Here is a 144,179-nt window from a genome sequence, read left to right as displayed (position 1 = left end):
TTCTATGCTCCCGTCTTAAGTCTATCTATTCAAATCATATGCATTCTATTGAAACTGTCGAATGTCTTCGCTGCGTCCTTGTCAGCAGAAGACACAGAGACAAACATGAATCTGTTTTCAATGCTCAATCATTTTTACCTGAAACCCGGAGAAGTGGGAATGACCACCTGACAATCCAAGCATGTGTGGGAATGTGGAACAACCTCCAAGGTGTTGCATGATCGCCACGTGTCCTTCAGATGTGAACCGCCAGGGGCACCTGTGTAATAACACTGTGTCGTCCCTATCCCTATAAATACACGCCTCACCCCAGTCATTATCTCTTCTTCCACTCTCGCACAAACCCTAGCGCCACCGCTAGCCCTCGACGACGCCGGTGACGAAGTGCTTAGCTGCCGCGACCTCATCGATGTCATCCTCACGCCGGCCGCGGACATCGTCTTCTCCGCCGTCGCCGTAGGTGTCCTCCGTCGCCAAGTTAGGGCATGGAAGATCAAACTGCTCGGCCTCCTCTCCCAGTCCGTCTAGCAGTTCCTCGTGTGGTAAATAAAACCTCTTTTTACAGTCTTTTTGATCTGATAGATTCATCCTTTTTCAACCACAAGTGGTTTCTGTTCCTACAAGTTGGATCTATCTCATTCTGCATCTCATAGCATGCCTAGTATGTTCACTTATGCTTCACAAAGTAGTTAGATTCCTCACTTGTACTTATTCGTGGATTCGTACAAATCTGGAACCAACTCTCTACATATGAGTGAATGTCTTCGCACTATGAGGTCAATGTCTTCTAAATTGATTTATCTTCAAAATCTTCTGAGAATGCATATGACCTCTTCCCATTCCCTCGCATCTCTAATGCTGTCACAGGTACATGTCCGTGGGAGAATCCCTTGGTTCTCATAGTCTGCATTCATTTGCAGAGTTCTTACAGCGTCACATAAATTCTCCTGAAGCCAGTTCTGTCTGACCAGTAGACGAAAGACTTCGACAGTGTTGAAGCCTTTCAGTCTAAACTTCATGACAACTCAAAAATCAGTCAGGAAGGGCGGCAGACAACGCCGTGGAAACACTGCTAAGGACCTGCCACCGGATCTCTATGAGTTATACAAGTCAGATCCAGAAGAAACCTATGGAGAACGCAAGAACCGAATCCAATGGATTCGAAGACATTGGGCAGAGGAATGGTTCAAGTACAGATTCGTCACCAAGGAGTATGCTGAGAAGAATGCCTTAAAGGGCCCCTGGGGAGATATAATATATAAAGGTCTTTAGCCCAAGTCAAAGTCCGAAGCTATTGCTCAAGGCTTCTACCCCTGCATGATTTGTGGACCTCAGCCTGCTAATGCCGACCCATCCTCTCTGTTATGGTGTCGTGAAGATAATCTGTTCAAGCGCAACTATCAGGCTGCAAAGAACTCGGCCAAGGAAAACAAGAAGTCTTTGGGATTAGACTTCAACCCAGGCCCCTCTGCACCACGAGCTGATGGCACACGTGAAGCTGAACCCAATCTTATTGGGCCCTTCTACAACTTAGAAGGTCTCATCACTCACATTCAGGTTCAAGGGGCAGCCGTGGACCACTCTGCAGATGACTCTGATTCTGATGAAGCGCCTGCACCTCCGAAGCCTGTGAAGCAACAGAAACCAAAGGCTTCAAAGCCCCCCTCTGCACCAAAGGTCTCACGGGCGAAGCCTCTGGCCACTGCACCTCCTGAAGCCAGTGTGCAGTCTGAAGATCTCTCACGCATCTCCAAGTCTGCCAAGTTGAAAAAGCCCATGCAACCCACTGGTCAAGCACTGACCCCTGCTGCTGTTTTGAGAAACGAGAATGACGCCATTGATCTGTCCAGCGATGACGATCTTGGCGATGACGCTCTTGAGCAGTTGATAAAGAGCAAGCAAGAGGCAGAAATCTTCAATGATCTTCCCCTCTTTGATGTGGAAATCTTGTACAAGTTTATTGATGAGTGGTTTGACAACCCAGATGTCAGTTTTGATGATCTTCAGCTTCCAATTGGCCTCAGCGTCTCCTTCCATGGAGCCATTGCTCCTGAGCTGGCTCTTGCTCAGAAAATTGTTGAGCTGAAGCATAAGATCGATTATGAAAAGGCTCAGTTCAAGAAGCACATGGCCAAGCTCAATGTTGAAGACATTCAAAACTTCAAGGTCATGATGCATGAGCTCAAGGAGGCATTCCACAAGAAACGAGAAGAAGCAAAAGGTTCTCGTGAGTGCATGAAAAATCTTGCTGCCAAATGTGTTCAAGGCTACAATGAAGCTGAAAAGCGCAAGGCTTTGGGGTGACCAGGCATCGACCCCAGAATGGCTGCCAAGAAGAAGAAGCCAACTGTGGCAGAACCAGAAGCATCAAGGCAGGAAGAACCTCGCATTGTCTTCCCAGCCAGTATGATAGGCTCGAAGCCTAAGGTCCCCACAGTGGCTTCAGAATTCAAGAAAACTAGAGCAGCTGAAGCCGAACCAAGAAAGCGCAAGACCAAAGCCACCACTGATGATGCTCCCCCAACCAAGAAAAGGAAAACAAAGAAGAGAGACTGGGCTGCTTCCACAGAGCCCCTTCTTGCCGAGCCAATTTCTGTTGCTCGTCTTGCATCTGAACATCGTGAACATCGTCTGGTAGTTCATGAGCCTGCTTCCACAGAGGCTCCTGAATCCGAAGAGAATCCAGCTGTTGACCCCACCACAGCTGAAGACATTGGTCCTCACGACAATGTTGAAGATGATGAAGTCCTTCCTCAAATCGTGCACAATTTGGTACCATCGCCTGTTCTCACAAACAGCGAACTCATCAGCATTGGTCGTCCATTGACGCCAATTGCTCAGGATGACTCATGAGATGATCACCCTCAAGAATCCCCTCGTGTTGAAGAAACACCAGTCACTCCCCCACCACAAGTCACCACTCTGGTGATTGACAGTGAAGACTTTGAGGCCCAACCAACTCCATCTCCACAGGCGTCGCCAGCATTTCACAGGCTTCGCAAAGGACCTAGGCCACATGTCACATTGTCAAGTGTTCCCGAAGGAGAAGAGCGCCAATCCGTCTCACGTGAAGTCTTTCCTGAAGCCTCTCCTACTATGAACATCCCTGAATCTGAAGCCAAAGCGGCTGAAGATATTCCGGCTGCATCGGCCGATGAAGAAGAAGAACCACGTGATGAAGAAAGAGTTGCTACACCCCCGTCCAACCCTGAAGTTGTTCTCGAGGAGAACATGTCTGACCCTCCAGCTCCTGAAGTGGAGGTTACTAATACTGAGGCATCCACCAACATCAACACTGAAGCCAATGACGTTGTCATGGCTGAAGCTAATGTGGCGCCTGAAGCTAATGTGGTGCCAGAAGTGAATGCATTTGAAGCCAATGCAGCACCCGAAGCAAATCCGTTGCTTGAAGCCAATGCCTCTGCTCCTGTACCTCCTCCAAGGCCATACAGCATCGAGCAAGCATATGATCGTGGACAGCTTGTTACTGTCCGCTGGCCAATCTTGGTTCCTTCGCCTGCTCCCGGACCTCAGTTTGCCTATCATGTGGAGCACATGCCTCAGGTCCAGAAGCCAAAGCCAGGGCTACCACGGTTTCCAGGTACTGGAACTTCACCAGGATCCTTTAATCTGAATGGATTCATGGCACACAACACATTCTTCAGCAGTGCCAAGAACCCCTACACAAGACCAAGAATCTCTTCGGACCGATTCTGGAGTTATCAACAGCGAAGCTATTATTCATGCATCTTGTACAATCAGGGACACATCTTCCCTCACATGCATCTTGATTGCGAAGCCATTGCTGGACGGCCATGCCTTGAAGAAGCCCTTGACTGCTTCTTTGATGCGGGTCTGCTTAATTTTGTGACTGACAAGGAACACTGGAATGAAGAACTTCTGCTTCAATTCTATGCTACCCTCCACATTCCTGGATACAACAGGGATCCGAAGACTTGGATCCTTGAGTGGATGACAGGAGATGTTCATCATGAAGCTAAAGCTCAAGACATCATTGAGCTCACAGCCCTGCCCACTCCTGGTGAATACTATGAACCAGGTTGTCAACAACACCAGAATGCTTTGGAGAGCATTTTTCAGAAGCCAGAACCCAACATGAGCCAAATGCTGAGCATGATGAAGCCTCTGCCACGCGACGCTGAATACCCAACGAATTCTTTGTTGAAGACCTAGAGTATCTGCCCCGCACCATTTACCATATCATCAGAAAACTCTATGGCCTGTCAAAGGACATTCATCTGCAGCGAAGCTTGAAGGAGCAATGAAGACTTTGGTTTTCTATATCTTCAATGGCATCAGCTTCAATGCTCAACACTTCTTCATCAGGCAGTTGGCTGCATCTGGCTCCGACATTTTTGGTCTGAAGTTCTATGCTCCATGGATAATGCGTCTTATCAAGCTTCACTCTGCCTTCAACTATCAACCGTCTGCGCGCAATCATCTTGTATTCTTGCCAGAGGTTGATCTGTCTGTTGAAGCTATTTACCCAAAGCCTGCTAAGGATCCAATTTATCTTCACAATGTTGATTGTCAAAGCTTCACCCAGCCCATTGAAGGAGTTCAAGAAGTCTCTCGTGTTTATCCCTTGGCTGGTAACACACGTACCCCTCACGCCTAAACTGACGCCACTTGGAGAACCATTGCCCAAAGGCCTCGGAAGCGATCTCATGTTCTCAATGACCGAGAGCTTCTCGTCGTGCTACATCAGAAACAGGATAAGCATCATGACTGGCTTAATCGTCAGATGCAAAGCCTCTTGGTGGACGTCAATCGCATTCGCAATCTTGCCACCAAGAATGCCTTTGTCACACATGAAACCTGTCGGAGGTCTTGGAAGAGTTTGACTTTGCTCACTGCTGAAGAAGATCTTCAAGACGATGGCTTCACAGAAAGATTCAAGTTTGACTCCACTCCTCCAAGGAATGTTCACTTGCATCGGCCTCCCTCCCTTGAAGACTTTGACTATTCTTCCTCAGCTGCCACGGTGAATGCCAGAGTTATCGATGATCAAGATGATGCCACTTCACCACCTCCACCTTCAGCGCGCACCAAGTTCTTCTGCATCACCGGACCTCAACGACGACCCTGCTACTTTGCCTGCACCTCATGGGAACGATTAGAAGCTCTATGTCTTCAAACCTTTTTGGTCATTACTGACAAAAGGGGGAGAAGCATATGAGTTGATAGTCTTCAAGCGGGTCCATATGGGTGGTTGCTTTACTTTTTGCTACTTTTGCCAAGTGCTTACAACTCTCGCTTTTGAAACATTTGGTTCGTTTTGAGTTGTAACACTTAAACTTGATAGTCGTCTGCTACCTTTTTCGACACTATGTGATGCGATGATAAATTCTGCATGTGCGACGATAAATTCCGCACGAAGTCATTTTGCAGACGTCCATTTTTCATTATGCATGTCATTATCTTCATTATATCATTTCATGCATGATGAACTGTCTTCATAAGTAGAAGAGGAGCTCCGCAAGTACAACCTGCCATGTGCATTTGCATTCAAAAGCAAAATACTTATATGCACATCTTCAGGGGGAGCCTTTCTGCTACTTACGAAGACAATACTTAAATCCTTTACAATTTCACATATTTCTATCCCCGTTGAAAACTTCAACCAGTTTGTCATCAATCACCAAAAATGGGGAGATTGTAAGTGCATCTAGTGCCACCCCTAGTTGGTTTTGGGGTATTGACGACAAACCTGGTTGAGGGACTAATGTGTTTGTGAGAATTGCAGGATAACACAAGTAGAAGTCCCTCATTGATTCAGTTTTCCTACTGGAGATGACCCCTAAAATGTATGAAGACATTGAAGTCAAAGGTGGTATGTGAAGACATTCACATTGAAGACTATGACAAGAGAAGACATCGCGTGAAGACTATGGAGCGCGGAGACTTAGTTGTTTCGTCGTTCTTTTTCTTCTTTGTTGAGTCATAGGAACCACCGTACTGTTAAGTGGGGTCCAAGTGAACCAGTCAGAATTAGTGACCCAGGGTCATTTTGGACAAATCAGGTCGGGTTTCCTAGTGGCTATAAATAGCCCACCCCCTACACCATAAATTGGGGCTGCTCAGAGTTAGTGCACGACTTTTGTCGTTTGAGAGCAACCCACCTCAAAGCCTTTGAGAGAGAAATCATTGCGAGGACAAAGCCCTAAACACCCAGAGCCAAAGAGTGTTAGGCATCACTGAAGTCTTCCTGTCTGTGTGATCTGAAGACTTATTACACTTGAGGACTGTGAATCCTCCAACCGGTTAGGCGTCGCGTTCTGAGCATCCAAGAGTCATTGTGGATCGCCGGTGAACGAAGTCTGTGAAGGTTTGGAAGTCTACCTTGAAGACTTACCAGAGTAATTGGGCGAGGACTAGGTGTCCTTCGCTCAAGGGGAATAAGGTGAAGACGTGGTCTTCTGAGTTGAATCTCAGCCTCCCTAACCAGACGTACAGTTGTCACAGCAACTGGAACTGGTCCAACAAATCATTGTCTTCAACGAGCCACTGGTTCTATCCTTTCCATCTCTTTATTTATAGTTGGTCCTTGTGAAGTCATTGCCTGTTTGCATTATCTCTTGTCTTCACTGAGTGACTACTTTTTCTGATTGGCTTCATACTATCTTCCATCCTGATCTATACCGCCTAGCTGCTATTAGTCTTTGTGCTTTCATTTCATTGAATACTTGACTATGGCGTGCTTAGTGTAGTCTACCATCCACTGCATGGTAATAGGTTTATTTCTATCGTTTGTCTTCGAAACTTCCATGTTTTGAAGACTATCATAAAAATCGCCTATTCACCCCCCCTCTAGTCGATCACTAGCACTTTCAGCTCCTTGATCTCTCAAAGAGCTACTTCCTTTGGCTTGAAAATCTCCCTCTAGTTCATCGACCTTGGTCTTGTCAATATTTTATAAGCTCTCTGGCCAGCAAGGGAACTGCTACTCGTCTATGCATAAGTCAGGGTGTAAAACACCCATGTTTCATACACTAAAAGGAGCCCCTGATGACCCACAAGTACAGGGGATCTATCGTAGTCCTTTCCATAAGTAAGAGTGTTAAACCCAATGAGGAGTAGAAGGAAATGAAAAGCGGTTTTCAGCAAGGTATTCTCTGCAAGCACTATTATCGATAACAGATAGTTGTGTGATAAGATAAGTCGTAATGGGTAACAAGTAACAAAAGCAACTAAGGTGCAGCAAGGTGGCCCAATCCTTTTTGTAGCAAAGTACAAGTCTAGACAAACTATTATATAAAGCAAAGCACTCCCGAGGACACATGGGAATTGTTGTCGAGTTAGGTTTCATCATGCTCATATGATTCACGTTCGTTACTTTGATAATTTGATTTGTGGGTGGACCAGTGCTTGGGTGCTGCCCTTCCTTGGACAAGCCTCCCACTTATGATTAACCCCTCTCGCAATCATCCACAACTATTAAATAAGAATTAAGATAAATCTAACCATCGCATGAAACATATGGATCCAAATCAGCCCCTTACGAAGCAACACATAAACTAGGGTTTAAGCTCCTGTCACTCTAGCAACCCATCATCTACTTATTAGTTCCCAATGCCTTCCCCTAGACCCAAATCATGGTGAAGTATCATGTAGTCAACGTTCACATAACACCACTAGAGGATAGACAACATACATCTCATCAAAATATTGAACGAATACCAAATTCACATGATTACTTATAACGAGAATTCTCCCATGTCCTCAGGAACAAACGTAACTACTCACAAAGCATATTCCTGTTCATAATCAGAGGAGTATTAATTATCATTAAGGATTTGAACTTATGATCTTCCACCATATAAACCAACTAGCATCAACTACAAGGAGTAATCAACACTACTAGCAACCCACAGGTACCAATCTGAGGTTTTGAGACAAAGATCAGATACAAGAGATGAACTAGGGTTTGAGAGAAGATGGTGCTGGTGAAGATGTTGATGGAGATTGACCCCCTCTCGATGAGAGGATCGTTGGTGATGACGATGGCTTTGATTTCCCCCCTCCCGGAGGGAAGTTTCCCCGGCAGAACAGCTCCGCCGGAGCCTTAGATTGGTTCTGCCTAAGTTCCGCCTCGAGACGGCGGTGCTTCGTCCCGAAAGCTTCTTTTTGATTTTTTTCCAGGTCAAAACACACCATATAGCAAAATATGGGTGTTGGGGACCTACCAGGAGGCCCAAAAGACTGGAGGGCGCGCCCAGGGGCAGGTGGCCCCCCTTTGGTGGTTTCTTCGCCCAATATTTTTTATATATTCCAAAAATATTCTTCGTGAAGTTTCAGGACTTTTGGAGTTGTGCAGAATATGTCTCTAATATTTGCTCCTTTTCCAGTACAGAATTCTAGCTGTTGTCATTCTCCTTCTTCATGTAAACCTTCTAAATTAAGAGAGAAAAGGCATAAGTATTGTGCTATAATGTGTAATAACAACCCATAATGGAATAAATATCAATATAAAAGCATGATGCAAAAATGGACATATCAACTCCCCAAGCTTAGACCTCGCTTGCCCTGAAGCGAAAGCCAAAATCGAAAAATATGTCCACATGTTTAGAGATAGAGGTGTCGATAAAATAAAATACGGACATGAGGGTATCATGACCATCTTTAGAACAACAACACATGTTGACATATAATTTCTTATGCTAAAGTAACAATTTATTCACAAGGTAAAGTATGAATCAGAAACTTCATTGAAAACTAACAAACTATGATCTCAGTCATCGACATAGAGAAAGATAGCGGCTTACAGTTTCGCCTCCCAACCTTTTACCTCAAGGGTAATGTCAACAACAATAGTTTATGATAACCTACATCCGAGGGGATATATATATCTGGATCTCTCCAACACATAGTGCTTGCCAAAAGAAAAAGTGTAAAAAGGAAAGGTGAAGATCACCATGACTCTTGTATAAGAGTAGAAGATAAAGGTAGAAGATAGGCCCTTCGCAGAGGGAAGCAGAGGTTGTCATGCGCTTTTATGGTTGGATGCACAAAATCTTAATGCAAAAGAACGTCACTTTATTGCCTCTTGTGATAAAGAACTTTATTATGCAGTCCATCACTTTTATTTCTTCCATATCACAAGTTCATATAAAGCTTATTTTCTTCACACTAATAGATCATAAATATTTAGAGAGAAATTTTTATTGCTTGCACCAATGACAACTTACTTGAAGGATCTTACTCAATCCATAGGTAGGTATGGTGGACTCTCAAGGCAAAACTGGTTTAAGGGATGTTTGGAAGCACAAGTAGTATCTCTACTTGGTGCAGAGGATTTGGCTAGTGATACGTCTCCAACGTATCTATAATTTTTGATTGCTCCATGCTATTATATTATCTATTTTGGATGTTAATGGGCTTTATTTTACACTTTTATATCATTTTTGGGACTAACCTACTAACCAGAGGCCCAGCCCAAATTGCTGTTTTTTGCCTATTTTAGAGTTTTGCCGAAAAGGAATATCAAACGGAGTCCAAACGGAATGAAACATTCAGGAACGTGATTTTCTCAACAAACGTGATCTAGGAGACTTGGAGTGGGCGTCAAGAAACAATCGAGGAGGCCACGAGGCAGGGGGCGTGCCTACCCCCTGGGCACGCCCTCCACCCTCGTGGGCTCCTCATTGCTCCACCGACGTACTTCTTCCTCCTATATATATCCACGTACCCCCAAACATCTAGGAGCACCACGAAAACGTAATTCCATCGCCGCAACCTTATGTACCCGAGAGATCCCATCTTGGGGCCTTTTTCGGAGCTCCGCCGGAGGGGGCATTGATCATGGAGGGCCTCTACATCAACTCCATGGCCTCTCCGGTGATGTGTGAGTACTTTACTTCAGACCTTCAGGTCCATAGTTATTAGCTAGATGGCTTCTTCTCTATCTTTAGATCTCAATACAAAGTTCTCCTCGATCTTCTTGTAGATCTATTCGATGTAATCTTCTTTTGCGGTGTGTTTGTCGAGATCCGATGAATTGTGGCTTTATGATCAAGTTTATCTCTATGAACAATATTTGAATCTCCTCTGAATTCTTTTATGTATGATTGGTTTATCTTTGCAAGTCTCTTTGAATTATCAGTTTGGTTTGGCCTACTAGATTGAGCTTTCTTGCAATGGGAGAAGTGCTTAGCTTTGGGTTCAATCTTGCGGTATCCTTTCCCAGTGATAGCAGGGGCAGCAAGGCACGTATTGTATTGTTGCCATCGAGGATAAAAAGATGGGGTTTATATAATATTGCATGAGTTTATCCCTCTACATCATGTCATCTTACTTAAAGCATTACTCTGTTCTTATGAACTTAATACTCTAGATGCATGCTGGATAGCGGTCGATGTGTGGAGTAATAGTAGTAGATGCAGAATCGTTTCGGTCTACTTGTCGCGGACGTGATGCCTAGTTACATGATCATACCTAGATATTATCCTAGATAATATTATGCCACCCTGACCACCATGACTTCTCGGCCGTCCGCAAGCTTCTTCGGGTCTTTGGGGTTGCCTCTGGGCTGCACACTAACTACCACAAGTGCTCGGCCACCCCCATCCAATGCAACAGCGAGGACATCGCGACAATCGCTTCCGAGATGCAATGCCCGGTGAAGCAATTCCAAATCCAATATCTGGGACTCCCCTTGTCCATTCGCAAGCCGTCTACTACGAGTCTCATGCCGATCATCCACAAGCAAGAGCGCAAGCTCTCCACATGGAGGGCATCGCTCCTCTCTCTTGGTGACCGGCTCGCCCTTGTCCGTCATGTCTTAAGTGCCATCCCCACGCACTTCCTCACCGCCATCGCCTTCAACTCCTCCATCCTCAAGATGGCTAACCGCATCATCCGCAGCTTTCTTTGGGCGGGAAGGATGCCTCTGGTGGACAATGTTTGGTCAATTGGCAGAGAGTGTGCCGCCTTCTCTCCCTTGGCGGCCTTGGTGTCCGTGGCCTGCAGCGCGCGGGTATTGCACTGCGAACTCGTTGGCTATGGCTCAAGTACACCGACCCGACATGACCTTGGAGCCACCTGCACATCCCGCATGACCTCGCCGTTGCCGCCATCTTCCGTGCTTCTACGACCTGGGCACTTGGCGACGGCCACACTTGCATGTTCTGGAATGATCACTGGATCAATGGCAGATCCGTTGCCGAGATCGTGCCACTCGTCCTCGCGCGCGTCACTCAGAGGCGGCACAAGACCCACACCGTCCATGATGGACTTCTCCAATGTTCCTGGGTTCGCGACATCCAAGGCGCTTTGGGACCCGCCGCTCTAGTCCAATACGTCGACCTCTGGCACTGCGTGCATCACGTCGCCCTCTCGGATTTGCCTGACTCTCTGCAATGGCACTGGACCACCTCTTGTATCTACTTGGCAAGCTCCTGCTACCACACGCTCTTCCATGGTGCTTGCAAGGACCCACATTGGCGGCTAACTTGGAAACCGTGGGCTCCTCTCCGCGTGAAATTCTTCATCTAGATGGCTCTCCAAGACCGTTGCTGGACGGCCGAGTGTCTCGCTCGACATGGCCTCCCACATGAGGACCTCTGCGCCTTCTATGACCAAGAGGAGGAGACCATGCAACACCTCCTGGCAGGCTGCTCTTTCTCTCGACAAATCTGGCATGAGACCCTTAGCTGGGTTCGCTCCACGGCTGACATCCCGGACTACGACACTGACTTCTACACTTGGTGGGAGACGTCCTGCAACTGCTCACCTTCCCCGGCTCGCAAGGGCATGGCTTCCTTGATCATCCTTACCGCGTGGTGGATCTGGAAACACCGAAATGCTTGCATATTTGATGGCGAGCAACCCTCCACCTCTCGGCTCTCCAGCATTATTAGAGATGAGGCGCGCATATGGGCCAAGGCTGGCGCCACCGGACTGCACAACATCATCCCCGAGAGATAGCTTTGTAGGCTAGTGGGGCTGAGCACCCCCAAGTCTGTTCTACTCCTAGTTCACTTCCATGCCCCCGTGTGTACATGGCTTAGTGAGCTTTTGTAATCCCATGATGTTTAACTCTTCTTCTATCAATGCAAAGATACACATCCTCTGTGTATTTGCGAAAAAGAGAGAATAATTAACCATAATATTATCTAGGAGTTTGGTAGCTTCTCCTAAAGTGATTTCCATAAAAGTGCCTCCCGCGGCCGAATCTAAAATATTTCTAGAAGCAAAGTTCAATCCGGCATAAATTTTTTGTATAATCATCCATAAATTCAAACCATGTGTAGGGCAATTACATATCATTAATTTCATCCTCTCCCAAGATTGTGCAACATGCTCATGATCAAGTTGATTAAAATTCATAATATCGTTTCTAAGAGAGATGATCTTAGCGGGAGGAAAATACTTAGAGATAAAAGCATCTTTGCACTTATTCCATGAATCAATACTATTTTTAGGCAAAGACGAAAACCAATCTGTAGCATGATCTCTAAGCGAAAACGGAAATAGCTTAAGCTTAACAATATCATTATCCACATCTTTCTTCTTTTGCATATCACACAAATCAACAAAGTTGTTTAGATGGGTAGCGGCATCTTCACTAGGAAGGCCAGAAAACGGATCTTTCATGACAAGATTCAGCAAAGGAGTATTAATTTCACAAGATTCAGCATCGATAAGAGGAGCAATCAGAGTGCTAATAAAATCATTATTGTTGGTATTGACAAAGTCACACAATTTAGTATTATCTTGAGCCATCGTGACAAGTAAGCAATCCAACACACAATCAAACAAGTGAAGAAGCAAAAGAGGCAAATTGAAAAAGAGAAGGGGAACGGAAAAAGAGGGCAAATAAAACGGCATGGGTGAAGTGGGGGAGAGGAAAATGAGAGGCAAATGGCAAATAATGTAATGTGAAGGATAAGAGTTGTGATGGGTACTTGGTATGTCTTGACTTGGCGTAGATCTCCCCGGCAACAGCGCCAGAAATCCTTCTTATCACCTCTTGAGCACTGTGTTGGTTTTCCCTTGAAGAGGAAAGGGTGATGCAGTAAAGCAGCGTAAGTATTTCCCTCAGTTTTTGAGAACCAATGTATCAATCCCGTAGGAGACCACGCGCAAGTCACCTCATACCTACACACACAAATAAGAACCTCGCAACCAACGGGATAAATGGGTTGTCAATCCCTTCACGACCACTTGCAAGAGTGAGATCTGATAGAGATGATGATAATAAGATAAATATTTTTGGTATTTTTATGATATAGATTGAAAGTAAAGATTGCAAAATAAATAGATGGGAAACTTGTATGATGGAGAATAGACCCGGGGGCCATAGGTTTCACTAGTGGCTTCTCTCAAGATAGCATAAGTATTACGGTGGGTGAACAAATTACTGTCGAGCAATTGATAGAAAAGCGAATAGTTATAAGAATATCTAGGCATGATCATGTATATAGGCATCACGTCCGTGACAAGTAGACCGAAACGATTCTGCATCTACTACTATTACTCCACACATCGACCGCTATCCAACATGCATCTAGAGTATTAAGTTCATAAGAACGGAGTAACGCCTTAAGGAAGATGACATGATGTAGAGGGATAAACTCATGCAATATGATGTAAACCCCTTCTTGTTATCCTCGATGGGAATAATACAATACTTGTCGTTTCCCGTTCTGTCACTGGGATCGAGCACCGCAAGATTGAACCCAAAGCTAGGCACTTCTCCCATTGCAAGAAAGATCAATCTAGTAGGCCAAACCAAACTGATAATTCTAAGAGACTTGCAACGATAAACCAATCATACATAAAATAATTCAGAGAAGATTCAAATATTTTTCATAGTAAACTTGATCATAAACCCACAATTCATCGGATCTCGACAAACACATCGCAAAAGAAGATTACATCGAATAGATCTCCAAGAGAATCAAGGAGAACTTTGTATTGAGATCCGAAGAGAGAGAAGAAGCCATCTAGCTACTAGCTATGGACCCGAAGGTCTGAAGTAAACTACTCACACAACACCGGAAGGGCCATGGAGTTGATGTAGAGGCCCTCCGTGATCAATGCCCCCTTCGGTGGAGCTCCGGAAAAGGCCTCAAGATGGGATCTCTTGGGTACAGAAGGTTGTGGCGGTGGAAATAGGGTTTCGTGGTGCTCCTGGATGTTTGCGGGGCACGTAGATATATATAGGACGAAGAAGTAGGTCGGTGGAGCAACGAGGGGCCCATGAGGGTGGAGGGCGCGCCTAGGGGGGTGGGCGCGCCCCCTGCCTCGTGGCCTCCTCGATTGTTTCTTGACGTCCACTCCAAGTCTCCTGGATCACGTTTGTTCCAAAAATAACGCTCCCGAAGGTGTCATTCCGTTTGGACTCCGTTTGATATTCCTTTTCGGCGAAACACTAAAATAGGCAAAAAACAGCAATTTGGGCTGGGCCTCCGGTTAATAGGTTAGTCACAAAAAAATATAAAAGTGTAAAATAAGCCCATTAACATCCAAAATAGATAATATAATAGCATGGAGCAATCAAAAATTATAGATACATTGGAGACGTATCATCATATTTTAATGAGTGCTCACAATTACAAAAGACGTCCAAGATAGTATATTTATATGTGATGCCTCTCTTTCTTTATTACTTCCTATTAATTGCAACAATGACCAAAACTATGTTTGTCAACTCTCAACAAATTTTATTCATCATACTCTTTATTTGTGAAGTCATTACTCTCCATAAGATCAATATATGATCTTTTTATTTCTTTTTATTCTTTTTTAACTCCCTCAAGATCATAGGAAGAAAGCAAAGCCCTCAACTCAAAACTACTCTTTATTATATATAACTCACGGACTCGATTACATAGAGGGAACATAAAGCAAAACTCAAGGCTAGATCATACTAAAACTTTATTCCACTAGATCAAGATATAACCAAAATGATCAAACTAAGAAAAACGATAAAGATAAAAGTGTGATGGTGATACGATACTGGGGCACCTCCCCAAAGCTTGACAGTTGCCAAGGGGAGTGCCATACCCATGTATCTAGATCTCTTTCTTCGGAGGTGATGATGTGATATTCTTGGCAATGATGTCCCTCAGGATGCGATTCTCCTCCTCGAGCTTATTATTTTGCTGCTTAAGATCCATTATTTCCTTGTGAAGTTTATCCGTGAGGGCTAGAGCTCCAATCACCCATGGATGTTTCATAGCTGCGGGGGAAAAGGTAACACTCTTTTTCATATTTTCATAAGATAGAAATCTAGCATTTGGAGGGATGATCGCATTTGGTATTGCTGAGCTCTGAAGTTCCTCCAACATGAATCCAGCTTGAAGACGAGAGGTAACTTCTTGATCCTCCTCCATGGAATCCACCCTTTTCAAGTCGGCCTCCATCTCTTCCTCCGTTAATGGCCCAAAGTGGTCAGCTTAACTGTATGCTCTTGGGCCCGGTGTCGAGTGAGAGATACGACTCTCCCTGACCGACTCTTGAGAAGACATCTTGCTCTAAATCAGCTGCAGAAATAACTCAACACAAGAACATGAGATATTGCCATGGTACGGTGGTCAAAACCTTGGGGAGATTATATAATGAATTCTTGCCGACCGAAAGAAGTATTGTGCAAGAAAATGGAGTCAGGAGGGCACACGAGGTGTCCACAAGGCAGGGGCGTGCCCAGGGGGTAGGGTGCGCCCTCCACCCTTGTGGTCGCCTCATGTCTCTTTCGGACTACTTTTAATTTTCCAAATCTTTTAAATATTCCAAAACAGAGAAAAATTGCTATTAGAACAGTTTTGGAGTCAGTTTACTTACTGTACCACACACCTATTCCTTTTTGGAGTCTAAAACATTCTGGAAAGTGTCCCTTATGTACTCCTCTAGTGTTATGATATTAATTATATTAGTCTCAACATTTATGGGATTACCTGAGACACAATGTTTGATTCTTTGACCGTTTACCACCTTCGGATTTGTGCCTTCGACGTTGTTGATTTTTATGGCACCGGAACGATAGTCCTCGTAGATAATGTAAGGACCTTCCCATTTAGAGAGATTTTTTCCTGCAAAAAATCTTAAACGAGAGTTTTATAGCAAAACATGATCACCTACATTAAACTCACGCTTTTGCATCCTTTCGTCATGACATCTTTTAACCTTTTCTTTAACCAACTTGGCATTCTCATAGGCTTGGGTTCTCCATTCATCAAGTGAGCTAATGTCAAATAACCTCTTCTCACCGGCAAGTTTGAAGTCATAATTGAGATCTTTAATAACCCAATAAGCTTTATGTAGTAGTTCGAGAGGTAAGTGACATGCTTTTCCAAAAACCATTTTATACGGAGACATACCCATAGGATTCTTATAAGAAGTTATATAAGCCCATAATGCATCATTAAGTTTCTTAGACCAATTCTTTCTATATATATTAACAATATTTTGCAAAATCAATTTGATCTCTCTATTGCTCAATTCTACTTGACCACTAGACTGAGGATGATATGGAGATGCAATTCTATGGTTAACATCGTATTTAGAAAGCATTTTACGGAAAACGCCATGAATAAAATGTGAACCACCACCAGTCATTAAATATCTAGGGACTCCAAACCTCGGAAAAATAACTTGTTTAAGCATCTTAATAGAAGTGTTATGACCAGCACTACTAGTTGGAATAGCTTCTACCCACTTAGTAACATAATCAACTGAAACTAAAATATGTGTATACCCATTAGAGGAAGGAAAAGGTCCCATATAATCAAAGCCCCAAACATCAAATGGTTCAATAACAAGTGAATAATTCATAGGAATTTCCCGACATCTACTAATATTACCAATTCTTTGGCATTCATCACAATACAAAACAAACTTACGAGCATCCTTGAAGACAGTAGGCCAATAAAAACCAGATTGCAATACCTTATGTGCAGTTCTATCTCCAGCATGGTGTCCTCCGTAAGAGTCGGAGTGGCACTTGTGTAGGATCTGTCCCTGTTCATGCGCAGGCACACAACGTCTAATAACACCATCTACTCCTTCTTTATAAAGTTGTGGCTCATCCCAAAAGTAATATTTCAAATCATAAAAAAACCTTTTCTTTTGCTGGTATGTGAAACTAGGTGGTCTAAATTTAGCAACAATGTAATTAGCATAATTAGCATACCATGAAGTATTACGAGAAGCATGTATGATAGCTGATGACCCACAAGTATAGGGGATCAATTGTGGTTCTTTTCGATAAGTAAGAGTGTCGAACCCAATGAGGAGCAAGAAGGAAATGACAAGCGGTTTTCAGCAAGTTAATGTCTGCAAGTGCTAAAATTGTAAGTAACAGAGTAGTTTGATAGCAAGATATTTTGTAATGAGCAAGTAATGATAATGGTAAAAACAATCCAGCAAGGTAGCCCAATCCTTTTGAGGCAAAGGACATGCCAAAATAGTCTCTTATAGTAAGCAAAGTGTTCTTAGGGTACACGGGAATTTCATCTAGTCACTTTCATCATGTTGATTTGATTCGTGTTTGCTACTTTGATAATTTGATATGTGGATGGACCAGTGCTTAGGTGCTGTTCTTACTTGAACAAACCTCCTACTTATGATTAACCCCCTCGCAAGCATCCGCAACTACGAGAAAAGTATTAAAGATAAATCCTAACCATAGCATTAAAATTTTGGATCCAATCGGCCCCTTACGGAATAGCGCATAAACTAGGGTTTAAGCTTCTGTCACTCTCGCAACCCATCATCTAATAGCTACTCTACAACGCATTCCCTTAGGCCCAAATAGGGTGAAGTGTCATGTAGTCGACGTTCACATGACACCACTAAGGGAATCACAACATACATACTACCAAAATATCGAACACATATCAAGTTCACATGATTACTTGCAACATGATTTCTCCTGTGACCTCAAGAACAAAAGTAACTACTCACAAGTGATAAACATGCTCAAGATCAGAGGAGTATCAAATAGCATAATGGATCTGAAATCATAATCTTCCACCAAATAAACCATATAGTAATCAACTACAAGATTTAATCAACACTACTAGTCACCCACAAGCACCAATCTATAGTCCCAGTACAAAGATTAAACACAAGAGATGAGTAAGAGTTTGAGAGGAGGTGGTGTTGTTGAAGATGTTGATGGAGATTGCCCTTCCAAGATGGGAGATTTGTTGGTGATGATGATGACGATGATTTCCCCCTCCGGGAGGGAAGTTCCCGCGGCGGGAATCGCTCCGCCGGAGGGCAAAAGTGCTCCTGCCCAAGTTCCACCTCGAGATGGCGACGCTCCATCCCGAAAGTCCTCTCCTTGTTTTTTCTAGGTCAAAATGATTTATATACCATAAGATGGGCACTAGAGGTGGGCCTGGGTGAGCACAACCCACTAGGGCACGCCTGGGCTCCCTAACACGCCTAGGTGGGTTGTGCCCACCTGGTGGCCCCCTCTGGTACTTATTGGCTCCAATATTCCTCATATATTCCATAAAAATCTCCGTAAAGTTCCAGCTTGTTTGGAGTTCTGCGGAATAGGTGGCCTGACGTAGCTTTTCCAGGTCCAGATTTCCAGTTGCCGGAATTCTCCCTCTTTGTGTGTACCTTGCATATTATGAGAGAAAAGGCATTAGAATTACTCTGAAAAGCATTATTATGCATAAAACATCATAAATAACAGTAGGAAAACATGATGCAAAATGGACGTATGAACTCCCCCAATCTTAGACATCGCTTGTCCTCAAGCAAAAACCGAAATCGAAAAATATGTCCAGATGCTTAGAGAGAGAGGTGTCGATAAAAACAAAATACAGACATAGAAACATCATGTGAATTATTATAACAACAAAAAACTTTAACATAAAACTTTTATCATAGACTTCTCATGAACAAGTAACAATTCATCACACTATCGATGTATAAAGCATATACTCTATTAGAAACCAACAAACTATGTTCTCAGTCAACTTTGCAACTACACTTCATCATCTTTTTAGGAAGGGTCACATATTGGAGCCTTTAGGCAAGTCCACATACTCAACCGTCATTTAGTCTTCTATGATTGCTAACACTCACCGCATACACATGAGCAAAACGTTTCAACTGGACACATATAAAGATAGAGGCTTATAGTTTCGCCTCCCAACATATTCACCTCAAGGGTGATGTCGACAATAATGACTTATGCCACCCATATTCTACTGGACATATGTGCCTAGATCTTTCCTCACCACATGATGCTTTCCAAAGGAGAAAAATAAAAAGGAATAGAGAGAAAACTTTGACTCATGCATAAAAGTAAAGAAATAAAAGTAAAAGATAGGCCCTTCGCAGAGGGAAGCAGAGGTTGCCATGCGCTTATTTGTTTGTATGCTCAACCCCTTAGTGCAAAAGAACGCCACGTTGTATTGCCCCTTGTGATGGCAACCTTTATTATGCAGTCTGTCGCTTTTATTCTTCACCATCACAAGTCCGTAAAAAGCTCAATTTTCTCTTGCACTAAATGATCTCACACTTTTAGAAGAAATTTTTATTTCCTTATTGCACCGATGACAACTTACTTGAAGGATCTGACTCAATCCTTAGGTAGGTATGGTGGACACTTGAAAATAAGATTTGGGTTTAAGGATTTTTGGATGCACAAAATTTTCTACTTATACTTTTCCTTATGTGGTGTGATCACCTACCATAAGATTAGCATATGATCTTATTCATTTATTTCTTTTCTTTTTATTGGAACATGAAAGTAAAGAAAGCAAAAACTCAAATTAAAACTTTATTATATATATCGCACACAATTACAAGGATAGATCACTAAGCAAACTCTCGAAAAGAAAGGATCGAACTAAACTTTTATTCATCTAAAGCAAAAGATAACTATGGATTGAACTAAAATAAGTAAAGGCAAAAAGATAGTGGGGTGATACAATAGCGGGGCACCTCCCCCAAGCTTGGCGGAAGCCAAGGGGAGTGCCATACCCGATACTCAATTTTCTTTTGGTGATGAAGAAGGTGGTGGTGATGAAGAGGTGTTTTCCAATATAACCATGAGTAGCTCCCTCAGGCCTTGAATCTTCCGAAGAGCTCGATGAAGCAACTCGGTATTTTTCTCCACTTCAGCCATGATGTGTTTATTTTTCGGACCCCAGGGGTTTGTTCCTATATTGCTTTGTCTTGGACAAACTATGTCCCAATTGGACGGTATGTGCACACGAGGAGTATTCTCGAACCCATAATTGTGAATCAAATTGTGGAAAAAATTATGCCGTAACCTGTGTAAAGGCCGCCTTGGTGGGAGTTCTTCATGCACTTCAAGGCTCTCTCGGGTGTTTGATGATCTCATAGCTTGATGAGGATTAGGATGAGTGGAGATGCCAGCTAAGGTGCCTCTCTCAGAAACCGGAGGCTAAACCCCAAAAGAATTTTCTTCTCCTTCCTCCATGGCAACCTCTTCAGCTTCCCCTCACCTTAGATCCTCCTAAACGAACTCTACGTCTTCTCCTTCATTGCGGAAGGTGAGGTAGACATGATGTTGGCCTAACATATCTGACCGAAAATAGCAAGAAAAGAGAAAGAAGATTTCTCCGCGATACGGTGGTCAACAGATTCGGGGGTATATAAAGATTTTTTTATCTTGGGGAACAAGTAAACTATAGAAAAACGGAGTCCAGAAGGTACCCGAGGTGGGAAGAACCCACCTGGGCACGCCTGGCTGGTGTCTTGTGCCCACCAGGGTGCACTTCTTGGAAGTTTCTTATTTTCCTAATTTTTGTTATATTCCAAAATTGACAAAAAATATTTTTGCGGATTTTTCGGAGTCCGTTTTCTTACCGTATCACGCACCTCCTCTTTTTAACGATTATGTAGTGTACCAGAAGGACTCTTTTATGTGTTCTTCCGGTGTCATAGTTTGGATAATATTACTTTCAGCATTAATGGGTGTACCTAAGATATAATGTTTTATTCGTTGCCCATTAACAACCTTCGGGTAATTAGTACCTTCGACATTATTTATTTTGATAGCTCTAGACCGATAAACCTCCTCGATAACATAGGGTCCTTCCCATTTTGAGAGGAGTTTTCCTGTAAAGAATCTGAAACCTAAGTTGTACAAAAGAACATATTCTACAACTTTGAACTCACACTTTTGGATTCTTTTATCATGCCATCTTTTAACTTTTTCTTTAAATAATTTGGCATTTTCATAAGCGTGGGTTCTCCATTCATCTAAAGAGCTAATATCAAACAACATCTTCACTGGCAGGTTTGAAATCATAGTTGAGTTCTTTAATTGCCCAATATGCTTTATGTTCTAAATCAAGAGGCAAATGACAAGCTTTTCCATATACCATTTTATAAGGAGACATACCTGTCACTCCCAATATGCGACTCTATCCTAAAGAGACTCAAAGGTCCCACCAAGGATAGAACCGCATATTGACACGCTTTTGCAAGGTGGATATCATTACATCGTACCATTACATAATAGTTGGGGATACATACAAAGGCACACAATGCCACAAGAATACATCAACATCATACATGCGAACAACATCTGCCTACGGATGAAACACAAATACAAACTCAAATGACATCCACCCTGCTAGCCCAGGCTGCTGACCAGGAACCTATCCCCTAAACGAAGGAGAAGGAGAAGAAGAACTCCAAACAAGTAAACATCGCTCTCGCATCATGATCATCGCATTACCTGCACCTGCAACTGTTGTTGTAATAATCTATGAGCCATGAGGACTCAGCAATCCCATTACCATGGGTATCAAGACTAGCAAAGCTTAAAGGGTAAGGAAGGGGTAAGTGGTGAGGTTGCCGCAGTGACTAAGCAATGTATGGTGGCTAACTTACGAGTACAAGAGTAAGATGAGAAATTACACAAACGGTCGCAAACTAGTAACGATCAATAAGTGATCCTGAACTACTTACGTTCAAACATAACCCAACCGTGTTCTCCTCTCGAACTTCCCTGAAAAGAGATAGTCACGGTTACGCAACGCGGTTGGTGTATTTTAATTGGGTTTACTTCAAGTCCTCTACAACTGGATATTAACAAATTCTCATCTGCCACATAGCCTCGGGCACGGCTCTCGAAAGTTTAAACCCTGCAGGGGTGTCCCAACTTATCCCATGACAAGCTCATGATCCGCGGAGACAATCCTCCATCGCGGGACCCTCTGGTCAGACTCGGAATCCCGATGCACAAGAAATTTTGACAATGGTAAAACTAGTCCAACAAGACCTCCAGGCGTGCCGACACCCTGATAGTAGCCGCGCGTATCTCGTCTCAGGCCATGTCCGAATGGGTCGGCCTATAGGTATATACCAAATACCTCGAGTTTCCCCGAGGCGGCCCCGCAGTCTGCCCGTTTGGGAGCAACACCATCAACACTGGCACCCCTGCTATGTAGAAAATCATCGGGTTCATGATGCCATATGCCAATTAATTATTAGGTTCAAGTATTATTATGGCAAATGTTAAAACCAATGTTGAGCCTTGCTGGAAGAGTTTTATTCAAAGCAAACTGTCAAGAGGGGCCCATAAACCCTCACCGTGTTAGGGACGCAAAATCAAGGAACATAACACCGGTATGACGGAAACCAGGGTGGCAAGAGTGGCACAAAGCACCAGGCATAAGGCCGAGCCTTCCACCTTTTACCAAGTATATATGTGCATTAATTAAATAAGAGATATTGTGATATCCCATGATATCCATGACATCCATGCCCCAACATGGAACAACCTGCAACTAGCAACGCTATAAGAGGGGCTGAGCAAGGCGGTAACATAGCCAAACAACGGTTTGCTAGGAAGGGTAAAAAGGTTAGAGGCTATCATATTTGGGAGGCTCGATAAACAAGTGGCAGGTAGCGTGACATAGCGATAGCATCGAGACAACTAGCATAGCAAAGATAGTAGTGAGATCCAAGGTGATGGTCATCTAGCCTGAAATCCCACAAGGAAGAAGAACGAGTCCATGAAGAAGACGAAGCCACGTAGAGGAACCAAGCGTAGACAAACGAATCCTCACGATCGCAATGAAATAGGAACTATCGAGAAGGAGCACAACCGGAAAGAAGCAAACAACATGGTAAACACACAACACATAAACATGACATGATGCTCAACCAAGTATGATGCATGACAAGTCTATATGATGCTACTTAGGGAAAGAGATGATGCATACAAGAACAACACATGAAGGCAAGTTTAAATGAGGCCGAAAACTACACATAACAATTCCGGTAAGTCCTCATATCCAAATTTCGAAATTGGATCAGATCTGAACAAAACATTATGTTAAAGTTGTTAAACATCAAGTTAAAGTGCACCAAGATGATCTACACGGTTTTCTAGTCAAGTTACATATAAAGTTCATTTAATTCGAAGCTACGACCTAGAAGATATGAGCAAACAAGTTAAACATGGCATTGATGCAAACGCAAGCAAACCAACATCACAAACACTCCAAAACGAGGATGCAACAAGGCATGATGAAACTACATGCAAACCTAAGCAAGTTTCATATAGAGAATGCTCCAAACGGAGCCACGGTTCAACACATACACTCAATGCAAGATTCAAACACAAACTTCCCAAAACAACAACTAAGCACTTTGCAATCAAGGAAACAACATGCTATAGGAAACATGTGGATACAAATTTGACATGCACTTAAAGTACAGACAACATGCTTCAAATATCATTAAGGTTTAGGTTCATAGGCATCAAATTTAATCCAACATGATCAATGCAAAAAGCAACTTAATAACACAGATTGTGATAGTGAAAAACATGGCATACATGTGAGCAGAAATAACATGTTGACATGTTGGAGGCATGAAACAATGATGATATAGTGCAAGATCATAGCAAACAAAAGCATGTCATTAAAGTACAGGTTAAACATGGCAAAACATGATTTCTAGGCATCTCCATATAACCCCTAGATAAATGGCAATCAACAAGACAAGATGCAACATGACATAAGCTGATTCTCAGACTTAGAGGAAATCTAGGAATGCAAAACAATAAATATTATGATGCTGACTTTGGAGGCACATAACAGCAAGCATAGCAACCTTAGTAAGTATTCAAAATACATGGGCATGTAGTAGACATGATATACTTCAACTTAGTCCATGGGCACAAGTTCATATGATGCATGGATTAATCACTATGATGCTTGCAAAAAGGAACATGCTGATAACAGGATGACAGATTTAGCATGATGACAACTTGAGAGCAACAAAGAGACAAGCTACAGCAAGTTATGTGGCAACCAAGGGCATGGCATCAAATTACATATAACAAGGAGCAAAAAACATCAAGGCATCATAACCATATGGCTCATATATTAGTGGGAACCAACAAGACGAGGTTGAATGTTGTAACAGTTTCAGCAAGTGTAACACAGCAACATCAGCGTAGCATGTTTGCAAGCTTGGAACAGAGGTCATATGAAGTCCAAAATGATCAAACTTGGCATGTGGACAAATTACTCATAGCACACTTAAAATCATGTAATTGGAGCATCACCAAAAGAGGCATAGACTAGTCAATAACAAGCTCACAACATGGCATCGTGAAGTTAACAGAAAACTGGAACATCATTTAGGCATGTTCATGACAATGAAAACATATGCTACAAGACATATATGAGGCATCAAAAGGCATGGAATGATACAGCATAACATGGACATCAAAACATGTCAACTAGACATCTCCATATTATGCATGGAATTGATGGTAGCATCAAGTTAACATGAAAACATATTGTAATAGTTACAGACTTAGCAAAAATCACTAAGTCTCAGAAATCAGCAACATCAAGTAGCACACTTCACAAGCTTGTGCTAGTCACCACAAGGCACATAAAAATACATGGATGTCACCACTTTAAAGATAGCATGAAGATGCTCCTAAAACATGTAGACATGATGCTCAAAAGATAAACACATAAAATGCTCTCAAAAAGACAAATCAGCAAGTTATGACAATCTTCAGCAGTTAACATCATAAATCACTCTTGCAATAATGATTAAAGCATCAAGATTAACAGTAACATGCATGCAAACAACACCAACATGTAGAGCATTCAGAGATGAACAATTTGACATATCATACACGCAAAACGGAGCAACATGCACATAGTTATGATATGACAAACATGCACACATAATATCGCAAAACCAGGGACTTAGTGGGAGAATTCGACCTCGAGGTGAACTGGGCGGACAAAGTCCGGAGTGAGCCGGACGTGTCTGATGGCTGGGGCTCCGCGGTCAACGGCTCGGGTGGCGGCTGCGGACATCGACGGCGGCTCCGGGCAGGCCATGTCAGCGAAGGGCGAGGTCGCTGGCAGGGCGGCGCGGCACAGAGGGGCGGCGAGCTCCGATGGGTCGAGGTGGAGGCGCGCGCCGGGCGCTATGGAGGCGGCGCGACCGAGCGCGGTGGAGGCGGCACTGTCCGGCGAGCGGACGCGGCGACAGCGGCGGGGCTGGCACGCAGGCGGGCGGCGCAGAGGCAAGGCGGCGGAGCGGAGCATTGGGCGGCGGCACACAGGCGAGGTCCGGGCCCGCCGTGGCCCGGGGCGGGCCACTTATGGGCTCCGCAAGCCCGGCGGCGCGGAGGAGAGAGAGAGGGCCGGCGGGGTGATGTGGCGGCTGGCGATTGGTTGAGGGCGGTGGAGCGGACGTGTCCGGCGGTAGAGTGGACATGTCCGACGCGCGGAGGAAGAGGGAGGCAAGGGTTTCGTCCGCAAAATGGAGGGGAGGTGTTTATATAGGTAGATGGAGCTAGGAGAGTCCAAATGAGGTGCAGTTTTCGCCCACATGATCGTGATCTAATGACGGAGAGCATGGAGGGGGTTTAGATGGACTAGTGCGCTGTTGTGGAGGGGTGATGGGCTACAAAGAAAAGGAGGGGTTTTAGTTAGCGCGGTTAACCGTTGGGGAATCTAACAATCTCCAAATGGAACGAAATTTGACAGGCGGTCTACCCGTGATGTACCAAGGCCACTCGACAAATCTTTGCCCATTCCGAGAACATTTTTCTCCCGCTCACGAAACAATATTTGAGAGGGGCGACGGGTCCAAGTGTGAGAGTCGGATTCCGAAATGGACAACAGCGAAAGTGACTGGATGCAAGATACGAACATGAATGCAAATGATATGCACATGATGACATGGCAAAGTGCAACACGCAAGCAAAAGACATGGCAATGACGGCGAATAACTGGAAGACACCTGGCGCATCGGACTCGGGCATTACAATACCCATAGGATTTCTATATGTTGTTCTATAAGCCCTAAGTGCATCATCTAATTTCTTAGACCAATTCTTTCTAGGCCTATTGACAGTCTTTTGCAAAACTGATTTTATTTCTCTATTGCTAAGTTCAACTTGACCACTAGACTGAGGACGATAAAGTGATGCAATTCTATGGTTAACATCATACTTGGCAAGCATTTATTCATTCTAGCTTTCAGCCATCATTCTCCAAATCTTACCGGTGCATCATTCAAGTATTCTCTTATCATCTCTTGATCTCTTCGTTATTTTGTATCTAAATTCTCTCAAACATCTTCGTTCACTTGCTAATTCTTCTCGGTGCCTCGATATCTTTCCTTTGATCGTTCCCAATTCTTACGGTGGTTCGTTCAAGATTCTCTTCCATGGTTGTCATATTAATTCATTCGTTGTTTCATCCTACCGGTGGTTCATTGAAGACCTTCCTCAAGTTTGAGCTATATTTATATTTAATCCTTTCGACGAGAATAAGTGGTATGCCAAATCTGCTGCTTGTCATCAATTTAAAATGGTAAAGGATACACATAACATAATTCTTATTTTTGTTTCATCGAGTGAACTCAATTCCCTATTCCGGAGGCTCATCAAATTCTCGTTTTCATTTGTTTCATCTTTCTTTTCCGGAGTTCCAAGTTTTTCCGCATTATATCGTCGCGAAGACCCATCTAATCATTACAAGGATTCACCTTGTGTTTTTCAACTTCTCTTTCTTTTCGTTATCCTTTTGTTTACCGTAGTTCTTGAAGAAGGTTCTACATGATGGTTCATCAAAGATTTAATTCCTACTCGAAGTGTTCATCAAGATTCTTTTCAGAGGAACTCAAGAATTCTTCATCTTGCAATCCGGAGTGCAAGTCTTTCTACCGTATCATTGGAGGTGGTATTATGTCATTCTTGATAATTTGAGTTCATGTTTCATGGTTCACATGTTGTTAAGAATGAGATATATTAAATCCATCTATCTCGTCATTGGAGTTATCTTGGGTTCGAATTTTCACCTAAAGCCTTCCCTAAGGGTTATTGCTATTTATGGTGCTCTGAAAGGACCCAAGTTCGTCTTGTATACTCCCGGTGAATAAGTTTCTCGTCTCCTTCTTGATATCAAGCCAATCTATTGTTTTTCCGTGAGTGGCAGAATTTCACCTCAAGTTTTCGAGATGTTTTCCATAAGTCCACTTCAAGCCTATCTTTTCGTTGTTGGACTTCCAACAACTCCATTCGACCGTTCTCCTAAAGATGCCTTTCCAAGCTCTTTTCTAGCAGAAGTTGGCATTTTCTTCTCCATTCTTTCATTTCAATTATCTATCTTCTATTATTTCTCCCGGAGGCTTTCTGATGTTGCTTTTTCGATCATCATCTCGACATGGTGAGTATCATGTTCTTTTCATGCCTATCCTTTTAACCGGAGTGTTGTGCCATTTTGCTCTAGTTCTTTTCATCCTATCAAGCCTTGTATCACTTTTCAACCGAAGTGCTGCCCGAATTTATTCTTCCTTGTTTCTCTTTTCTAACGGAGTACTGTCAACTTCGCTCATTCTCGTTGCATTCTTTCTTTCAATTTGTTCAACCTCTCAAGATTCTTTGGTTTCACTCATTTGTCAAAGAAGCAACTTAGTTTTACCTCTTCTCTTTCTCTTCCGTTTTCCCTCCGGTGCCATTCTAGATCTCGGAACGAGATCCTCTCATAGTGGTGGAGTGTTGTAGCACCCCGAGACCGATGTGTCAGGTGTCTTCCAGTTATTCGTTGTTGAGTGCCTTGTCATATTTGCTTCTTGCTTCATGATCATCATTTTTTTACATGGCATTGTGCCTCTTGTCATTTTTGCATTTCATCATAATCACCATGTGCATTGCATTCTTCATGATGTTGTGTTGCTCTATTCATGTCATATGTATCAACCCTTTGCTATCCCTCTCAAACCTAGCCTTGCACCATCACCTTCTTCTTCCTCTTCTTTTACTTCTTTATGCAAGCGAGTTCTTCCCTGCCCCTTTAATGTTCTTTCTTTTATAATGCTAGTGCACCATGCCTACACCCTCTCTGCCAATTTTCGGCTCATTTGAAGATATTTTGGTTGGGTTCAAAAATACCTCAAGTTTGAATTATATTCAAACTTGTTTTATTTTTCTACCTCTAAAAATGCCCAAAACAATTATTTCAAATACTACAAAACTCCAGGAGCTCGAGAATATTTTTATATCTAAAAAACTCTTCTCCTAGCCCCCTAGCCATTTTTCTTTTCTTTTGCTGTTTATTTAAATAAACACAAACTTAAAGGAAATGGAAAAGGCCGCGGCAGCAGCCAGCTGGGCCTCACCTCTAGGCTGGCCCAGTTTTCCCTCGCCCGCAGCCCGCCAGCGCCGACTCTTTCCCTCTCTCTCTTGCCGGGCCCGCCTGCCAGTGACCCATCCCCCCGCACGGTCACCTGCTCCATTCCCTCGGTCTCCCTCGCTTCAGAGCCAAAGCACTCGCACCGTCGCGCCGTGAGCTCACGGACGTCGAGGCCAGTGCCTTCCCGTGCCCCTATAAAGCCCCGCAGCGACCCCTAGGGTTTCCTCCTCCCTTCTCGCGCCGCCATCTCTCTCTTCCTCCCCTTGTTTTCCCTTCTTCTTCAAGAATAGAGAGCACCACCGAGAGCTTCACCGTCTCCTGCTTGGTCGGAGGCCACCACAGTCGTCTCCAGCATGTCCATCTTATTTGTCTACATAGACTACACCCGTTCAGACGTCTTCCCTGAGTCGGATTGCCAAGTTCCATGCCGACGGCCTCCTCCTCTGCTTCGCGGACAGCAAGTCCACCGGAGATCTTTGCCTCCCCGCCGTTGATCTGCTGCATCCCCGGTGACATATTCTTGTCCTAGGTATACTAGGTATACCCAGACCCATCCCTGCTCTTTCTTGTTGCCGACCGATCCCTGTACGCATCGCTAGTTTCTTGCCTTCGTCTAGCTGTCGGTGCTCTGGCGTATTCTGCAACGCCTTTCTGTAGTTGTTGGGGTTGCTGTATCATGCTCGTCCAGCCCCGCTCTAGATCCCCTCGCGTCTGGCCGCGCCTCTGCTTCGCCTTGCTGCTGCAAGTTTCGTCGCCTGCGCCGAGCTGTGCTCGCGCACGAGCCTGGCCTCTGCTTCCACCTCACCCCACGCATATATGCCGCATCCGCTGTACGCGCGCACCACACATGGTTCCGCACACTCGCCGCTATAGCTCCTGCTCCCACACATGCCCGCTGGCTTCATTGCTCATGCTGCCCTTGCTGCACCTTCACTGCCACACCTCCACGCACACGCATTTGCATACGCGCACGGCTGCGCTCGATTGCAAGCCCGTGGCCCTTCTTCGTCTTGCTGCCGCTGTGACCAAGGTGACCTCGAGTCTTCCGCGCACCTCAGCCTTTTGCATGATATCTCCTCACAGCGCATCAACATCCCTTTTCCGCACGCCCGCCGATGCTCTATAGCCTCTGTAGTCGCCTTCTTGATCGAGTTCGCCGCCGGCAGAGATTCCTGTGCGTTCATGGAAGGTCAGGGCTTGGCCTTGTCATCCTTTCAAAGGGTGCCATGCTCCTTCTCTATCGAGATCAAAGCACTAGCCCAGCTGGTTAGCCACACGCGCTCCCATCCGGGAGGTCCTGGGTTCGAGGCCCAGGCGCCCCAGTTTTTGCCCTCTTTTCCATTTCTTTTGCACAACAACTTGGGCCGAATCCTCATCTGGGCCGCTGCACCTTGATGCTTCGGACCCGTGCATGTTTTTTTTCTGCCTGTGGATTTGTTTAATTTCTGGTGCATTGCATATTTACAGATTTGCTACTGTTTTACATTGTCTATAGTTAAATATGCATGCATCTAAACTAAACGAACCATATATGCAAAATTCTTAGTTTTTCATCTAGTTTCATAATATGCAACTTTCATCCATGTTTAAAATGTTTAAAATGTTGTTTGGTTAAATTTGCCTAAATAACTTATTAAAATGTTTTAATTCATAACTTAATAACTATAACTCGGAATTTAATAAACTTTATATGTAAATGGGGTAGAAAAATGCCTACTTTAACATGGTGGACTCACTTTGCATGTTTAATAACTCTAAAATTGTGTTTGGGGCAGGAACAGTACCATAACCAAAATAGGCACATGAGGATTTTTTCGGACTTGTTGTTTGTTGTTCCGGCCTCATTTAAACTTTCCTAGATAGGTAGTTTTGTTGTGCTTCACCCTCTTGCCATGTTAATTAACATTTAATATTTTGGGTACATAACCGAGAGTGAACTAAATAATTGTTGTGGTGTCTCGTCAATATGCAACTCGTTGCAGATTGAGCTCCACTTAATTTGTAGTGTTGTTTGTGCACTTTGCCATGCCATGCCTATTTAAACCGGACATGCATCATACTTGATTGTGCATCATGCCATGTTTATGTGTTGGTTGTTTACTATGTTTTTTGTTTCTTTCCGGTGTTGCTTCTTCGGGTTGGTTCCGATAACGTCGTGTTTGTGAGGATCTGTTCGACTTCGTCCATTTGTCTTCTTAATGGACTCGTTCTTCTTCCTTGCGGGATTGCAGGCAAGATGACCATACCCTCGAAATCACTTCTATCTTTGCTTGCTAGTTGCTCGCTCTATTGCTATGCTTATGCCGCGATACCTACCACTTGCTTATCATGCCTCCCATATTTTTAAGCCAAACCTCTAACCCTCCTTGTCCTAGCAAACCGTTGTTTGGCTATGTTACCGCTTTGCTCAGCCCCTCTTATAGCGTTGTTAGCTGCAGGTGAAGATTGGAGTTTGTTCCATGTTGGAACATGGATATTTTGTTGGATATCACAATATCTCTTATTTAATTAATGCATCTATATACTTGGTAAAGGGTGGAAGGCTCGGCCTTATGCCTGGTGTTTTTTTCCACTCTTGCCGCCCTAATTTCCGTCATATCGGTGTTATGTTTCCGGATTTTGCGTTCCTTACACGGTTGGGTTATAATGGGAACCCCTTGACAGTTCGCCTTGAATAAAACTCCTCCAGCAAGGCCTAACCTTGGTTTTACCATTTGCCTCACCACCACCTACTTTTCCCTTGGGAGTCGCTCTCTCGAGGGTCATCTTTATTTTAACCCCCCGGGCCAGTGCTTGTCTAAGTGTTGGTCCGAACCGGGCAGCCTGCGGGGCCACCTCGGGGAAACTCGAGGGCTGGTTTTACTCGTAGCTTGATCCATCTAAGTGTGCCCTGAGAATGAGATATGTGCAGCTCCTATCGGGATTTGTCGGCACATTCGGGTGGCTTTGCTGGACTTGTTTTACCATTGTCGAGGATGTCTTGTAACCGGGATGCCGAGTCTGATTGGATTGTCTTGGGAGAAGGAATATCCTTCGTTGACCGTGAGCTTGTGATGGGCTAAGTTGGGATACCCCTGCAGGGTTTTGAACTTTCAAAAGCCGTGCCCGCGGTTATGGGCAGATGAGAATTTGTTAATGTCCGGTTGTAGATAACCTGAAGTTGATCTTAATTAAAATACATCAACTGCGTGTGTAACCGTGATGGTCTCTTTCCGGCGGAGTCCGGGAAGTGAACACGGTGTTGGAGTAATGCTTGACGTAGGTTGTTCTAGGATCACTTCTTGATCATAGTTGTTCGACCGTGCCTTTGCCTTGTCTTCTCGCTCTCTTTTGCGAATGTTAGCCACCATTTATGCTAGTCGCTTGCTCCAGCTCCAGCTCATACCTTTTACCCTTCCTATAAGCTTAAATAGTCTTGATCGCGAGGGTGTGAGATTGCTGAGTCCCCGTGACTCACAGATACTTCCAAAACCAGTTTGCAGGTGCCGATGACACCGTGCGGGTGACGCAACCAAGCTCAAGGAGGAGCTCGATGGAGTCCGTGTTCGTTTTGTTGTTCTATTCCCAGTTGATCGGTAGTGGAGCCCAGTTGGGACGATCGGGGATCTGTGTAGAATTGGGGTAGTCTTCTTTTATTTTGGTTCCGTAGTCGGACCTTGTGTGTATCTGGATGATGTAATGCTTTATTCATGTATTGAGTGAAGTGGCGATTGTAAGCCAACTATGTATCTTTTCCCTTATTGTATTACATGGGTTGTTTGCAAAGATTACCTCACTTGCGACATTGCTTTCAATGCGGTTATGCCTCTAAGTCGTGCTTCGACATGTGGGAGATATAGCCGCATCGAGGGCGTTACAACTTGGTATCAGAGCCTTCCCCGACCTTTGAAGCCCCCTGCTTGATCGAATCACTGGCGTTGTTGAGTCTAGAAAAATGTTTTGAGTCATTTAGGATTTATATATATCGGAGAGTTAGGAATTCTTTTTACTCCTTAGTCTCTTCGTCGCTCTGGTGAGGCATCCTGACGTAGAGTTTTGACTCTTCTCTTCTCAAATTTCACTAAAAAAAATTTAGGATCATGCGGGTATCTTGGAGTCGTTCCGATGGTTTTGTGACGAGAACATTGTTCTTGGTGCCTCCTAACATTTAGGGGTTGTGGCAGTGTCCCGGGGAGTTGAGCTCCGAGGTGTTATCGTCACAATTTTATCGTTGAGATTCTAGAATACCTGAGTTTCGCCGACATCGAAAATCTCTTTTATGCAGTTGTTAGTGAGATAACCTCGACGCCACCCAGTACTGGGGCGGGAGTTCGGGAGTATTGCCATAACTCATATAACGGATGCTTTTCGAAGGTTGAGGTAAATGATTTCCGAAGGTGTCTTGGTTATGTGTTGAAGGATGGATACAGCTGGATGTAGGATTTGCTAGCTTTGGGTGAGATATTATGCTTCCCCTGTATCCCCAACACCTGATTGCATAACCGGAAAATTTTGGGAGTTTATAAGTGGGAATTCAAGTAGCGCTTAGGATATCTTTTTGACGGATGTATGATATGAAATTGGGGTTCGACGTCTAGTGGTCCGCCTATCCACGGTTGGTTTTACAATGGTCTCGTTGTGTCTTAAAGAATCCTTGGCTATGCCGACTCGGGGACGCTTCATATGTCATGTGCACTGCCTTGTACATGATGGTGTTGTACGATCGAGCCTGCGTAGGCCCCACCATGAAAACTTCGGATGAAATCTCTATCATATGTTTGTTCCAGCTTATTTTGCAAGCCAATCCTTTGTTTTCTTTTTGAGTTTTGGTATTCGAGTTGCTTCAATGTCAAGTGTGGATTCCATCCCTTGTCTGAACGATGTTCTCATACTCCGATGTGAATACTAATCCTTCTCGATCATCGAGTCTGTCATGTCAATCCTTTTCAGCCGGCGTGTTTTCTCTTCAAGTGGATCCGATTTTTTCAATATCTGCAAGATCAAGTATCAGTTCTTGTCAATGGGGTTTGTTTCATCCATCTCCAAGTTGCCTTTATTTTACCCGCCCTCCCACCCTTTTTCTTCAAGGACTCGGATATCTTAGTCAAGTATCCATCTTATGGATGTGAAGTCTCTTCATTCTTTTCTTTCAATGTTCTTACCCGGTGATTCTCATGAAGATCCTAACGGAGCCTCAAGTTCATCATTCTTCATTCTTTTTCTTCTCTAGTGGAACCAATTCAAGCTTTGTTGATCATATCTTTTCCTCATTTCAAATGCCTTCTCATACCAGTGCACCTCATAATCATTCCCCGCTTACCATTCATTTGTTCTGGAGTGCTCAAGATATCACAAAGATTCGTGTTCCCACTCTGCTTTCGTTCAAACTCTTTCGAGGTTGTTATCTCATTCAAGCCATTTTATTTAACCGGTGCAATCTCTCTTTTCAATCAATCGTTCCAAAGGTGCTTCTTCTCAGTGGGCCCTAACCCACAGGTCTTTTCCAGGATCTTACCTGACTCTTCTTATTCTCCCGGAGATATTCTTATATCTTCTAAAGTTTGACATAAGAATGAATTATCATCAGTCTAATGCCTTTCTCCAAGATCGGTTAAATTCTTCTCATCGTTGGCTCAATCTCTTCGCTTTTGATTCTTCCGGAGTGCCTCTACAATTGTTGGTGGTGTTTCTCATTGTCATTCTCGGATTTTGAACACCGAAGAAGAGTTTCTCTTTAATCTTGCTCCATTCTCTTCAAAATTCGTGATTCTAGCTTGTTGCCATCCTCCCATAATTATTTTCGATTGTGGGAATTCTTTTCACCTATCCGGAGTAGTTCAAGAGCCTTCTCAGTTTGTTATTCGGAGCCCATCATTTCAGAAGATTTATTCATTCCAGCTTTCAGCTATCATTCTCCAAATCTTACCGGTGCATCATTCAAGTATTCTCTTATCAGCTCTTGATCTCTTCGTTATTTTGTATCTAAATTCTCTCAAACATCTTCGTTCACTTGCTAATTCTTCCCGGTGCTTCGATATCTTTCCTTTGATTGTTCCCAATTCTTACGGTGGTTCATTCAAGATTCTCTTCCATGGTTGTCATATTAATTCATTCATTGTTTCATCCTACCGGTGGTTCGTTGAAGACCTTCCTCAAGTTTGAGCTATATTTATATTTAATCCTTTCGACGAGAATAAGTGGTATGCCAAATCCGCTGCTTGTCATCAATTTAAAATGGTGAAGTATACGCATAACATAATTCTTATTTTTGTTTCATCGAGTGAACTCAATTCCCTATTCCGGAGGCTCATCAAATTCTCGTTTTCATTTGTTTCATCTTTATTTTCCGGAGTTCCAAGTTTTTCCGCACTATATCGTCGCGAAGACCCATCTAATCATTACAAGGATTCACCTTGTTTTTCAACTTATCTTTCTTTTCGTTATTCTTTTGTTTACCGGAGTTCTTCATGAAGGTTCTACATGATGGTTCATCAAAGATTTAATTCCTACTCGAAGTGTTCATCAAGATTCTTTTCAGAGGAGCTCAAGAATTCTTCATCTTGCAATCCGGAGTGCAAGTCTTTCTACCGTATCATTGGAGGTGGTATTATGTCATTCTTGATAATTTGAGTTCATGTTTCATGGTTCACATGTTGTTAAGAATGAGATATATTAAATCCATCTATCTCATCATTGGAGTTATCTTGGGTTCAAATTTTCACCTAAAGCCTTCCCTAAGGGTTATTGCTATTTATGGTGCTCTGAAAGGACCCAAGTTCGTCTTTTATACTCCCGGTGAATAAGTTTCTCGTCTCCTTCTTGATATCAAGCCAATCTATTGTTTTTCCGTGAGTGGCAGAATTTCACCTCAAGTTTTCGAGATGTTTTCCATAAGTCCACTTCAAGCCTATCTTTTCGTTGTTGGCCTTCCAACAACTCTGTTCGACCCTTCTCCTAAAGATGCCTTTCCAAGCTCTTTTCTAGCAGAAGTTGGCATTTTCTTCTCCATTCTTTCATTTCAATTATCTATCTTCTATTCTTTCTCCCGGAGGCTTTCTGATGTTTCTTTTTCGATCATCATCTCGACATGGTTAGTATTGTGTTCTTTTCATGCCTATCCTTTTAACCGGACTGTTGTGCCATTTTGCTCTAGTTCTTTTCATCCTATCAAGCCTTGTATCACTTTTCAACCGGAGTGCTGCCCGAATTTATTCTTCCTTGTTTCTCTTTTCTAACAGAGTACTGTCAACTTTTTTCATTCTTGTTGCATTCTTTCTTTCAATTTGTTCAACCTCTCAAGATTCTTTGGTTTCACTCATTTGTCAAAGAAGCAACTTAGTTTTACCTCTTCTCTTTCTCTTCCGTTTTCCCTCCGGTGCCATTCTAGATCTCGGAACGAGATCCTCTCATAGTGGTGCAGTGTTGTAGCACCCCGAGACCGATGTGTCAGGTGTCTTCAATTATTCGTTGTTGAGTCCTTGTCATATTTGCTTCTTGCTTCATGATCATCATTGTTTTACATGGCATTGTGCCTCTTGTCATTTTTGCATTTCATCATAATCACCATGTGCATTGCATTCTTCATGATGTTGTGTTGCTCTATTCATGTCGTATGTATCAACCCCTTTGCTATCCCTCTCAAACCTAGCCTTGCACCATCACCTTCTTCTTGCTCTTCTTTTACTTCTTTATGCAAGCGAGTTCTTCCCTGCCCCTTTAATGTTCTTTCTTTTATAATGCTAGTGCACCATGCCTACACCCTCTCTGCCAATTTTCAGCTCATTTGAAGATATTTTGGTTGGGTTCAAAAATACCTCAAGTTTGAATTATATTCAAACTTGTTTTATTTTTCTACCTCTAAAAATGCCCAAAACAATTATTTCAAATACTACAAAACTCCAGGAGCTCGAGAATATTTTTATATCTAAAAAACTCTTCTCCTAGCCCCCTGGCCATTTTTCTTTTCTTTTGCTGTTTATTTAAATAAACAGAAACTTAAAGGAAATGGAAAAGGCCGCGGCAGCAGCCAGCTGGGCCTCACCTCTAGGCTGGCCCATTTTTTCCCTCGCCCGCAGCCCACCAGTGCCGACTCTTTCCCTCGCTCTCTCGCCGGGCCCGCCTGCCAGTGACCCATCCCCCCGCACGGTCACCTGCTCCATTCCCTCTGTCTCCCTCGCTTCAGAGCCAAAGCGCTCCCACCGTCGCGCCGTGAGCTCACGGACGTCGAGGCCAGCGCCTTCCCGCGCCCCTATAAAGCCCCGCAGTGACCCCTAGGGTTTCCTCCTCCCTTCTCGCGCCGCCATCTCTCTCTTCCTCCCCTTGTTTTCCCTTCTTCTTCAAGAATAGAGAGCACCACCGAGAGCTTCGCCGTCTCCTGCTTGGTCGAAGGCCACCACAGTCGTCTCCAGCATGTCCATCTTCTTCGTCGACATCGACTACACCCGTTCAGACGTCTTCCCTGAGTCGGATCGCCAAGTTCCACACCGACGGCCTCCTCCTCTGCTTCGCGGACAGCAAGTCCACCGGAGATCTTTGCCTCCCCGCCGTCGATCTGCTGCATCCCCGGTGACATATTCTTGTCCTAGGTATACTAGGTATACCCAGACCCATCCCTGCTCTTTCTTGTTGCCGACCGATCCCTGTACGCATCACTAGTTTTGTGCCTTCGTCTAGCTGTCGGTGCTCCGGCATATTCTGCAATGCCTTTCTGTAGTTGTTGGGGTTGCTGTATCATGCTCGTCCAGCCCCGCTCTAGATCCCCTCACGTCTGGCCGCGCCTCTGCTTCGCCTTGCTGCCGCAAGTTTCGTCACCTGCGCCGAGCTGTGCTCGCGCACGAGCCTGGCCTCTGCTTCCGCCTCACCCCACGCATATACGCCGCATCCGCTGTACGCGCGCACCACACATGGTTCCGCACGCCCGCCGCTATAGCTCCTGCTCCCAGACATGCCCGCTGGCTTCATTGCTCATGATGCCCTTGCTGCACCTTCACTGCCACACCTCCACGCACACGCATCTGCATACGCGCACGGCTGCGCTCGATTGCAAGCCCGTGGCCCTTCTTCGTCTTGCCGCCGCTGTGACCAAGGTGACCTCGAGTCTTCCGCGCACCTCAGCCTTTTGCATGATATCTCCTCACAGCGCATCAACATCCCTTTTCCGCACGCCCGCCGGTGCTCTATAGCCTCTGTAGTCGCCTTCTTGATCGAGTTCGCCGCCGGCAGAGATTCCTGTGCGTTCATGGAAGGTCAGGGCTTGGCCTTGTCATCCTTTCAAAGGGCGCCGTGCTCCTTCTCTATCGAGATCAAAGCACTAGCCCAGCTGGTTAGCCACACGCGCTCCCATCTGGGAGGTCCTGGGTTCGAGGCCCAGGCGCCCCAGTTTTTGCCCTCTTTTCCATTTCTTTTGCACAACCACTTGGGCCGAATCCTCATCTAGGCCGATGCACCTTGATGCTTTGGACCCGTGCATGTTTTTTTTCTGCCTGTGGATTTGTTTAATTTCTGGTGCATTGCATATTTACAGATTTGCTACTGTTTTACATTGTCTGTAGTTAAATATGCATGCATCTAAACTAAACGAACCATATATGCAAAATGCTTAGTTTTTCATCTAGTTTCATAATATGCAACTTTCATCCATGTTTAAAATGTTTAAAATGTTGTTTGGTTAAATTTGCCTAAATAACTTATTAAAATGTTTTAATTCATAACTTAATAACTATAACTCGGAATTTAATAAACTTTATATGTAAATGGGGTAGAAAAATGCCTACTTTAACATGGTGGACTCACTTTGCATGTTTAATAACTCTAAAATTGTGTATAGGGCAGGAACAGTACCATAACCAAAATATGCACGTGAGGATTTTTTCGGACTTGTTGTTTGTTGTTCCGGCCTCATTTAAACTTGCCTAGATAGGTAGTTTTGTTGTGCTTCACCCTCTTGCCATGTTAATTAACATTTAATATTTTGGGTACATAACCGAGAGTGAACTAAATAATTGTTGTGGTGTCTCGTCAATATGCAACTCGTTGCAGATTGAGCTCCACTTAATTTGTAGTGTTGTTTGTGCACTTTGCCATGCCATGCCTATTTAAACCGGACATGCATCATACTTGATTGTGCATCATGCCATGTTTATGTGTTGGTTGTTTACTATGTTTTTTGTTTCTTTCCAGTGTTGCTTCTTCGGGTTGGTTCCGATAACGTCGTGTTTGTGAGGATCTGTTCGACTTCGTCCATTTGTCTTCTTAATGGACTCGTTCTTCTTCCTTGCGGGATTGCAGGCAAGATGACCATACCCTCGAAATCACTTCTATCTTTGCTTGCTAGTTGCTCGCTCTATTGCTATGATTATGCCGCGATACCTACCACTTGCTTATCATGCCTCCCATATTTTTAAGCCAAACCTCTAACCCTCCTTGTCCTAGCAAACCGTTGTTTGGCTATGTTACCGCTTTGCTCAGCCCCTCTTATAGCGTTGTTAGCTGCAGGTGAAGATTGGAGTTTGTTCCATGTTGGAACATGGATATTTTGTTGGATATCACAATATCTCTTATTTAATTAATGCATCTATATACTTGGTAAAGGGTGGAAGGCTCGGCCTTATGCCTGGTGTTTTGTTCCACTCTTGCCGCCCTAATTTCCGTCATATCGGTGTTATGTTTCTGGATTTTGCGTTCCTTGCACGGTCGGGTTATAATGGGAACCCCTTGACAGTTCGCCTTGAATAAAACTCCTCCAGCAAGGCCTAACCTTGGTTTTACCATTTGCCTCACCACCACCTACTTTTCCCTTGGGAGTCGCTCTCTCGAGGGTCATCTTTATTTTAACCCCCCGGGCCAGTGCTTGTCTAAGTGTTGGTCCGAACCGGGCAGCCTGCGGGGCCACCTCGGGGAAACTCGAGGGCTGGTTTTACTCGTAGCTTGACCCATCTGAGTGTGCCCTGAGAATGAGATATGTGCAGCTCCTATCGGGATTTGTCGGCACATTCGGGCGGCTTTGCTGGACTTGTTTTACCATTGTCGAGGATGTCTTGTAACCGGGATGCCGAGTCTGATTGGATTGTCTTGGGAGAAGGAATATCCTTCGTTGACCGTGAGCTTGTGATGGGCTAAGTTGGGATACCCCTGCAGGGTTTTGAACTTTCAAAAGCCGTGCCCGCGGTTATGGGCAGATGAGAATTTGTTAATGTCCGGTTGTAGATAACCTGAAGTTGATCTTAATTAAAATACATCAACTGCGTGTGTAACCGTGATGGTCTCTTTCCGGCGGAGTCCGGGAAGTGAACACGGTGTTGGAGTAATGCTTGACGTAGGTTGTTCTAGGATCACTTCTTGATCATAGTTGTTCGACCGTGCCTTTGCCTTGTCTTCTCGCTCTCTTTTGCGAATGTTAGCCACCATTTATGCTAGTCGCTTGCTGCAGCTCCAACTCATACCTTTTACCCTTCCTATAAGCTTAAATAGTCTTGATCGCGAGGGTGTGAGATTGCTGAGTCCCCGTGACTCACAGATACTTCCAAAACCAGTTTGCAGGTGCCGATGACACCGTGCGGGTGACGCAACCAAGCTCAAGGAGGAGCTCGATGGAGTCCATGTTCGTTTTGTTGTTCTGTTCCCAGTTGATCGGTAGTGGAGCCCAGTTGGGACGATCGGGGATCTGTGTAGAATTGGGGTAGTCTTCTTTTATTTTGGTTCCATAGTCAGACCTTGTGTGTATCTGGATGATGTAATGCTTTATTCATGTATTGAGTGAAGTGGCGATTGTAAGCCAACTATGTATCTTTTCCCTTATTGTATTACATGGGTTGTTTGCAAAGATTACCTCACTTGCGACATTGCTTTCAATGCGGTTATGCTTCTAAGTCGTGCTTCGACATGTGGGAGATATAGCCGCATCGAGGGCGTTACAACTTGGTATCAGAGCCTTCCCCGACCTTTGAAGCCCCCTGCTTGATCAAATCGCTGGCGTTATTGAGTCTAGAAAAATGTTTTGAGTCATTTAGGATTTATATATATCGGAGAGTTAGGAATTCTTTTTACACCTCAGTCTCTTCGTCCCTCTGGTGAGGCATCCTGACGTAGAGTTTTGACTCTTCTCTTCTCAAATTTCACTAAAAAAAAATTAGGATCATGCGGGTATCTTGGAGTCGTTCCGATGGTTTTGTGACGAGAACATTGTTCTTGGTGCCTCCTAACATTTAGGGGTTGTGGCAGTGTCCCGGGGAGTTGAGCTCCGAGGTGTTATCGTCACAATTTTATCGTTGAGATTCTGGAATACCTGAGTTTCGCCGACATCAAAAATCTCTTTTATGCAGTTGTTGGTGAGATAACCTCGACGCCACCTAGTACTGGGGCGGGAGTTCGGGAGTATTGCCATAACTCATATAACTGATGCTTTTCGAAGGTTGAGGTAAATGATTTCCGAAGGTGTCTTGGTTATGTGTTGAAGGATGGATACAGCTGGATGTAGTATTTGCTAGCTTTGGGTGAGATATTATGCTTCCCCTGTATCCCCAACACCTGATTGCATAACCGGAAAATTTTGGGAGTTTATAAGTGGGAATTCAAGTAGTGCTTAGGATATCTTTCCGACGGATGTATGATATGAAATTGGGGGTCGACGTCTAGTGGTCCGCCTATCCACGGTTGGTTTTAGAATGGTCTCGTTGTGTCTTAAAGAATCCTTGGCTGTGCCGACTCGGGGACGCTTCGTATGTCATGTGCACTGCCTTGTACATGATGGTGCTGTACGATCGAGCCTGCGTAGGTCCCACCATGAAAACTTCGGACGAAATCTCTATCATATGTTTGTTCTAGCTTATTTTGCAAGCCAATCCTTTGTTTTGTTTTTGAGTTGTGGTATTCGAGTTGCTTCAATGTCAAGTGTGGATTCCATCCCTTGTCTGAACGATGTTCTCATACTTCGATGTGAATACTAATCCTTCTCGATCATCGAGTCTGTCATGTCAATCCTTTTTAGCCGGCGTGTTTTCTCTTCAAGTGGATCCGATTTTTTCAATATCTGCAAGATCAAGTATCAGTTCTTGTCAATGGGGTTTGTTTCATCCATCTCCAAGTTGCCTTTATTCTACCCGCCCTCCCACCCTTTTTCTACAAGGACTCGGATATCTTAGTCAAGTACCCATCTTATGGATGTGAAGTCTCTTCATTCTTTTCTTTCAATGTTCTTACCCGGTGATTCTCATGAAGATCCTAACGGAGCCTCAAGTTCATCATTCTTCATTCTTTTTCTTCTCTAGTGGAACCAATTCAAGCTTTGTTGATCATATCTTTTCCTCGTTTCAAATGCCTTCTCATACCAGTGCACCTCATAATCATTCCCGGCTTACCATTCATTTGTTCTGGAGTGCTCAAGATATCACAAAGATTCGTGTTCCCACTCTGCTTTCGTTCAAACTCTTTCGAGGTTGTTATCTCATTCAAGCCATTTTATTTAACCGGTGCAATCTCTCTTTTCAATCAATCATTCCAAAGGTGCTTCTTCTCAGTGGGCCCTAACCCACAGGTCTTTTCCAGGATCTTACCTGACTCTTCTTATTCTCCCGGAGATATTCTTATATCTTCTAAAGTTTGACGTAAGAATGAACTATCATCAGTCCAATGCCTTTTTCCAAGATCGGTAAAATTCTTCTCATCGTTAGCTCAATCTCTTCGCTTTTGATTCTTCCGGAGTGCCTCTAAAATTATTGGTGGTGTTTCTCATTGTTATTCTCGGATTTTGAACACCGAAGAAGAGTTTCTCTTTAATCTTGCTCCATTCTCTTCAAAATTCATGATTCTAGCTTGTTGCCATCCTCCCATAATTATTTTTGATTGTGGGAATTCTTTTCACCTATCCGTAGTAGTTCCAGAGCCTTCTCAGTTTGTTATTCGGAGCCCATCATTTCAGAAGATTTATTCATTCCAGCTTTTAGCTATCATTCTCCAAATCTTACCGGTGCATCATTCAAGTATTCTCTTATCAGCTCTTGATCTCTTCGTTATTTTGTATCTAAATTCTCTCAAACATCTTTGTTCACTTGCTAATTCTTCCCGGTGCTTCGATATATTTCCTTTGATCGTTCCCAATTCTTACGGTGGTTCGTTCAAGATTCTCTTCCATGGTTGTCATATTAATTCATTCGTTGTTTCATCCTACCGGTGGTTCGTTGAAGACCTTCCTCAAGTTTGAGCTATATTTATATTTAATCCTTTCGACGAGAATAAGTGGTATGCCAAATCCGCTGCTTGTCATCAATTTAAAATGGTGAAGGATACGCATAACGTAATTCTTATTTTTGTTTCATCGAGTGAACTCAATTCCCTATTCCGGAGGCTCATCAAATTCTCGTTTTCATTTGTTTCATCTTTCTTTTCCGGAGTTCCAAGTTTTTCCGCACTATATCGTCGCGAAGACCCATCTAATCATTACAAGGATTCACCTTGTTTTTCAACTTCTCTTTCTTTTCGTTATTCTTTTGTTTACCGGAGTTCTTCATGAAGGTTCTACATGATGGTTCATCAAAGATTTAATTCCTACTCGAAGTGTTCATCGAGATTCTTTTCAGAGGAGCTCAAGAATTCTTCATCTTGCAATCCGGAGTGCAAGTCTTTCTACCGTATCATTGGAGGTGGTATTATGTCATTCTTGATAATTTGAGTTCATGTTTCATGGTTCACATGTTGTTAAGAATGAGATATATTAAATCCATCTATCTCATCATCGGAGTTATCTTGGGTTCAAATTTTCACCTAAAGCCTTCCCTAAGGGTTATTGCTATTTATGGTGCTCTGAAAGGACCCAAGTTCGTCTTTTATACTCCCGGTGAATAAGTTTCTCGTCTCCTTCTTGATATCAAGCCAATCTATTATTTTTCCGTGAGTGGCAGAATTTCACCTCAAGTTTTCGAGATGTTTTCCATAAGTCCACTTCAAGCCTATCTTTTCGTTGCTGGACTTCCAACAACTCCGTTCGACCCTTCTCCTAAAGATGCCTTTCCAAGCTCTTTTCTAGCAGAAGTTGGCATTTTCTTCTCCATTCTTTCATTTCAATTATCTATCTTCTATTCTTTCTCCCGGAGGCTTTCTGATGTTGCTTTTTTGATCATCATCTCGACATGGTGAGTATCGTGTTCTTTTCATGCCTATCCTTTTAACCAGAGTGTTGTGCTATTTTGCTCTAGTTCTTTTCATCCTATCAAGCCTTGTATCACTTTTCAACCGGAGTGCTGCCCGATTTATTCTTCCTTGTTTCTCTTTTCTAATGGAGTACTTTCAACTTCGTTCATTCTCATTGCATTCTTTCTTTCAATTTGTTCAACCTCTCAAGATTCTTTGGTTTCACTCGTTTGTCAAAGAAGCAACTTAGTTTTACCTCTTCTCTTTCTCTTCCGTTTTCCCTCCGGTGCCATTCTAGATCTCGGGACAAGATCCTCTCATAGTGGTGGAGTGTTGTAGCGCCCCGAGACCGATGTGCCAGGTGTCTTCCGGTTATTCGCTGTTGAGTGCCTTGTCATATTTGCTTCTTGCTTCATGATCATCATTGTTTTACATGGCATTGTGCCTCTTGTCATTTTTGCATTTCATCATAATCACCATGTGCATTGCATTCTTCATGATGCTGTGTTGCTCTATTCATGTCGTATGTATCAACCCCTTTGCTATCCCTCTCAAACCTAGCCTTGCACCATCACCTTCTTCTTCCTCTTCTTTTACTTCTTTATGCAAGCGAGTTCTTCCCTGCCCCTTTAATGTTCATTCTTTTATAATGCTAGTGCACCATGCCTACACCCTCTCTGCCAATTTTCAGCTCATTTGAAGATATTTTGGTTGGGTTCAAAAATACCTCAAGTTTGAATTATATTCAAACTTGTTTTATTTTTTTACCTCTAAAAATGCCCAAAACAATTATTTCAAATACTACAAAACTCCAGGAGCTCGAGAATATTTTTATATCTGAAAAACTCTTCTCCTAGCCCCCTGGCCATTTTTCTTTCCTTTATCTGTTTTTAAATAAACAGAAACTTAAAGGAAATGGAAAAGGCCGCGGCAGCAGCCAGCTGGGCCGCACCTCCAGGCTGGCCCAGTTTTTCCCTCGCCCGCAGCCCGCAGCCCGCCAGCGCCGACTCTTTCCCTCTCTCTCTCTCGCCGGGCCCGCCTGCCAGCGACCCATCCCCCCTCACGGTCACCTGCTCTGTTCCCTCCGTCTCCCTCGCTTCAGAGCCAGAGCGCTCGCACCGTCGCACCGTGAGCTCACGGACGTCGAGGCCAGCGCCTTCCCGCGCCCCTATAAAGCCCCGCACCGACCCCTAGGGTTTCCTCCTCCCTTCTCGCGCCGCCATCTCTCTCTTCCTCCCCCTATTTTCCCTTCTTCTTCAAGAACAGAGAGCACCACCGAGAGCTTCGTCGTCTCCTGCTTGGTCAGAGGCCACCACAGTCGTCTCCACCATGTCCATCTTCTTCATCGACGTCGACTACACCCGTTCAGACGTCTTCCCTGAGTCGGATCGCCAAGTTCCACGCCGACGGCCTCCTCCCCTGCCTCCTCTGCTTCGCGGACAGCAAGTCCACCGGAGATCTTCGCCTCCCCGCCGTCGATCTGATGCATCCCCGGTGACATATTCTTGTCCTAGGTATACTAGGTATACCCAGACCCATCCTTGCTCTTTCTTGTTGCCGACTGATCCCTGTACGCGTCGCTAGTTTTGTGCCTTCGTCTAGCTGTCGGTGCTCCGGCGTATTCTGCAACGCCTTTCTGTAGTTGTTGGGGTTGCTGTATCATGCACGTCCAGCCCCGCTCTGGATCCCCTCGCGTCTGGCCGCGCCTCTGCTTCACCTTGCTGCCGCGAGTTTCGTCGCCTGTGCCGAGCTGTGCTCGCGCACGAGCCTGGCCTCTGCTTCCGCCTCACCCCGCGCATATACGCCGCATCCGCTGTACGTGCGCACCACACATGGTTCCGCACACCCGCCGCTATAGCTCCTTCTCCCACACATGCCCGCTGGCTTCATTGCTCATGCTGCCCTTGCTGCACCTTCACTGCCACACCTCCATGCACACGCATCTGCATATGCGCACGGCTGCGCTCGATTGCAAGCCCGTGGCCCTTCTTCGTCTTGCCGCCGCTGTGACCAAGGTGACCTCGAGTCTTCCGCGCACCTAAGCCTTTTGCATGATATCTCCTCACAGCGCATCAACATCCCTTTTCCGCACGCCCGCCGGTGCTCTATAGCCTCTGTAGTCGCCTTCTTGATCGAGTTCGCCGCCGGCAGAGATTCTTGTGCGTTCATGGAAGGTCAGGGCTTGGCCTTGTCATCATTTCAAAGGGCGCCGTGCTCCTTCTCTATCGAGATCAAAGCGCTAGCCCAGTTGGTTAGCCACACGCGCTCCCATTTGGGAGGTCGTGGGTTCGAGGCCCAGGCGCCCCAGTTTTTGCCCTCTTTTCCATTTCTTTTGCATAGCCACTTGGGCCGAATCCTCATGTGGGCCGCTGCACCTTGATGCTTCGGGCCCGTGCATGTTTTTTTTTACCTGTGGATTTGTTTAATTTCCGGTGCATTGCATATTTACATATTTGCCACTGTTTTACATTGTCTATAGTTAAATATGCATGCATCTAAACTAAACGAACCATATATGGAAAATGCTTAGTTTTTCATCTAGTTTCATAATATGCAACTTTCATCCATGTTTAAAATGTTTAAAATGTTGTTTGGTTAAATTTGCCTAAATAACTTATTAAAATGTTTTAATTCATAACTTAATAACCGTAACTTGGAATTTAATAAACTTTATATGTAAATGGGGTAGTAAAATGCCTAGTTTAACATGGTGGACTCACTTTGCATGTTTAATAACTCTAAAATTGTGTTTAGGATAGAACAGTACCATAACCAAAATATGCACATGAGGATTTTTCCGGACTTGTTGTTTGTTGTTCCGGCCTCATTTAAACTTGCCTAGATAGGTAGTTTTGTTGTGCTTCACCCTCTTGCCATGTAAATTAACATTTAATATTTTGGGTACATAACCGAGAGTGAACTAAATAATTGTTGTGGTGTCTCGTCAATATGCAACTCGTTGCAGATTGAGCTCCACTTAATTTGTAGTGTTGTTTGTGCACTTTGCCATGACATGCCTATTTAAACCGGACATGCATCATACTTGATTGTGCATCATGCCATGTTTATGTGTTGGTTGTTTACTATGTTGTTTGCTTCTTTCCGGTGTTGCTTCTTCGGGTTGGTTCCGATAACGTCATGTTTGTGAGGATCCGTTCGACTTTGTCCGTTTGTCTTCTTCATGAACTCGTTCTTCTTCCTTGCGGGATTGCAGGCAAGATGACCATACCCTCGAAATCCCTTCTATCTTTGCTTTCTAGTTGCTTGCTCTATTGCTATGCTTATGCCGTGATACCTACTACTTGCTTATCATGCCTCCCATATTGTTAAGCCAAGCCTCTAACCCTCCTTGTCCTAGCAAACCGTTGTTTGGCCATGTTACCGCTTTGCTCAGCCCCTCTTATAGCATTGTTAGCTGCAGGTGAAGATTGGAGTTTGTTCCACGTGGGAACATGGATATTTTGTTGGGATATCACAATATCTCTTATTTAATTAATGCATCTATATACTTGGTAAAGGGTGGAAGGCTCGGCCTTATGCCTGGTGTTTTGTTCCACTCTTGTCGCCCTAGTTTCCTTCATATCGGTGTTATGTTCCCGGATTTTGCGTTCCTTACACGGTTGGGTTATAATGGGAACCCCTTGACAGTTCGCCTTGAATAAAACTCCTCCAGCAAGGCCCAACCTTGGTTTTACCATTTGCCTCACCACCACCTACTTTTCCCTTGGGAGTCTCTCTCTCGAGGGTCATCTTTATTTTAGCCCCCGGACCAGTGCTTGTCTAAGTGTTGGTCCGAACCGGGCAGCCTACGGGGCCACCTCGGGGAAACTCGAGGGATGGTTTTACTTGTAGCTTGACCTATCTGAGTGTGCCCTGAGAACGAGATATGTGCAGCTCCTATCGGGATATGTCGGCACATTCAGGCGGCTTTGCTGGACTTGTTTTACCATTGTCGAGGATGTCTTGTAACCGGGATGCCGAGTCTGATCGGATTGTCTTGGGAAAAGGAATATCCTTCGTTGACTGTGAGAGCTTGTGATGGGCTAAGTTGGGACACCCCTGCAGGGTTTTGAACTTTCGAAAGCCGTGCCCGCGGTTATGGGCAGATGGGAATTTGATAATGTATGGTTGTAGATAACCTAAAGTTGATCTTAACTAAAATACATCAACCGCGTGTGTAACCGTGATGGTCTCTTTCCGGTGGAGTCCAGGAAATGAACACGGTGTTGGAGTAATGCTTGACGTAGGTTGTTCTAGGATCACTTCTTGATCATAGTTGTTCGATCATGCCTTTGCCTTCTCTTCTCACTCTCTTTTGCGTCTGTTAGCCACCATTTATGCTAGTCGCTTGCTGCAGCTCCACCTCATACCTTTTACCCTTCCTATAAGCTTAAATAGTCTTGATCGCGAGGGTGTGAGATTGCTGAGTCTCCGTGACTCACAGATACTTCCAAAACCAGTATGCAGGTGCCGATGACACCGTGCGGGTGACGCAACCAAGCTCAAGGAGGAGCTCGATGGAGTTCGTGTTCGTTTTGTTGTTCTCTTCCCAGTTGATCGGTAGTGGAGCCCAGTTGGGACGATCGGGGATCTATGTAGCATTGGGGTAGTCTTCTTTTATTTTGGTTCCGTAGTCGGACCTTGTGTGTATCTGGATGATGTAATGCTTTATTCATGTATTGAGTGAAGTGGCAATTGTAAGCCAACTATGTATCTTTTCCCTTATTGTATTACATGGGTTGTTTGAAAAGATTACCTCACTTGCGACATTGCTTTCAATGCAGTTATGCCTCTAAGTCGTGCTTCGACACGTGGGAGATATAGCCGCATCGAGGGCGTTACAACTTGGCATGTGGAAAAATTACTCATAGCATACTTAAAATCATGTAATTGGAGCATCACCAAAAGAGGCATAGACTAGTCAATAACAAGCTCACAACATGGCATCGTGAAGTTAACAGAAAACTGGAACATCATTTAGCCATGTTCATGGCAATGAAAACATATGCTACAAGACATATATGAGGCATCAAAAGGCATGGAATGATATAGCATAACATGGACATTAAAAGATGTCAACTAGGCATCTCCAGATTATGCATGGAATTGATGGTAGTATCAAGTTAACATGAAAACATATTCTAACAGTTACAGACTTAGCAAAAATCACTAAGTCTCAGAAATCAGCAACATCAAGTAGCACACTTCACAAGCTTGTGCTAGTCACCACAAGGCACATAAAAATACATGGATGGCACCACTTTAAAGATAGCATGAAGATGCTCCTAAAACATGTAGACATGATGCTCAAAAGATAAACACACAAAATGCTCTCAAAAAGACAAATCAGCAAGTTATGACAATCTTCAGCAGTTAACATCATATAGCACTCTTGCAATAATGATTAAGGCATCAAGATTAACAGTAACATGCATGCAAACAACACCAACATGTAGAGCATTCAGAGATGAACAATTTGACATATCATACACGCAAAACGGAGCAACATGCACATAGTTATGATATGACAAACATGCACACATAATATCGCCAAACCAGGGACTTAGTGGGAGAATTCGACCTCGAGGTGAACTGGGCGGACAAAGTCCGGAGTGGGCCGGACGTGTCCGATGGCTGGGGCTCTGCGGTCAACGGCTCGGGTGGCGGCTGCAGACATCGACGGCGGCTTCGGCGAGGCCATGTCAACGGAGGGCGAAGTCGCTGGCAATGCGGCGCGGCACAGAGGGGTGGCGAGCTCCGGTGGGTCGCGGTGGAGGCACGCGCTGGGAGCGGTGGAGGCGGCGCGACCGAGCGCGGTGGAGGTGGCACGGTCCGGCGAGCGGACACGGCGACAGCGGCGGGGATGGCGCGCAGGCGGGCAACGTAGAGGCAAGGCGGCGGCGCGGAGCATCGGGCGGCGGCACGCAGGCGAGATCCAGGCCCGCCGTGGCCCGGGGCGGGCCAGAGATGGGCTCCGCAGGCCCGGCGGCGCGGAGGAGAGAGAGAGGGCCGGCGGGGTGATGTGGCGGCTGGCGATTGGTTGAGGGCGGTGGAGCGGACGTGTCCGGTGGCAGAGTGGACATGTCCGATGTGCGGAGGAAGAGGGAGGCAAGGGTTTCGTCCGCGAAAATGGAGGGGAGGTGTTTATATAGGTAGATGGAGCTAGGAGAGTCCAAATGAGGTGCAGTTTTCGCCCACACGATCGTGATCCAATGACGGAGAGCATGGAGGGGGTTTAGATGGACTAGTGGGCTGTTGTGGAGGGGTGATGGGCTACAAAGAAAAGGAGGGGTTTCAGTTAGCGCGGTTAACCGTTGGGGCATCAAACAATCTCCAAATGGAACGAAATTTGACAGGCGGTCTACCCGTGATGTACCAAGGCCACTCGACAAATCTTTGCCCATTCCGAGAACATTTTTTTCCCGTTCACGAAACAATATTTGAGAGGGGCGACGGTTCCAAGTGTGAGAGTCAGATTCCGAAATGGACAACAGTGGAAGTGACCGAATGCAAGAGATGAACATGAATGCAAATGAGATGCACATGATGACATGGCAAAGTGCAACACGCAAGCAAAAGACATGGCAATGACGGCGAATAACTGGAAGACACCTGGCGCATCGGACTTGGGTGTTACAATACCCATAGGATTTCTATATGTTGTTCTATAAGCCCAAAGTGCATCATCTAATTTCTTAGACCAATTCTTCCTGGGCCTATTGACAGTCTTTTGCAAAACTGATTTTATTTCTCTATTGCTAAGTTCAACTTGACCACTAGACTGAGGATGATAAAGTGATGCAATTCTATGGTTAACATCATACTTGGCAAGCATTTTACGGAAAGCACCATGAATAAAGTGTGAACCACCATTAGTCATTAAATATATAGGGACTCCAAACCTTGGGAAAATAACTTCCTTAAGCGTTTTAATAGAGGTGTTGTGATCAACACTACTAGTTGGAATAGCTGCTACCCTCTTAGTAACATAATCAACAACAACCAAAATATGTGTATACCCATTAGAGGAAGGAAAAGTTCCCATATAATCAAATCCACAAACATCAAATGGTTCAACATCAAGTGAATGATTCATAGGCATTTCTTGACGCTTATCGATATTACCTATTCTTTGACATTCATCACAAGATAAGACAAAGTTAGGAGCATCCTAGAAAAGAGTATGCCAATAAAATCCAGACAGCAATACCTTGTGAGCAGTTCTGTCTGCCGCATGATGCCCTCCATAAACTTCGGAGTGATATTTCCATAGGATTTGGGTCCGCGTTCTAGGAATGGGGGTACCCAAACTTGCCTGCCTGGGGCCCACGGCGTGGCTCCGTCGACGGCCAGGTACGACGCTATTGGTGTCAAAACCAGCTGATCTCGGGTAGAGGGTCCTGAACTGCGCGTCTGAGGATCGATGGTATCAAGAGACAAGGGACACGATGTTTACCTAGGTTCGGGCCCTCTTAATGGAGGTGATACCCTACTTCCTCCTTGATTGACTTCGATGAGTATAGGGGTTACAAGAGTTGATCTACCTCGAGATCATAATGGCTAAACCCTAGATGTCTAGCCTATATGATTATGACTACCTCTACAGACTAAACCCTCCAGTTTACATAGACACCGGAGGGGCCTAGGGTTGTACCAAGTTGGTTTACAAAGAAAGGAAACTACACATCCGATCGCCAAACTTATCGTCTACGCAAAGGAGAGTCCCATCCGGACACGGGGGAAGGCCTGCTATCTCATATCTTCACGGCCCATCAGTCGGGCCCATGTCACATATCCCGACCATCCGAGGACCCCTTAATCCAGGACTCCCTCAGTAGCCCCCGAACTTGCCTTCAATGCCGATGTAGTATCCGGCTTTATGTCTTCGGCTTTGTAAGGCAGGTTCTCCATTATACTTCAGATTGACGATAGTTCAACTCCATATTAAATATCATGTTTCTTGCCGCCCTCGCCCCAGCTTCCACGTGTATAACGAATGCGATCGGTCTAGGTATCTTTTACAAATAACCCCTTGACCATGCAGGGATGGATTTTATTTAAGGAGATTGGATGTCAGATGCCATTCCACACCACACGGAATTCCTTAGAACCCGCCACAGGAAATCGTCCAAACATGGCCGGCACTCCTATCTCCTCCTCACGTCCCCACGGCCCTCAAAAAAGTGACTGGGAAAGCTACTTGGTGTCACACGCCCATCTGAATGAACTTCAGAGGCAGGGATATCTTCCTCCCACGGACCTAGTCTCTGTTCGGGCTGGGTTATCTTCCCTTAATGGCGAAGCCCTGGCGGAGAATTTCCCCAATCCTTCTAAAGAGGAGCGGGTGTACTTCGTTTCTTTCCTTATGAGAGGCGTAGGATTCCATATCCACCCTTTCCTTAGAGGTCTCCTGGAGTATTATGGCCTCCAACTGCACAATGTGACGCCAGGTTCCATCCTGCATATCGCAGGCTTCATTGATCTCTACGAGCTGTTCCTAGGCTGTGAGGCCCATTTCAAGCTATGGCAGAAATTTTTCTGCCTTGTCCCCCGCTCCCAAAAGGGATCTATATTCGAGGTGGGCGGTGCCAAAGTATGGCGCATAGCCGGGACAGGATACTTGTCCGGCACTCCGAAGAAGGCACCCGAAGAGTGGCCCTCAGAATGGTTTTATATTGAAGACGTCGTTCTTCCGGACCCAATCTGGCGCGGTCTTCCCGAATTCTCCAGCGCTCCTTTAAAGAAACGCGCCAGCTAGTGTCCCCGAAGCCTCGAGGAAGGAGATAGTGCAGATGTTGAGAGGTTGGCAAGCAAGATCAAAGTTCTTGCCAACTCCGGTCTGTCTATAATCGAGGTAATGGCGATTTCAATAATGCAATGCGTTCAGCCGCTCCAATCCAGAGGGTTTCCCATGTCTAAGCAAGGGTATAGAAAATTTTGCCGCCATGGCTACCATCTTAGCCGACCTTTACAAAGGGGAGAAGGAAGACTTCACTCTCTTGAAATATCGGGAAGGTTTTTCCATGTATAACCCCATCGACTGGGTGAGTTTTTTTAATTATTGGCCTTACTCAACCTTATTCCATAGTCATGCTAGTAGAATTTAATCCGGCTACTTTTAATAGGAATGGAGAAAGTTCGTCGAGGGGGTCTACAGCCCCGCTCCGTAGCCACAGGACCATGTTCGGGACCTGGATCCTGGATATGAAGAAGATCCGGATATATTCATAGAACTTAAGGAGGGGGTCTTCTATCAAGCAAGCTACGACGGCACAGAAGTGTCCATTATAGCTGATTACCCCGGCCTTCTCCCCTCCTCTCATGTAAGTACCCAGGAGACGTCTCCTCCAAAAGAGTTTTCCCGTTGCGCCTCACCCGCCGCACTGTCTCATGCTCCAAAGGGGTGGCGCTCGTCTCGCCGAGCTGTATCAAAGGTGTCCTCTAAGAAGGCGGTGTCCGCACAAGGCGAGTCTTTGAAAAGAAGGGCAAACAGTGATACTACCGAGCCCCTACCTTCACCAAAGATGTATAGTTTTTAACATGCACTCGGTGGATAGACCAAATTGTGATGTTTTCTGCTGGGCCATTTTTTAGGAAGAGCATACGCCGAACTATATCCGGGGACCTCGCCGGTCATGCGTCGACCAATCCGGCCACGGACCCTGCCATAAGGACTAGGGTTGATATGGGAAAAATTCCAGATTATGATCTCCAAGAGGATTCAGATAATGTATCCATCACCAATTCCGAAGTGGAGAGCGCGATGAATCATCGGCGGCAGAAAGAGGCCATGCACGACCCAAGTTTCACTGAAGAGGCGTTCAATGTCCTCAGCTCTGTGGATGAATATATCCGAGCTTTTTGGGATGGACTTGCCGGAGCCACTCACCAGCTTTTAGAGGATATGCATGTAAGAACTTTGTGTAGATTCAATAATCATGTGCGAGTAGCCCCCGAGACTTGAAGCAGCTGGCCCAACTGATTTAAGGGTCGTTATATCATCAGGTACTCACGGAGAAAAATAGCATGCTATCCAAGGAGCTTGAAGAATTCTAGACAAAGCTAACTGTTGTTACCGCCGAACTGGAATATTTGAAGAAATCCCAGAAGGCACCGGATGGTAAGCACAACACTATCCAGAAAATACGATTCTGCGCCAACGATGATTGTTAAATATGCATTGGTTTATCTTTAGCTACAGGATTAGCCCATCAATTGGGGGAGATGTTGAAGGCTGCTCAGGCGAACAAACAACACACCGAGGGGCAAGAAACCGCTGGTCAATGTGTATTAACATGGACCATTAATGAAAGGAACAAGCTACTGGATGCCAACATCAAGCAAGCCGAAGAGCTAAAGGACGTATGAGCCCAACTGCCAGATGCCTTGAAGGAGAATAGAAAGCTGAAAGGCAGCATATTCAGTATGTCCCTTAACCTAACTTTCATAAGATCCCCTGATGGAATGTTTTACGAGATTTGTTCCTGTAGGTTTGTTAACTGGGCGGCCCGGAGGAGAAGTGTCAGGATTTCAAGGCGACTTGCTACAAGAGCTATCCAAAGTGCATGAGCGAGCTCGAAAAGCAATGAGGAACATGGCTAAGGCTTTATGGCCATCCAATTCTCCTCCAGGAATGATGGGGGAGCTCACGGAATTATTCAAGGGAGATCGTCTTCGTTTTGAGCTGTGGAAGGCATCAGCATGTCGAGAAGGTGCATGAGAGGCATGGGCCATGGTGAAAACACAGTATACCGGACTTGATCCGAACCATATGGCCCGGGTCGGACCTCGGGGATGTGACGACCCCGATTTGACCGTACACTAATCATACACGCAAACGTGTACGATCAAGATCAGGGACTCACAGGAAGATATCACAATACAACTCTACAAATAAAAATAAGTCATACAAGCATCATATTACAAGCCAGGGGCCTCGAGGGCTTGAATACAAGAGCTCGATCATAGACGAGTCAGCGGAAGCAACAATATCTGAGTACAGACATAAGTTAAACAAGTTTGCCTTAAGAAGGCTAGCACAAACTGGGATACATATCGAAAGAGGCGCAGGCCTCCTGCCTGGGATCCTCCTAAACTACTCCTGGTCGTCGTCAGCGGTCTGCACGTAGTAGTAGGCACCTCCAGTGTAGTAGGAGTCGTCGTTGACGGTGGCGTCTGGCTCCTGGGCTCAATCATCTGGTCGCAACAATCGGGTATAGAAAGGGGGAAAAAGGGGGAGCAAAGCAACCGTGAGTACTCATCCAAAGTACTCGCAAGCAAGGAGCTACACTACATATGTATGCATTGGTATCAAATAGAAAAGGGGTGTCATATGTGGACTGAACTGCAGAATGCCGGAATAAGGGGGGGATAGCTAGTCCTATCGAAGTCTATGCTTCTGGCCACCTTCATCTTGCAGCATGTAGAAGAGAGTAGATGGTAAGTTCACCAAGTAGCATCGCATAGCATATTCCTAGCCGGCGATCCTCCCCTTATCGCCCTGTTAGAGAGCGATCACCAGGTTGTATCTGGCACTTGGAAGGGTGTGTTTTATTAAGTAACCGGTTCTAGTTGTCATAAGGTCAAGGTACAACTCCAAGTCGTCATGTTACCGAAGATCATGACTATTCGAATAGATTAACTTTCCTGCAGGGGTGCACCAGATTTCCCAACACGCTCGATCCCCTTTGGCCGGACACACTTTCCTGGGTCATTCCCGGCCTCGAAAGATCAACACATCGCAGCCCCACCTAGGCACAACAGAGAGGTCAGCACGCCGGTCTAAATCCTATGGCGCAGGGGTCTGGGCCCATCGCCCATTGCACACCTGCACGTTGCGAACGAGGCCGGCGAGCAGACCTAGCCTCCCTTATACAAGAGTAGGCATTCCAGTCCAACCCGGTGCGCGCCGCTCAGTCGCTGACGTCAAGAAGGCTTCGGCTGATACCACGACGTCGAGTGCGCATAACTGTTCCCACGTAGTTGCTTACTGCGTATAGGCCAGTGGCAGACTCATATCAAATACCCAGATCTCGTTAAGCATGTTATTTTGAAGTATCAGCGGACGCCGACCAGGGCCAGGCCCACCTCTCTCCTATGTGGTCTCAACCTGCCCTGTCGCTCCGCCACAAAGTAACAGTCGGGGGCCTTCGGGAACCCAGGCCCACCTCTACCAGGATGGAGCCACCTGCCCCTTCAGCCCCCAACATCGGAATCACTTGTGGGTACTCAACGAGCTGACCCGACTTTAGTCACCACCTGTATAGTATGTATATTTGTATGTATATACCCGTGATCACCTCCCGAGTGATCACGGCCCGATAGTATAGCATGGCAGACAGACTAGAATGTAGGGCCACTAATGAAGTACTAGCACTCTACACTAAGCATCTAGGATTGTAGGTAAGGTATCAACAATTGTAGCAACAATGACAGGCTATGCAACATAATAGGATTAACGGAAAGCAGTAACATGCTACACTACTCTAATGCAAGTAGTAGAGAAGAATAGGCGATATCTGGTGATCAAGGGGGGGGGCTTACCTAGTTGATCTGGAAAGAGAGAGGGGTCATCAGCACCGTAGTCGTACTGGGTAGTAGCGGCGTCGGTCTCGGTGTCTAGCGAGAGAAGAGGGGGAAGAAACAATAAATATTAAGCAAACAGATGCATAGCGATGCATGACATGACAAGTAGCGGTGCTAGGGGTGCCCTAACGCGGTAAGAGGTGGTACCGGTGAAGGGGGGAAACATCCGGGGAAATATCCCCGGTGTTTCGCGTTTTCGGACAGATGAATCGGAGGGGGAAAGTTGCATGTTCGCTATGCTAGGGATGCGTGGCGGGCGAACGGGTTGCGTATCCGGATTCATCTTGTCGTTCTGAGCAACTTTCATGTACAAAGTTTTCTCATCCGAGTTACAATTTATTTTATATTAATTTCTAAAGTTTAAAAGATTTTCTGGAATTGTTTTTAATTCGAATATTAAACTCTAAAGTGCAGTCAACCCAATCAACCTAGTCCACTTTTGACTAGTCAACATGACAATGTAGACCACATGTCATAGGCTTAGACATTTTTAATCTAATTTATATTTTATCTAATAGTAGGGTCCATATGTCATATACACTACACCTAACCACTAATTAGCCTAACTACTGATTAGCTACTAACCTAAATAGGGCGGTCTCATCCAGAGACGCAGCCAGCCACACACACATGGCCGCACACACACACAATCAGCCACGGTCTTGGCCATGGCCAGCCGCAAGCAGCAACGCAGCAGCAATGTAGAGTAGTAGCACGTAGCACTAGTTGGCATCGGAACAGCAGCTAAGGGCATCTCCAGCCGTTGGCCTCCCAGGGGGCGCCTAAAATCGCCGCCTGGGGGTGAGCCGGTGCAAAAATTGGGCCTGGGGACGAATTGGTCTCCAGCCGCCGGCCCCAGGGCCGCCCCCAGCCACGTTTTAAAATAAAAGAAGTTCGGCGAAGTTCGGCTTAAACACGATAAATTTCGGCCAAACACGAGGAATTTCGGCCAAACACGATAAATTTCGGCACATTTCGGCGAAGTTCGCGGATTTTCATTACGTAACACATATACATAAACTAATCTAAAGGAAAAACTGGCTGAAGTCGCCGCCGTCGCCGCCATCGTCGTCGTCGGCCTTCTCCTCCTTGAGACGAGCGTCCCTGCTGGACCCCTGCCCGGCGTCACCATGTCGGACTGGTGCCGGCGCATCGTCGTCGTCATCGTCGCTGTCGCAGATGACGACGACTCCGTCTTCGTCGCGGCCGCGTCGACGCTCCGCGAAGCGAAGCAGGGCGGCGCGCTGGCGCTCCTTCACCTTCTCCAGGCGCTCCTTCTCCATTGCCATGGAGTCCCTGCGCGCCCATTCCAGGGCTGCGTCATCGTCGTCGAGCTCCGTCGTCACCGGCGCGGCCGGCTCCTTCTTCACCGGCGCGAGCCCCGGCTCCGTCTTAACCGGCGCGAGCCTCGGCTCCATCTTTGGCTTGACGAAGCGCGGAGGAGGAGCCGACGAGTAGGCGCGCCGGCCGCCCTCGTTGATGACGATGCCGGCGCTGCGAGTGCGCCGGCCGACCGGCGTCTCCGCCGCGGGCTCGGCCTTCACGCCGAGCGGGGCCGGAGTGCCGGAGGAGTGCGACGAAGACTGGGAGGAGGAAGAAGAGGAGGAGGACCCAAACCTCCTTGGCGCCCATGGCCCAGCGCGTCGGTGCGGCGCCGGGGAAGCCGCCCTCGCCCGGTACGCCAACGGCGGGTCGTTGCCGCCCTCGAGGTACGTCAGCACGGCCTCGAGTGTGCAGCCGGGGATGCCCCACCACAGGCGGCGCCCCTCGCTGTTCTGTCGGCCGCCGAACACCGGCGCGCCGTTGATGGACGCCAAGCGCTGCTGCTGGCGGCGCTCGAAATACGCCGCCCAGGCCGCGTGGTTGTGAGCGGCGTACTGGGGGAGGGAGAGTTGGGCCACGGTGAGGGAGGCGCGCACAACCTCGACTTCCTCAGCGAAGTACGTCGGCTTCGCCACAGCATTGGGTGAAACGGGGGAATGGGCACTCCCCCGGCGCTGAGCCTCCACCCCGTCGGCCCGGCGCGCATGTCCGGCGGCGCCGGGATGTTCGCCTAGAACAGGAGCCAGGACTCCTGTTCGCGGAGCGAACGGCGGCCGAAGCCGTTGGCTGCTGCCTCGTCTCCGGGGAAGCGTTCCGCCATGGCGACGGGCTCGGGAGAGGTATAGAGATAGAGGGAGGGGCTGGGCGGCGGCGCTCGGGAGAGGTAGGGAGATAGAGGGAGGGGCTGGGCGGCGGCAAGGGGCGGGGCTGGTGTGGGCACAGGCGAGTGCAGGCCACCGGCTAGATAGCCGCGCCGCACCCGTGTGTACGCATGCGAGGGAGGGGAGGCGTTAGTGCGCCGTCCAGTGACGCGCCGCCCGTGATGAGGAATCAATGGCAAGGCTGACCGGCGGGAGCCTTGGCATCGATTCCCCGTGGGAACCGAGGCCGTTGGGGAAAGACGAGGCGCCGTGTTGCTGACGCAGCGGGCCCGCGGCTTTTCGCGCCAAAACAGCTCGCCCCGGTGCCCCCGGGCGCCCCCCAGCGCGCCGGGTTCGGCCTGGGTCCGCCGGCGCTGTTTTCGGCCCGGGCCGGCGAAAATCGGGCTCCTGGGGGCGTGACTGGGCCGTTTTTTTGGCGCCGGCGCAACAAAAGCTCCTGGGAAGGCCTTCCTGGGGGCGCGGCTGGAGATGCCCTAAGCCAGCAAGCAGCACAACATGGCTCGGCACCAGCAGTAGTCAGCAGCATCGCAGCTAAACAGCAGAGCAGAGTAGCGGCAGGACGAGCAGCGGCAGCGATGTGGGCAGAGCGCGCACGGGCGGCAGCAAGCGTGGCCAGGAGTGGGCGAGCGCAGGCGCGAGCGGCCAGAGACGAGCATGGGCGGAGCGAGCTCCTGTCACGATGGTCAAGCGTGGAGGCTAACTATACGACGACGGATCGAGGTTGGAGGAGGGGGAATCGGACAAGATGCTCACCACGAGCTCGATGGAGAGGTCGGGGAGGCCGGAGATGGACCAGAGTGATGGCATCGACCGCGAGGTGGTGGCGGCCCAGTGGAGGATATGGCGATGGCGTCGGCTACGCGGCGCCCCGGCTTAAGCTAGAGCTCGGGGCGGACGAAGATGGCCGTGTGGACCTCCTACACGTGCTCCCATGCGACGGCGGCGATAGTGGCCATGGTAACGACGGGGAGGCAGCGGTGACCGCACCAAATCCGTGTTCAAAATCGAGTCGAAGAAGAGAGGGGCGAAGGGGGATCGAGGGGGCACTGGTCGAGGGCGAGCTAGGGTTTTTGACGGACATGTTTTATAGGCCGGGGGGCTACGTGTTGGCCATCCATGGCTAGTGTGCCATGGATGTGCGCCACGTCTGGCTCTGCCTCCTCTGGCGAGAGGAAAGGGAAAGGCCGGCCAGATGGGCTGGGCCTGGAACAGGGATAAAGATGGGCCACGTGCACACGGGGCTTTCCCCATTTATTCATTTTTGTGCAAACTTATTCAGCTCCGGTTTTGCAATTGATTTAGATGTCAAATGATGTTTGTTCTAGTCCAAACTTTGTACATAAATACTGAGTAACATACCAGAGATGCACAAAAAGTTTCAAGCTAAATGGAATTGTTTGTCTATTTTTAGAAATAGAGAAGGGGCAATTATTTTGCTGCTCGTACAGTTTTAATCAGGCTAGAGGCCTTTTAATAACCCAAAAGTTGTTGGTTGTTACATGAAAATTACTTAGTGAAAATTTTCCACCCATCGAACATTTTTATTTAATAGTTTGAAGAAATAATTTTTTGACTTGTTATTTGAATTTGAATTTGATCTTAGTTTGAAACAAGTGAGGTTTAGCAAAAGTTTAATTATGATGACCTGGCATGATTAGCAAGGGTTTATTGTAGCTTAACTATCAGGGTGTCACAGGGGACCAGACAGACATGAAATGCTAGTTAGCTTAGTGTACGATCAAGTAAAGATAGCCGCCAAATTATCACAATAGAACTGTAAACTAGACAACCTGATAGATGGCATACATAAAGAGTAGGCGTGTGATTTCATGTAACAACACACTTTATCATTAAGCTTATCTCCGACCGAATTGTAAAAGATTGTCATGGTAGACCTTCCGCTTCGACCTCCGAAACCCAAAGGTTGGAGTGTTTCCGAATACTATACCTATGGGAAACACCAAGTATGTTAGGAAACCAGGCGATCCGGTCATAGTGCATGAACAGACAAACTGTATTCGGGGAGCTATGTTATATTACGTTTTAACGTAAGAAACATCTTCTAGAGAGAATAGTTCCGTTAAGGTTTTCTCTCCCTGGGTCAGCATGCCTTATGTATACATGCCTAAGCCGTGGTGCGAAAGAAATTTATCTCAACATGCACACATGCCACATCATCAAAGGCCCACCACTACATGCATGAGAAAAACTTTTCCATTGTTAGTTGATCTCATGCACACCTTTCACCTCACCACACATGCCACCTCATCAAAGGTCCAGTCAACATGCATGAAAAAAGTTTTCCATTATGTTATGCCACTTATATTCAAAATATTTTCTGACTACACAATAATTAAATACAACATATAATATTTATTTTTAGCTTTATTCATATATTATTAAATCAACGATGGAAGCTTCATACAATCAAATCACTGAAATATATTGCAATCCATTCCCGCAGCAATGCGCGGGGTATTTTCTAGTTTTTATAGTTTATATTGCCGCGAAGGCAGTTCGTCATTTGTCCGCCGACCAATTATTCCCTTAAGAACACTAGATGTCGTCTTCACCCGTCTGAGGTACATGCCCGGATGACCCGGTTGTAACAATCGCAGAGGTGCTCCCTTTATGCCCTAGCCGAACAAGCGAGAACATAGGGCATAAGCACAGGAGCCAGGCAACCCATCTTAGCAAAAACTTAAGTCATAGAGGTGCATATAATAGTGAAGACATGACGTATGTGAGAAAACAACATATATATGGTGAGCTTTATGCTCAAAATAATAAGCTTCTATTGAAGGAAGCCCCCAGTTATGATGGGGTGTGTACATTTAAGGATGCATACCCCTCAAGTGTGCGGCTTACTTGAACACATGCTAGACATCGTAAGAAAAAAACAGAAAAAGAGGAAAAATGAAAAAGGAGAAAATGGGTATGAACCAAGGTATGTGTCAGGACTCAGGCGTAGAATCCTCGGAGTCGAGCAGCGTTCCATGGGTTCGGCTCTAAGCGACTGTCTGATGCATTGCGAAGGTGATAGGCTCCTCTAGTGAGAACTTCATCTATAATGAAGGGACCCTCCCATTTGGGCTTGAGCTTGTCCTTTTTCTTCTCTGGTAGCCGCAGAATGAGTTCACCGACATTATAAGTCTTTGCTCGTACTTCTCTCCTTTGGTATCTTCGAGCTTGTTGTTGATAAAGTGTGGAACGGGCTTTTGCGATGTCGCGCTCCTCCTCCAGGCCATCTAGGTCGTCCTGCCGATCGAGCTCGGCCTCTCTCTCCTCATACATGCGCACTCGAGGTGAGTCATGAATAATATCGCAAGGCAAGACAGCCTTTCCGCCATACACCATGAAGAATGGTGTGTATCCGGTCATGCGATTAGGCGTGGTCCGCAGCCCCCAGAATACGGAGTCAAGCTCCTCACCCTAGTGTTTGTCTGACTCCTTTAGGGATCACACTAGTCAGGGTTTGATGCTGCTCATTATCAGGCCATTGGCCCGTTCAACTTGACCGTTTGTTTGGGGGTGATATACGGAGGCGTAATCGAGCTTAATGCCTAGATTAGCGCAACAAGTTTTCACCTCGTCGGCTGTAAAGTTAGAGCCGTTGTCAGTAGTAATGTTGTGTGGGACACCATATTGGTGTATGACACCGGATATAAAATCTATCACCGGTCCGGCTTCAGCCGTTTTGACTGGTTTGGCCTCTATCCACTTAGTGAATTTATCTACCATAACTAGCAAGTATTTTTCCTTATGGCTTCCCACTTTAAGCGGTCCTACCATGTCGAGCCCCCAGACCGCGAAAGGCCAAGTAATGGGAATTGTTCATAGGGCAGTGGGCGATATGGCTTTGATTGGCAAAAAGTTGACATCCGACACAGTGTTGTACGAGGTCCTGTGCATCTGCTCGGGCCGTGGGCCAAAAGAAACATGTACGGAAGGCCTTACTTATAAGGGCCCGAGCTGCGGCATGATGACCGCCAAGACCAGCATGTATTTCGGCTAGGAGCTGTCGTCCCTCCTCTTTGGATACATCTTTGAAGGACTCCGATAGTACTTTTCTTGTAGAGCTCGCCTTCATCGACTTTGTAGGCTTTAGAGTGTCGAACTATGTGACGGGCCTCGTTTTGGTCATCAGGGAGCTCCTGCCTACTGAGGTAGGCTAAGAAGGGTTTGGTTCATGGGGCGATCACCGCCATGATTATATTGGCGGAAGGCGTTGGTTCGGTTCCTGAGCCCCTGATGATATCCGAATCGTGTTAGGCATCCGAGGGTGTGGTCGGCGCCAGACTGGAATTTCCACTCTCGTCTTGCCATACCATGGATGGCTTGAAAAGCCTTTCCACAAAGGTGTTGGGTGGGACGGGGTCGCGTTTAGCACCCATTCGAGCAAGGATGACCGCTGCTTGATTACTTTCTCAGGCCACATGATGAAACTCGAGTCCCTCAAACCGAGCTGATATTTTGAGTACGTGATGTCTACTACACAACATTCTTGTTGTAGACGTTGTTGGGCCTCCAAGTGTAGAGGTTTGTAGGACAGTAGCAAATTTCCCTCAAGTGGATGACCTAAGGTTTATCAATCCGTGGGAGGCGTAGGATGAAGATGGTCTCTCTCAAACAACCCTGCAACCAAATAACAAAGAGTCTCTTGTGTCCCCAACACACCCAATACAATGGTAAATTGTATAGGTGCACTAGTTCGGCGAAGAGATGGTGATACAAGTGCAATATGGATGGTAGATAATGGTTTTTGAAATCTGAAATTATAAAAACAACAAGGTAGCTAGTGGTAAAAGTGAGCAAAAACGGTATTGAAATGCGTTGAAATAAGGCCTAGGGTTCATACTTTCACTAGTGCAAGTTCCCTCAACAATAATAACATAATTGGATCATATAACTATCCCTTAACATGCAACAAAGAGTCACTCCAAAGTCACTAATAGCGGAGAACAAACAAAGAGATTATGGTAGGGTACGAAACCACCTCAAAGTTATCCTTTCTGATCGATCTATTCAAGAGTCCGTAGTAAAATAACACGAAGCTATTCTTTCCGTTCAATCTATCACAGAGTTCGTACTAGAATAACACCTTAAGACACAAATCAACCAAAACCCTAATATCACCTAGATACTCCAATGTCACCTCAAGTATCCGTGGGTATGATTATACGATATGCATCACACAATCTCAGATTCATCTATTCAACCAACACAAAGAACTTCAAAGAGTGCCCCAAAATTTCTACCGGAGAGTCAAGACAAAAACGTCTACCAACCCCTATGCATAAGTTCACGAGGTCACGGAACTCGCAAGTTGATCACCAAAACATACATCGAGTGGATCACGTGATATCCCATTGTCACCACAGATAAGCACATGCAAGACATACATAAAGTGTTCTCAAATCCTTAAAGACTCAATGTGATAAGATAACTTCAAAGGGAAAACTCAATTCATCACAAGAGAGTAGAGGGGAGAAACATCATAAGATCCAATTATAATAGCAAAGCTCGCGATACATCAAGATCGTACCACCTCAAGAACACGAGAGAGAGAGAGAGAGAGATCAAACACATAGCTACTAGTACATACCCTCGGCCCCGAGGGAGAACTACTCCCTCCTCATCATGGAGAGGGCCGGGATGATGAAGATGGCCACCGGGGAGGGATTCCCCCCTCCGGCAGGGTGCCAGAACGGGTCTAGATTGGTTTTCGGTGGCTACGGAGGCTTCTGGCGGCGGAACTCCCGATCTATTCTGCTCCCTCATGTTTTTAGGGTATATGGACATATATAGGTGAAAGAGGTCGGTCAGGGGACCCACGAGGGGCCCACGAGGGTGGGGGCACTCCAAGGGGGTAGGGCGCGCCTCCCTGCCTCGTGGCTTCCTCAAAGCTTCCCTGACGTCTACTCCAAGACTCCTGGGTTGCTTCCGTTCCAAAAATAACTCTCCCGAAGGTTTCATTCCGTTTGGACTCCGTTTGATATTCCTTTTCTTCGTAACACTGAAATAGGCAATAAAACAACATTTTGGGCCGGGCCTCCGGTTAATAGGTTAGTCCAAAAAATAATATAAAAGTGTATAATAAAGCCCATAAACATCCAAACGGGTAATATAATAGCATGGAACAATCAAAAATTATAGATACATTGGAGACGTATCAAGCATCCCCAAGCTTAATTCCTGCTCGTCCTCGAGTAGGTAAATGATAAAAACAAATTTTTTGATGTGGAATGCTACCTAACATATTCATCAATGTAATCTTCTCTATTGTGGCAACAATATTCAGATCCATAAGATTCAAGACAAAAGTTTAATATTGACATAAAAATAATAATACTTCAAGCATACTAACAAAGTAATCATGTCTTCTCAAAATAACATGGCCAAAGAAAGCTATCCCGACAAAATCATATAGTCTGGCTATGCTCTATCTTCATCACACAAAATATTTAAATCATGCACAACCCCGATGACAAGCCAAGCAATTGTTTCATACTTTTGATGTTCTCAAGCTTTTTCAATCTTCACGCAATACATGAGCGTGAGCCATGGACATAGCACTATAGGTGGAATAGAATAGTAGTTGTGGATAAGACAAAAAGGAGAAGATAGTCTCACATCAACTAGGCGTATCAACGAGCTATGGAGATGCCCATCAATAGATATCAATGTGAGTGAGTAGGGATTGCCATTCAACGGATGCACTAGAGCTATAAGTGTATGAAAGCTCAACAAAAGAAACTAAGTGGGTGTGCATCCAACTTGCTTGCTCACAAAGACCTAGGGCAATTCGAGGATGCCCATCATTGGAATATACAAGCCAAGTTCTATAATGAAAGATTTCCACTAGTATATGAAAGTGACAACATAGGAGACTCTCTATCATGAAGATCATGGTGCTACTTTGAAGAACAAGTGTGGTAAAAGGATAGTAGCATTGCCCCTTCTCTCTTTTTCTCTCATTTTTTTGGGGCCTTCTCTTTTTTATGGCCTCTTTTTTTCTTTTCTTTTTTCTTTTTTGTCCGGAGTCTCATCCAAACTTGTGGGGGAATCATAGTCTCCATCATCCTTTCCTCACATGGGACAATGCTCTAATAATGATGATCATCACACTTCTTTTTACTTACAACTCAATAATTACAACTCGATACTTAGAACAAATTATGACTCTATATGAATGCCTCCGGCGGTATACCAGGATGTGCAATGACTCATGAGTGACATGTATGAAAGAATTATGAATGGTGGCTTTGCCACAAATACGATGTCAACTACATGATCATGCAATGCAATATGAAAATGATGGAGCGTGTCATAATAAACGGAACGGTGTAAAGTTGCATGGCAATATATCTCGGAATGGCTATGGAAATGCCATAATAGGTAGGTATGGTGGCTGTTTTGAGGAAGGTAAATGGTGGGTTTATGGTATCGGCGAAAGTCACGTGATACTAGAGAGGCTAGCAATGGTGGAAGGGTGAGAGTGCGTATAGTCCATGGACTCAATATTAGTCATAAAGGACTCACATACTTATTGCAAAAATCTATTAGTTGTCGAAACAAAGTACTATGCGCATGCTCCTAGGGGGATAGATTGGTAGGAAAAGACCATCGCTCGTCCCCGATCGCCACTCATAAGGAAGGCAATCAGTAAATAAATCATGCTCCGACTTCATCACATAACGGTTCACCATACGTGCATGCTACAGGAATCACAAACTTCAACACAAGTATTTCTCAAATTCACAATTGCTCAACTAGTACAACTCTAATATCACCATCTCCATATCTCAAAACAATCATCAAGTATCAAACTTCTCTTAGTATTCAATGCACTTATATGGAAGTTTTTTTTCTTGCCATGTTGTTCTAAAGTACTCTCAAAATAATATAAGTGAAGCATGAGAGATCAATTATTTCTATAAAATAAAACCACCACCATGTTCTAAAAGATACAAGTGAAGCACTAGAGGAAATGACAAACTACTCCGAAAGATATAAGTGAAGATCAATGAGTAGTCGAATAATTATGCAACTATGTGAAGACTCTCTGACATTTAATAATTTCAGATCTTGGTATTTTATTCAAACAGCAAGCAAAACAAAATAAAATAAAATTACGCTCGAAGAAAAACACATATCATGTGGTGAAGAAAAATATAGCTCCAAGTAAAGTTACCGATGAACGAAGACGAAAGAGGGGATGCCATCCGGGGCATCCCCCAAGCTTAGGCTCTTGGTTGTCCTTGAATATTACCTTGGGGTGCCTTGGGCATCTCCAATCTTAGGATCTTTCCACTGCTTATTCCATAGTCCATCGAATCTTTACCCAAAACTTGAAAACTTCACAACACAAAACTTAACAGAAAACTCGTAAGCTCCGTTAGTATAAGAAAATAAATCACCACTTATGTACTGTTGTGAACTCATTCCAAATTCATATTGGTGTAATATCTACTGTATTGCAACTTATATATGGTTCATACCCTCCGATACTACTCATAGATTCATCAAAGTAAGCAAACAACACATAGAAAACAGATTCTGTCAAAAACAGAACAGTCTGTAGTAATCTGTATCGAACGTATACTTCTGGAACCACAAAAATTCTAAAATAAATTGCTGGACGTGAGGAATTTATCTATTAATCATCTTAAAAAATAATTAACTAAATAGCACTCTCCAATAAAAAATGGAAGAAAATCTCGTGAGCGCTAAAGTTTCTGTTTTTTACAGCATGATCGCAAAGACTTTCCCCAAGTCTTCCCAAAGGTTCTACTTGGCACAAACACTAATTAAAATCATAAAAAAATCAATCATAACAGAGGGTATATGAATTATTTATTACTAAACAGGAACAAAAATCAAGGAACAAAAATAAAGTTGGGTTGCCTCCCAACAAGCGCTATCGTTCAACGCCCCTAGCTAGGCATGATGATTTCAATGATGCTCACAAAAAAAAGATAAGAATTTAAACATAAAGAGAGCATCATGAAGAATATTACTAGCACATTTAAGTCTAACCCACTTCCTATGCATAGGTATTTTGTGAGCAAACAACTTGTGGGAACAAGAATCAGCTTGCATAGGAGGGTAAAACAAGCATAACTTTGAAACTTTAAGCACATAGAGAGGAAACTTGATATTATTGCAATTCCTAAAAGCATATGTTCCTCCCTCACAATAATTTTCAGTAGCTTCATGAATGAATTCAACAATATAACCATCACATAAAGCATTCTTTTCATGATCTACAAGCATAGAAAATTTACTACTCTCCACATAACAAAAATTCTTCTCATTCGGAATACTAGTTGGAGCAAACTCAACAAAATTATTATCATGTGAGGCATAATCCAATTGAAAACTAAAATCATGATGACAAGTTTCATGGTTATAATTATTTTAATAGCATACAAGTCATCACAATAATCATCATAGATAGCAACTTTGTTCTCATAATCAATTGGAACCTCTTCCGAAATGGTGGAATCATTACTAAATAAAGTCATGACCTCTCCAAATCCACTTTTATAATTACCACAATAAGATTCAACATCCTCCAAAATAGTGGTATCATCACTTCCTAAAGTTGACACTCTTCCAAACCCACTTTCATCAATATAATCATCATAAATAGGAGGCATGCTTTCATCATAATAAATTTGCTCATCAAAACTTGGGGGACAAAAAATATCATCTTCATCAAACATAGCTTCCCCAAGCTTGCGGCTTTGCATATCATTAGCATCATAGATATCCAAGGAATTCATACTAACAACATTGCAATCATGCTCATCATTCAAATATTTAGTGCCAAACATTCTAATGCATTCTTCTTCTAGCACTTGAGCACAATTATCGGAATCCTTATTCTCATGAAAGATACTAAAAAGATGAAGCATATGAGGTACCCTCAATTCCATTTTTTAGTTTTCTTTTATAGACTGAACTAGTGATAAAACAACAAACAAAAAGATTCGATTGCAAGATCTAAAGATATACCTTCAAGCGCTAACCTCCCCGGCAACGGCGCCAGAAAAGAGCTTGATATCTACTACACAACCTTCTTCTTGTAGACGTTGTTGGGCCTCCAAGTGCAGAGGTTTGTAGGACAGTAGAAAAATTTCCCTCAAGTGGATGACCTAAGGTTTATCAATCCATGGGAGGCGTAGGATGAAGATGGTCTCTCTCAAACAACCCTGCAACCAAATAACAAAGAGTCTCCTGTGTCCCCAACACACCCAATACAATGGTAAATTGTATAGGTGCACTAGTTCGGCGAAGAGATGGTGATACAAGTGCAATATGGATGGTAGATAATGGTTTTTGTAATCTTAAATTATAAAAACTGCAAGGTAGCAAGTGGTAAAAGTGAGCACATAAGGTATTGCAATGCGTTGAAATAAGGCCTAGGGTTCATACTTTCACTAGTGCAAGTTCCCTCAACAATAATAACATAATTGGATCATATAACTATCCCTTAACATGCAACAAAGAGTCACTCCAAAGTCACTAATAGCGGAGAACAAACAAAGAGATTATGGTAGGGTACGAAACCACCTCAAAGTTATCCTTTCTGATCGATCTATTCAAGAGTCCGTAGTAAAATAACACGAAGCTATTCTTTCCGTTCAATCTATCATAGAGTTCGTACTAGAATAAAACCTTAAGACACAAATCAACCAAAACCCTAATGTCACCTAGATACTCCAATGTCACCTCAAGTATCCGTGGGTATGATTATACGATATGCATCACACAATCTCAGATTCATCTATTCAACCAACACAAAGAACTTCAAAGAGTGCCCCCAAGTTTCTACCGGAGAGTCAAGACGAAAACGTGTGCCAACACCTATGCATAAGTTCACGAGGTCACGGAACTCGCAAGTTGATCACCAAAACATACATCAATTGGATCACGTGATATCCCATTGTCACCACAAATAAGCACATGCAAGACATACATCAAGTGTTCTCAAATCCTTAAAGACTCAATCTGATAAGATAACTTCAAAAGGAAAACTCAATTCATCACAAGAGAGTAGAGGGGGAGAAACATCATAAGATCCAATTATAATAGCAAAGCTCGCGATACATCAAGATCGTACCACCTCAAGAACACGAGAGAGAGAGAGAGAGAGAGAGATCAAACACATAGCTACTGGTACATACCCTCAGCCCCGAGGGAGAACTACTCCCTCCTCCTCGTGGAGAGCGCCGGGATGACGAAGATGGCCACTGGAGAGGGATTCCCCCCTCTGGCAGGGTGCTAGAACGGGTCTAGATTGGTTTTCGGTGGCTACGGAGGCTTCTGGCGGCGGAACTCCGGATCTATTCTACTCCCTCATGTTTTTAGGGTATATGGACATATATAGCGAAAGAAGTCAGCCAGGGGAGCCACGAGGGTGGGGGGCGCGCCCAGGGGGGTAGGGCGCGCCTCCCTGCCTCGCGGCTTCCTCGAAGCTTCCCTGACGTCTACTCCAAGACTCGTGGGTTGCTTCCGTTCCAAAAATAACTCTCCCAAAGGTTTCATTCTGTTTGGACTCCGTTTGATATTCCTTTTCTTCGAAACACTGAAATACGCAATAAAACAACATTTTGGGTTGGGCCTCCGGTTAATAGGTTAGTCCCAAAAATATATATAAGTGTATAATAAAGCCCATAAACATCCAAAACAGGTAATATAATAGCATGGAACAATCAAAAATTATAGATACGTTGGAGGCGTATCAGTACGTCATTGCGGTAGGCCACCATGTTTGGATCTTTTGCATCAAATTCTCCGTTTATTTGGGATATTGCGAAGTTCGAGTCCCCACGTACCTCTAGGCATTGTATGCCCATAAAAACAACCATCCGGAGACCATTTAGTAGTGCCTCATATTCGGTTGCGTTATTGGAGTCCGTATACATGATTTGTAATACGTAACGGACTGTGTCCCCTGGGGGGGATGTTAGGATGACACCAGCACCCAGCCCGGCCAACATCTTAGAGTTGTCGAAGTACATCACCCAGTTGGAGTATGTGCCGTACTCTTTAGGGAGTTTGGCTTCTGTCCATTCGGCGATAAAGTCGGCCAACACCTGAGATTTAATAGCTCGGCGTGTCTTGTATGTTATTTCAAATGGTAAGAGCTCGATGGCCCATTTTGCAATGCGGCCGATGGTGTCTCAATTATTTATGATTTCATTGAGTGGTACCTCGGAGGCCACTGTGATCGAGCACTCTTGAAAGTAGTGACGCAACTTCCGAGATGCCATGAAAACCGCATATGCTATCTTTTGATAGTGCGGGTATCAGGATTTGCATGGTGTGAGGACCTCCAATACATAGTATACTAGTTTTAGGAGTGGGAACTTGTGTCCCTCTTCCTCTCATTCAATGACGAGTACAGCGCTCACCACCTGGTGAGTTGCAGATATATACAGCAGCATAGGTTCGCTGACATTAGGTGTGGCAAGGATTGGGTTGTTTGCTAACAATGTTTTTATTTCTTCCAACCTGCTTGTTGCCGCATTCATCCACTGGAAGTGGTCGGTACGTCGGAGCAGGCGATATAGTGGCAGCGCCTTCTCTCCCAATCTGGAAATAAAGCGGCTCAAGGCTGCCACACACCCAGCTATTTTTTGGACCTGTTTTAGGTCTGTTGGTCTTGCCAACTATGACAGGGCTCGGATTTTGGCCGGATTTGCTTCAATTCCTCTATTGGAAACAATGAATCCGAGGAGCTTTCTGACCCGAATGCCGAAAACACATTTTTCTGGATTGAGCCGTATGTCATTGATAACCCAAAAGTATAGGGGATCGCAACAGCTTTTGAGGGTAGAGTATTCAACTCAAATTTATTGATTCGACACAAGGGGAGCCAAAGAATATTCTCAAGTATTAGCAGCTGAGTTGTCAATTCAACCACACCTGGAAACTTAGTATCCGCAGCAAAGTGTTTAGTAGCAAAGTAATATGGTAGTGGTGGTAGCGGCAACAAAAGTAAAGACAGCAAAAGTAATATTTTTGGTATTTTATAGTGATTGTAACAGTAGCAATGGAAAAGTAAATAAACGTAAACCAGTATATGGAAAACTCGTAGGCACTGGATCAGTGATGGATAATTATGCCGGATGCGGTTCATCATGTAACAGTCATAACATAGGGTGACACAGAACTAGCTCCAATTCGTCAATGTAATGTAGGCATGTATTCCATATATAGTCATACGTGCTTATGGAAAAGAACTTGCATGACATCTTTTGTCCTACCCTCCCATGGCAGCGGGGTCCTATTGGAAACTAAGGGATATTAAGTCCTCCTTTTAATAGAGAACCGGAACAAAGCATTAGCACATAGTGAATACATGAACTCCTCAAACTACGGTCATCACCGGTAGTATCCCGATTATTGTCACTTCGGGGTTAACGGATCATAACACATAATAGGTGACTATAGACTTGCAAGATAGGATCTAGAACTCTCATATATTCATGAAAATACAATAGGTTCAGATCTGAAATCATGGCACTCGGGCCATAGTGACAAGCATTAAGCATAGCAAAGTCATAGCAACATCAATCTCAAAACATAATGGATAATAGGGATCAAACCCTAACAAAACTAACTTGATTACATGATAAATCTCATCCAACCCATCACCGTCCAGCAAGCCTACGATGGAATTACTCATGCACGGCGGTGAGCATCACGAAATTGGTGATGGAGGATGGTTGATGATGATGACAGTGATGAATCCCCCTCTCCGAAGCCCCGAACGGACTCCAGATCAGCCCTCCCGAGAGGTTTTAGGGCTTGGCCGCGGCTCCGTATCGTAAAATGCGATGATTTCTTCTCTCCTATTTTTCTCTCTCCGAAAGCAATTATATAGAGTTGGAGTTGGTGTCGGAGGGTCTCAAGGGGGCCCACGAGGTAGGGGGGCACGCCCTAGGGGGGGCGCCAGAAGGGTGTGGGCCCCCTGGTCTTCATATTTGGCGAGGATTTTTTATTATTTGTTCTAAGACCTCCCGTGGAGTTTCAGGTCATTCCGAGAATATTTGTTTTCTGCACATAAAACAACATCATGGTAATTCTGCTAAAAACAGCGTCAGTCCGGGTTAGTTCCATTCAAATCATATAAGATAGAGTCCAAAACAAGGGCAAAAGTGTTTGGAAAAGTAGATACGACGGAGACGTATCAACTCCCCCAAGCTTAAACCCTTGCTTGTCCTCATGCAATTCAGTTGACAAACTGAAAGAAAGAAAGAAAAACTTTTACAAACTCTGTTTGCTCTTGTTGTTGTAACTATGTCAAGCCAGCATTCAAGTTTTCAGCATAAATCATAACTAACCACATTTGCAATAATTCTCAGGTCTCACAATTACTCATATCAATAGCATAATCAACTAGCAAGTCATAATAATAAATCTCAGATGACAACACTTTCTCAAAACAATCATAATATGATATAACAAAATGGTATCTCGCTAGCCCTTTCTGAGACCGCAAAACATAAATGCAGAGCACCTTTAAAGATCAAGGACTGACTAGACATTGTAATTCATGGTAAAAGAGATCCAATCATAGTCATACCCAACATAAATTAATAGTGATGAATGCAAATGACGGCTGTGCTCTCCAGCTAGTGCTTTTTAATAAGAGGGTGATGACTCAGCATAAAAGTAAATGGATAGGCCCTTCGCAGAGGGAAGCAGGGATTTGTAGAGGTGCCAGAGCTCGGTTTTGAAATAGAGATAAATTGTATTTTGAGCGGTATACTTTCATTGTCAACGTAACAACTAAGAGATGGCGATATCTTCCATGCTAAACACATTATAGGCGGTTCCCAAACAGAATGGTAAAGTTTATACTCCCCCCACCAACAAGCATCAATCCATGGCTTCCTCGAAACAACGAGTGCCTCCAACATACATCAGGTCCCAGGGGGAGTTTTGTTTGCAATTAATTTTGATTTAGTTTGCATAAAGCATGGGACTGGGCATCCCGGTGACCAGCCATTTTCTCGTGAGTGAGGAGCGGAGTCCACTCCTCTTGAGAATAACCCGCCTAACACGGAAGATAAGGACAGCCTTTGTTGATACATGAGCTATTCGAGCATACAAAACAGAATGTTTATTTGAAGGTTTAGAGTTTGGCACATACAAATTTACTTGGAACGGCAGGTAGATACCGCATATAGGAAGGTATAGTGGACTCATCTGGAATAACTTTGGGGTTTAAGGATTGGATGCACAAGCAGTATTCCCGCTTAGTACAAGTGAAGGCTAGCAAAAGACTGGGAAGCGACCAACTAGAGAGCGACAACAGCCATGTACATGCATTAAAATTAATAAACATTGGATGCAAGCATGAGTAGGATATAATCCACCATGAACATAAATATCGTGAAGGCTATGTTGATTTGTTTCAACTACATGCGTGAACATGTGCCAAGTCAAGTCACTTAAATCATTCAAAGGAGGATACCACCCCATCATACCACATCATAATCATCTCAATAGCATGTTGGCATACAAGGTAAATCATTATAACTCATAGCTAATCAAGCATGGCACAAGCAACTATGATCTCTAATTGTCATTGCAAACATGTTTATTCATAATAAGCTGAATCAAGAACGACGGGACTCATCATATTTACAAAAACAAAAGAGGTCGAGTTCATACCAGCTTTTCTCATCTCAGTCAGTCCATCATATATCATCATAATTGCCTTTCACTTGCACGACCGAACGGTGTGAATAATAATAAGAGTGCACGTGCATTGGACTAAGCTGGAATCTGCGAGCATTCAATAAACAGGAGAAGACAAGGCAATATGGGCTCTTGGTTAAATCAACAATAATGCATATAAGAGCCACTTCAACAATTTAATTATGGTCTTCTCCTACTGACCCCCAAAGAAAGAAAAGAAATAAAACTATTTACACGGGAAAGCTCCCAACAAGCAAAGAAGAACGGGAAATATTTTTGGGTTTTCTTTTTAATTATTACTACTACAGCAGAAAAATAAACTACTACTAATTTTTTTGGTTTTTCTTAAGGTTTAACAAACACACAAGAAGAAAGCAGGAAAACGAAAATAAACTAGCATGGATATTACAGTGAAAAAGTATGAGCACCAACATCTAGTAATGAGTGTGTGTGAACATAAATGTAATGTCGGTGAGAAATACGTACTCCCCCAAGCTTAGGCTTTTGGCCTAAGTTGGTCTATGGCCACGGCTGGCCTGGCGGATATCCATAATAATAGTTGTTGGGGTCGTACTGTGATGAAGAGGAATAGTTGGGATCATACTGTGATGAAGAAGAAGACTCTGACTGCCACTGGCTGACAGTCATCTCTGAATCCCAAGAATAAACAGATTGTCGCGGAGGCTCATCTTGTGGTTCCTGTTCTGGCTCCTCGACTGGTGCAGGGTTCCGGTAGGCGTGAATAGTCGTCAAAGGAACAAGGTACGTGCCTACAGTCAAATCAAACAAAGAAGGAGCAGGCAAGGTAATAGTCTCAGGATGATGTTTATTAAAGAACAATTGATATCTAAGCTCCCCTGCCCTATTTTTAACAATAAAATCATGTGCCACCATACTTTTATGATCTAGATAAACACGGGGTAGCACTTTTTCTTCCTTCTCAGCATGCCTAATAGGTATGTTAAAATGTGCTGCTAGGCGTGTGGCATAAATGCCTCCAAAGATGGGGCCCTTAGTACGGTTCATATTTAACCGTCTAGCAATAATACCGCCCAAACTAAAAGTGTTATCACTATATAAACCTTGGAGCAGAATAATTAAATCAGGGATACTAAGGTTTCCAGAATTTCCGCGTCCAATTAAACAACGACTAGCAAATAATGCAAAGTAACGCAAAACAGGAAAATGTATGCTAGTGATTCGTGCATCGGAAACCTTCCTGGTTTCTCCTACAGTGATATTATCAATAAACCCAGCCACATCATCATGATGTGGTTCTTCTGTCTTGCCCTCAAAAGGGACTAAACAAATCCGACAGAAATCATAAAGTGACATCTCCTTAGGCTCATCATATAAATGAAATTCCACCGTAGGTGGTGAGTTCCTAGGATGAAAATAAAAGTTTTGCACAAAGGTATTTGTGAGTAAGAGATACTGATCGCATTGGTCGTGGAGGAAAGCGGTGAGGCCTGCATTGTGAGCCAATTCATGAAAATCTTCATAGATACCGGCTGCTCTCAAGAAATCTTCAGAAGGCCATTCACACGCCCGAATCTCCGTGGTGCGTGGCAAATTATACTTAGGCTTCGGTGCCTTTTCCTTTGAGCTTTGGCTTGATGAGCCCCTCAATAATCTCCTCATCATTTTTCTGAAACAATCTGAAATTTTTAGTAACTTCAAAATAAAAGTAAACCAACTCAATAAAACTGATAGTAACTACTCCTACAAGTGCCTAGAGCCTATATCAAGCATTAGAACTACTTGGAACCATATAAATTTGACATGCAAGCTCAAGAACATGGTCACCTATGCAGCACAAATTTGCAAAGAATAAAGCACTAGAACAAAAACTAATTGGACCAATGGAGGAGTCACATACCAAGGAACAATCTCCCCAAGCAGTTTTGCGAGAGGTGCTTTGAGCAAGGAGATCGAAAATCACAGCAAAAGTGGCTGGAACTCGTGCTTGAGTTGGTTTTTCGGGTTTGTGTGAGATAGAGGAAGAAGATGGGTGCTGGGATAAGTGGAGGAGGGCCACCGTGGGCCCACGAGGCAGGGGGCGCGCCCTATAGGGGGGGCGCCCACCACCCTCGTGGCCAGGTGGCAGCTCCTCCCGCGGTAATTTTTGCACAGTAAATCCTCAAATATTCCCGAAAAAATCATATTAAATTGGCATGGCATTCTGAGGACTTTTATTTTCGGGATATTTTTATATTGCACGGATAAGTCAGGAAACAGACAGAAAAATACTATTTTTACTTTATTTAATATAAATAACAGAAAGTATAAAGAGGGTACAGAAGTTTGTGCTTCTAGTTTCATCCATCTCATGCTCATCAAAAAGAATCCACTAACAAGGTTGATCAAGTCTTGTTAACAAACTCATTCCGATAATCATGAAACCGGAGAAATTTCGAATAACACTAAGTTACCTCAACGGGGATATGCACATCCCCAATAATAAGAATATCATATTTCTTCTTGACAGTAGGAAGAGGAAATTCAAAACCTCCAAATATAATCGATGGAATTTTTCCAATAGAGTTGATACTATGAACTTGAGGTTGTTTCCTCGGAAAGTGTACCGTATGCTCATTACCATTAACATGAAAAGTGACATTGCCTTTGTTGCAATCAATAACAGCCCCTGCAGTATTAAGAAAAGGTCTTCCAAGAATAATAGACATACTATCATCCTCGGGAATATCAAGAATAACAAAGTCCGTTAAAATAGTAACGTTTGCAACCACAACAGGCACATCCTCACAAATACCGACAGGTATAGCAGTTGATTTATCAGCCATTTGCAAAGATATTTCAGTAGGTGTCAGCTTATTCAAGTCAAGTCTACGATATAAAGAGAGAGGCATAACACTAACACCGGCTCCAAGATCACATAAAGCAGTTTTAATATAATTTCTTTTAATGGAGCAAGGTATAGTAGGTACTCCGGGGTCTCCAAGTTTCTTTGGTATTCCACCCTTAAAAGTATAATTAGCAAGCATGGTGGAAATCTCAGCTTCCGGTATCTTTCTTTTATTAGTAATGATATCTTTCATATATTTAGCATAAGGATTTGTTTTGAGCACATTAGTTAATCTCATACGCAAAAAGATAGGCCTAATCATTTCAGCAAAGCGCTCAAAATCCTCATCATCCTTTTTCTTGGATGGTTTAGGAGGAAAAGGCATGGGTTTCTGAACCCAAGGTTCTCTTTCTTTACCATGTTTCCTAGCAACAAAGTCTCTTTTATCATAACGTTGATTCTTTGATTGTGGGTTATCAAGATCAACAGCAGGTTCAATTTCTACATCATTGTCATTACTAGGTTGAGCATCATCATGAACATCATCATTAATATTTTTACTAGGTTCATGTTCATTACCAGATTGTGTTTCAGCATCAGACATAGATATATCATTTGGATTATCAGGTGGTTCAGCAATAGGTTCACTAGAAGTTTGCACAGTTCTATCATTTTTCTTTTCTTCTTTTTAGAAGAACTAGGAACATCAATATTATTTCTCTGAGAATCTTGCTCGATTCTCTTAGGGTGGCCTTCAGGATATAAAGGTTCCTGAGTCATTCTACCAGTTCTAGTAGCCACTCTAACAGCATAATCATTTTTCTTACTATTCATTTCATCAAGCACTTCTTTTTGAGCTTTAAGTACTTGTTCTACTTGAGTGGTAACCATAGAAGCATGTTTGCTAATAAGTTTAAGTTCACCTTTAATATCAGCCATATAATCACCCAAGCATCTAATCATATAAGCATTTTCTTTTAATTGTCTACCAAAATAAGCATTGAAGTCGTCTTGCTTAAACATAAAGTTATCAAACTCATCCAAGCACTGACTAGCAATTTTAGTAGGAGGGACTTCAGCTTTATCATATCTATAGAGAGAATTTACCTTTACTACCTGTGTCGGGATATCGGGATCAGGAGGTTCTTCAGTAAATAAATAATTGAGATCATAAGTTTCTTCAACAGGCGGTGAATTAAGACCATGTATTTCTTCAATAGGAGGTAAATTCTTAACGTCTTCAGCTTTAATACCTTTTTCTTTCATAGATTTCTTTGCATCTTGCATATCTTCGGGACTGAGAAATAGAACACCTCTCTTCTTCGGAGTTGGTTTAGGGATAGGCTCAGTAATTGGAGCAGGAGCTGGCTGAGGAGGTGCCCAATTATTTTCATTTGTCAACATATTATTCAATAGAATTTCAGCTTCATCCGGTGTTCTTTCCCTGAAAAGAGAACCAGCACAACTATCCAGGTAATCTCTGGAAGCATCGGTTAGTCCATTATAAAAGATATCAAGTATTTCAGGTTTCTTAAGAGGATGATCAGGCAAAGCATTAAGTAACTTGAGAAGCCTCCCCCAAGCTTGTGGGAGACTCTCTTCTTTAATTTGCACAAAGTTGTATATTTCCCTCAAAGCAGCTTGTTTCTTATGAGCAGGGAAATATTTAGCAGAGAAGTAATAAATCATATCCTGGGGACTACGCACACAACCAGGATCAAGAGAATTAAACCATATCTTAGCATCACCCTTTAATGAGAACGGAAATATTTTGAGTAAATAGAGGTAACGTGATCTCTCATTATTAGTGAACAGGGCAGCTATATCATTTAACTTAGTAAGATGTGCCACAACAGTTTCAGATTCATAGCCATAAAACGGATCAGATTCAACCAAAGTAATTATATCAGGATCAACAGAGAATTCATAATCTTTATCAGGAACACATATAGGTGAAGTAGCAAAAGCAGGATCGGGTTTCATTTTATCTCTAAGTGATTCTTTGTTCCATTTAATTAATAACCTCTTAAGCTCATATCTATCTCTGCAAGCTAAAATAGCTAAAGAAGCATCTTGATCAAATAAATAACCTTCAGGAATAACAGGCATATTTTCATCATCACTATCATCATCGTATTCAGATTCAATAATTTCTCTTTCTCTAGCCCTAGCAATTTGTTCATCAAGAAATTCACTAAGGGGCACAGTAGTATCAGGCATAGCAGAAGTATCATCATAAGTATCATGCATAGCAGAAGTGGCATCATCAATAACATGCGACATATCAGAACGAATAGCAGAAGCAGGTGTAGGTGTCGCAAACTTACTCATAACAGAAGGTGAATCAAGTGCAGAGCTAGATGGCAGTTCCTTACCTCCCCTCGTAGTTGAGGGATAGATCTTGGTTTTTGGATCTCTCAAGTTCTTCATAGTGTCCAGCAGATATAAATCCCAAGTGACTCAAATAATAGAGCTATGCTGCCCGGCAACGGCGCCAGAAAAAGGTCTTGATAACCCACAGGTATAGGGGATCGCAACAGCTTTCGAGGGTAGAGTATTAAACCCAAATTTATTGATTCGACACAAGGGGAGCCAAAGAATATTCTCAAGTATTAGCAGCTGAGTTGTCAATTCAACCACACCTGGAAACTTAGTATCTGCAGCAAAGTGTTTAGTAGCAAAGTAATATGATAGTGGTGGTAGCGGCAACAAAAGTAAAGACAGCAAAAGTAATGTTTTTGGTATTTTGTAGTGATTGTAACAGTAGCAACGGAAAAGTAAATAAGTGTAAACTAGTATATGGAAAACTCGTAGGCACCGGATCAGTGATGGATAATTATGCCGGATGCGGTTCATCATGTAACAGTCATAACATAGGGTGACACAGAACTAGCTCCAATTCATCAATGTAATGTAGGCATGTATTCCGTATATAGTCATACGTGCTTATGGAAAAGAACTTGCATGACATCTTTTGTCCTACCCTCCCGTGGCAGCGGGGTCCTATTGGAAACTAAGGGATATTAAGGCCTCCTTTTAATAGAGAACCGGAACAAAGCATTAGCACATAGTGAATACATGAACTCCTCAAACTATGGTCATCACCGGGAGTGGTCCCGATTATTGTCACTTCGGGGTTGCCGGATCATAACACATAGTAGGTGACTATAGACTTGCAAGATAGGATCTAGAACTCTCATATATTCATGAAAACATAATAGGTTCAGATCTGAAATCATGGCACTCGGGCCCTAGTGACAAGCATTAAGCATAGCAAAGTCATAGCAACATCAATCTCAGAACATAATGGATACTAGGGATCAAACCCTAACAAAACTAACTCGATTACATGATAAATCTCATCCAACCCATCACCGTCCAGCAAGCCTACGATGGAATTACTCACGCACGGCGGTGAGCATCATGAAATTGGTGATGGAGGATGGTTGATGATGACGACGGCGACGAATCCCCCTCTCCGGAGCCCCGAACGGACTCCAGATCAGCCCTCCCGAGAGGTTTTAGGGCTTGGCGGCGGCTCCGTATCGTAAAACGCGATGATTTCTTCTCTCTGATTTTTTTCTCTCCGAAAGCAAATATATAGAGTTGGAGTTGGCGTCGGAGGATCTCCAGGGGGCCCACGAGGTAGGGGGCGTGCCCTGGGGGGCGCCCCCCACCCTCGTGAGAAGGGTGTGTGCCCCCTGGTCTTTATATTTGGCGAGGATTTTTTATTATTTTTTCTAAGACCTCCCGTGGAGTTTTAGGTCATTCCGAGAATATTTGTTTTCTGCACATAAAACAGCATCATGGTAATTCTGCTGAAAACAGCGTCAGTCCGGGTTAGTTCCATTCAAATCATACAAGATAGAGTCCAAAACAAGGGCAAAAGTGTTTGGAAAAGTAGATACGACGGAGACGTATCAGTCATATGTTCGGAGGTTGTGGAATGTAAGGCGTAAGTCATCCACCAATGATTCGACGTGTTTAGTTTTGATGACTACATCATCTACATATGCCTCCACCGTCTTGCCAATTTGTTTTTCTAGGCATATTTGAATCATGCGCTGGTAAGTGGCGTTGGCGTTTTTGAGTCCAAAAGGCATAGTGTTGAAGCAATAAGGCCCATATGGGGCAATGAATGCCGTTGCGGCCTGATCGGATTCCTTCATCTTAATCTGATGGCATTCGGAGTATGCATCGAGGAAACATAGTGAATTGTGTCCTGCAGTTGCATCAATGATTTGGTCAATGCGGGGCAGTGGGAAGGGGTCCTTAGGGCAAGCCTTGTTGAGGTCTTTGAAATTGACACAAAGGCGCCATGATTTGTCCTTCTTTGGCACCATGACCAGGTTAGCTAGCCAATCCGGATGTTTGATCTCTCTGATGAACCCGACTTCGAGTAGTTTGGCTAGCTCCTTCCCCATAGCCTGTCGCTTAGGTTTGGAAAATCACCGCAGCGTTTGCTTAACTGGCCTGAACCCCTTTATTATGTTGAGGTTGTGTTCGGCCTGTCTGTGTGGGATTCCTGGCATGTCCGAGGGATGCCAGGCAAAGATGTCCCAATTTTCACGCAGGAATGCTCTTAGAGCGATGTTGACCGTCAGATCCAGTTGTGCTCCAATGGCTGATGTTTTATTTGGATCCATCGGGTGAACATGGAATTTGATTATTTTGTCTGCTAGCTTGAAAGAAGTGGAGTTAGTCCTTTTATCGAGGATTACATCGTATCTATCCACTATGGAACATAGAGTTGTGAGCTCCTCGGCCACATGGGCCTCAGATAATGCCTCGAGGGCCAGAGATGTGGTTTTGTTTTCGGTGCGGAGTGCTATGTCCGGATCACTGGTGATTGTGATAACTCCATTGGGCCTGGGCATGTTGAGCTTCATGTACCCGTAATGGGATATGGCTTGAAAGCGTGTTAATGTGTCTCGCCCCAGCAGGGCGTGATATCTACTATTGAAAGGTGCCACATGGAAGATTAACTCTTTGGACATGTAGTTCTCCGGCATGCCGAATACCACATCAAGTTTAATTTTCCCCGAGCATTGTGCTTCTCGGCTAGGGATAATGCCTCGAAAGGTTGCGCTGCTTTGCTCGATGCGACTCTCGTCTATTTGCATTTTATCGAGCATGTCCTTGCAGATGAGGTTCAGTCCGCTTCCGCCGTCCATGAGTACTTTAGCGAGCCGAAAGCAACCGACGGTTGGATTTAAGACCAAAGCGGCTGGTGCGCGGACTGATCGAGCCCTTGGTTCATTGTTGGCGGTGAAAGTTATCGCAGTATAGTTCCAATAGTTTACTGCGGCTACTTGGTTGACTTCGGCAAGGTCACGGAGTTCCCTTTTACGCTGATTATTTGAAGAGAAGGTCTCGAAGACCGTAAAGACGTTGAGGTCGTCATCCTCCAGAGGGTACTTCTCGGAGGTCGTATTGGTGAGGATAGCCTCGCCGCTCTTGGCTACTTGCCGGAGCACCCAACATGCCCGAAGGTTGTGAGTTGGTTCACAATTCGGCGTCGTGTGTATCCGATAGGGCTTGTTGAGCCATTCATCAAGGACAGTTATGTGTCCCGTTGAGGGCTTAGTTTTGTTGTCCGTAGAATGATGATCAGGTGCCCCGTGGGGTGCATCCTTTTTGCTCGTCCGGTGGGTGGCTTAAAGGCAGACGGTTCCCACCGAGCTGCCTGGGCTTTCCAGGCACTTTCCATGGCACAATATTTCTGTACTATGTGTGCCAAATCTACAAAGTGCAGTATGCAGCGTCAGTTGAGGGCATTGAGGATGCCCTCGTCCATACAATTGCGGTAAAATAGTAAAACCACGTCGTCATTGCAACAATCTTTGATCTTGTTTTTAACAAGGAGGAATCTGGCCCAAAAGTGATGGACTGTTTCTTGAGGTTGCTGCCGCACATACATTAGGACACATGTGTCCGGAGGACCGGAATTGCTTGGGGAATATTGCTTGTGGTGGGTGGGTTTAAATCCGAACCCTGACCCACTGTGGGATCCGGGGTTTTAAGAACTTCTGAGGTCACTAGCCCAGGATCCGGAGTATCCTGGGGGTTTTCAGGCTCGACACCTGGTTCTACGTTTGGAGGATAGGGAGTCTCTTCCCGAAGAAGGGTATCCGGCTCGCAGGGCTTGGAAATCTGAACATAGCTTGTTCTTAGCATAGGGGGAAAGTTATCCTTGGCTTGCTCTCCACAACCGCAACCAGATGGGTGATCGGCGGGGATTTGATTTCCCTCTGATCGGGTTTAAGCCCGATCCAATTGTAGTCTGTCGCGACCCCTAGGGCGGCGATGCAATCAAGAAGTTCGTTCAAAGATGAAACATCTGTCAGATCCATCTTATCGGAGTGTTCGAGGCCAATGCGGAGATGATTTTTGGTGGTTTGGGGGACCGGCTTTGGCTTAAAGGCCGAGCGGGTGCCCACGGAAAAACTACCGAGCTGGAGGATCTGCCAAGGAGCTAGGGCCTTCCAAAGGTGATTTTGTCGTTGATGACAAGGCGAGCCATCGATCCTTCTATTGACGGAACAGAGGAGCTCTCAATGAAAGCACCAATGTCAGTGTCAAAACCGGCCGATCTCGGGTAGGGGGTCCCGAACTGCGTGTCTGAGGATCGAAGGTAACAGGAGACAAGGGACATGATGTTTACCCAGGTTCGGTCCCTCTTAATGGAGGTAATACCCTACTTCCTGCTTGATAGACTTTGATGAGTATAGGGGTTACAAGAGTTGATCTACCTCGAGATCGTAATGGCTAAACCCTAGATGTCTAGCCTATATGATTATGATTGCCTCTAGGGACTAAACCCTCCAGTTTATATAGACACCGGAGGGGCCTAGGGTTGTATAGAGTTGGTTTACAAAGAAAGGAAACTACACATCTGATCGCCAAACTTGCCGTCTACGCAAATGAGAGTCCCATCCGGACATAGGGAAGGCCTCCTATCTCGTATCTTCACGACCCATCAGTCCGGTCCATTTCACATAGCCCGACCATCCGAGGACCCCTTAATCCAGGACTCCCTCGGGCCCATCTTCAGCATCGACAACCCAAGACCCTCGCGAGGGGCCAAGCCTCGCGAGGCCGACGACACCAAGACCTCCAGAAGGAGCGGCCTCCTCAGGCTGGCTCCTGAGGAGCGGAGATCTCTATGCAAGCCTCACCTCGTGAGGTTCAGATGACGTGAGCCATGACGACCAAGGCCAGGCAGGAGCCAGCAGGCGCAGGACAACAGTTCCCTCTTTGGTGCTAAGGAAGCAAGCGTAGGCATGGAGTCCCGAGGAATCAGCCAAAGGTTTCCATTCCTGTGCAACAAGACCAAGACCGCCAGGACAGAGGTCATCGCTGAGCCCACAACGGCATCACGACTAGAAGCTTTGTAGGCGAATACTACTTTTGTCAAGATAAGATGTACTAGTTGTCTCCCTTCGAATTTGGCCTTCGTGGGATCCCTTCCCGCCTTCATTTGGGAAGAGGACCAAGGCCACTATAAATAGGAACCTAGCCACCACCATCGGAAAGGATGGATCCACTCCATCCCCACCAGCTCACCATCTCAAGATCACACCTCCTCAGGTTGTTCTTCCACTGTACTAGTTCATCCTCATCCCATCTCGAGGCCAATCCACCACAAAGCAGGAGTAGGGTTTTACACCGTAAGGTGGCCCGAACCTGGGTAAACTAATGTGTCCCATTTCCTTCCTGTTCATTGAGTTAGGCTGTGAGGTTGGCAAGTAGGAAGACTGGGGAGGTTGACTTCTTCGCACGCACCCTAGAGTTTGAATCTATCAAGGGTCTACGGAGCCCGAAATCTGACATTTGGTGCGCTAGGTAGGGGTGCGTCGGAGCCTCTCTTCCTCTAGTCGATTCACCACTGTTCTGCCGTCCCCATGGCTGATGCTCGTCGAGCTCATGCTAAGCATCGGGCCGCACTCGCCGCCCGCGTCACTCAGACGGCAACAATGAGCGACGGCTGCCCTCGCCGTCCCCCGTCACCAGTGGCAAATGCCGCCACCGGCCCAGCGGGCCATGAGCAGTGATACGTCTCGAACGTATCTATAATTTTTGATTGTTCCTTGCTATTATATTATCCATCTAGGATGTTTTATATGCTTTTTATATGATTTTTGGGACTAACCTATTAACCTAGAGCCCAGTGCCAATTTCTGTTTTTTCCATGTTTTTGAGTTCTACAAAAAAGGAATACCAAATGGAGTCCAATTGACGTGCCAATTTTTGATGATTTTTTATGGACCAAAAGAAGCCCCGGGAGTAAAAGAGTTGGGCCAGAAGAGTCCTGGGTCGTCCACAAGGGTGGGGGCGCGCCCTCCCCCCCCCCCCCCCCGGGCGCGCCGCCCTATCTCGTGGACGACTCGGAGACCCCCTGACTTGTTCCTGACATCAAAAATTCCTATAAATACAGAAACCCCCAAAAAGAAACCTAGATCGGGTAGCCACAGAAAACTAATCTAGACCCGTTCTAGCACCCTGCCGGAGGGGTGGAATCCCTCTCCGGTGGCCATCTTCATCATCCCGGTGCTCTCCATGACGAGGAGGGAGTAGTTCACCCTCGGGGCTGAGGGTATGTACCACTAGCTATGTGTTTGATCTCTCTCATCTCTCTCTCTCTCTTGTTCTTGATTCGGCACGATCTTGATGTATCGCGAGGTTTGCTATTATAGTTGGATCTTATGATGTTTCTCCCCCTCTACTCTCTTGTAATGGATTGAATTTTCCCTTTGAAGTTATCTTATCGGATTGAGTCTTTAAGGATTTGAGAACACTTGATGTATGTCTTGCATGTGCTTATCTGTGGTGACAATGGGATATTCATGTGATCCACTTGATGTATGTTTTGGTGATCAACTTGCGAGTTCAGTGACCTCGTGAACTTATGCATAGGGGTTGGCACACGTTTTCGTCTTGACTCTCTGGTAGAAACTTTGGGGCACTCTTTGAAGTTCTTTGTGTTGGTTGAATAGATATATCTGAGATTGTGTGATGCATATCGTATAATCATACCCACGGATACTTGAGGTGACATTGGAGTATCTAGGTGACATTAGGGTTTTGGTTGATTTGTGTCTTAAGGTGTTATTCTAGTACGAACTCTAGGATAGATTGAACGGAAAGAATAGATTCGTGTTATTTTACTACGGACTCTTGAATACATCGATCAGAAAGGATAACTTTGAGGTGGTTTCATACCCTACAATAATCTCTTCGTTTGTTCTCTGCTATTAGTGACTTTGGAGTGACTCTTTGTTGCATGTTGAGGAATTGATATATGATCTATTTATGTTAGCCTTGTTGAGAGAACTTGCACTAGTGAAAGTATGAACCCTAGGCCTTGTTTCAACGCATTGCAATACCGTTTTCGCTCACTTTTATCATTAGTTACCTTTCTGTTTTTATATTTTAAGATTACAAAAACCTATATCTACCATCCATATTGCACTTGTATCACCATCTCTTCGCAGAACTATTGCACCCATACAATTTACCATTGTATTGGGTGTGTTGGGGGCACAAGAGAATCTTTGTTATTTGGTTGCAGGGTTGTTTGAGAGAGACCATCTTCATCCTATGCCTCCCACGGATTGATAAACCTTAGGTTATCCACTTGAGGGAAATTTGCTACTGTCCTACAAACCTCTGCACTTGGAGGCCCAACAACGTCTATAAGAAGAAGGTTGTGTAGTAGACATCAAGCAGCAAGCTTCATCACTGCATCCTTCTGTGCGGCGAGACGAAGGCACCGCCACCCAGTCACCGACTCCAGCTGCTTCGTCTTCCCATGCTCGTCGTGGTCCGACGAATGCGCAGGCTGCCTTGCTCATGGCACGCCGTGCTCCTGCGCTATCACCCCATCGACGACCTCTACAAGGACTGGATGGACTGCATCGCCGAGCTCTCGTCAGTGCCACCGGGGAGGCCCCTGCACCATCCTGCTCGCCGCCTCCCCTGCCGCCTCTCGTGGGTGACATGGCCCACGGTGCGCCTCCCCCACCTCCCAGGCAAGACGTCGCCCTCGAGCCAAGACACGAGACTCCGCGGTGTGACCCGCCGCATAGGGCGCCGACGCGTGACGAAGAAAGCTGCAAGGTGGTGCAACGGCCGCAAGGAGATGTGTGTGCACTCCCAGCACCACCACGTCAAGACCGCGCGCCGCCTGCGGTGGTGGCGCGCGAGCACCAGGATCAGGCTCCACCTCTACAGTGGGCTCCCGTGACCACGGCATCAAATGTTCACTCCGGAGCTGCGCAGAGTCGTCTTGCCAAGGAAGTTCAAGCCCGACCCGCCTCCACGCTATGACGGCACCCCCGACCCTGCCGAGTTCCTGTAGCTATACGAGCTGAGCATCAAGGCAGCCAACGGCGACGAGAATTTATGGCGAATTGGATTCACATGGCCCTCATGGACGGCGCATGCTCGTGGCTCCTGAACCTCCCCGCGGGATCGATCTCCTCCTGGGATGAGATGCGAGAGCGTTTCATCGCCAACTTCCAGGGCACTCGCGACCGCCCACTAGCTGTTGGTGCCCTGCGGCGCATCAAGCAGCAACCAGGAGAGACCTTGCTGAAGTACATCCAGCACTTCAATAGTCTTCGCCTCAAGATCCCCGAGGTGTTAGATGAGGCCATCATCTCGGCATTCACTAATGGCGTCTGCGACATCAAGATGAAGGAGGAGCTCGCCATACACGAGGACATGTGCATGGCTCTGGAGATGTTCAACATGGCAACCAAGTTTGCGAGAGCTGAGGAGGGACACCTCTCCCTCCTTGAGCTCCCGAAGGCTGACCCAGAAGACAAGAAGGCCAAGGCGAAGGACGTGAAGTGCAAGGGACCAGCCGTGCTCGCGATCAAACTAGAGATGAAGCGCGGCTGCAAACACCCGGAGTCATCCAAGGACACCCGCCCATTCTGCGTCTTCCACAACGTGCACAACCACAATACCAACGACTGCCAGGAGCTCAGGGCCACCCGCGACATGCGCTTCAGTCGTCGTCCCGAGCACAAAGACCATGGAGGTGGCAGAGGTGGAGGACGCTGGGACGACAACGACCCTCGCCAGCAGTGGCGCGATCAGCCTCATGAGGACCGCTGGTAGGGCTAGCCTCGTGAGGGCGCCTGGAGATATCAGCCTCGCGAGGACCGTCCTCGGGGCAACACTGGCCTTCCCCCGCTGCCGCCACCACCGAGAAGGAACAACGACCACCACCAGGACGAGGGGGTCGGGGGCTTCCAAGAGCCTCATGCCATTGCTTGCATCCTAGGCGGCCCTCAGGCCCCTGCCTCCCATCGCATCATCAAGCAGTTCGCACGTGAGGTGAACGCGGCCCTCCCCAAGCTCGAGGCGACGTATCCGCTCAGGTGTTCCAAGTATGCCATTACCTTCGACTATTCCGATCAGCTCAAGTGTGCAACAACTGTCGGTGCCCTCCCGACGCTCTACTCACCTACCATCAGCAACATCCTCGTCACCAAGACACTCATCGATGGTGGTGCCGGGCTCAATGTTCTCTCCGTCGAGACATTCGACCGACTCTAGGTACCCTACGACCAGCTGCAGCCTACCAAGCCCTTCTCAGGAGTGACCGACGGTTCCACCACCCCGATAGGGAAGATCCGCCTCCCTGTCACCTTCGGCAAGTGTGACAACTACCGCACTGAGCTCATTGATATGTCTCCAACGTATCTATAATTTTTCATTGTTCCATGCTATATTATATTATGTTTTGGACATTATTGGGCTTTATTATACACTTTTATATTATTTTGGGACTAACCTATTAACTGGAGGCCCAGCCCAGAATTGTTGTTTTTTTGCCTATTTTAGGGTTTCGCAGAAAAAGAATATCAAACGGAGTCCAAACGGAATGAAACCTTCGGGAACATGATTTTCGGAACAAACATGATCCAGAGGACTTGGACCCTACATCAAGACATCAACCAAGAGGCCACGAGGTAGGGGGCGCTCCTACCCCCCCAGGCGCGCCCTCCACCTTCATGGGCCCCCTGTTGCTCCACCGACGTACTCCTTCCTCCTATATATACCTACGTACCCACAAACTACCAGATACGGAGCCAAAACCCTAATTCCACCACCATAACTTTCTGTATCCATGAGATCCCATCTTGGGGCCTGTTCCGGAGCTCCGCTGGAGGGAGCATCGATCATGGAGGGCTTCTACATCAACACCATAGCCTCTCTGATGAAGTGTGAGTAGTCTACCTCATACCTACGGGTCCATAGTTATTAGCTAGATGGCTTCTTCTCTCTGTTTGGATCTCAATACAAAGTTCCCCCTCTCTTGTGGAGATCTATTCGATGTAATCTTCTTTTGCGGTGTGTTTGTTGAGACCGATGAATTGTGGGTTTATGATCAAGTTTATCTATGAACAATATTTGAATCTTCTCTGGATTCTTTTATGTATGATTGGTTATCTTTGCAAGTCTCTTCGAATTATCAGTTTGGTTTGGCCTACTAGATTGATCTTTCTTGAAGTGGGTGAAGTGCTTAGCTTTGGGTTCAATCTTGCGGTGTCCTTTCCCAGTGACAGTAGGGGCAGCAAGGCACGTATTGTATTGTTGCCATCGAGGATAACAAGATGGGGTTTATATCATATTGCATGAGTTTATCCCTCTACATCATGTCATCTTGCTTAAAGCGTTACTCCGTTCTCTTGAACTTAATACTCTAGATGCATGCTGGATAGCGGTCGATGTGTGGAGTAATAGTAGTAGATGCAGGCAGGAGTCGGTCTACTTGTCTCGGACATGATGCCTATATACATGATCATACCTAGATATTCTCATAACCATGCTCAATTCTGTCAATTGCTCAACAGTAATTTGTTTACCCACCGTGAATACTTATGCTCTCAAGAGAAGCCACTAGTGAAACCTATGGCCCCCGGGTCTATCTTCCATCATATTAATCTTCCAATACTTAGTTATTTTTATTGCCTTTTATTTTACTTTGCATCTTTATCATAAAAATACCAAAAATATTATCTTATCATATCTATCAGATCTCACTCTCGTAAGTGGCCGTGTAGGGATTGACAACCCCTTATCGTGTTGGTTGCGAGGATTTATTTGTTTGTGTAGGTGTGAGGGACTCGTGCGTGGCCTCCTACTGGATTGATACCTTGGTTCTCAAAAACCGAGGGAAATACTTACGCTACTTTGCTGCACCACCCTTTCCTCTTCAAGGGAAAACCAACGCAAGTGCTCAAGAGGTAGCAAGAAGGATTTCTGGTGCTGTTGCCGGGGAGTTCGCGCAAAAGTCAAGACATACCAAGTACCCATCACAAAACTTTATCTCCCGCATTAAATTATTTGCCATTTGCCTCTCGTTTTCCTCTCCCCCACTTCACCCTTGCTGTTTTATTCGCCCTCTCTCTCTCCGTCCTCCATCATTTTCTCTATTTGGCTCTTTTTGCCCGTCTCTTGTTTGCTCGTGTGTTGGATTGCTTGCTCGTAGTTATGGCTAGTCCCCTATCTTCTCCATTGTCTCCCGAAAATGAAGTTCTTAATTTTAAGCAAAGGGAAGGAGAAAACCTAAAAGACGCTTGGTATAGAATTTGCAATGCTCAAAATAGATCTACCAGGAAACAATCTACCTCTATTCTTCTTCGCAATTTTTATGTAGGTGCTATTCCTTGGCATAGATATGTCCTTGACACCATTACCAGAGGGAACTTCTTGGGTAGCCACACTTTTTATTCTTACAATGCTATGATAGATTTGTTTGGCTCACCCCCTCTTTTGGTTAATGGAACTATGTTAACTTTGGAGCATGTAATGCAAAAACTTGAAATTATTGAAAATAAAGTTGCTATCGTTGAGTTAATTGAAAATTTCGATAAAAAGATCCACAACCAAATTACCCAATATGGATCTAAAGTAGGAGTAACTTTGAAAAATATTAAAGAGAAGGAACCTATAGTTAATGAAAGAATAAATCATGATTCCACTAGAATCGATAAACTTGAGGGTATCATTACCAACTTGGGAACCGCTTTTTCTTCCATAAAGAATACTCCAAGTCCTCCAACTAAAATTGCCAAGCTTATGTATGTTCCTAAAAATAAGGGTGAATCCTCTAGCAAAGAAACTGCAGATCTCAAATCTATAAGTATTCATCCTAATCTTTTCACTATCATTAAGGAACCATTTGCTACTAATGATTTTTTCGATTTTGTGCCTAGAAGTTTGATTATTGATAAAAGGAAAGGAACTCCTAAAGGTGATATATGTCTCATTAAAGAATTAGCAACTAAAGATACCTAAATCTATCCTTGCTTTTTATGCCTAGCTAGGGGCGTTAAACGATAGGGCTTGTTGGGAGACAACCCAATTTTATTTTTATTCCTTGCTTTTTGCGCCTGTTTAGTAATAAATAATTTATCTAGCCTCTGTTTTGGTTGTGTTTTTTGTGTTTAATTAGTGTTTGTGCCAAGTAGAACCGTTGGGAAGACTTGGGGAAAATCTTTTTAATCTTGCTATAAAAAACAGAAACCTTTAGCGCTCACAAGATTTTCCACTTTAAGTTTTGTGTTGTGAAGTTTTCAAGTTTTGGTTAAAGATTTGATGGATTATGGAACAAGGAGTGGCAAGAGCCTAAGCTTGGGGATGCCCAAGGCACCCCCAAGATAATATAAGGACACCTAAAAGCCAAAGCTTGGGGATGCCCCGGAAGGCATCCCCTCTTTCGTCTACTTCTATCGGTAACTTTACTTGGAGCTATATTTTTATTTACCACATGATATGTGTTTTGCTTGGAGCGTCTTGTATTATTTGAGTCTTTATTTGTTAGTTTTCCACAATCATCCTTGCTGCACACACCTTTTTGAGAGAGACACACATGATTCGGAAATTGTTTGAATACTCTATGTGCTTCACTTATATCTTTTGAGTTATATAGTTTTTGCTCTAGTGCTTCACTTATATCTTTTAGAGCATGGTGGTAGATTTGTTTTATAGAAACCTTTGTTCTCTCATGCTTCACTTAGATTATTTTGAGAGTCCCACAAAACAGCATGGTAATTAGCTTTAATTATTTTAGATATTCAAGATTAATAATAAAATTTTCTTATGAGTGTGGTGAATACTATGAGAAGTTTGAAACTTGCTAATTGTTTTGAGATATGGAGATTGTGATATTAGAGTCGTGCTAGTTGAGTATTTGTGAATTTGAGAAATGCTTGTGTTGAAGTTTGTGATTCCCGTAGCATGCACGTATGGTGAACCGTTATGTTAAGAAGTCAGAGCATGATGTATTTATTGATTGTCTTCTTTATGAGTGGCGGTCGGGGATGAGCGATGGTCTTTTCCTACCAATCTATCCCCCTAGGAGCATGCATGTAGTACTTTGCTTCGATAACTAATAGATTTTTGCAATAAGTATGTGAGTTCTTTACGACTAATGTTGAGTCCATGGATTATACACACTCTCACCCTTCCACCATTGCTAGCCTCTCTAATACTGCGCACCTTCGCCGGTATCATACACCCACCATATACCTTCCTCAAAACAGCCACCATACCTACCTATCATGGCATTTCCATAGCCATTCCGAGATATATTGCCATGCAACTTTCCACCGTTCCGTTTATCATGACACGCTCCATAATTGTCATATTGCTTTGCATGATCATGTAGTTGACATTTTAGTTGTGGCAAAGCCACCGTTCATAATTCTTTCATATAAGTCACTCATGCATCATTGCTATCCCGGTACACCACCGGAGGCATTCATATAGAGTCATACTTTGTTCTAGTACCGAGTTGTAATCATTGAGTTGTAAATGAATATAAGTGTGATGATCATCATTCATAGAGTATTGTCCCAAATAAAAAAAAGGGATAAAGGGCAAAAAAAGAGAAGGCCCAAAAAAGGGGCAATACTACTATCCTTTTTCCACACTTGTGCTTCAAAGTAGCACCACGATCTTCATAATAGAGAGTCTCCTATGTTATCACTTTCATATACTAGTGGGAATTTTTCATTATAGAACTTGGCTTGTATATTCCAACGATGAGCTTCCTCAAAATGCCCTAGGTCTTTGTGAGCAAGCAAGTTGGATGCACACCCACTTAGTTTCTTTTTGTTGAGCTTTCATATACTTATAGCTCTAGTGCATCCGTTGCATGGCAATCCCTACTCAGTCACATTGATATCTATTGATGGGAATCTCCATAGCCTATTGATACACCTAGTTGATGTCAGACTATCTTCTCCCTTTTTCTCTTCTCCACAACCACCATTCTATTCCACCTATAGTGTTATGTCCATGGCTCACGCTCATGTATTGCGTGAAGATTGAAAAAGTTTGAGAACATTAAAAGTATGAAACAATTGCTTGGCTTATCATCGGGGTTGTGCATGATTTGAATACTTTGTGTGGTGAAGATGGAGCATAGCCAGACTATATGATTTTGTAGGGACAACTTGCTTTGGGCATGTTATTTTGAAGAGACATAATTGCTTAGTTAGTATGCTTGAAGTATTATTATTTCTATGTCAATATTAAACTTTTGTCTTGAATCTTTCGGATCTGAATATTCATACCACAATTAAGAGAATTACATTGAAATTATGCCAAGTAGAATTCCACATCAAAAATTCTGTTTTTATCATTTAGCTACTCGAGGACGAGCAGCAATTAAGCTTGGGGATGCTTGATACGTCTCCAACGTATATATAATTTTTATTTGTTCCATGCTATATTATATTTTGTTTTGGACATTATTGGGCTTTACTATACTCTTTTATATTATTTTTGGGACTAACCTATTAACCGGAGGCCCAGCCCAGAATTGTTGTTTTTTTGCCTATTTTATGGTTTCGCAGAAAAAGAATATCAAATGGAGTCCAAACAGAATGAAACCTTCGGGAACGTGATTTTCAGAACAAACATGATCCAGAGGACTTGGACCCCACGTCAAGACATCAACTAGGTGGCCATGAGGTAGGGGGGTGTGCCTACCCCCCAGGCGCGCCCTCCACCCTCGTGGGCCCCCTGTTGCTCCACCGACGTACTCCTTCCTCCTATATATACCTACGTACCCCCAAACTACCAGATACGGAGCCAAAACCCTAATTCCACCGCCGTAACTTTCTGTATCCACGAGATCCCATCTTGGGGCCTGTTCCGGAGCTTCGCCGGAGGGGGCATCGATCACGGAGGGCTACTACATCAACACCATAGCCTCTTCGATGAAGTGTGAGTAGTCTAACTCAGACCTACGGGTCCATAGTTATTAGCTAGATGGCTTCTTCTCTCTTTTTGGATCTCAATACAAATTTCTCCCCTCTCTTGTGGAGATCTATTCGATGTAATCTTCTTTTGTGGTGTGTTAGTTGAGACCGATGAATTGTGGGTTTATGATCAAGTTTATCTATGAACAATATTTGAATCTTCTCTGAATTCTTTTATGTATGATTGGTTATCTTTGCAAGTCTCTTGAATTATCAGTTTGGTTTGGCCTACTAGATTGATCTTTCTTGCAATGGGAGAAGTGCTTAGCTTTGGGTTCAATCTTGCAGTGTCCTTTCCCAGTGACAGTAGGGGCAGCAAGGCACATATTGTATTGTTGCCATTGAGGATAACTACAAAATCATCAGGGTTGTGCATGATTTGAATACTTTGTGTGGTGAAGATGGAGCATAGCCAGACTATATGATTTTGTAGGGATAACTTGCTTTGGGCATGTTATTTTGAAGAGACATAATTGCTTAGTTAGTATGCTTGAAGTATTATTATTTCTATGTCAATATTAAACTTTTGTCTTGAATCTTTCGGATCTGAATATTCATACCACAATTAAGAGAATTACATTGAAATTATGCCAAGTAGAATTCCACATCAAAAATTCTGTTTTTATCATTTAGCTACTCGAGGACGAGCAGCAATTAAGCTTGGGGATGCTTGATACGTCTCCAACGTATATATAATTTTATTTGTTCCATGCTATATTATATTCTGTTTTGGACATTATTGGGCTTTATTATACTCTTTTATATTATTTTTGGGACTAACCTATTAACCGGAGGCCCAGCCCAGAATTGTTGTTTTTTTGCCTATTTTATGGTTTCGCAGAAAAAGAATATCAAATGGAGTCCAAATAGAATGAAACCTTCGGGAACGTGATTTTCAGAACAAACATGATCCAGAGGACTTGGACCCCACGTCAAGACATCAACCAGGTGGCCACGAGGTAGGGGGGCGTGCCTACCCCCCAGGCGTGCCCTCCACCCTCGTGGGCCCCCTATTGCTCCACCAACGTACTCCTTCCTCCTATATATACCTACGTACCCCCAAACTACCAGATACGGAGCCAAAACCCTAATTCCACCGCCGTAACTTTCTGTATCCACGAGATCCCATCTTGGGGCCTGTTCTGGAGCTTCGCCGGAGGGGGCATCGATCACGGAGGGCTTCTACATCAACACCATAGCCTCTTCGATGAAGTGTGAGTAGTCTAACTCAGACCTACGGGTCCATAGTTATTAGCTAGATGGCTTCTTCTCTCTTTTTGGATCTCAATACAAATTTCTCCCCTCTCTTGTGGAGATCTATTTGATGTAATCTTCTTTTGTGGTGTGTTAGTTGAGGCCGATGAATTGTGGGTTTATGATCAAGTTTATCTATGAACAATATTTGAATCTTCTCTGAATTCTTTTATGTATGATTGGTTATCTTTGCAAGTCTCTTGAATTATCAGTTTGGTTTGGCCTACTAAATTGATCTTTCTTGCAATGGGAGAAGTGCTTAGCTTTGGGTTCAATCTTGCGGTGTCCTTTCCCAGTGACAGTAGGGGCAGCAAGGCACATATTGTATTGTTGCCATCGAGGATAACAAGATGGGGTTTATATCATATTGCATGAGTTTATCCCTCTACATCATGTCATCTTGCTTAAAGCGTTACTCTGTTCTCTTGAACTTAATACTCTAGATGCATGCTGGATAGCGGTCGATGTGTGGAGTAATAGTAGTAGATGCAGGCAGGAGTCGGTCTACTTGTCTCGGACGTGATGCCTATATACATGATCATACCTAAATATTCTCATAACTATGCTCAATTCCATCAATTGCTTAATAGTAATTTGTTTACCCACCGTGAATACTTATGCTCTCGAGAGAAGCCACTAGTGAAACCTATGGCCCCCGGGTCTATCTTCCATCATATTAATCTTCCAATACTTAGTTATTTTTATTGCCTTTTAATTTACTTTGCATCTTTATCATAAAAATACCAAAAATATTACCTTATCATATCTATCAGATCTCACTCTGGTAAGTGACCGTGTAGGGATTGACAACCCCTTATCGCGTTGGTTGCGAGGATTTATTTGTTTGTGTAGGTGCGAGGGACTCGTGCGTGGCCTCCTACTAGATTGGTACCTTGGTTCTCAAAAATTGAGGGAAATACTTACGCTACTTTGCTGCACCACCCTTTCCTCTTCAAGGGAAAACCAACGCAAGTGCTCAAGAGGTAGCACTCATCACTTTGACGTCACCCACATTCGCCTCCCGTACAACACCATCCTTGGGTATCCGGCCCTGGCCAAGTTCATGGAAGTGACTCATCATGGTTACAATGTCGTCAAGATGCTAAGAAGCTGTGGCATCATCACGGTCGCCTGCGAGGAGAAGGACACAGTGTGCTCTCTCGAGCGCACCTACCAGGTTGCGGCGGTCGAGAACCTTGATGACGAGGGCGCTGCCTGCCCTCCCGAGGCTGTCCCCAAGAAGAAGAAGTAGTTTCTCTACCAAGGACCTTAGGAGGGTTGTGTGTCCGGTGGCGTTGTCTCAAGCCCCGGGCCCACTATCAGGGCGCCTTCCCCTTAACCAAAAGTATGCCCTCTTGAGCTCTAGGTTCAAATTTAGACAAACGAACACCTTTCTTGTTCAAGCCTTTGCAGAGATAGAGCCGATTGGATGCATGACATGCGGTGTTGATGGCTTTGGCCCAAAAGTTGTACGGAGAATTGAACCCCGCCATCATGATCCTTGCCGCATCCATCAATTTCTGGTTCATCCTCTTCACAACACCATTTTGTTGAGGGGTATAGGATGCGGCATATTGGTGCTTGATCCCCTCAACACTAAGAAACTCATCCAAGGTGTAGTTCTTGAACTCAGTGCCATTGTCACTTCTAATCATCAATATCTTTGCATCATGTTGACGTTGAGCTTCGTTTGCAAAGTCGATGATGGTTTGTTGGGTCTCACTCTTCGTCTTGAAGAAGTATACCCATGTGTATCTTTAGTAATCATCCACAATCACCAAGCAATACTTTCTTCCCCCAAGACTATAGAAAGATGGAGGACCAAAGAGATCCATGTGAAGGAGCTCCAAAGGCCTCTTTGAGTAGATGATAGTTGTGGGACGGTGAGCCGTCACATGTAGCTTTCCTTCAATAGAAGCACTGCATGCACGATCTTTGGAAAACTCACATTTGTTAGTCCATGAACGTGATCCCCTTTGAGGAGACTTTGCAAATATCTCATATTAACATGGGCTAGTCGGCGATGCCAAAGCCATCCCACATCAACTTTAGCCATTAGGCATGTCGCAGTCTTAGTGGGTCACTCTGAAAAGTTAACCACGTAGATACCATTCTCGACATGCACAACAAAGGCTACTTTAAGAGTCTTGCTCCACAAAAGGGCCACGGTATCAAGATCAAAGAATGTTGCAAAGCCCATGAGTGCAAGTTGATGAACAAAAAGTAAATTGTATGCAAGGGACTCAACAAGCATGCCCTTCTCAATTGATAAATCTTGAGAGATGACCACCTTTCCAAGACCCAATACGTTAGATGTTGAAGCATAACCGAATTGGACATGGGTGGGAATAGATGGGGTCAGTTGCGCGTCCACCACCAAGTCCTTGATCCTGATCATATGATTTATTGCTCCACTATCAAGCAACCATGACACCCCAGCGGAAGCAAACTCCTACAAGAGATTAATGCTTGGATTTAGGCACCAATTTTAGAATGGGTCCTTTGATGTTAGAAACAAGGGTCTTTGGAACCCAAATAGACCACTCAATGTACTCATAAGAAGAACCAACAAATTTGGCATAAACATGCCCATCACTAACACGACATAAAACATATGAGGGGTTAAAATCGCCGGTTTTGGTTGGAGGGGTGATCTTTGTTCGGGAACGAAGTAATTTCAAAAAAATCCTACGCACACGCAAGATCATGGTGATGCATAGCAACGAGAGGGGAGAGTGTTGTCCACGTACCCTCGTAGACCATAAGCAGAAGGATTATGACAACGCGGTTGATGTAGTCATACGTCTTCACGATCGGCTGATCCTAGTACCGAAAGTATGACACCTCCGCGATCTGCACATGTTCGGCTCGGTGAAGTCCCATGATCTAGCAAAGTGTCGAGGGAGAGCTTCGTCAGCACGACGGCGTGATGACGGTGATGATGATGCTACCGGAACAGCGCTTCGCCTTAGCACCGCTACAATATGACCGAGGTGGATTATGGTGGAGGGGGGCACTCCACACAGCTAAGGGATCAATGATCAACTTGTGTGTCTATGGGGTGCCCCCCCTCCCTGTATATAGAGGAGTGGAGGAGGGGAGGGGCCGACCCTCTCTATGGCGCGCCCTAGGGAGTCCTACTCCCACCGGGAGTAGGATTCCCCCCTTCCCTAGTTGGAGTAGGAGAGGAAGGGAAGGAGGAGTAGGAGAGAAGGAAAGCCCCCCCCCCCCCAAACCTATTCCAATTCGGCCTCCTGCCCAAGGGGGCGCACCAGCCCCTTGTGGGCTGGTGTGTTTCCTTCTTATGGCCCATAAGGCCCATAACTTCTCCCGGGGGGTTCCGGTAACCACCCGGTACTCCGAAAAAATGCCCGAACAACTCGGAACCATTCCGATGTCCAAACATAGTCTTCCAATATATCGATCTTTATGTCTCGACCATTTCGAGACTCCTCGTCATGCCCCTGATCACATCCTAGACTCCGAACAACCTTCAGTTCATAAAAACACAAAAAATCATAATACGATCGTCACCGAATGTTAAGCGTGCGGACCCTACGGGTTCGAGAACTATGTAGACATGACTGAGACTCACTTCTGGTCAATAACCAATAGTGGAACCTGGATGCTCATATTGGTTCCTACATATTCTATGAAGATCTTTATCGTTCAAACTGCATAACAACATACGTTGTTCCCTTTGTCATCAGTATGTTACTTGCCCGAGATTTGATCGTTAGTATCTCAACACCTAGTTCAATCTCGTTACTGGCAAGTCTCTTTACTCGTTCCGTAATGCATCATCCCGCAACTAACTCATTAGTCACAATGCTTGCAAGGCTTATAGTGATGTGCATTACCGAGAGGGCCTAGAGATACCTCTCCGTTACTCGGAGTGACAAATCCTAATCTCGATCTATGCCAACTCAACAAACACCATTGGAGACACCTGTAGGGCACCTTTATAATCACCTAGTTACATTGTGACATTTGGTAGCACACAAAGTGTTCCTCCGGTATTCAGGAGTTGCATGATCTCATAGTCATAGGAACATGTATAATTTATGGAGAAAGCAATAGAAACAAACTAAATGATCATTGTGCTAAGCTAATGGATGGGCCAAGTCAATCACATCATTCTCTAATGATGTGATCCCGTTAATCAAATGACAACTCATGTCTATGGTTAGGAAACATAACCATCATTGATTCAACGAGCTAGTCAAGTAGAGGCAAACTAGTGACACTCTATTTGTCTATGTATTCAGACATGTACTAAGTTTCCGGTTAATACAATTCTAGCATGAATAATAAACATTTGTCATGATATAAGGAAATAAATAATAACTTTATTATTGCCTCTAGGGCATATTTCTTCAGTGTCCCACTTGCACTAGAGTCAATAATCTAGTTCACATCGTCATGTGATTTAACACCAATAGTTCACATCTCCATGTGACTAATACCCAAAGGGTTTACTAGATTCAATAATCTAGTTCACACCGCTATGTGATTAACACCCAAAGAGTGACCATGTTTTGCTTGTGAGAGAAGTTTAGTCTACGGATCTGCAACATTCAGATCCGTATGTATTTTGCAAATTTCTATGTCTACAATACTCTGCATGGAGCTACTCTAGATAATTGCTCCCACTTTCAATATGTATCTAGATCGCGACTTAGAGTCATCTAGATCGATGTAAAAATCTTGCATCGACATAACTCTTTACGATGAACTCTTTTATCACCTCCATAAACAAGAAATATTCCCTTAGTCCTCTAAGGATAGTTTTGACCGCTGTCTAGTGATCTACTCCTAGATCACTATTGTACTCCCTTGCTAGAATCATGCTAAGGTATACAATAGGACTCGTACACAACATAGCATACTTTATAGAACCTATGACTGAGGCATAGGGAATGACTTTTCATTCTCTTTCTATTTTCTGTTGTGGTCGGGTTTTGAGTCTTTACTCAACTTCACACCTTGCAACACAGGCAAGAACTCCTTCTTTGACTGTTCCATTTTGAACTACTTTAAAATCTTGTCAAGGTATGTACTCATTGAAAAATCTTATCAAGCGTCTTGATCTATCTCTATAGATCTTGATGCTCAATGTGTAAGCAGCTTCACCGGGGTATTTCTTTGAAAAATTCTTATTCAAGTATCCTTTTATGCTATCCATAAATTCAGTATCATTTCCAATCAACAATATGTCATCCACATATAATATCAGAAATGCTACAGAGCTCCCACTCACTTTCTTGTAAATACATGCTTCTCCAAAAGTCTGTATAAAACTATATGCTTTGATCAACTCATCAAAGCGTATATTCCAACTCCGAGATGCTTGCACCAGTCCATAGATGGATCGCTGGAGCTTGCACACTTTGTTAGCACCTTTAGGATTGACAAAACTTTCTTGTTGTATCATATACAACTCTTCTTTAAGAAATCCATTAAGGAATGCAGTTTTGACATCCGTTTGCTAGATTTCATAAAATGTGGCAATTGCTAACATGATTCGGACAGACTTAAGCATCGTACGAGTGAGAAAATCTCATCGTAGTCAACACCTTGAACTTGTCGAAAACCTTTTTGCAACAATTTGATCTTTGTAGATAGTAACACTACTATCAGCGTCCGTCTTCCTCTTCAAGATCCATTTATTCTCAATGGCTCGCCAATAATTGGGCAAGTCAATCAAAGTCCATACTTTGTTCTTTATACATGGATCCCATCTCAGATTTCACAGCCTTAAGCCATTTCGCGGAATCTGGGCTCATCATCGCTTCCTCATAGTTCGTAGGTTCGTCATGGTCTAGTAACATGACTTCCAGAAAGGATTATCGTACCACTCTGGTGCGGGCCATACTCTGGTTGTCCTGCGAGGTTCGGTAGTAACTTGATCTGAAGTTTCATGATCATCATTAGCTTCCTCACTAATTGGCGTAGAAATCACTAGAAATGATTTTCTGTGATGAACTACTTTCCAATTCAGGAGAAGGTACAATTACCTCATCAAGTTCTACATTCATCCCACTCACTTCTTTTGAGAGAAACTTCTTCTCTAGAAAGGATCCACTCATAGCAACAAAGATCTTGCCTTTAGGATCTGTGATAGAAGGTGTACCCAACAGTTTTTTTGGGTATCCTATGAAGACGCACTTTTCCGATTTGGGTTTGAGCTTATTAGGCTAAAACTTTTTCACATAAGCATCACAACCCCAAACTTTAATAAACGACATCTTAGGTTTCTGGCCAAACCATAGTTCATACGGTGTCGTCTCAACGGATTAGACAGTGCCCTATTTAACATGAATGTAGCTATCTCTAATGCATAACCCCAAAATGATAGTGGTAAATCGATAAGAGACATCATAGATTGCACTATATCCAATAAAGTATGGTTATGACGTTTGGACACACCATTATGCTGTGGTGTTCCAGGTGGCATGAATTTGTGAAACTATTCCACATCGTTTTAGTTGAAGACCAAACTCTTAACTCAAATATTCGTCACCACGATCAGATCGTAGAAACTTTATTTTCTGTTTACGATGTTTCATCAAGTAGATATACCAATATCTGCTCAAATCATCTGTGAAGGTCAGAAAATAACGATACTCGCCGCGAGCATCAACACTTCATTGGACCGCATACATCAATATGTATTATTTCCAATAAGTCAGTTGCTTGCTCCATTGTTTCAGAGAAAGGAGTCTTAGTCATCTTGCCCATGAGGCATGGTCCGCAAGCATCAAGTGATTCATAATCAAGTGATTCCAAAAGCCCATCAGCATGGAGTTTCTTCATGCGCTTTACACCAATATGACCTAAATGGCAGTGCCACAAATAAGTTGCACTATCATTATTAACTTTGCATTTTTTGGCTTCAATATTATGAATATGTGTATCACTACTATCGAGATTCAATAAACCATTTATATTGAGTGTATGACCATAGAAGGTTTTATTCATGTAAATAGAACAACAGTTATTCTTTGATTTAAATGAGTAACCATACAATAAACATGATCCAATCATATTCATGCTCAATGCAAACACCAAAGAAAATTTATTTTAGGTTCAACACTAATCCCTTAGGTAAAGGGAGTTTGCAATGGTGATCTTATCAACCTTGGAGTCACTTCCAACACACATCATCACATCACCCTTAACTAGTCTCTGTTTATTTTGCAACTCCCATTTCGAGTTACTACTCTTAACAACTGAACTAGTATCAAATACCGAGGGGTTGCTATAAACACTAGTAAAGTACACATCAATAACATGTATATCCAATATACCTTTGTTCAGTATGCCATCCTTCTTATCCGCCAAGTATCTAGGGCAGTTCCACTTCCACCGACCATTTCCTTTGCAGTAGAAGCACTCAGTTTAGCTTTGGGCTTCTTCATGGGAGTGGCAACTTGCTTGCCATTCTTCTTGAAGTTCCCTTTCTTTCCCTTGCCCTTTTACTTGAAACTAGTGGTCTTGTAAACCATCAACACTTGATGCTTTTCTTGATTTCTACCTTCGTTGATTTCAGCATCGCGAAGAGCTAGGGAATTAATTTCGTCATCCCTTGCATATTGTAGTTCATCACGAAGTTCCAGTAACTTGGTAATAGTGACTAGAGAACTCTGTCAATCACTATTTTATCTGGAAGATTAACTCCCACTTGACTCAAGCAATTGTAGTACTCAGACAATCTGAGCACATGCTCATTGGTTGAGCTATCCTCCTCCACCTTGTAGGCAAAGTACTATCAGAGGTCTCATACCTCTCGACACGGGCATGAGTCTGAAATACTAGTTTCAACTTTTGGAACATCTTATATGTTCCGTGGTGTTCAAAACATTTTCGAAGTCCCGGTTCTGAGCCGTAAAGCATGGTGCACTAAACTATCAAGTAGTCATCATACCAAGCTTTGCCAAACATTCATAACGTCTGCATATGCTCTTGCAATAGGTCTGTCACCTAGCGGTGCATTAAGGACATAATTCTTCTGTGCAGCAATGAGGATAATCCTCAGAACATGGACCTAGTCCGCATCATTGCTACTATCATGTTTCAACTTATTTTTCTCTAGGAACATATCAAAAATAAAACAGGGAAGCTATACGTGAGCAATTGATCTACAACATAGTTATAGAAATACTATCAGGACTAAGTTCATGATACATTTAAGTTCAATTAATCAAATTACTTAAGAACTCACACTTAGATAGACATCTCTCTAATCATCTAAGTGATCACGTGATCCATATCAACTAAACCATGTCCGATCATCATGTGAGATGGAGTAGTTTTCAATGGTGAACATCACTATGTTGATCATATCTACTATATGATTCACACTCAACCTTTTGGTCTCAGTGTTACGAGGCCATTGTCGGTGTTCTGGGAATGGGGGTCCCCAGACTTGCCTGCCTACGGCCCATGGCGTGGCTCTGCGAGCGGGCCCGTACGGCCCATCTTCACTAGCAAGGACTCAAGACCCTCGCGAGGGGCCAAGCCTCGCGAGGCGGACGACACAAGACCTCCTCAGGAGTGGCCTCACCAGGCTAGCTCAGGAGGGGCGGAGAGTTCAAGGCAAGACAAACCTCGTGAGGTTCCAGTGACGTGAGCCATGATGACCAAGGCCAGGCGGGCGCCAGGAGGGTGCCAGCGTGCACGGTGTCCTTGTTTCCTCTCTGGTGCTAAGGAGGCAAGCGCAGACAAAGAGTTCCGAGGCGTCAAGCAAAGATTTCCATATCAGTGCAACAAGACCAAGACCAGCAGGACGGCAAGACGGAGGTCACCGTGGAGCCCAAGACACTGTCACCACCAGAGCCTTTGGCAGGCGAAAACCGCTTTTGTCACGATAAGATGTACCAGCTGTCCCCTTTCAAATTGGCCGTTGTTGGCTCCCTTCCTGCTCAATATTTGGGGAGAGGACCAGGGCCTCTATAAATAGGATTAGCCACCATAGTAGGGAGGGGGCTAACTAGTCTGGGAGATCCGAACAACCACAAGTTCACCAAGCACAAGAACACCTCGCCTTAGGAGACTGTTCTTCCCCTTGTACTGTTCATCCTCAGCCCAAGAGGCAATCCACCACCACCACACTGGAGTAGGGTATTACACCACAACGGCGGCCCGAACCAGTATAAATCTTGTGTCCCTTGTGTTGTGAGTTCGTCGAGTTAGTTCTTGAGATCTCAGCGAAGCTAGGACGTGGATCGGTAGGGGGAGATCTTCGCGCGCACCCCAGTGTTTGAACCTTGAGGGTTTTGCTGGAACCCATGATCCAACATTTGGCGCGCCAGGTAGGGGTGCGTCGAAGTTTTCCTTCTGTCGGTTCGCGCTCCACCATCTCTGCACCCATTCCCCATGGCTGGCGCCGCCCTTCCGGCTGGATCTACGGATGCCCACAGTGGCGCTCAGGGGCTCCGAGCCCTTACGCCCGCCTTGCGGCAGGTGCAATGGCCACCCAAGTTCAAGCTGGAGATGCCACCGCGCTACGACGGCGCGGTAGACCTGACGGCTTTCCTGCTGGCGTATGAGGAGGCCATCCTTAAGGACGGGGGCCGTCCTTAAGGCCGGGGGCGACGACAAGGTCATGGCCAACTGGCTTCCTATGGCCCTCACTGGCGCACCGCTTGCCTGGCTGCTCAACCTCCATGGATCCACGGTGGCAACTTGGGAGGAGTTGCACGGCCTCTTCGCCGCACGCTACATGGCGCCGGCGCACCACGCGGTTGCGGCCCTCCTCGGCGGCTCACAAGCACCACCCTTGGATCATCACGTCAAGCCGTCCTTTCGCCAGATCGGCGCCACTCCCAAGCGCCCGGGGGATCCACCGGGCTGGGCCGAGCCCAAGGCCGACCTCACCTTCGACTCATGGGATCATCCTGCCTCCACCGTCAGCTCGGGTGCGCTCCCAATGCTTTGCATGCCCACCGTCTGCCATGTGTTCATCACCAAGATGCTCATCGACGGCGGCGCCAGCCTCAATGCGCTCTCCGTCGAGGGCTTTAGCCTTCTTCACGTACCGCTCGAGCGGCTACGCCCTAGCAAGCCCTTCTCAGGGGTTGGTGGAGGCTCCACCTGCTCCCTGGGGCAGATCCGCCTCCCCGTGACCTTCGGCACACGCGACAACTACGCACCGAGCTCATCGACTTCGACATCACCCGCATCGGCCTCCCATACAATGCCATCCTTGGGTACCCGGCCCTGGCTCAGTTCATGGTGGTGACCCATCCGGCCTACAACCTCATGATGATGCCGAGGAGCAAGGGTGTAGTCGCCATCAAGGGGGACACTAAGGAAGCCTTGATGATGCTCAAGCTCACCCACAAGCTCGCCGCAATAGCTCAGCCCACCGACGCGGATACCTCCAAGGTCAAGGGGGCCGCACCAACCAAGAAGAAGCGGTTTTTCACTCAGGATAAGGCAGAAACCAAGCGAGTGCTAGTCGAGGAGGACGGGTCCTCAGGGGCAGCCTTTACCATAGGCGCCAACCTCGAGCCTGGTCAGGAGGAGGCGTTGGTGAAGTTCTTGCACGCAAACAAGGAAGTGTTCGCTTGGGAGCTCGATCAACTGGTGGGGGTACCAAGAGGGGTGATAGAGCACCACCTGAAGGTGTGCCCCAACGTACGCCCCGTGAAGCAGAAGGTGAGGCGGCAGTCCACGGAGAAGCAAGCTTTCATCGTCCAAGAAACCCGCAAGTTGGAGGCTGCAGGTGTCACTCGAGAGGTCCGGTACCCCAAGTGGCTAGAAAACCCCGTCGTCGTCCCCAAGAAAGGCGGGAATGAGCGGATGTGCGTTCACTTCACCAACCTCAACAAGGCCTGCCCCCAGGATCCATTCCCCGCTTCCGCGCAACGACCAGATCGTCGACTCCACTGCCGAGTGCGACTTGCTGTGCTTCCTGGATGCGTTCTCAGGATATCACCAGATCAAGATGGCGGTAGAATATGTGGAGAAGACGGCCTTCCTAACCCCGTGTGGGGTGTACTGCTACACTTGCATGCCTTTCGGACTATGCAACGCAGGTGCAACCTTCCCGCGACTCATGCACATCGCCTTGGGTCGGGAGCTCGGGAGGAACGCTGAAGCCTACGCTGACGACATCGTGGTGAAGTCTCGGGAGGCGAGGACCTTGATCCAAGACCTGGAGGAGACCTTTGAAAGCCTCTGCCAGGTGGACTTGCGGCTCAACCCGGAGAAGTGCATGTTTGGCGTCCCCTCCGGCAAGCTGCTAGGCTTCCTTGTGTCCCACAGGGGGATCGAGGCCAACCCAGAGAAGGTCAAGGCCATTGAAGACATGAATCCACCGCAAACCCTCAAGGAAATGCAGAAGCTTGCTAGACGGGTGATTGTGTTTGGACACTTTATTTCCAAGCTGGGGGAGCGTGCCCTACCCTTCTTCAAGCTGATGAAGAAGAAGGGCCCATTCGAGTGGACCCCGGAGGCCGACCGAGCATTTCAAGACCTCAAGAGATACCTGAACAGCCCTCCAATGATAGTGGTGCCATGACCTCTCGAGCCCCTAGTGCTTTATCTTGCCGCTACTCCCTACTCCGCCAGCGCGGCTCTAGTGGCGGTTCGGGAAGAACGCCAAGCCAAGGGCGTATCGCACCGAGCCATGCCCCCAGCAGGGATGACGCAAGACCAGGAGGGCGCCACAAGGGCCGCAACAGCGACAGTAGAGGATCAAGCTCAGCAGGACGACGCCCCCGAACCTGCAAAGGCCCTGACAAGCAATCAAGCGTTGGGGGCTCCACCTCCTCAGGAGGCGCCGCAACTCCCGAAAGGCACAAGCCTCATCAGTGCGCCTACCCTCGTCGAGCACCCGGTATACTTCGTCAGCACAGTGTTGCGGGATGCAAGAGCACGGTACCCCATGCCTCAGAAGCTCCTACTTGCGCTCCTGGTGGCCTTGTGCAAGCTGCAGCACTACTTCCAAGGCCACCCCTTCAAGGTTGTCTTGGACTACCCACTGGAGAGGGTGCTCAGGAGCCCCAACTCCATCGGGAGTCGCCGAGTGGAACATCGGGCTGCGGGCATTTCAGTTGGAGTTCAGCACCACCAGGGTCATCAAGGGGGCCGCGCTCGCCGATTTTGTGGCAGAATGGACGGACGCCCCGACGCTTGAAATAGGCGAGGACCGTTCCTCTCTCCGGGAACCAAGGCGCCTGACGGCTAGGTCATGTATTTCGATGGTGCTTTCGTGCGCCAAGGCGCGGGGCTGGAGCAGTGCTCATCTCGCCTACTCAAGACAAGCTCTACTACGTCGTGCAGCTCTGCTTCCAGCAAGGCGAGAAGGTCTCCAACAACATTGCAGAATACGAAGGCCTCATAGCTGGCCTGAAGGCTGCGGCGGCACTGAGGGTAAAGCGCCTCACCATTAGGGGCGACTCGCAACTCCTCGTCAACTTCTCCAACAAGGTATACGAGCCAAAGGACGAGCACATGGAAGCATACCTCACGGAGGTGCGCAAGATGGAGAAGCAGTTCCTGGGCCTGGAGTTGCAGCACGTGCCCCGTGGCACCAACAAGGATGCTGACAACATCGCCAGAAGGGCATCCAAGCAACAGCCTCAAGAGCCTGGCGTCTTCGAGGAGCGGCTCTTCAATCCATCGGCGACACCACCACTTTCAAGGACAGCGCATCCTCGGGAGGAGCTGCCGCAGCCGCATGCCGCAGGAGCCCCAGCCTGTGGCCTGACTCCGGGAGCACGTCTACTCTTGGCGCTCGAGCCCCAGGAAGGATGCTAGACCAAGGAACTCAAGGAATACCTGATGCAAGGGACGCTGCCAGAGAAGGAGGAGGACGCGGAGCGTGTGGCTCGGCAAGCCACAACATACTGCATCCAGGATGGTGAGTTGTACAGGAAGCGGCCAAATGACATTTCACTGTGTTGCATCTCCAGGGAACAGGGGAAGGAGCTGCTAGCCGACATACATGGCGGGGACTGTGGGCACCATTCGTCGTCGCGAACCCTCGTCAACAAGGCATTCCGCAGCAGATTCTACTGGCCTACGACGCTCAACGACACAGCTGAGCTGGTGAAGTCCTGCGAGGCCTGCCAATTCCACGCCAAGCAGATCCATCAGCCAGCTCAAGGCCTCCACACCATTCGACTCTCGTGGCTGTTTGCAGTCTGGGGACTGGATATCCTGGGCCCGTTCCCTCGGGCGCCTGGGGGCTATCGACCTCTACGTCGCCATTGGCAAGTTCACTAAGTGGGCGGAGGTGGAATCCGTCCGCACCATCCCAGCTGGGTCTGCGGTCAAGTTCATCAAGGGTCTCATGAGCCGTTTCGGGGTCCCCAACCGCATCATCACCGATAATGGTTCGCAGTTCACCAGTAATCTCTTCAAAACATACTGTGCTAACCTTGGAACGCAGATCTGCTACGCTTTGGTAGCACACCCCCGGAGCAATGGTCAAGCCGAATGTGCTAACGCAGAGGTCCTAAGAGGCCTCAAGACCAGGACCTTCAAGAAGAAGCTCGAAGCCTGTGGTAGGGTCTGGCACGACGAGCTCCATTCCGTGTTGTGGTCCATTCGCACCACTGCCACCAAGCCAACGGGCGAGACCCCATTCTTCCTTGTCTATGGAGCAGAAGCAGTTCTCCCTCACGAGGTCATGCATCACTCTGCACGGGTCCTGGCATTTGATGAGACGTAGCAGGACGCCATGCGGAGGATTGACCTCGTGCTGGGGGAGGAACGCCACCGCGAAGCTGCACTATGGGTGGCAAGGTACCAGCAGGCACTGTGGTGGTACCACTATCACAGCATCCGCTCCAGGATGCTCGAGGTGGGTGACCTCGTCCTGAGGTGGGTGCTCTCCAAGGAAGGGCTGCATTAGCTATCACCCATGTGGGAGGGCCCGTTCAAGGTCATCCATGTCTCTAGGCTTGGCGCCATGCCCCTGGAGACACAGGACGGGGTACCCATCAAGAACGCCTGGAACATCCAGCACCTCCGAAAGTTCTACCCATGAAGCAAGGCCCAGCGCTTGTGAAGCAAGGCCCGTGCATGTGAAGAATCGCCGCCTGTGACACCCTCACATAATAATGAGTGGGGCTGTACACGCCCCGGAGTCTCAGAAGTGCCGCCCTCGGGCCTCGGGGGCTCCCCCCCACGTCCAAGTGGCAGCACTTAGCTCTGCGTTGGTGAGAAGACTTGAAGACTAGACTAGGTGCCGGACGCGGCTTTTCATTTGCTTTCCGAAGTTGGCTTGCCCTCTTTCTATTGAAATTTGTTTCTGGAGTTCTTTGCTGATTTGGTGCTGTCGCATTTTATCGCTGTTTCCGGCTCCGGTTTAACCTGCATTCTCTCTCTCGCATTCCTCGCGAGGGGGCTGGACGGGTGCCCTTGTGATCGTTCTTCCTTTTCTACCTTTCATCTGTTTTTCACGAGGCACCCTCGTTCGAGCCCACAAGCTGGAGCAGCTCTCCTAATCTGTGCCCCACGGGTACCGTGATACAAAGCGCTGGGTCAAGGCCAGCAGCGCCTGTGACCAAGGCTCGGGTGAACAACGAGCCTCTTAACGAATTTTTTGCAGTTCCTAAGCGCCTACCAGGCTAAGGAGGCCTCGGAAGGCACCAGGAAGCAAGCGCCTCGTGAGGAGGAGGCTACTCCAAGCAAGTAAAGCTAAGTTACTCCTTCACAAAATAGTGACACAACACAGAAACAACAAACATAGCATAATGGTTGAGATCATAGTTCGATACACGCCCCTCCGGGGCCCATTCTTGTTTATTTTGGATGCAGGAAGGAAAGGAAGAACAAAATAAAAGCGGCGTGTGCCCCTACAGCGATCCGCGAGGGCAAGCCCTTGGCGCCGTCCTGAGCTCAGCCAGACCCCTCCTCGCGCTTCACGGAGACGTGGCGACGAGATGACCCACTGGCGGCTGGTCGTAATCGCCGCTGCTGGAGCTGTCGCCGGAGGAAGAGCCGCCGTAGCTGGACGAGACATGGTCGGCCCCAAGGGCAGGTTCGCCCTCATCCTCATCACAACCATCACCAAGACCGAGCACCTCCTCGCCGTTGTTGACCTCGGGGCAGCACCCGGCGCGGCGACCATCCTCCCCAAACACCCTCACGTAGAGGGTCGCGTCACCGTCATACTTGAAATGAAGGGTGCACCGCATGCCCAGGCCATGCGCGCGGGCAAATGTCTACCAGCCGCGGGACAGGGCGATGTTGCCCGCGGCGGATACCTCGACCGCGACCCAGGAAGCCCTGCTACAGCAGCCATCCGCCTGCCGCCAGAGCCCGCCTGGACCTGAGGCCGGCAGCTCATCGGCAAAGAAGCGTGGGAGCTGAAGCCAGTTGCCGGCCGGGTTCTCCGACCAGACAACGAGCTACGGCAGCACCTCTACCGCGTGGAAGCGCGGCCAGCGAGGCCACGCAACCACGGCACGTCTCCCTTCATCAACAAGACTGCCACGACCGGGGCGACCCCGGCCACGCGGAACGGCACCGACACGACTGCGAGGGGCCGCAGCGGGGGTTGCGATGTGCTTGCGAGGACGGCCGCATCCACGCTTGGGCACCGGAGAGTCGGGCCCCTCGCGAGGGGCCTTCCCATTCTCCTCGGCATAGAACCTCTTCGACGACGCCATTGGTGTCGCAACTGGCGATGCATCAAAGGGGGAGAAGCGAGCAGAATGGGAAGGGATGGGCAACGGGGGCTCTGCCCCCTTCCCATTTATAGCAGAAGAAGGCCAACCAGCGCCCCCCACGATCACAGGTAATGATGGTTTTTCCTTGCATGTCACAGGGACTTGTCAAGTCGGGTAGTTGCCAAGGCAGCGTGGGGAAGCGGAGACGCCCACGTCCAATCAACCGCCATGCGTCGACCAAGGCCGCAGGCTATTGGGGCCCGTAGCGCCCCGCACTTGCCCCTTGGCTTCGCCTCGAAGCCAAGCCCGAGCGCACCTTGCACCCGGGGGCTACTGTCGGTGTTCTCGGAACAGGGGTCCCCAGACTTGCCTGCCTGCGGCCCACAGCGTGGCTGTGCGAGCGGGCCCGTACGACCCATCTTCACTAGCAAGGACTCAAGACCCTCGCGAGGGGCCAAGCCTCGCGAGGCGGACGACACAAGACCTCCTCAGGAGCGGCCTCACCATGCTAGCTCGCGAGGGGCAGAGAGTTCAAGGCAAGAAAAACCTCGTGAGGTTCCAGTGACGTGAGCCATGACAACCAAGGTCAGGCGGGCGCCAAGCGGGTGCCAGCATGCATAGTGTCCTTGTTTCCTCTTTGGTGCTAAGGAGGCAAGTGCAGACGAAGAGTACCGAGGCGTCAAGCAAATATTTCCATATCGGTGCAACAAGACCAAGACCAGCAGGACGGCAAGATGGAGGTCACCATGGAGCCCAAGACGGCGTCACCACCAGAGCCTTTTGGCAGGCGAAGACCGCTTTTGTCAGGATAAGTTATACCAGCTATCCCCTTTTAAATTGTCCGTTGCTGGCTCCCTTCCCGCTCAATATTTAGGGAGAGGACCAGGGCCTCTATAAATAGGATTAGCCACCACAGTAGGGACAGGGCCAACTAGTCTGGGAGATCCGAACAACCACAAGTTCACCAAGCACAAGAACACCTCGCCTCAGGAGGCTGTTCTTCCCCTTGTACTGTTCATCCTCAGCCTAAGAGGCAATCCACCACCACCACACTGGAGTAGGTTATTACACCACAACGGTGGCCCGAACCAGTATAAATCTTGTGTCCCTTGTGTTGCGAGTTCATCGAGTTAGTTCTTGAGATCTTAGCGAAGCTAGGACATGGATCGGTAGGGGGAGATCTTCCCGCACACCCCCGTGTTCGAACCTTGAGGGTTTTGCCGGAACCCGTGATCCGACAGCCATATCTGCATATGCTAGGATTGTCAAGTTTAACCCGAGTATTCTGCGTGTGCAAAACTGGCTTGCACCCGCCGTATGTGAATGTAGAGCTTATCACACCCAATCATCATGTGGTGTCTCGGCACAATGAATTGTAGCAACGGTGCATACTCAGGGAGAACACTTATACCATGAAATTTAGTGAGAGATATCTTATAATGCTACCGTCGAACTAAGCAAAATAAGATGCATAAAGGACAAACATCACATGCAATCAATATAAGTGATATGATATGGCCATCATCATCTTGTGCCTTTGATCTCCATCTCCAAAGCACCGTCATGATTGCCATTGTCACCGGCTTGACACCTTGATCTCCATCGAAGCATCGTTGTCGTCTCGCCAACTATTGCTTCTACGACTATCGCGACCGCTTAGTGATAAAGTAAAGCAATTACATGGCAATTGCATTTCATACAATAAAGTGACAACCATATGGCTCCTGCCAGTTGCCGATAACTGTGTTACAAAACATGATCATCTCATACAATAAAATTTAGCATCATGTCTTGACCATATCACATCACAACATGCCCTGCAAAAACAAGTTAGACGTCCTCTACTTTGTTGTTGCAAGTTTTACCTTACTGCTACGGGCTGAGCAAGAACCGTTCTTACCTACGCATCAAAAACCACAACGTGGTATAGTGATTGATTTTTGATCTTCAGAAAGAACTGTATTCATTAAATCTGATTCAATTAAAGTTGGAGAAACCGACACCCACCAGCCACCTGTGTGCGAAGCACGTCGGTAGAACCAGTCTCGTGCAAGCGTACACGTAATGTCGGTCTGGGCTGCTTCATCCAACAATACCGCCGAATCAAGAATCAACTAGTGACGGCAAGAAATATGTATATACCCATGCCCACAACTCCTTTGTGTTCTACTCGTGCATATAACATCTACGCATAAACCTGGCTCGGATGCCACTGTTGGGGAATGCAGTAATTTCAAAATTTTCCTACGCACATGCAAGATCATGGTGATGCATAGCAACAAGAGTGGAGAGTGTTGTCCATGTAGCCTCGTAGACCGTAAGTGGAAGCGTTATGACAACGCAGTTGATGTAGTCGTACGTCTTCACGATCGACCGATCCTTGTACCGAAAGTATGACACCTCCGTGATCTACACACGTTTGGCTCGATGACGTCCCACGAACTCATGATCCAGCAGAGTGTCGAGGGAGAGCTTCGTCAGCACGACGGTGTGATGACGGTGATGATGATGCTACCGGAACAGGGCTTCGCCTAAGCACCGCTACGATATGGCCGAGGTGGATTATGGTGGAGGGGGGCACCGCACATGGCTAAGGGATCAATGGTCAACTTGTGTGTCTATGGGGTGCCCCCTCCCCATATATAAAGGAGTGGAGGAGGGGAGGGGCCGACCCTCTCTATGGCGCGCCCTAGGGAGTCCTACTCCCCTCGGGAGTAGGATTACCCCCTTCCCTAGTTGGAGTAGGAGAGGAAGGGAAGAGGAGTAGGAGAGAAGGAAAGGGGGGCCGCCAAACCTATTCCAATTTGGCCTCCTGCCCAAGGGGGGTGCACCAGCCCCTTGTGGGTTGTTGTGCTTCCTTGTTATGGCCCATAAGGCCCATAACTTCTCCCGGGGGGTTCCGGTAACATCTCGGTACTCCGGAAAAATGCCTGAACCACTCGGAACCATTCCAATGTCCAAACATAAGCTTCAAATATATCGATCTTTATTTCTCGACCATTTCGAGACTCCTCGTCATGCCCGTGATCACATCCGGGATTCTGAACAACCTTCGGTTCATCAAAACACATAAACTCATAATACTGATCGTCACCGAACGTTAAGCGTGCGGACCCTACGGGTTCGAGAACTATGTAGACATGACCGAGACTCACTTCCGGTCAATAACCAATAGTGGAACCTGGATGCTCATATTGGTTCCTTCATATTCTACGAAGATCTTTATCGGTCAAACTTCATAACAACATACGTTGTTCCCTTTGTCATCGGTATGTTACTTGCCCGAGATTCGATCGTCGGTATCTCAATACCTTGTTCAATCTCGTTACCGGCAAGTCTCTTTACTCGTTCTGTAATGCATCTTCCCGCAACTAACTCATTAGTCACAATGCTTGCAAGTCTTATAGTGATGTGCATTACTGAGAGGGCCCAGAGATACCTCTCCGGTACTCGGAGTGACAAATCCTAATCTCGATCTATGCCAACTCAACAAACACCATTGGAGACACCTATAGAGCACCTTTATAATCACCCAGTTACGTTGTGACGTTTGGTAGCACACAAAGTGTTCCTCTGGTATTCGGGAGTTGCATGATCTCATAGTCATAGGAACATGTATAAGTTATGGAGAAAGCAATAGCAACAAACTAAATGATCATCGTGCTAAGCTAACGGATGGGTCAAGTCAATCACATCATTCTCTAATGATGTGATCCTGTTAATCAAATGAAAACTCATGTCTATGGTTAGGAAACATAACCATCATTGATTCAATGAGCTAGTTAAGTAGAGGCAAACTAGTGACACTATGTTTGTCTATGTATTCACACATGTACTAAGTTTCCAGTTAATACAATTCTAGCATGAATAATAAACATTTATCATGATATAAGGAAATAAATAATAACTTTATTATTGCCTCTAGGGCATATTTCCTTCAATCTTGCCCTTCTTGACATTACCACCCACTTCCTTGTCTTTCTTCTTCTCATGAGCACCCTCCCCGCATTGACAAAGGCTCCCTTAAGTGGTAGAGGTTGCTTGGTCTTGTTGTTGTTTTTCTTCTTTGACTTGGGTGCAAACCCAAGTCCTTCCTTTGCCACAACTTCCTTTTGATTGCTCAAAAGGTCATTGAGGTTCTTCTCACCTTGTATGCAAGTCACAAGGCCCTTCTCAAGTTGCTCTTCCAACCTGGCATTCTCCTCCACAAGATGCACATGCTCACAACAAGGGTTAGTAGCATGGGCATTATTAAAACAAAAGGAGGACAAGTGGTAATATCCTTGGTTAGTTTCACTTGGAGTTGATAATGAGACTCCTTGAGAGAGGAATGAACACCCTTCAAGACCTGTCAAGTATGTCAAACTCTTCCATGGGTCTATCATGGCCAACCCCAAGTGCAACCTTGTCGGATTTAAGAACACGACCATGATCAAGATCTTTTGCAATTTAGAAAGATCAACTTTGTGTGACTCTTCAAGAGCCATACAAAGATCTGCAATCTCATCGGCATAGTCACGACTATGCCCTTCTAACTTAGAGATGGTATCCTCATGAGACTCAATGATATCATTGGCCTCACCAAGTTGCTCCAAGAGAGCAACAAAGTGCTTCTTGGTCTTACCTCTTAGCTTACTCAAGAACTTATCAAATTTTCTCTCATCCACCTTTGCCTCCACATGATCATCCACACAATCCAACAAAGAAGGAGTAGTGGTGATAGAAGTTTTGATGTTGGTGGTTACCTTGTCGGTACCTTTGGCCATGAGGCACTTGGCAATGAGGTTCTCATTGGGGCCATCAAAGAGAGACACCTTGGTTGGCGAAGAGGTGGCAATGGCTATGGTGGTCGTTGCCATTCCATCACCACTTGTATCTTCTTCTTCATCATCATCATCAGAGATGTACTCTTCTTGCGTCGCCAACCCCTTTTGAGGCAGTTTGTTGGTGAAGTTGTTCTAGTTTGGGAAGTACTTGGCCTTGTCCTTGCGGATAATCTTGCCACCATTGTATTCCCTCTTCTCATAGGGGCAATCCACCACAAAGTGACTCACATTGCCACAATTGTAGCAAGTCCTCACATGTTGCTTGCCCTTTGAGCCACTTGAGTTGTTCTTGGAGAAGTTGGGCATTGATTTTCTCTTCTTGCCCCAAATTACCTTGATGCAAGAGCCATGTTCTCGTGGTAAGCATATTTTGTCTCTTGGGGGCAACTCTCTTCTTCCTCCTCCTCCTCCTCCTCCTCCTCCTCCTCTTCTTCTTCTTCTTCTTCTTCTTCTTCTTCTTCTTCTTCTTCTTCTTCTTCTTCCGGAATTGCCTTGGCCTTCAAAGCAAGGTTGGGTGAGGCCTTCTTTGACCGTTGGACATGATCGAGAGCATTGTCGATGGTCTTGTTCATGACGTTCATGGCAATAAACTCATCCAACAGCTCACTTGAAGACAAAGTGTGGAAGTCTGGCCTTTGACGGATCACGGAGGACATGGCCTTGTTGAAAGGTATGATGGCCTTGAGAAACTTGCACTTGATCCAATTATCATCTGTATCCTTGCTCCCATGATCTTGAAGAGCGACCGCAAGAGTTGTCAATATTCGGTAGAGATCACGAGGATCCTCATCTTCATTCATCACAAACTCATAGGCCTCATGAAGAACCAGCTCAAAGTTGGACCATTGAATGCTTGAGCTCCCCTTGTACAAAGATATAATATGTTCCCAACAATCCTTTGCATGAGAGAAGGGACGCAAGTGAGATAGATCTTTGGGAGGCACTGCGGATTGGAGGATGAATAATGCAGAGTGATTGTATTGATTGTCCGCCTCTTCTCTTGGAGTGAGGTTGTTTGGATCATGCGGGTAGAAACCTTGCTCGATGATTCTCCAAAGATTTGTCGATCTGTGATTCAAATGAGACTTTATACAAAAAACCCAATTAGCAAAATCACGCTTCACAAGCTTAGGAGGAGGACCAAGGTTGTTAATATGCGGTGTAGGGACCGGTCCTCCATAGACCAGGGAGGGGGAACCAAGGCATAAGTTCTCGTCGCATTTTTACCATGAGGGGAAGAGGTATGAGTACATTTAGTCGCTTCCTTGCCGGAATTGGCCTCCGACTTCAATGCAGTGGGATTAACCACTGATGTCGCTTGAAGCTACGTCAGTATTTCCCCAAAGAGGAATGGATGATGCAACACAATGGCGGTAGGTATTTCCCTCAGATAAGAAACCATGGTTATCAAACCACTAGGAGAACAAACCAACACAACGTAAACAGCACCTGCACACAAATAACAAATACTCGTAACACGAGTGTAAAAGGGATTGTTAATCCCTTTTGGGTAACGGTGCCAGAAATTGGAAAACGGACATGAGGGAGGTGTAGATATTGATAGATCGAACGCCAAATAAAATAAATTGCAGCAAGGTATTTTTTGTTTAGTAGATCTAGAAATAAAAGGCAAATAAAATAGATCGCGAGGGCAAATAATAAGAGAAAGATACCGGGGGGGCGTAGGTTTCACTAGTGGCTTCTCACGAGAAAAATAGCAAACGGTGGGTAAATAAATTACTGTAGGGCAATTGATAGAACATCAAATACTCATGACGATATCCAGGCAATGATCATTATATAGGCATCACGTCCAACATTAGTAGACCAACTCCTTCCTGCATCTACAACTATCACTCCACACATCGACCACTATCCAGCATGCATCTAGTGTATTAAGTTCGTCATGGAGAAACGGAATAATGCAATAAGAACGGTGACATGATGTAGACAAGATCTATCTGTGTAGAGATAGACCCCATCGTTTTATCCTTACTAGCAACGATACATACGTGTCGGTTCCCTTTCTGTCACTAGGATCAAGCACCGCAAGATCGAACCCACTACAAAGAACCTCTTCCCATTGCAAGATAAATAGATCAAGTTGTCCAAACAAAACCCAAATATCGGAGAATAAATACAAGGCTATAAGCAATCATGCATATAAGAGTTCAAAGAAACTCAAATAACTTCCATGGATATAGAAAGATAGATCTGATCATAAACTCAAAGTTCATCCGATCCCAACAAACACACTTCAAAAAGAGTTACATCATATGGATCTCCAAGAGACCATTGTATTGAGAATCAAACGAGAGAGAGGAAGCCGTCTAGCTACTAACTATAGACCCAAAGTGTTACGGCATATCTCTCTCAAGGTAGTTTTGGTGATTGATGACGACATGTTTGCGGACTAATCTTGTGCTTTGTTTAATTCACAGATTCTCCCCTGGCACGAGACGCGTTCTTCCCCTTGGAGTGTATTTCAAGACAGTGTAGCTCTTTCGTTTCTTTCTCGGTGGACTAGTTGCATAGAGGGCACCGTACTATCAAGAGGGGGTCCGCTGGGGTTTTGCTTGGGTGGAATCATCACGTACACATCAGCTTCTCACTCTCCGAGCTTTTCCTGTCCATTGAAGAGATCTCTCCTCTCTTCCTTGTTCTGTCTAGGTCTAAGCGGCAGTACCGCGCACCCAGCGGTAGTACCGCTGAGAAGCCACAAGCGGTAGTACCGCTTTGCAGCGGTAGTACCGCCGTGGCTCCACAGCAGTAGTACCGCTGGGGGCCTGGCACCTCCGCCTGGTCCTTAGCTTCCTTGAGAGATGCCTTATCCCTCTCTCTCGCGCCCCAGCGGTAGTACCGCACTGCCTATGGTACTACGGCCGAAGGGTCACAAGCGGCAGTACCGCTCCACAGCGGTACTACCGCCCTTGACCCCTCTGCCATAGTACCGCTGGGTAGTCTGGCTCCTACCGCGTCGATTCGAGAGGTCTTTTTCTCGTGTTGGGTTTTGCGGCACTATTCACGGTTGTAGTGGCGGTAGTATCGTTCCAGGAGCGATAGTACCGCCCTACCACCGCGGTAGTACCGCATTTGGGTCCATTCCCTACTAAGTCTCCTCAGCGCGGCAGTACCGCTGGTTGGCGCGGCAGTACCGTCGCCTGGCGGTAGTACCGCCCCCTCTCAGTGGTAGTACCGCCCTGTGCGGGGCTGGTTGGTGGGGTGCAACAGGATTGTTGCCCCCACTATAAAAGGGAGTCCCCTTCCTCCTTCTCACCTACCTCTTCCTCCCCCAAGCTCCATTTATTGCTCAAGCTCCATTAAATACTCCAAGCTTCATTTCCACCCGATCTATCTCTCTAGCCAATCAAATTTGTTGATTTGCTCGGGAGTGGTTGAGAAGGCTCCGATCTACACTTCCACCAAGGGATTTTCGATTCCCCCACTCATCCCTAGCGGATCTTGTTACTCTTGGGTGTTTGATCACCCTAGACGGTTGAGGTCACCTCGGAGCCATATTCCATTGTGGTGAAGCTTCGTGGTCTTGTTGGGAGCCTCCGATTAAGTTGTGGAGATTGCCCCAACCTTGTTTGTAAAGGTTCGGTCACCGCCTTCAAGGGCACCAATAGTGGAATCATGGCATCTCGCATTGTGTGAGGGCGTGAGGAGAATACGGTGGCCCTAGTGGCTTCTTGGGGAGCATTGTGCCTCCTAGCCGCTCCAACGGAGACGTACTTCCCCTCAAAAGGAAGGAACTTCGGTAACACATCCTCGTCTCCACCGGATCCACTCTTGGTTATCTCTTACCTTTACTTGTGCAAGCTCTTTATTGTTTCTACCCTTGCTTGCTTGTATGCTTGTTGTTATTGCATCATATAGGTTGCTCACCTAGTTGCACATCTAGACAACCTACTTTGATGCAAAGTTTAATTTGGTAAAGAAAAGCTAAAAATTGGTAGTTGCCTATTCACCCCCCCCCCTCTAGTCAACCATATCGATCCTTTCACGAAGGTCTATAAAGAACTATTCACGCATCATCGGAGAGGCACCAATGGAAGTGGTGAACCCCTCCGTGATGGTGTCTAGACTGGATCTGGTGGTTCTAGACTCTGCAGCGGCTGGAATTGATTTTCGTAGACTCCCCTAGGGTTTCTGGAATATTGGGGAATTTATAGAGTAAAGAGGTGGTCCGGGGGCACCCGAGGTGGGCACAACCCACCAGGGCACGTGTGGGCCTCCTGGCGCGCCCTGGTGGGTTGTGCTCTCCTCGGAGCACCCTCTAGGTGCAGCCTTGGCCCATTAGGTGGCTTCTGGTCCATAAAATATCTCTGCAAAGTTTTGTTGCATTTGGACTCCGTTTGGTATTGATTTTCTATGATGTAAAAAACATGCAAAAAACAGCAACTGGCACTTGGCACTATGTCAATAGGTTAGTACCAAAAATGATATAAAATGATTATAAAACATCCAAGATTGATAATATAACAGCATAGAACAATCAAAAATTATAGATACACGAATCAAGCACAAGCAATGGATCAGGAGAAGATTTCAACCCCTCAAGAAGTTCTTTAAGCATGGACTTGACCTCGGCCGTCATAGACATCTTAAGTGAAGCCATAACTTCATTTAAGTCGTCCTGTGTGATCGAGTTAAAGTCCACGGCCTCGGGTACTTCCTCATCCCCATCTGATGCGGCTTGAACTACGTCGGTATTTCCCCAAAGAGGAAGGAATGATGTAGCACAACTACGGTAGGTATTTCCCTCAGTGATGAGGCCAAGGTTATTGAACCAGTAGGAGAACCACGGAGCACCACGTAAATAGCTCCTGCACACAAAGAACAAATATTTGCAACCCGACGTAAGAGAGGAGTTGTCAATCCCTCACGGGTAAAAAGATAGGTGAAATTGTAGTAGATTAGATAAATAGATCTCGCAGGAACGTGAGATAAAATAAAGAAATAAAAATTGCAGCAAGGTATTTTTGGGTTTTTGGATTATTAGAGCTGAAAATAAAAGCAAATAAAAATAGATCACAAAGGCAAATATAATAACGAAGAGACCTCGGGGGCGTAGATTTCACTAGTGGCTTCTCTCGAGAAAAATAGCACCGGTGGGTAAACGAATTACCGTTGGGCAATTGATAGAACTTCAAATAATCATGACGATATCCAGGCAATGATCATTATATAGGCATCACGTCCAAGATTAGTAGACCGACTCCTGCCTGCATCTACTACTATTATTCCACACATCGACCGCTATCCAGCATGCATCTAGTGTATTAAGTTCATGGAGAAACGGAGTAATGCAATAAGATCGATGACATGATGTAGACAAGTTCTATTTATGTAGAAATAGACCCCATCTTGTTATCCTTAATAGAAATGATACATACGTGTCGGTTCCCCTTCTGTCACTGGGATCAAGCACCGTAAGATCGAACCCATCACAAAGCACCTCTTACCATGGCAAGAAAAATCGATCTAGTTGGCCTAACTAAACCAAAGATTCGAATAAGAAATACGAGGCTATAAGTAATCATGCATATAAGAGATCAAAAGAATCAAATAAATTTCATGGATAAAAACATAGATCTGATCATAACTCAAAGTTCATCGGATCCCAACAAACACTACAAAAAAAAGACACATCCGTGACATTTTGGGCCGAACGAGTTTTTTTTCTGTCATACATATGACACTTCTATGAAGATAATTGTGACAAAACCCGGTATCATCATAGATGTGGTGGGCTCCTACTTCTATGACAAAAATCATGACAGAAAATGGGCTTTTCGTCCTAGGCGGGCCGGAGACACTGCTGCATGACATTCTTTGGGCCGTCCATGACAGAAAAAACCGTGGTAGAAGCGAGGGCGAGGAAAATTTTGGGGAGTTCCCGGTTACGATGGGAGGTCGGGGGCCGAGCGATGCGCGTTTCTCTCGTACACGTACGCGCGTGTGTGCGAGACGTTGGCTCTAACTAAACCCGAGCGAGGCGTTGGGCTCTAACTGAACCCGAGCGATTGCACTGCAGGCTACGCGTTGTTGAACCCGATCGATCGATGGATGGGTGTTAACTGAACCCGATCAAGCGATTCCTTCACTACTGCTGCTAACTGAAGCCGATCGATGCTGCCTCTGGATGAACAGTGAGTGTTGCGGGGGGTGGTGGATGAACAGTTCCCGGTGGGGGTGGATGAATAGGACCCCGTGGTGTTGCCTCTGGATGAATAGGACCCCGGTCGATCGAGCCGGTTGGGGCTGGATGAACAGGACCCCATGGAGGGCTGGATGAACAGGACCACCCCGTGGAGGGCAGGATGAATAGTAGACGGTGGAGGGCGGGATGAACAGTAGCCCATGGATGGGTGGTTGAATAGGAGCCCGTGGAGAGGGCTTGTTGAACAGTAGCCGGTGGAGTAGCGCACGGTGGAGGCTGGATGAACTGGATCCCGTGGATGAACAGTCGCAGGTGGAGGCTGGAGGAGGTCGACGGTGGATGAACAGTATCTCGGGGAGGCTGGAGGGGGTCAACGGTGGAGATGAACAGTATCTCGTGGAGTCCCATTTTGCGGTACGCCACACCCCTTCCGATGACCCCTGTTTCGACCGTAGGAGGTCTGTTTCGTCCGTTTTGCGGTACGCCACACCCCTCCCGATGAACAGGACCCACATTTCGACCGTAGGAGGTCCGTTTCCTCCATTTTGTGGTACGCCAGACCCCTCCGGATCAACAGGACCCCGTTCCGAACGTAGGAGGTCAGTTTCCTCCGTTGTGCGGTACGCCTGGCCTCGTTTCCATCGCCTGTTCCATCCAAGCCCTCCCGATGAACATGACCACGCATTCCGTTCCGACCCAGCCGGTTGGCTCCCACGCGTTCCGTTGCCTCCCGATGAAGACGACGCATTCCGTTGCCTCCCCATGAACACGACGCGTTCCGTTGCCTCCCCATGAACATGACGCATTCTGTTGCCTCCCCATGAACACGACGACGATGCTGTTTCTCCGTTCCGACCCAGCCATGTCAACGAGCCCTCGCCGTACGTATGCGCGAGTAGGCGTTTGAGACCCCACCCGTATGTACACATACGTGTCCGTATTTTCTTTCTTGCACCCCGGCCGCCTCTACTACGACACGTGCACGCCTCTACATCCACCAGTATATATGTACATACACGTTCGCGACCAGAATGACAACGCTACATACACTTCGACCAGGTGGGTCCCGACTGTCAGGCACTTCCTTGCGTGCGAAGATGTAGCTGGTGGGTCCCAGCAGTCAGGGGGGCAAAATACGGTGGCCCGTCCGGTGGGTCCCCGCTGTCAGGTGGAGGAATAATTATTTTGCACGTAATAAGGAGGCACTTCCTTGCTGCGGCCGTGGACCCAGCTGTCAGCCTCTCCACGTACAATCCACGTCCGATGGAAGCCGTTCCTTGACCATGTTGACCACGCCGCGCCGAGAGCACCAGGGCGGTGGACGACGGCGAAGCCTAGGAAGGGGACGACGTGGAGCCGGGGAAGACGCGGCAGTGGATGCCCACGCGTAGAGGAGTACGAGGGCACTGGTTCGCTGCGGTGTGAGGCTGCCATTGCCGCAGAGTAACAGGGGGTGTGGGTGAGTAGAGGGATGGCCTGGTCAGCGGTGGGAGTAGTAGGGGCGGTGAGGCCTCCATCGCATCGCAGCCGGCCACGGGAGGCAGGAGCACGAGGCATGACCAGCACTGGTTTGGGCAGCTGGAGCAAGAAGACCAGAGGTTGAAGAAGCAATACGGCCATTGGATGGACATCGTACTGTCACTAGAGCTAGAATCGTGCATATTGACTAAGTTGACAAAGCCCTCCGTCCCCGTCAACTTAGTAGGCCCACAAGTCAGCCTGCCACTATACTGGGTCCCATCTAACAGGGGGAGTATTCATTTTTTTGTGCGTAATAAGGAGGCACTTCCTTGCGTGCGAAGATATAGCTGGTGGGTCCGAGCTGTCAGCGGCGGTAACGTTTTTTCGCGAAATACAGAGGCCCTTTTGGTGGGTCCCTAATGTCAGGTGGAGGAATCATTATTTTGCACGTAATAAGGAGGCATTTCCTTACGTGCGGCCGTGGACCCAGCTGTCGGCCTCTCCACATACAGTCCACTTCAGATGCATGTCAGTCATTGACCACGTTGACCAGGCCGCGTCGAGAGCACCAGGACGGTGGACGACGGTGAGGCCTAGGAAGGGAACGACATGGAGGCAGGGAAGACTCGGCAGTTGTTTCCCACGCGGAGGGGAGTACGACTGTACGAGGGTTTACTGGTTCGATTGCCGTTGCCGGAGAATAATAGCAGGTGTGGGTGAGTAGAGGGATATCTAGGCTAGCGATGGGAGTACGGTGGGGCAATGAGGCCTGCGCGGCAGCACAGCCGGCCGCGGGGAGGAAGGAGCAGGCAGTCCCACCGGCGCTTGTTTGAGCGGCTGGAGCAAGAAGAGCAGAGATTGAAGAAGCACGACGGCCGTTGGATGGACATCCAACAGTCACTGCTTGTGCGTCAACCTTTTTTTAGGAAAGCCTCAAATCTGTGGAAAACACTATACAACCCATCCTCCATTATTTCTAATAATTTTCAGCCCATTTGCTCATTCTTAAGGTTTTTTTGGAGCCCATATTCTTTTTGTTAGCATTACAGCCCAAATTGTGGCCACGGTTAAGAAATTATATGAAATTTTGCATATTTCGGTGCGGTCCGAACTGTTTTTAATCCCGAAATTTCGACTCACATTCAAACTGATTTTAAAAATAAATGTATATCAATATAAAATCCAACAAATTCTCCACGCATAAAAATTAATGTAATTTAAAATCTTGAAATGAAAAAAAGAAATTTGAAACTAATTGCCGGTTTGATGTGTTTTAAAAATGTACAGCCCATTTCTCATTACTAATGGGCCATTTTCTCGGCCAGCCAAATGAAAGCTCTCCTCGTCTTTTAAGATATGCAGCCCAACAGGCCTGACAAAGCGACTTACTAGGCAAATCACAAAAAAACTGGGCTGTGGCTGTGGACCCAGCTGTCAGCCTTTTCACGTACAGTACTCTTCCGATGGAAGTCATTCCTTGACCACGTTGACCATGCCGCGCGGAGAGCACCACGGCGGTGGACGACGGCGAGGCCTTGGAAGGGGATGACGAGGAGCCGGGGAAGACGCAGCAGCGGAAGCCCGCGCGGAGAGGAGTACGAGGGTTCACTGGTTCGGCTGCGGTGTGAGGCTGCCGTCGCCGCAGGGCCTGGCCAGCGGTGGGAATAGTAGGGGGCGGTGAGGCCTCCGCGGCAGCACAGCCGGACACGGGAGGCAGGAGCATGCGACACGACCGGCACTGCTTTGGGCGGCTGGAGCAAGAAGACTAGAGGTTGAAGAAGCACTACGGCCGTTGGATGGACATCATATGGTGACTGGAGCTAGAATCGTTCATATTGACTAAGTTGACAAAGCCCTCCGTCCCCGTCAACTTTGTTGGCTCACAAGTCATCGTCCCACTATGGTGGGTCCCAGCTAGCAAGGGGTATTCATTTTTTGTGCGTAATAGGGAGGCACTTCCTTGCGTGCGAAGATATAGCTGGTGGGTCCGACATGTCAGCGGGGGGAACGTTTTTTTCATGAAATACAGAGGCCCTTCCGGTGGGTCCCGGCTGTTAGGTGGAGGAATCATTATTTTGCGCGTACAGTCCACGGCCAATGGATGTCGTTTGTTGACCAAGTTGATCAGGCCGCGCCGAGAGCACCATGGCGGTGGACGACGGCGAGGCCTAGGAAGGGAACGACACGGAGCTGGGGAAGACTCAGCAATGGTTGCCCACACGGTGGGGAGTACGAGGGTTTACTGGTCCGGCTGCCGTCGCCGGAAAATAATAGGAGGTGTAGGTGTGTAAAGGAATGGCCTGGCCAGCAATGAAGTAGGGTGGGGCGGTGCAGCCAGTGCGGCAGCACAGCCGACCACGGGAGGCGGGAGCAGGCAGTCCCACCGAAGCTAGTTTGGGCGGATGGAGCAAGAAGATCAGATATTGAAGAAGCAGCACGGCCGTTGGATTAACATCCAATGGTCACTGCTGCTAGAATCGTTTGTGGACTAAGTTTACAAACTCAAAGTACACGCCAACCTAGTAGACCCACAAGTCAGCCTCCAAATCTGTCCCAAATAGCATAGAGCCCAAAATTTCTAGCCAGATTCAAATTAATCTTAAATCTAAATATACCTTAATTTAAATTCGATGATATTTTACCCGCACAAAAACAATGAAATTTAAAATATCAAAATCCGAAAGAAAACAGTATTTTGGAACTAATTGTCTGTTTGCTGTATTTTTTCATTTTACAGCCCTGTTATTATTACTTATAGCCCATTTCTTATTACTTATAGCCCATTTTCTGGGCAAAATGCATCCCTCCTCGTCTTGAAAGATTTCTGGCCCAGCAGGGCGTAGAAAAGCAAGTAGGCCTACGTTGGTTATTCTGCAAAAAAAAACAAAATAGCTGGCTAGCAATTTTCAGAAAGGAAAAAAACAAACTGGGTTGGTCATGTGCTAAACATATGAAATAAAAGCCTGGGCTAGACGGGCCACGGGTCCCGCACAACCCAGTTGATACCCTTCTCCGTCCCGAAAAAACAAAATTACTATGCGCGCTGCTGGGTCCCTATTGTCATCCTCACCATGTACAGTCATCTCCTTATTCCTCTCGGTTGTTGACCATGTTGACAACACCGGAGGGCGGCGCCGCGGCGAGCGAACCAAGGCGGAGGACGATGGTGAGGCCTCGGACGGGAACGAACAGGAGCCGGGGCAGATCACAGCCAGCCGTGGGAGGCGGGAGCAGGCGGTCCTGCCGGCGCTGGGTTGGCTTTAGCGGCTCGAGGAAGAAGAGACAGAAGAAACGCGACAGACGTTGAATGTCAATCCAACGGTCAAGGTTGGCACAATCGTTTGTTGACTAAGCAGACACCAAGTAGCATACTTTTTTATATATAGGAAGAAAACTGCGAGGAAAATGCGTTCGTCTGCCGTCCTCCTCACAGGGAACGTTCACCACATAAGTGACTAGCACCCTTGGTTTTCAACCGAGAGGTCTTGGGTTCGAGTCCCGGGAACTCTCAATTTTGTCCTCCTTCCTTCCTCGCAAAAAGGGATAGAAAATCAAAGATTTGGGAAGGCGTATAGAACAAGCTAGTGTACCAGTAAAGAGATGTTGTCGAGCTTTAGAAAAAAGAAAGACATGCTCCGGTAGCTGGTTCGAATCCAAACCTAGACTATGACTATATATGGTGCTATGCTACTCTACAAGTAATGAAACTGACATATCCAATGTTCACTTCTCCTCTTCTCTACTTACTCTGCCTAGCATCAGAAGCTCTGGCCGCAGCAACCATGTCCGTTGGCTGCTCGTCCACCTGCTCTTCAGCAGGCAACAACCAGATATGCGCCAAGTCGCAACCCGTACCATCTCCTGTGGGTCTCATCACACCCTCGCCGGCACGCGCACCGCAGCCGATTGCTCATCGCAACCCGCTGCCGTTGGTGTGGTGCCACTGCTGCAAATCACGCAGAGTCATCCGTCGCATCTCAACCACAATCCGCAACCCTGGCCGAGTCTTCTACAAATGCCCGAATCATGGGGTAATAATATGTTTAAGTGTTGTTCTGCTGCTTTCAGTTGCTGATTTTTTTAATAGTTTCGTTGATGATCTACCAATTTGATTCGTGCAGAAAAGGGAAGATTCGTGTGATTTGTATTTCTGGGAAGTTGCTGATGTGGGGGAATGCAACTATGCTGATTATTTGGTTAGCCGAGGAATCCTAATACCAGCAGGTTGGGGTGTTGGACAAGTAACTGAAGGAACGACAGAAGAGGAAGATGCAGAGCAGAAGGTTAAAGATGCAGTTCCTCTGATCATGGCCAAGCAACAGCTGATGAAGGGCCTTGACGGCAATGAGGAGATGAGAGAGCTTGTGAAGATAATGGGCAAAATTGATGTGCTCTGTAGGATGATTGTCTCTTTATTTGCAGTGTATGTAGCACTCGTGATGTATTCAGTGGCTACGACATGAGCACTTTGCTGAAACTAGTAATGAATGAAACCTGTGTAGCAGGCTGGGCATAGTGTTGTGAACATCTAATGATTTCTATTAACAGAAATCAGGGGGTATCCCCTTTTGCTCATATAAATAAATAAATAGCAGAGGCCCTGTCGGGTCAGCTTTGTTCTCATTCGAAGACGTCGAGAAAATTGTAGTCCAACAGCAAACTATGTCATCAAATTCAAGTTTCACAGCCAAATATGAGTACAACTAAACAACAATGTCATCATGTTTTAGTTGTCATACAATCACCAAACACAAATCAGCATACATAACAAGTGATGTTCTCACAGCAAAATACTAAACAACATGTTCATCAGGTTTCAGTTGTCATAGCAAACACAATTTCACATAGTAGATAAAAAAATGTCTTCTAACAGGCAAATACGACAAAAGCAATGTAATCATCATCCGCAGCAGCAGCGTCAACATCTTCGCCATGTGTATCAGTCTGAATCATAATTCCCCAAGGTGTCATCTTCTTCTTCGTCCTCAACGTCCTCGAACGTTGGCTTCTTCTTGATCAACTCTTGTATGTCCACAGCACGACAGGCAATCTTTTCGCCGACGTCATTGACGTGATGGTTCTCAAAGATATTAGGAACATCTGTGTTATCTTGTACATCAGGAGCAGTGTAAGCATCATCTTGTTGTGCAACTTCATTAAATGAATTCCTCTGATCAAACCTTTGCAATACTCTCCAGTCATCGCTACGTGCAAATGTGTCTTCCAAGAAAAATATATGTGTTTCTTGATTTGCCAAAATAAAAGGCTCGTTGGTCTCGTACGCCGCCTTGACATTGATGGATTTGAAATAATCATCAGCTCTGGGTTTTGCGATCCTGGAAAATAGGTTATACCAACGACAGCACAACAGAACCACACACCAATGATCCTCGAAACTGGAGATATACTATAACTGAATAATGTCTATTATGTTAGCATACATTTCAGTTATCTCTTTGTCATACGTATCCATGCTCATGATGGCACTGTTTATGTCTTCCTGCCTTCGTCTCGTGCAAGGGTGTTGTAGCGCACATCTCCAACAACGCAAGATTCATAATGTCTTACCCGAGTATCAGGACCCATTGCTAGTGAGTAAAGGGCATCATCAACTGCCTGCCCATCCTCCTGCATCTTCTTAACCTATGGTTAGAAAATAGACAAGCCGATCATCTTATGTACTCAATATATTAAAAAAACTGACAGTGCACTTCAAAAGCTTACATGGTTCTTGAACCATTTCGCAAATTCTGCCATAACCAGTTTGTCAATGTTTCTTGGATTTTGCGGCAGTAACTCCTCTTTGTAGATGCTGGACAACATAGTGATCGCGTCAAACATCTAAATATATAAGAATGTGCTGCAAGTTTAGTAGATTACGATGTATAAGCTGCAGTACTGCACTTACTTGATATAAGGTAGTATCTCAGGACAGTTATTCAACACATGCCAAACCATTTTGTCCAAATCTTTAGGTTTGTCCTCTTGTCGACTCTTCCCTGTAACTCGAACAGAATAATCGAAAACATTGAGCCCGAGATTGTCTTCACCCACCTCTTTGCTAAGTTGATCAGCTGTTTCAATGTATTTTGAGCAGAATGTCAACGCTTCTGTAGCAATGCAGGCCTCTGCAATGGAACCCTCGGGTCTAGCTCTGTTCCTAACATAGCCCTTGAAAGTGCCTAGCCTCCTTTCAATAGGGTACATCCAACCATACTATACTGGACCTCTAAGTAGTGCCTCATTAGGTAGATGAACAGCCAAATGCACCATCACATCAAAGAAGGCTGGAGGATATATCTTCTCAAGGTCGCATAGGATAGTTGGTATCTTGTCTCTAAGACGCTCCAAAGCATCTATCCTGATATTTCTACTGCAGAGTTCCCTGAAGAATTGTCCCAACTCTGCAACTTCTCTATATAAGTCAGGGCGGCCCAATCCTCTAAGGATAATAGGTAAAACCCTTTGAAGTAGGACTTGGCAGCCATGAGTTTTCAACCCTTGTACCTTGTTTCCATCTGCACTGACTCTCCTTTCAGGGTTGGAAGCAAATACATGTGGGAATCTCACACGTGACAGGACCTCGCAGAATTCTTTTCTTTTTACACTACAAAAAAAAGACACATCTGTGACATTTTGGGCTGAACGATTTTTTTTCTGTCATACATATGACACTTCTATGACGATAATTGTGACAAAACCCGGTATCATCATAGATGTGGTGGGCTCCTACTTCTATGACAAAAAATCATGATAGAAAATGGGATTTTCGTCCTGGGCGGGCCGGAGACGCAGCTGCATGACATTCTTTGGGCCGTCCATGATGGAAAAAACCGTGGTAGAAGCGAGGGCGAGGAAAATTTCGGGGAGTTCCCGGTTACGGTGGGAGGTCAGGGGCCGAGCAATGCATGTTTCTCTCGTACACGTACGCGCGTGTGTGCGAGGCGTTGGCTCTAACTGAACCCGAGCGAGGCGTTGGGCTCTAACTGAACCTGAGCGATTGCACTGCAGGCTACGCGTTACTTAACCCGAGCGATCGATCGATGGCTGTTAACTGAACCCGATCAAGCGATTCCTTCGCTACTGCTGCTAACTGAAGCCGATCGATGGGATGAACAGTGAGCGTTGCGGGGGGGTTTGGATGAACAGTGAGCGGTGGCGTTGCCTCTGGATGAACAGGACCCCATGGTGTGGTGGAGGGCTGGATGAACAGTAGACGGTGGAGGGGTGCCCGTGGAGGGATGGATGAACAGGACCCCGTGGTGTGGAGGGCTGGATGAACAGTAGATGGTGGAGGGGTGGTTGAAAAGGACCCCGTGGTGTGGAGGACTGGATGAATAGTAGACGGTGGAGGGGTGGTTGAACAGGACCCCGTGGTGTGGACGGCTGGATGAACAGTAGACGGTGGAGGGGTGGTTGAACAGTAGCCGGTGGAGTAGCGCGCGATGGAGGCTGGATGAACAGGAGCCCGTGGATGAACAGTCGCAGGTGGAGGCTGGAGGAGGTCGACGATGGATGAACAATAGCTCATGGAGGCTGGAGGGGATCGACAGTGGAGATGAGCAGTATCCCGTGGAGTCCCGTTTTGCGGTACGCCACACCCCTCCCGATGAACAGGACCCCTGTTTCGACCGTAGCGCTCCAACACAAGTCCATTTCCTCCGTTTTGCGGTACGCCACACCCCTCCCAATCAACAGGACCCCCGTTTCGACCGTAGGAGGTCTGTTTCCTCTGTTTTGTAGTACGCCAGACCCCTCCCGATGAACAGGATCCCGTTTCGAACGTGGCCGGTCGAATGATACGTGTCCAACGTATCTATAATTTTTGATTGCTCCATGCTATATTATCTACTATTTTGGACTATATTGGGCTTTATTTTCCACTTTTATATTATTTTTGGGACTAACCTATTAACCGGAGTCCCATCCCAGAATTGCTATTTTTTGCCTATTTCAGTGTTTCGAAGAAACAGAATATCAAACGGAGTCCAAACAGAAAAATCCTTTTTGGAACGTGATTTTCTTCTCGGATAAGACCCAGGAGACTTGGACCCTACTCCAAGAAGTACCGGAGGCGGTCACGAGGGTAGGGGGCGCCCCCCCCTACAGGGCGCGCCCCCCTGCCTCATGGGCCCCTCGGTGCTCCACCAATGTACTCCTTCCTCCTATATATACCCACGTACCCCCAAACGATCAGAACAGGAGCCAAAAACCTAATTCCACCGCCGCAACTTTCTGTATCCACGAGATCCCATCTTGGGGCCTGTTCCGGAGCTCCGCCGGAGAGGGCCGCAATTACGGAGGGCTTCTACATCATCATAGCCCCTCCGATGAAGTGTGAGTAGTTTACCTCAGACCTTCGGGTCCATAGTTATTAGCTAGATGGCTTCTTCTCTCTTTTTGGATCTCAATACAATGTTCTCCCCCTCTCTTATGGAGATCTATTCGATGTAATCTTCTTCTTTTGCGGTGTGTTTGTGGAGACCGATGAATTGTGGGTTTATGATCAAGTCTATCTATGAACAATATTTGAATCTTCTCTGAATTCTTTTATGTATGATTGGTTATCTTTGCAAGTCTCTTCGAATTATCCGTTTGGTTTGGCCAACTAGAATGGTAGTTCTTGCCATAGGAGGAGTGCTTAGCTTTGGGTTCGATCTTGCGGTGTTCTTTCCCAGTGACAGAAGGGGCAGCAAGACACGTATTGTATCGTTGCCATCGAGGATAACAAGATGGGGTTTATTTCATATTGCATGGATTTATCTCCCTACATCATGTCATCTTGCTTAAGGCGTTACTCTGTTTTTAACTTAATACTCTAGATGCATGCTGGATAGCGGTCGATGAGTGGAGTAATAGTAGTAGATGCAGAATCGTTTTGATCTACTTGTCATGGACGTGATGCCTATATACATGATCATGCCTAGATATTCTCATAACTATGCTCAATTCTGTCAATTGCTCAACAGTAATTTGTTCACCCACCGTAGAAAACTTATGCTCTTGAGAGAAGCCACTAGTGAAACCTATGGCCCCCGGGTCTATTCTCATCATATCAATCTCCATCACTTTAATCTTGTTTGTTTTTACTTTGCCTTTTACTTTTTACTATGCATCTTTATATCAAAAATACCAAAAATATTATCTATCGGATCTCACTTCCGTAAGTGACCGTGAAGGGATTGACAACCCCTAATCGCGTTGGTTGCGTTGAGCTCTTTGTGTTGTGTAGATATGAGGGACTTGCGCGTGTCCTCCTACTGGATTGTTACCTTGGTTTTCAAAAAACTGAGGGAAATACTTACGCTACTCTGTTGCATCACCCTTTCCTCTTCGGGGAAAACCAACGCAAGCTCAAGAGGTAGCAAGAAGAATTTCAGGCGCCGTTGCCGGGGAGTCTACGCAAAAAGTCAACATACCAAGTACCCATCACAATCCCTATCTCCCGCATTACATTAGTTGCCATTTGCCTCTCGTTTTCCTCTCCCCCACTTCACCCTTGCCGTTTTATTCACCCTCTTTTTCTCCTTCCCCTTCTCCTTCTCCGTTTGTCTTTTTCTCGCTTGTCTTGTCGTCATGGCTAGTCCTCTTTATGCTCCTTTGTCCCCCGAGTTTGAAGTCCTTCACTTCAAACAAAGGTAAGGAGAAAACTTAAAGGATGCTTGGTTTAGAATTATGGAATCTTATTGTAAAGATGCACCCTAGAAGTAAATTTCAAAATTTTGCTTCGCAACTTTTATGTTGGGCTTAATATGTCTCATAGACAACTTTTGGATTGTGTTGCCAAAGGCAATTTTATTGAAATTGATCCCATTATCGCACATGAAATTATAGAAGGTATAGTAGGAACTTTACCTCAACAAAAGGGGCCCCATCATACCCAAGAGGAAACGCAAGTTTTTGAGAAAATTTGCGAAGTAACTAAGATTTTACAAAAATCTCTTGAACCTCTTAAGGGCGTTAGCTGAAATCTTCACCGCATGAATATGTTGATTACTCTTTGTAATAAGCGATTGGATTCCTTAGCTCTCAAAATCTCTGAATATGAAGGGAAACATAAGGAACCTCCCGGATTCGAGCATAACATCGCTAAAAAAATTTAAGAATCAAGATGGCAATACCTAGATCTATCCTCGCTTTTATGCCTAGCTAGGGGCGTTAAACAATAGCGCTTATTGGGAGGCAACCCAATTTTATTTTTTTGTTTTTTGTGTTTTGCTTCTGGTAGGGAATAAATAACCCATCTACCCTCTGTTTGGATGTGGTTTTGTGTTTTAATTAGTGTTTGTGCCAAGCTAGACCTATTGGATCTTCTTGGATGATAGTTATTTGATCTTGCTGTAATTTCCAGAAACTTTGCGTTCAGTACCCGAATTACTAAAAATCATCAGAACGTGATAAAATACTGGTTCCAATTGCTTATGATAAATAAACAAATTATCTAGGTCGTCTAATTTTCATAGAGTTTTTGGAGTTCCAGAAGTTTGCGTTAGTTACAGATTACTACAGACTGTTCTGTTTTTGACAGATTCTGTTTTTCGTGTGTTGTTTGCTTATTTTGATGAATCTATGGTTAGTAAAATAGTTTATAATCCATAGAGAAGTTGGAATACAGTAGGTTTACCACCAAAATAAATAAAGAATGAGTTCATTACAGTACCTTGAAGTGGTTTTATGTTTTCTTTCTCTAACGGAGCTCACGAGATTTCTATTGAGTTTTGTGTTGTGAAGTTTTCAAGTTTTGGGTGAGTTCTTTTGATGGATTATGGAACAAGGGGTGGCAAGAGCCTAAGCTTGGTGATGCCCATGGCACCCCCAAGATAATCCAAGGACACCAAAAGGTCAAATCTTGGGGATGCCCCGGAAGGCATCCCCTCTTTCGTCCACTTCCATCGGTAATTTACTTGGAGCTATATTTTTATTCACCAACATGATATGTGTTTTGCTTGGAGCGTCTTGTATTATTTGTGTCTTTGTTTGTTAGTGTGCCACAATCATCCTTGTTGTACACACCTTTTTAGAGAGTCATCTATGAATTAAAGTTTGATAGAATACTCTATGTGCTTCACTTATATCTTTTGAGCTATGTACTTTTGCTCTACGTGCTTCACTTATATCTTTTGAGCGTTGAAATTTAGCTCTATGTGCTTCACTTAGATCTTTTAGAGCACGGTGGTGGTTTGTTTTAAAGAAACTATGATCTCTCATGCTTCACTTAAATTATTTTGAGAGTCGTAATAGCATGGTAATTTGCTTAATAATAACTTGCTTGGTATTCAAGATTTGTGAAACTTTCTTTTGAGTGCGTTGAATACTAAGAAAAGTTGGATGATTGATAATTGTTTTGAGATATGGAGGTAGTAATATCAAAGTCATGCTAGTAGAGTAATTGTGAATTTGAGAAGTGCTTGAGTTAAAGTTTGCAAGTCCTGTAGCATGCACGTATGGTTAACATTATGCAACAAATTTGAAACATGAGGTGTTATTTGATTGTCCTCCTTATGAGTGGCGGCCGGGGACGAGCGATGGTCTTTTCCTACCAATCTATCCCCCTAGGAGCATGCGTGTAATACTTTGGTTTTTGATGTCCTGTAGATTTTTGCAATAAGTATATGAGTTCCTTATGACTAATGTTGAGTCCATGGATTATACGCACTCTCATCCTTCCATCATTGCTAGCCTCTACGGCACCGTGCATTGCCCTTTCTCACATTGAGAGTTGGTGCAAACTTCGCCGGTGCATCCAAACCCCGTGATATGATACGCTCTTTCACACATAAACCTCCTTATATCTTCCTCAAAACAGCCACCATACCTACCTATTATGGCATTTCCATAGCCATTCTGAGATATATTGCCATGCAACTTTCCACCATCCAGATTATCATGACACATTCATCATTGTCATATTGCTTAGCATGATCATGTAGTTGACATAGTATTTGTGGCAAAGCCACCGTTCATAATTTTTACTTGTCACTCTTGATTCATCGCATATCCCAGTACACCACCGAAGGCATTCATATAGAGTCATACTTTGTTCTAGTATCGAGTTGTAATCATTGAGTTGTAAATAAATAGAAGTGTGATGATCATCATTCAATAGAGCATTGTCCCCAAAAAAAGAGAAAGGTCAAAGAAAAAAAGAAGGCCCAAAAAAAGAGGCAATGTTACTATCCTTTTTTCCACACTTGTGCTTCAAAGTAGCACCATGATATAGCGAGTCTCATATATTGTGCTTCAAAGTAGCACCATGTTCTTCATATAGAGAGTCTCTTGAGTTATCACTTTCATATACTACTGGGAATTCTTCATTATAGAACTTGGCTTGTATATTCCAACAATGGGCCTCCTTAAGTGCCCTAGGTCTTCATGAGCAAGCAAGTTGGATGCACACCCACTTAGTTTCTTTTGTTGAGCTTTCATACATTTATAGCTCTAGTGCATCCGTTGCATGGCAATCCCTACTCCTCGCATTAACATCAATCGATGGGCATCTCCCTAGGCCATTGATTAGCCTCGTTGATGTGATACTTTCTCCTTTTTTGTCATCTCCACACAACCCCCATCATTATATTCTATTCCACCCATAGTGCTATATCCATGGCTCACGCTCATGTATTGCGTGAAATTTATGAGTTTGAAATTATTAAGGTATGAAACAATTGCTTGGCTTGTCATCGGGGTTGTGCATGATGAGAGCATTCTTGTGTGACGAAAATGAAACATGACTAAACTATATGATTTTGTAGGGATGAACTTTCTTTGGCCATGTTACTTTGAGAAAACATAATTGCTTTGTTAGTTTGCTTGAAGTGTTATTATTCTTTATGTCAATATGAACTTTTGTCTTGAATCTTTCTAATCTGAATATTCATACCACAATTAAGAAATTTTGCATTGAAATTATGCCAAGTAGCACTCCGCATCAAAAATTCTCTTTTTATCATTTACCTACTCGATGACGAGCCGGAATTAAGCTTGGGGATGCCTGATACGTCTCCAACGTATCTATAATTTTTGATTGCTCCATGCTATATTATCTACTATTTTGGACTATATTGGGCTTTATTTTCCACTTTTATATTATTTTTGGGACTAACCTATTAACCGGAGGCCCAGCCCAGAATTGCAGTTTTTTTGCCTATTTCAGTGTTTCGAAGAAACAGAATATCAAACGGAGTCCAAACAGAAAAATCCTTTTTGGAACATGATTTTCTTCTTGGATAAGACCCAGGAGACTTGGACCCTACTCCAAGAAGTACCGGAAGCGGTCACGAGGGTAGGGGCGCCCCCCCCCCCTATAGGGCGCACCCCTGCCTCGTGGGCCCCTCGGTGCTCCACCGACGTACTCCTTCCTCCTATATATACCCACGTACCCCCCAAATGATCAGAACAGGAGCCAAAAACCTAATTCCACCGCCGCAACTTTCTGTATCCACGAGATCCCATCTTGGGGCCTGTTCCGGAGCTCCGCCGGAGAGGGCCATCATTACGGAGGGCTTCTACATCATCATAGCCCCTCCGATGAAGTGTGAGTAGTTTACCTCAGACCTTCGGGTCCATAGTTATTAGCTAGATGGCTTCTTCTCTCTTTTTGGATCTCAATACAATGTTCTCCCCCTCTCTTATGGAGATCTATTCGATGTAATCTTCTTCTTTTGCGGTGTGTTTGTTGAGACCGATGAATTGTGGGTTTATGATCAAGTCTATCTATGAATAATATTTGAATCTTCTCTGAATTCTTTTATGTATGATTGGTTATCTTTGCAAGTCTCTTCGAATTATCCATTTGGTTTGGCCAACCAGATTGGTAGTTCTTGCCATGGGAGAAGTGCTTAGCTTTGGGTTCGATCTTGCGGTGTTCTTTCCCAGTGATAGAAGGGGCAGCAAGACACGTATTGTATCGTTGCCATCAAGGATAACAAGATGGGGTTTATTTCATATTGCATGAATTTATCTCTCTACATCATGTCATCTTGCTTAAAGCGTTACTCTGTTTTTAACTTAATACTCTAGATGCATGCTGGATAGCGGTCGATGAGTGGAGTAATGTTAGTAGATGTAGAATCGTTTCGATCTACTTGTCATGGACATGATGCCTATATACATGATCATGCCTAGATATTCTCATAACTATGCTCAATTCTGTCAATTGCTCAACAGTAATTTGTTCACCCACTGTAGAAAACTTATGCTCTTGAGAGAAGCCACTAGTGAAACCTATGGCCCCCGGGTCTATTCTCATGATATCAATCTCCATCACTTTAATCTTGTTTGTTTTTACTTTGCCTTTTACTTTTTACTGTGCATCTTTATATCAAAAATACCAAAAATATTATCTATTGGATCTCACTTCGTAAGTGATCGTGAAGGGATTGACAACCCCTAATCGCGTTGGCTGCGTTGAGCTCTTTGTGTTGTGTAGGTACGAGGGACTTGCGCGTGGCCTCCTACTGGATTGATACCTTGGTTCTCAAAAACTGAGGAAAATAGTTACGCTACTCTGCTGCATCATCCTTTCCTCTTCGGGGAAAACCAACGCAAGCTCAAGAGGTAGCATATAACACAAGGCCGTTTCCTCCGTTCTGCGGTACGCCAAGCCTCGTTTCCATCGCCTGTTCCGTCCAAGCCCTCCCGATGAACACGGCGCATTCCGTTGCCTCCCCATGAACATGACGCATTCTGTTGCCTCCCCATGAACACGACGACGACGCTGTTTCTCCGTTCCGACCCTGCCATGTCAACGAGCCCTCGCCGTACGTATGCGCGAGTAGGCGTTCGAGACCCCGCCCGTATGTACACATTCGTGGCCATATTTTCTTTCTTGCACCCTGGTCGCTGTACGTACGTGTACATGCTACGTGCGCGCCTCTAATACGACACGTGCGCGCCTCTACTATGACACGTGCGCGCCTCTACATCGACCAGTACGTACGTACACGTTCGCGACCAGAATGACAATGCTACGTACGCTTCGTCCCGACAGTCAGACACTTCCTTGCCTGCGAAGATGTAGCTGGTCGGTCCCAGCAGTCAAGGGGCGAATCGTTTTTTTCTGCCCGGATGCACTTCCTTGCGTGCGAAGATGTAGCTGGTGGGTCCCAGCAGTCGGGGGCCTGGTGGGTCCCAGCGGTCAGGGGGGCAAATCATTTTTTCCCGGATGCACTTCCTTGCATGCGAAGATGTAACTCGTGGGTCCCAGCAGTCAGGGGGCGAATCATTTTTTTCGCAAAATACGGTGGCCCGTCCGGTGGGTCCCCGCTGTCAGGTGGAGGAATAATTATTTTGCGCGTAATAAGGAGGCATTTCCTTGTGGCTTCCCTGGACCCAGCTGTCAACCTCTCCACGTACAATACTCTTCCGATGGAAGTCGGTCGTTGACCACATTGACCACGCCACGCCGAGAGCACCAGGGCGGTAGTATGGACGACGGCGAGGCCTAGGAAGGGGACGACGCGGAGCCGGGGAAGATGCAGCAGTGGAAGCCCGCGCGGAGAGGAGTACGAGGGTTCACTGGTTCGGCTGCGGTGTGAGGCTGTCGTCGCCACAGAATAACAGGGGGTGTGGGTGAGTAGAGGGATGGCCTGGCCAGCGGTGGGAGTAGTACGGGGCGGTGAGGCCTCCGCGGCATCACAGCCGGCCACGGGAGGCAGGAGCACGCGACACGACCGGCGCTGCTTTGGGTGGCTGGAGCAAGAAGACTAGAGGTTGAAGAAGCACTACGGCCGTTGGATGGACATTGTACGATCACTGCAGCTAGAATCGTTTATATTGACTAAGTTGACAAAGCCCTTGGTACGCGTTAACTTAGTAGGCCCACAGCTCGGATTTGGCAGAGAACATATAGCCCATTTGCGATTTGTAAGAATATACAACCCATTTTTTAATTCTAATGGAATTTACTATAGCCCATTTACAGTTTGTTAAAAGTACAACCCAACTTCTAGCTAGGACAACGATTAATAATTTCAAATGACCGTTCGAAACAGAATTCAAAAAAAATTCCCACATTTTGATGGGATCCGAAATATTTGTATCTGAAATTTCTAGTCAGGTTAAATATAATTTCAAAATAAAGTTGTATTACGTTAAAATCCAACGAAATATTGCGCGTGCAACAAGTAATGAAATTAAAATTTTCAAATTCCAAAAATAATATATTTTTCAAACTAATTACGTGTTTGGTGCATAGTAACTGTCCAGTTATTATAATTACATCCCATTTATTATTTCTTAAAGTCCATTTTCTTGTTAAGCCTAATGCATACCTCCTAGGAAAGTTTGCAGCCCAGCAGGGCGGAGAATAACAAGTTGACCCGGATATTGTGTACAACTGTCGGCCTAGTTGCATTGTTGATGTTGAAAAAAAGCTATTTTTTATACACACATTAAAAAAATTGTATAGATAAGGAACATTCTTTATACACACATTTAACAATTTTTAAATACATGATTAACACTTTTTAAAACATATTTTTTAGTCAACAGTGGGCCCACAGCGAGCGGAGGAGGTCACAATACACATATTTTTTAAATACATGATTAACACTTTTGCAAAAACAATTAGCCCACAGTGAGCCAATTAGCTCCAGTCGGCCCACAGCGGCCAGCTGGAGGCCGACTGGAATCCAATTGGCCTGTTGTGGACCGACTAGGCCCAGTCGGCCTACAGCGGGCGGACGGTGTATTATTTTTTGAAAAAAATTACCCAGCGTAATATTTATGAAAATTAATAAAAATGTATTATTTAAGAAAAAATAGCGAAAAAAGCCTGTGTAGTACAGTACAACCTATCATGGTTACTCAGCCCATATTCAGCGACGCCAAAAAGGCCCAAACAAGGCTTCTGTACAACTTTTTGAAGTCACTAAGCTCAATTAATAACTTAAGAAAAAAGTTAGATTAGAGTGGAACCTAATTAAAAGCTATCATGAGCAAATAAATAATTCAACGGGTCCCACTTGTGCGTGTGCGCGCATGTGTGTGTGTGTGAGATAGAGAGAGAAAGAGAGATAGAGAGAGAGACCCATCGGCCGATGCTCGTAAATACATCTTTCAGCCATATGCATTGCTGATGCTCAGTAAAAACTTATATAGTTGACACAATCATATAGAACATCATAGCACACTGAACTTGCATACAAAAATTTCACGCAGGCGGCACAATCAGGATGGAAGCAGTAGATCGCTACGGGAAGGGCTATGTTGAAACCAATGAAGTCGTACATAACGGTTCATCGTCTTTATCAATGACGGGGAAATATCTTGAATGTTGTGCAAAGAAAACAGATAGATAACACAATAAGTTCTCCTAGCACATTAAGTTGACGTACAGCCCTTTCTAAAAAAAGTTCAGGTACAAAATTAGAACAGGTCACAATGAAATGTACTGGCATATCAGTGCATCACACCCATAGCTCGGATTTAACTAGTATCTGACAAGATTCAGTTGTTACCTCAAATTAGAGCACATCCAGGCAGCCAGCCCTGCCTCTTCTCCCAAAGAAGCAGTGGCCTCCGCCGCATGATGGAGTAGGCCCTGTGCCATCCATTGTTCCGAGCAACACAGGGAAAGTCTGACGTTGACTCCTGTAATGGACGTCGTCGATGGACCCTGGCACCAGCGGCGGCGGTAGGACTTCAATTGATGGATTGACCACTTCTTCGACATGCACGAACACTCGATACAGGTACATCCCTAAAGTGGTCTGCAGTGGCCTTGGTGGTGATGAATAGTACAACCCCGGTTCCTGCACCGGTATCTCAACACCAATCACCTTCGGTATGGTGGACGGCTTCTTCATCCATGCCATAACCGTCAGAGCCCAGCTGTCTGGAGGAACAAACATACTTACGAGCTCACCTCCAAGGCCGTTGATAAGCTCGTTCATGGACTCGCTGTTCCAAGCACATCGAGGCATGCCATGGAAGGTAAGCTTTGTTAAAAAACTCAAGCTCAGAGGGCACCGAGCCCCATCCTGGGTGCCACCGATCAAAACTCACCAGCGCGCCATCGCAGAACAAACGCCAGGAAGATTCGAACACACGACTGCAGTCGTAAGTTGTCCGGAACCTGACGAAGAAATCAGCCGGTGGCGGATAGACTTCGATGAGCAAGTCACTTATTTGGATGCCGTGCGCAATGCCAAGAGCTTTGACAAGGTCATCCGGTGAGACGGGAGGCCGTTGATGGTTACCATCATCACTTTGCCGGCAAACTAGTCGTCAAGCACTGCCATGCCACTGTTGAGCGATAGCACGCAGCGACCGAAGGCAGGACGAACCTCAGGATCTCCGGCTCGGAGATCCGTGTTGACCGGCGACATGATAGTGCGCTTGATTACAGGGAGTACAGGAGGGGGATTTGGGGGAACTGGAGTAGGAATCGAGATTCCAGAGGTGGGGGAGGGGCGGGAGACTGCGGATGAAAAGGTAGCATGAATTTCGAGCATCCGCCAATATGCTCTCGGTGCGCAAGCGCACGAAAACACTGGTGGCGCCCACATGTCGGCCTAAGAGTCCTTATTCATTCTTTTTTGGAGAGCCTGGCCTTTTTTTCAAGATCTTTTGAGAGCCCGGCCTGAGAGTCATAATTGACCTGTTTGGCATTGCGTTACTACTCGGCCCATCTTCAACGACACCTCACTAGCCCAAACAAGTTTACATCATCGAAAAGACACTGAGCTCAAATTATATAACTTGAGAAAAGGAGATATACTCTAAACACTGGAGAATGGTGATGCCCTCATTTAGCCCACCAGTAGTTCGAGACAATAAACAGTTCCAAACAACGATATATACAACATTCAAACACTGACTAGTGACTACTACTGACATAAACAGCAAGCCATGATAGTTCATAAGAAGTCTTGCTACACCACCAAAACGCACCCATCTGCAGTGCTCAGACTCTCGTGATCCAGACGAGAATGACATTCTAAACAGAAGCAACTATTACATAGTAAGAGTGACATAGACGAGGATGACCAAATGACAAGGAATATGCATAACAAAAGAAAGAACTACCCATCCAGAACCAGTAGCAAAGACAACAAAGTCATTCGAAGAGATGATCCAACACCATCATAATTTGCAGCCCCGCTTCAGCGACCAGTGATCCGGAGACACCAATACTCCACCCTTTCGATGCAACAACCCAATTACCTATCAACCTGAAGGCTTGAACCACATCACTTCCTGTCGTAATTGAGACATCCAAGGATCAAAGTTAATCCGGATGCCTTTGTCATTCTCACCTTCTTTTGGTTGCAGGCTGTATCGTTGACAATCAGGGGAGTTTGCTCCCGAACTCCTAGGGCTCGTCGTGTAGACACAGTTTTCCATAGCAAACAGAGCCTCTCTGCCATTAAGGTCCTTGCCAATGGTGATCTCCTGGTTAATCGGATAATTGAGTCCGAGAAATAGAGAGTGTGAATCAAGGCTGTTTACCCGCCTCCAACTAAAAAATCCTAAAGGCCCCAACAAGCTGGTATCCTGCTCATAAACGTAACAGCCACTGTCTGGATACTCACGTATTACACGGTGCTTGTATACATTGGGGTTTTTGCAATATAACTTTTCTGGCTCATGTGTCCGAATGATCATCAGTATTTTGTCGTCGTCTGATCGAGCGAGGAACTAGTTGTGCTTCCCTGTTTTTGGCAAAGGTGGTGTGATTACAAAGGGCAATAACTGTAGGGACACTGCATCATATCAAAAAGGACAGGCATTGTTAATGTAAGATCAGCATTGTTCAGAGTATGAGTAGGATAATGCAAGAAACAACATTCATATGTCCCTGTTGGAACTGGGAGGAAAATGCAGGGAAATGTATACTGGGTTCAAAAATATAGAAGTGCCATGCATGGTTATACTCATGTTATCTCGCAATCGATTCTTCACAGGAAACTACCATGTCATGCATGTTATGTAATCATGTTCTGTCCTCACAAACAAATTCTTCAAGGTAACTAACAAACCATGCATTGTTATATACTCGTGTTCTGTGGGCAAATTTTTTGTGAGGATATTATTCTAGCCATTGATTGCTAAAGGGCGAATATAGGTATGTACACATGGTAAGCATTGCAGGATTTCACTACTTCCAAATATAGAGTTCTCCATATGCACATTTACTTCCCTAATGTATGGTTAGATGAAACCAATAGTGTGGTGCATGTTTCTACATCATGAAAATGAGGAAACTAACATGGCCATTGATACATACTCATATTTAGTTGTAGTATATAGATTACTGTAAAATAAGGATAATATCCATATATTCCTAACCGTCTGATTATTCAGGGTACAAATTGGTTGTAATGACATGGTCACTATCGCATGAATTAGCTCATTCCAAATATATAGCTGATTTACGGCGTCTCTAATACATTGCCATAGTTCTACTCAAATTCTGCTCAAACAGAGATATGCCAATCATCACAAAAAGTTCAAACAGTGTCATGGCGTCATCATTAACATGAGAG

This window comes from Triticum aestivum, chromosome 7A, assembly GCF_018294505.1.
Source record: "Triticum aestivum cultivar Chinese Spring chromosome 7A, IWGSC CS RefSeq v2.1, whole genome shotgun sequence".
Lineage (NCBI taxonomy): Eukaryota > Viridiplantae > Streptophyta > Magnoliopsida > Poales > Poaceae > Triticum > Triticum aestivum.
This window is presented reverse-complemented; position numbering follows the sequence as displayed.